The sequence below is a fragment of the Sarcophilus harrisii genome, chromosome 1 (assembly GCF_902635505.1).
Source record: "Sarcophilus harrisii chromosome 1, mSarHar1.11, whole genome shotgun sequence".
Taxonomy (NCBI): Eukaryota; Metazoa; Chordata; class Mammalia; order Dasyuromorphia; family Dasyuridae; genus Sarcophilus; species Sarcophilus harrisii.
Genome location: NC_045426.1, coordinates 132907207 through 133051385, shown reverse-complemented (window position 1 = coordinate 133051385; position 144179 = coordinate 132907207). Strand labels below are relative to the sequence as shown.

The 144179-nt window shown below is 34.7% G+C and overlaps 1 protein-coding gene across 1 annotated transcript; it reads left to right on the top strand.

Annotated features, from left to right (window-relative positions):
- The first annotated feature begins 58141 nt into the window (after positions 1-58141).
- On the top strand, positions 58142-120979 carry C6 (complement C6). Its single transcript, XM_003759914.4, has 18 exons — positions 58142-58326; positions 64718-64884; positions 68895-69051; positions 71102-71246; positions 76510-76651; positions 86409-86547; positions 89578-89778; positions 91763-92003; positions 93698-93820; positions 95900-96066; positions 99790-100015; positions 101598-101769; positions 101984-102095; positions 105043-105175; positions 106782-106970; positions 109991-110078; positions 112440-112681; positions 120562-120979. The coding sequence occupies exons 2-18, from the start codon at positions 64742-64744 to the stop codon at positions 120741-120743; spliced, it is 2802 nt and encodes a 933-aa protein (XP_003759962.1). The 5' UTR covers positions 58142-58326; positions 64718-64741; the 3' UTR covers positions 120744-120979.
- The last annotated feature ends 23200 nt before the right edge of the window (positions 120980-144179 follow it).

Sequence of the window (144179 nt, the reverse complement as noted above, 5' to 3'; positions counted from 1 at the left end):
TGGAGCTCTAGGTGACGTCTTATACATATTAGCTTGACACAATCTGTCAAATTCAATGGAGAAGTCCCCGAGACCTGGAAGGGTAAGTATAAAAACAAGCAAAGGGGAAGAATTTGTAAGGGCTAATCTAGTCACTTTCATTTTTTTCAGCCGAATGGGGAAAATATCAAGAAAAGAGCCTCCCTCCCCAGGGAAGTATGAAGCATGCTTAGTTAGGTTAACAGAGAAGCAAGGTTTGTTAGTAACTCAGAAGCAGATCACCGAGTTCTCAGACTCTGGAGAGCCTCTCTGTGGCTTTGTAAGATGGAGAGTTTGGAGCCAGAGATATGGAAGTTAGTAGGACAGCTAACTGAATACAATGGATTAAAATTGGTTTTAAGGAATCCCACAAGTTTTAAATACAAGGAAAGATTTTAACTTGGACAGCCAGATAAGAAAGTATAAGGAGAAAAACAAGCAGAAAGTTGGTGCCCTGTAGCCCCGGAGGGTACAGCACGTGGGATGGAGCTAAGGAAGTCATTTTTTAAAAAAGCATTTTACTGATTTATATAGCTTGTTATTGCTCTAGAAGATTTGCAGGGCATGGCCAGTTTGGTGAGAAAATAGTTAAGTATCTTAAGTACAATTGCCAGTTGGGCAGAAAAGGAATTAAGTACCTTAAGTACCTTGCTGATGGGCTTGCTTTTCACCTTCAAAGTTCATTTTCAATTCTTACTACACCTGAGCATGCATCCTAAGGGTATTCCCTATCTCCTGACCCTTCTTCCTCAACTCCTGAGTAAGAAAAGTGGGAAGGGTACTAACACCATCAGCACCCGTCCATGCAGCAGTTTTTCCCACCCCCTATGTGCTCATTACAAGAGGCAGGGCTCAGCTCCAGGGCCCCAGGCAAAAAACACTTGGGGGATGCTGGCAACTGCTATTACACCCCAAGAGGAGTCTTTAAGCAAGCCAGTGGGGGAAGGGAATTGCAATTAGGAGAATAGCGCTGTATGCTGCTGGGACTACTGAGATATCCCCTGGAGAGATGAAACCTGTCCCTGTCCAGCCTACAGATCCCTTGTTTCCATTCACACTCAGCTTGGCTATTTCACCTTCTGAGAGTGCTTACGAAACAGTGTCTATCAATAGATAGATCTAGGAAAGTGGGGAATGTGTAGCTAACATCCCATTCACTGGCCAAAGATTCCAGCAAACACCCATATTTCTGGCATAGAGGATCAATAGCAACTGAACTTAGTGCTACCCCTTTGAGATGGAAATTTGAAGGTAAAACAGGAATTTTTACTCCTTTTGTAGTAAAAAAAAAATCCCCATCAATCTATGGGGAAAAGACATCTTACAAAAGTTAGGATTACAATTAAGTATTTTGGCTTTTTAGGCACAGGCAGCTGTCAAAAGTCTGCCAGCACTCTCACCTGTTCTCATTCAATGGAAAACTGATATACCAGTGTGGGTGAAACAGTGGCCCTTACCAGTGAAAAAATTCAGGCCTTATTAGATATAGTACAGGAGCAACTTGACCAAGTACACTTACAATCTTCTCTAAGTTTTTGGAATTCCCCTGTATTTACTGTAAAAAAGAAATCTCAAATCCGTGTTGTAATAGACACCTTTTCAAGATTTACACTTACAATACCAGCAGCAAAAGAGACAGCATGAGTGGTCACTGAATTCCTTAAAAAGCTTTTTCAATTATGGCTGTGCCATAAGCAATACAAACAGATAACGGAACTGCATATACTTCTAAACATTTTGCACACTTTTGTGCACAGTATCAGATTTTACATACCTCTGGCATACCCTTTAATCCTCAAGTAGAGAGGAGAAACAGAGACATTAAGATGCTTCTCCAAGAACAAAAAAGAAAGAGAGCCACAGGTAACCCCAGAGAACTTCTAAATTTAGCTCTATATGTTATAAATTTTTTTTTATTTTTGATGGAGATGCACTGGCTCTGGCAGACAGTTTCATAACCTGCTGAAAACAATGTCCAGTGCAAGCAGCTCCACTATCTTTAGATAATTGCCAGGTGATGTGAAGAGATCCAGAAAGTGTGAATGGAAGGGACCAGATAGGTTAACTGCTTGGGAGAGAGGTCATGAAGATGTAATTAACTTCATTTTATGTGATATTATTTGGGGTTTGTCATGTCCAGAGTCTAACAATTATTTTTCTCAAATAATGTTTATGACAGGCATGAGACCTTTGTATATTCTTCAAGTTTGGGGCCTTTTCATTCCTTATTCTTGAACTATCATTTTCCAATTTATTTTTATGTGTGTGTGTGTATGAGACTCACCTTTGATTCAAATTAATGTTTCAAAGTAAATGTTGATTTGATTTGGAGAATCTTATCAAATTCTCCAGAAGTTCCTCTAATTTTTCATCCTTTTGCCAAAAAAAGTTTCATAAATACAATTATTTTCACAATTGTTTTCTGTTGTTATTCTTAACACTCAGTTTGAGCACTACAATATATAATAGCCAAGACTATATCTTGGCTGCTGAAGGAGGTATATGTGTGGTTGTGAATTGATAATTATTTTTACACCTTAATTCTGGGACTCATGGAAATCTTTTATAGTATTGTGTTTGTTCATATTGTTTGTTATGTTACTATTTGCTTGTATGATATTACAACTTGCCTGTGTGATTCCTCCCATGCTGATGGATTTAACCACTGGTATATACCTGCTTCAATTAAAACAAAAGAAAGGGTGAGATGTAGAGGGCCACAATAATGGGGGAACTTTGGGTGAGGTACAAGACCCATCTGCCCAGAGGGAACCTGCTAACAATGTCTGGTTTAGCTCCCCATCTCCTCTAAGGGCTCTTGACTTTCCTGAGAAGTCAGGGGACGGTAACAATCTGTGTTGTAATTGAAGCAGAGTGATACCAGGTGGCAAAGAGTGATACCAGGTAGCAATCTACATACAATAGCAAGTTGTTTATGTGGTACCACTGCACAGTATATACTTAGCACATGCCCAGTGTTGTTTTGGTATTAGGGTATATAAAGGGGGAGAAACTGGGAATAAATGGACTCCATATTTCTCCCATCTTCAGGAGTCTCACTTCATTATTTCTCCACTAAGACAGTATATTTTAATCACCCCAACTTAGGGGCTCTAGAAAGCAGGACACAATAATTATCTATAAAAGAAAGGGTTTAAGTTAGATGACATCAAAGGTCCCTTCCATCTCTAAATCTATAATCCTAGAATCTAGACCTTACATATAAGGAATGTAAAAATTTAAGTGACTTGACCACAGGTATATAGCTGTCACTTAATCCTGTATTCTTTCTAATATACCAAGCTATCTCCATTGTACTACTCTTCTCTCATCAAAAACAGAAACTAATATTTTTCATAGCTACACTGAGAGGTAGGTGCTTTATTAGTCTCATTTTACAAATAAACAAACTGAGGCTGAGAAGTTTTACTGATTTGACCAGAGTCTCGCTGTAATGAAAATCTTCCTGACTTGAGATTTAGGACTCTGTCCACTGTGCCAACTAAGTACCAACTTGGAAAATTGCAGTCAGATCTACTTAGTTCATTTTTTCTTAATGTTCCCCGGGAAAGACAGAGAGACATTGATTAAAAAGCTACTTTATTCCCAAATACTAACTTAATTTATTGCTACTACAAAAATGAGCACCAGGTACCAGTCACAATGACAAAAGCATCTATAAAATGAAAATCTGGTCTATATGTACTTGGTGGGATTGGCTTTATGATTAGACAGAATTGGAAGTGACAACCTGTGTGTTTGGGGACACCATGCCCAATGATATCTCTTCCCCTACCTCCTGATACTTTGGCCTGAAATTTGGCCTTTTGATTTACATAGAATTTCAAGTTTTCTAGGGTCTGATAAAAATGCAAGTATCAATGAGAAAGAATGAATCCTTTTAAGCTAGGATATCTTAAATTGCCTTCATGTACCCCAACCAAGAAGTATGTGGATAGATTTCAGGCAATCCGCAAAAGGGGGAGTGAGGAAATGACATCTTTATTTTCACTAACCTCAAACTGAAATTTAACATTTCCTTCAATTATTTGAAAAATATTTTTTTCTGAGAAGGGATCCAAAAACTTCATTAGACTTCCAAAATGGGTCCATACCACAAAAAATTAAAGAACAACTACCTTAAATTATTATCAGGTGACATCTTAAATTAATTAACAGTTAAGAGAAGCAAGATATTCTGAAAAAGTGAGCAGGTGCTAACACAGCAGAGGCTGAATTGGCCTAAAGGGGCCATTTCTTGAAAGGCACCTGGGAAATTTGGCACTGCCTTCATCCTGCAATGTAAACAGAGGTATACTACAACCAACTCCAACAAAGTTTCAGTTTGAGACTTTAGATTTCCTGGAGACTCCAGAAACAAGATAGTGCTTGGATATTTTGGGGATGAGAAACTGCTTGGCCATATGATGGCTCACCAGTCAAAGGACTTGTGATATGACAATATGATGCAGAACCCACTAACTAGTCTCTTTGTCTTCCCTTCCCTTATGATAGTGAGGCATGGTTGGCAGGAGGGGAAGTTTAAGGAAGAAAATACTGTATCAATTAAAAGTTCAGAAATATCTCAGAGACATTGTAGGTTTGGTGTTAGACCACTGTAATAAATAAATATTATAATAAAGCCAGTTACACAATTATTTGGTTTCTCTGTGCATATAAAATTTATGTATATACTACAGCATAGTCTGGTAAGTGTGCAATAGTATTATGTCTAAAAAACACTATCTATAACTTCATTAAAACACTTTATTGCTAAAAAATGCTAAATAGTACTTGAGCCTTCAATAGTCATAACCTTTTGGCTGGTAGAGGGGTCAATGTTGATGGCTGCTGATTGAGCAGGGAGGTGATTTCTTGAAAAACAAGACAACAATAAAGTTTGCCACATCAATTGACTATTTCTTAGTGTTAAATAAAGTGGGACTCCTATATCTCTGGGACATTTATCAGTAATGAATCAAAGAGTGGGAAGAAAGGTAACATACCATCTTTGCATTAAGGGTTAAATTTCTTAGAACTGAGAATAGTCAAATCACATCTATGAGTTCAGAACAGAAACCCTTTAAGGAAGAGTTGAGTACAGTGCCTTATCCTGTTTTCAGCAACGATTCCTCAATGTTACACTTAGAACAAAGAATGAATTTTACCTGCCGGTCAATTTTGCCTTGAGATGAACCCAGTGCTTAGCAATTACATATTTATCTTCCCACCGAGAAAAAATATTAATTTCAACTATTTTGTCCTTAAAAGGGACTTCCTAATGTCACTGTACACTTTCATGGGAAACCAAGGGAGGGTCTATATACACTTAAAGGGTCTTTTCACCTCTCTGATCTACTTAGAATACCTGGGAACCTCCCTATATGACACTACCAGTGCATCATCAACTATGCACCTATTTTTTTACCTGACTAGTTTACCTGACAAGTGACTTGACCTCCCTGAACCTCATTTTCTTCATCTGTAAAATGAAAAGATTTAATCTTTTTGTGTCTTGCGGTCCTTTCATATATGGTCTGATGAAAATTGTAAACTAGACCTCTTTTCAGGAAAAAAAATGTGTTTAGATTTGTAAAATAGAATCCATAGGATTATAAAGGAAATCAATTATACTGAAAGTACTTATCAAAATTACAATAAAAAGAAAATCAAGTTCATGAACTTTGGATTCAGAACTCTTGAACCATAACTTGTAAGAAAATATTTCTCCTGATCCTTTCTAGAATTGATCCAAATGTATTTGTATGGAACATAGAATGTTAGGGTTTTTTCAATTATTACATTTTTTTCTTTTAAAAAAAAAAACCTTTTTTGTTATAAAGGCTGACTTTCTGGTACTAGAAAGAGGAACAGATATAGAGAAATTTTAGGTGATATAAGAACAAAATATATTAATAAAAAAATCTGTTTAAAATCAACAGGAGTAAAGAACATATATCTCAAAGAAGTCTTGATCATTAACACTGTACTGGGAGACAGAGGTCTCAAGGATAGACATACTCCTTTTTTTGGTCTCCCAAACACTGTGATTCCTGCAAAATACCACATCCTATCATTTTGAAGTTTGACAAAATATTAACTTTTTTCATAAATCCCCAAATCCATCTGGCAGTTGTAAGCAATTCTAATGGTCAACAACTGACTCCCACTATATCCATGGTAGAGAAGACAGGAAGGAGAAGCCAAGCTTTCCCAAGCATTATGACATACTAGGAGAATGGAGGGACAGGGAGAAATAAACTTTCCTTACTGTGTTAAGAAGGAAGCTAGCCACTGATCTTCAAAGAAGAAAAGAATTTTGCCTGAAGCCTTCTTATAAATGTAGAGAAAGGGTAGTTCTCCAGGTTCATGGTATTTCTAGAAAGCTATCAAAAAAGAGTGAAGAATTAGCCAACATTCCTTTAAAGGGATGACCCAAGACAGACTTTTGAGTTAGCTGCAGAATGATAGCCTAAAGACCTAGACTCTCATCATTTGACATTTAGATGATAATTTAAAAATTAGTATAGTAGGGAATCAGCACTGCAATTCTATATGGTTCTCTAGCCTGTAACCCCAGGGTCCAGTAGACCCTATCAAAACAGTAGAATTGGCCCAATGACAAGAAAACAAAAACAAAAGCAAAAATTGGTGTTAAAATATTTGAGGATGAAAAGTAAAATTTATAAATATAAAAATGGGTAAAAATAAAGGATGATTTATCTCTAGCCCTCCTCTTAGATTTTTCTATTTCCTCATTCTTACTCCCTAGATATATCAGCCCTCAAGAAGTACCCAGGATTCATCCCTATCCTCTACCTGTACCTTCTAGCGATGAGTTTAACTAAAGGCTGGGCTTCCAAGATTTTTTCCAAGTAGACTCAACCTTATATCATGTTGATATGATATGATTTGAAGACCTTTCCTTTCCTAAAATGGTTTAGGATAGTAATTGCTCCTGAATCCATCATTTTGCAGGAAGATGTAAGCTTTCTAAAGACAGAAGTTTGTTTTTTATATCTTCAAGGATTAGCACAATGACTATCATAATAAATTCCTGAATTGAATTATAGGACGGAACCCAAAGAATCAAAGTGGGGTCACAGTACATTTCCAGTACAGAATAAGGTAAGTCTAAAGCCAGTTCAGGACAGGTGATTTCCTGTCACTGTAACTGCACCTTGTTCATTCACAGTGTCCTAAATATCATTAAAACTTTTCAGACCTTTGTATGGTTCATAATACAGTGAATCATTAGAACCTAACTTGAGCTTTCCCATGTAGGTCTGCCATAGCTGACAACTAACTGACATTCTACTCTTAAGTGAAAATTCTTGTTACTGACAGGTTGGGTGATTATCTTAGGGACATAGTCAGATGAGATTGCCTCCATTAGAACTAGAGCAGTATTTTCCAAACTAATTTAGTCCTGGAATTCTTTTGAGGATTAAAATATACTGAAAGAACCTACAAATGAATGGCTGAAGCCTGGGGATATTACATACCCTGGGGATTAGAAAAAAAGGACTACAGATATTTTGGAGCAAAGTAGAAAAATATTAAATCCTTTTCCATACCTAGGATGTACAAATAATAAGTAGTTCTATGTACACAGTTTGCTATTTTGTATTTAGAGGAATAGTAGTAACATTTTCTTGTGGCATGGAACACCAGTTTGGAAAAGTTCTAGAAGAATATACTTTTAGGATGGGCAAATGTCCTTCTAGAAGAAAAGTGCAGTTTTGTGCAATTATGCAGAAATTTTAGCCTGTGTATGCATTTTGGATAGTTTGGGTAGTTCCTATCCACTCTACAAACATCTCTTTCCAACCCCTGCTCCAACTATCAAATAAAATAAGAAAACCAGTGTGAAGAGGAAACTTTGTATCTGTTTTCTCATTATTGGACTTTGAGACTAAACTACTTGAATAGTCACCTTAATACTCTGCTCTTTTGATTAATTCATTCATCAAGTTTATTGAGTGACTATCATGTGCCCAGCACTGTGATAGATATTGCTAAATGAGGGATGTATAAGGCACAAGCTCTTTCTTTTTAGAGATTAGTGTCTATGGGAAGATAAGGCACCTATACATCAAATACTTTAGGAACATCTCAAGGAAGCATATGATTTAAGTATACTCTGGGAGTTCAGAGGAAAGAAATATCTGGATGACTGAGTAATCTGGGAGGATGTCATGGAAAAGGAGGAAGTTAAATTAAGTTTTAAAAATTATAAAGTAGAGGGGAAAGGGAAGATTAATCTGCTCAGGAGAAGAACCATGAATAAAGACCTAGAATGAGCCACCAGCTTGACGCAAGCATTAGAAGCAAACACAGAACTATCAGAACGTTGAGACTAAACTCAGGAATATTTAATATCAAAGGTGAAGGAGAAAGTGATCATGTGGAAGTGAGGAGAATCAAGCCAAGGCTAAGATTATTGTAAATAGACAGGATTACTGATGACTTACCAGAAAGTAAGTAGAATGGGAGAAGCAGGAAAAGAACAAAAAGGAGAGAAATCTGATTATAGAGAGTTAAGGAGAGAATGGATTGTCTCAAAATAAAGGAAGTAGACATAGATTATTTATTTGGAGATTTTGTCAGTAAAGGGAAAAAAAAGAGGCCCTGTAGAGTTAAGCATTTTGTTTTCCAAGATGGGGAGATTCTGTGCATCTTTGAAAGCAGAGGAAATAAAGACATATTGAAATAACTCAGCACTCTAATCACTGCAATGACCAATGCTGACTCCAAAGAACTAACAGTGAAATCTACCTCCTTTCTCTTGGCATAAAGGTGATAGATTATGGGTATGTACATACTGTTAGATGTAATCAATATTTTGGCTTGTTTTACTTATACTTCTTCACTACAGGTGAACATTATATCGTAAGAAATGTCTTTCAGAACAGACTGATATAAAAAATAAATTTTATCTAGGAAAAAAGAAAATAAGAGGAGAGGGAGAAGCTTAGAGAATGAGAAATTGAAAATTCTAGAGAAAAGAGAAATGTATGAGTATAAATGTAGTGTAAGTTTTCACTACAAGATTCCATTGCCTCTTAAAGGTACAGTATAGTATAATTATTAGTAGTCTCTGTGGTAAAAGCTATTGAAAATGATGTTCAGGAGAAAGCTTCCTCAAGAGTTAAGTAGTATTGGGACCAACGAAACAGCGGTAGTATAAAGTTACACCAAATAAATGTAAGTTGTTAATTGTCATTTCCTTTTGACACTCTCTTTGTATCAGATGCTCCCTCTCTAAAACAAGGGAATAACAGTTGCAGTAGAATACAGACAGACTGGGAATACTGATTTTGTAAATCCTCAGAGATTTGCTCTGGTTATTTAATATATTCTGGGGAGTTATGAGGGTGTCTTTCAATCCATTATGAAAATATATGCTAAAAGTAAATCTATCTCTCTTCCTGGAAGATAGCTGCCCTTCACATCTCATTTACCTATGGAGAATTGTGGGGACATAAGGAGGAGTTCACTTAGAGGATTTTGGTAAAGTTGCTGTCACAGAGAGAATCAAATTAAACTTCCTTTAAGTAATCTCTTAGTTAAACACAATGGTTATTTTAAGCAAAATTTTGGAAAATGTAGCTCAGTGGAATAACAAGGTTATTTGATTTTCTTAAGATAACAATTACAAGAGTGAGAGATAGAGACAGAGAGAACAAAACTCCCCTGGAAAATATTAGAATATTCAAGTATTAAAAAAAACCCTTATACTCAAATGTCTAATCTTAATCCCTCATTTGCTTTAAGTATTTAAATATTTTCTCTAATCTTTTTCATGTAAACAGAATTGCTTGAACTATCTATTTGTTAGAATAATATTTGATACACTTCAATTCAATTTGATTCAATGCAACCAGCAATTATTAAGCACTTACGTTATACAGAGGACTCCACTAGATATTGGAGATACAAAAGTGGAACATAGAACAGTTCCTACCCTGAAAGAACTCACTATGTAGTTGAGGGGATGAAATACATACAATAATTATAATAACCATTAGGACAGGGACAGGCACTAGAGCTGACTCCAAATTTCAGAGTTCCTCTACCTATCCTAACGTTCCCATGAAAACAAAAAGAGCAGGAAAACACTGGGAATAGGGAGCTCCCAGTGAGAATCTTTTTTTTTTTTTTTTTTTTTTGCATGTTGGCCTTCATAAAGGCAGCATATGTCAGAGGAGAACATTTAATCCATAGATTTTAGCATCATATGATTGCCATTCGTTAATATATTTTTCTATATTCTTGTGCATATATTTCAGAGTTCTAACAGTTTTCTTTTACCTTTTGGAATGTAACAAGATATTCCCTAATTTTTTAGAAGTTGTTAGGTCTTATGTGATCCTAACTGGTTCTTGAACTTCTGTGAATGCTTTTCTTTGACACAGGAGCTCTGAACTTTGGCTATGACATTACTGATATCTTTTTCTTTTGGGGTTACTTTCATAAAATGATTGATGAATTCTTTCTATCTTTACTTTGCCATGCTGCCCTGGAAGTTGACACTGTCAATTCTGAAAACAAATGACCAAAAAGTCACAGAGGTTATGTAGCCACTGTTAACTCTCAAAATATCAAAGAGCTCTCACCGCTTATCACAACTACAGTTAACTCTGAAAATTTAAAATAAAAATAAAGACCTAAAAGTGGTCATAAGTAAAAAGTCTTCTTTATTCTATTGGAGGAGGGAAACTACACAGTTGTAGTAGGACTTCCTCTGATACTAAGGAGACCTGTTGTAATGTGGGCAAATTACAATTCATATACCAATGGCTATGCAATGAGTTGTACCTTTGACAATGAAAGGTAATAGCCACAATGAGATAAGTTTGATACATAATAGAATATTATGACTGAAACATGGATACTGCAGGTGTTATCCAAGCTCAGACCACTTGGTGTTAGTGTGAAGTAATACTGTCTAGATAGTTGTTAAATCAAGCTCAGGATACAGCTTCCTTGCTGGGCCTTAACTCTGGAAAATAGAGTCTCCTAATAGAAGTAAAAAAGAGAGTCTTAGCATGGAAATATTAACAATATAAAGGGAAGAATTATTCTTTCTTATAGAATTTGAGTCACAATAGTCAAAATACCTGTTTCTTCTCTGGGGTGCTCATTGTATTGGGGTTGTACATCCTAAAAAAAGTGCAATGTGGGTCACATAGCCATTTAAATCTTACCATGATAACAAAATGGCTAATGAAAAGACACAGAGGATAGAATACTGGGCTTGAAAACATGTGTTCAAATCTGACCTCAGATAGTTACTAGCTATGTAATTCTGAGCAAGTCATCTAACCTGTTTGTTTGCCTTGGTTTCCTCATCTATCAAATAAGCTGGAAAAGGAAATGGAAAACTGAAGTGTGTTGCAGTTTGAAAGAATTTGAAGAGATTCTCTTATAGTAACAAAAAATTTTACACCATAGGTGATGGACTAATCTCTAAGGAGTGAGTCTAGGAATTAGAAAAAGTTTGGGGAGAATATTTATATTGAAAATTTGGGGCTTAGCTAGAAAGCTAACAACTACAAGGTTATAAATTATAAAAGAGAAATAAAGAAGGAGCCTGTTTTTAGTTTTTAGTTCTCTACCTTCCTTAGCTAGATAAGCAGTTTTAAGTAGATCCTGAACTCTGACCCATCAAGACTCTTCAGTATTTTTGCAACAACAACAAAAAACCCCAAATAGGGTCATAAAGTCAGAAACAACTGAAATTACTGAACAACAATAAATATATTTGGAATAGATTGTACAGATGAACAATAAGTTTACCCTGGACAAATAGGAGAAAAACAAGATTTTATTTTATTTGAGAAATTCCACAACTCCTTTATTCACCCCAAGCTTGTCATGAAAAGAAAGCCTTATTTTTTTTAAATTGCTAACTTGCTACTATTTTCAATATATCATTATATATATATATGTATATATATACATATATATATATATATATAAAAATGTCTCTGAAGAATAGAAATAATAATCAGAGAGTGAACAGAAGAGATATATGATAGATGTGAGTGGGCTGCAATAGTTAGCCAATAATGAATCAAAGACCAGGAGTGAGAAATGCCATCAAAAATTTAATAATAGGAAGAGAAGGTGATGGTTACTTGACATGAGTGAAGAATAACAGATAGATAATCAAAATATTCTACTGATCATCTCATAATATCAAGAAAAACAAGGAAGGCCTCTAGAACATTGAGTGAATGCTTTAGGGAAAACTTATGGTTGGACATGGACATGAGTTATACAATTTAGGTGGGTAAGGATAAATAGATTTTCATTGTTGGAGGGAAATCCCAAATTGATGATATCATGGAATTATTTGAGTATTTGACTATATACCTACCAAAATGCCATGTAATATAGAAGCTGAAAAAATAATTTATATCTAAAGAAACTGAAGAGGAAACTTAGATATGAAAATGGGAGAAAATTATTTGATTTCCCCAAAGATTTCCTTTTGCTATATACTCCTATAACAGAACTACACCTACCTTTTTCTTCCCTCTTTCTAAAGTTGGATTTAGTATCCTCATCAATTATCATATAACATAGTAATCATGATATAGCTTAGGGTTTGGGGGCAAGATTATTTTTTCTTCTCCCCCCCTTATTCTATCATTGTTCTTTTTGAAAAGCTGGGATAATTAAATTTTTTGTCCATATACTTTTTATTTAAGATTTCTTTAACTATAGCTCTGAAAAAAACAAGCTTTCATAAAGCCCAATGGGATTCAAATGCAGCCCAAATCACTCTACTTCTCACTGATTGGCTGATAATAGGTTCAAGTCTCATTTGCTCATTGTTGGAATTTTAATGTCCCAGAGTGAGTGTAAATGGCAGTTGTTTCTCTTCTGGCCAGAAGACCCTCAGGTCTTCCCCTCCCAGACTGATTCTTCTGGGAAGGCAAACTAAGCTATCTTTTCACTCTGTTCTTAAAACGAGCATTTAACTACTGACTGAGTGTTGCTTCAGACAAATTGACTTCTGTCAAAAAGTCAAATGCATCCTAGGCCACTGCCAGTATGTCTGACCATTGGACTGATGATTCTGGAGGAGAAAATGAGGCTGATGACTAGCTGATGACTACCTCACTCAAATCCAATTCATTTGCAAATCAAGACATCACCCTCCCAATGTCATTGATCTTCTTCAAAGAAGGAAGAATATTAAAAATAACAACAACAATTACAAAGCATATTAGATACATTAGCAAATCTGTTTCTCAGATTTTGAGATTTTTGAGATACTTATTTTAAAATAGGTAGTAATAAAGATTGTTATCTTGATTTTATAAATAAGGCAATTGATGTTCAGAGAAATCAATTGTCTTGTTTAAGATTACATTAAAAATAGTTCAGAGATTTCAATGGAGCCGCTGATGCTAGGGCCTTTTTTGTTATAACAAATATCAGTTCTAACCCCCAATCTATACTTCCTCTGTCCACCCTACCTGAGTCCCAAATCAAACAAATTTCAGCTTAATGATTGGTTTCATGGTTGTATTCAAAAACAGTATATAAAATGGTTTCTCACAGACTAAATTTTCAGCCATAAGTTAAAGTGACTATTATAATGCTGGATAAAGTGAAGCAAAATAGAGAGAGTAGAGAGTTATAATATTTTATTTATTGGAGAGCTTAATTAATTGATTAGATTGGACTCTCATCTCCAAGTATCCAGTATCTAATGTGACATTCCAGAGATGCTTTATAGGGTTTTAGTGATGAAGAAGAACAAAGACAGAAGGGAGGGAGGCAGAGTGAGCACTGGTCATTCTGATAAATTGGGAAAATCTGGAATCATGATGTCTAAGATAGAAGATCTACCCTATATCTGGGATTAAACATTTATAGTTTATAACCTTAGAGTAACCAGCCCCAAGTTATATCAGTCCTAATGGTCTGGGGTGAGGGTGGGGTTGCAACCAGGGGGACTGAGGTAGAACAATTAGGGAAAATGAGGTAGAACAATCAAAGGAAACTGTGGCATTCTATACTCTTTCTTCTGAATATTTAAATCATTGAATCACTTTCCCCTTGACACCCGGAAGGTCTTAGCATGATAATTTTGATCGCCTCCACCTGGGAGCTGATGAGAGGAACAAGGTTAGAAAAGATGCAAGGACATATGGCAAGGGCAAGGAGAAGGAGAAGCAAAGATCCCATAAGGGATGTAATAAAGGTGGTTAGCCATGGGGAGGAATTAAACAGAGACTGGACCAGTTCTTTCCCTGACTCTGCTCCAGTTGTCCAGATTCTTACAAACCAGGGCCAGACTTTCCCTAATTACCCGAGAGTTATTAGCATAAAAATAGCATTCCTTCACAGGACAGGCCAACGATTGTCAGCTACTAGTCCCGATAAACAGCAGTTAGGTCTCACAGACAACTCTGCTAATTGTCCTCTCTTTATTTATAAACCTTTAAAAACTTGAACATCCACAGACACAAATATCCAGTAACAGATAGATGACCAGGGTAAATACTTAGCCTAAGTATTGACTCTGGTCAGTCACAGGGGGAAAAATGCAGGAACATGACTATAACATAATATAAAAACTGATGCTTCAGCACATACAGGACACAGGATAAAGTAGCCTTAACTCAGTTTTAATACAGGTAATTGCCCCAATACTTTCAGAGGGTGGAGCTTTAAAATTCCCAAATTATATTAGCTACAAGCCCAAGAAATTTTTCCTCCAATAACAAATTCCATTAACCAAAGTTTCAGATAAATCCCTAACAGTTATTTACCACTTCTATTGATAACAATAAGAAATTTGTCCCAGTAAATTCACACAATTATTTTACATATCTAGGTAGATGTTTCATAACTGAACATTACATTAATCATTTTGCTTTTAAAATACCCAATACATAGAAAAATTCCAAATTGCATGTTGTCCATAACAGAAACATTTTCAAAAGGACAAAGAAAAAACTATTATTTTCAGAGACCCTTTAAATGATGCTACAACTTTAGCCAGCCAGCTTATTTACTTTCTCTCAATGGCAAGTTTCTTCCCAAGTCCCCCATGCTTTCTGCCCCAACTCTTCTCTTTCCCTCTGTTTCTGTTACTTTCCCTCTGTTTCAAAAGGTAACATTTTATCTAATTAGAAGCATGTGATCTCTTTCAGATAAGTTATCAGAACTTTGTTTTAACAAGCCATTGTTAAAATGAACCAAATCAAATACAGCTTTAAAAAGTTTTTCTCCTCAGTGGCAAGGGTTTCAATATTCAAACAAATTCTAAGATCTTATACTCAAGATAAACAAATCTAGCATGCACAGGCAATAGTAAAATTATTTCCCACAATTTCAGAATCATAATACCATTTTAAAATGCCCAAAAGAATACTTTTTTTCCCTGCCTCAGTTTTAAAGCAATTAGCATAACTTCTCTGTCTCTCTAGAGCTTTCATCTCTCCAGGATGAGCTTCAAACAGATAAGGTTTTATTGGCCTTTACTTCTCTCTCAGGCTTTTCAGGGGGAAAAATATTTTTCTGCCAGTTTAAAAAGTAGCCAAACCTTTCCTGTTCTCTTAACTTATAAATTAGTGTAACAGGTTAAGAAATTAGAAATCACAAGGAATTTTTTATATTAAACACATTTGCAACATTGAAATGACCAATTACCAATTTTCTTAAAACTTAACAGAACTCTTAAATCCACAAAACAAACAAGTCACATAGAACACAGAACACTAATCACCCATAGACTGCACAATTACAGCATTAAACAAGACATTAACACAACAGACTAGGGGCTTTTCAGAAATCTCAGGAATGATCCTCTGGGAAGTTTTTTCTCTTTTCTCAGTAATCCAAATGGAGCCTTTTAAAATAGGGTTTCAAGCTCCAGTTTGGTGCATTTTTCTGCCTTCAAAGAGAATGCCCAGAGATACCCAGAACCAGGATTGTTCCAACAGTGCGGCATCCAGAACCAGACCCTGAACACAGAATTTTGTTCCAGAACACCCAGAGTTGTTCTAGAACCCAGAACCAGATAGTGCCAGAACACCCAGCCAGATTTATTGTCTGAAAAATGTCTTAAAGACACTCAGAACAAATAACACCACATAGTGCCCTGCTGATATTTCCCAGAAAGTAACGCCTGTCAGTGTCTTATTTTCTGTGGGGCCCAATTGCTAGCAAACAGATAGACAGACAGACTAAATTGTGCCCTAAGACACCCAGACTTACTCTCCTGTGGCTGAAATGGAGGCGTCCACTGCGAGCTTTGTTGCGGCTGAAAAACTGCTCTCTTCCTAGAAACTCTCGAGCAATCCAGAGGTGCAAATGATGAGGTGTAAGAATTGGGGTGGGGAATCCCCTCTGGTCAACAGAGGTCCAATGCAAAAAAATTCGTAAATCCAAAATCTGTGTGGCAAAAAGGGATTTTTATTGTTCACTAAGAAGGAAACTTTCTTAGCAGGCAAAACTCCTGATTAGGAATTGGGCAGAGATGGAGTAACAAAATCTTGATTATATGGGATAAATTTTGGCCTGGGGCTGGGAGCTATCTGGGCTAATCAATAGAGGATCATCAGGCAGAGATCACCAGTTGAATAAAATCACTTAACTGGGAGCCTTTCCAAATAAAGAGCTCAGACCTCAGCTGCCCCAAGGCCCAAGGTGCAGACCCAAAAGTCTTTAATTTCTAATCCTGTTCTCATGTCTCGCTGGGGCCTCCAAAATGTAATGCCAGAGAAACTAAGGCAAGATAGAGATTAGAGAGTTATAATATTTTATTTATTGGACAGCTTAATTAATTGACTAGATTGGACTCTCATCTCCAAGTATTCAATATCGAATGTGAGATTTCAGAGATTCTTTATAGGATTTTAGTGATAAGGAAGAACAAAGACAGAAGGAAGGGAGGCAGAGTGAGCACTGGTCATTCTGATAAGTTGAGAAGGTCTGGAGTCCTGATGTCTAAGATAGAAGGTCTTCCCTTTATCTGGGATTAAACATTTACAGTTTATAACCTTAGAGTAGCCAGCCCTAAATTGTATCAGTCCTTATGAACAAGAGGTGTGTGTGGGGGGGGGAGGGTGTTGCAACCAGGGGGACTGAGGTAGGACAATTAGGGAAACTGAGGTAGAATAATCAAAGGAAACTGTGGCATAACACTATTCACATTGCCATTTAAATCTTCAACAGCATTTCACTGTCTTTTTTATTTTGCTGAGGCAATTATGGTTAAATGACTTGCCCAGGGTCACACAGCAAGGAAATGTTAAGTGTCTGAGACCAGATTTGAACTCAAGTCTTCTTGACTTCAGGGATGGTGCTCTATCCCCTGCACCACCTAGCTTCCCCATTTCACTGTATTTTTAAGATTTTTTTTTTGTTTTACACTTATTTATGTGTTCAAAGTGTTGGCTTCTCTTCATTAGTTTTATAATTATGGAATCTAAATTTCCAAATCCATTATAACTTTCAAGATAATAAAATTTGAAAAACTTGAATCTACCAATTATGTTCACCTTTATGCAAACAGGATTGTTTTCCCTCCTTCTGCCCAGCTGTTGTCAAGTAATTTACAGTTCAGGAAAGGCTAATGGACCTATAAACAATGCACAGATGTCTCCCTGATTTCTTTTATTGTCTTCCTCTATGAGGCATTATGGAAATCACTTCTTAGATTTGCCAGAGTTTGGTGAGGAGTAGATCATTATGTAAATGAACCAAAGTATGCTGAATAATGAGCAATATTGTTCTTCTAGCCAGTGAAGAAGGTAGATGTATCTACATACATTGATAGGAAGCTGGTTTTCCTGCAAGTTGTTTTTTCTTCTTCCTAGAATTTAATGGTTTCATTTGCAACAATTGGTAGGCACAGTATGGAAGGCAAGAGCTAGCAAAACGTTTTCACTTAACGATTCATTTATTAGTGTGACCTTGATGAGGTGCAAATGATGAGGTTAGTGGTAGTTGTGATGAGGTGTGAGAATTGGGGTGGGGAATCCCCTCTGGTCAGCAGAGTTCCAGTACAAACGAATTCACAAATCCAAAATCTGTGTGGCAAAAAGGAATTTTTATTGTTCACTAAGAAGGAAGCTTTCTTAGCAGGCAAAACTCCTGATTAGGAATTTGGCAGAGATGGAGTAACAAAATCTTGACTTTATGGGATAAATTTTGGCCTGGGGCTGGGAGCTGTCTGGACTAATCAATAGAGTATCATCAGACAGAGATCTCCAGTTGAATAAAATCACTTAACTGGGAGCTTGCAGGCTTTTCCCATGATCTGGGAAGAGGGTACAGTTTCTGGGCCTCCCAAAAGATCTCAGGGTGATTAACCAAGATCTCTGATTGAATGAAACCATTTAATTTGGGCACTCCACAAAGAGGGTATAATTTCTGGGCCCCCCAAAAGATCTCAGGGTGATTAATCAAGATCTCTGATTGAATGAAACCATTTAACTTGGGAAGGGTTTTTCTGGGAAAGGTATGCTTTCCCCAGAGTTTGGGAGCTCCTTGAAGAGGTTACATATCTGGTCCCCCCAAAAGATCTCAGTTTATGCCATTCCACCTTGGGCCTCTTCTGGAAAAGAGTTTGGACAGTTTCAGGGTTCATCCCCACCAACCTCTTATTCTATTCCCACCTTGTATTTGGATTGCTAACTATTCAAAATAATATCAAAGGATTACATTTAGAGAAGGCTTTGTATTAAGTATGAAGAGGCTGAAGCTTTGGATGACCATCAGATGATGAAATTTTTGCACCATGTCCTGATGTATATATGTGAGAAATAATTCATTTGAACCCCTACTCTGTTCCAGTCACTATCAATCAATATTAATATGATTCATAGAGGTAGTGATCATAAGTTCTGCATATTAGGTTACAGAGCTGTAAACTGCGGATTGTAAAGTCACTTGCTTAACTAAAGGAATATAACAAGAAGTTTTCCACCCTTGTTTTTTCTAGCTATGGTGACCCAGCATTGAGGAGATAACTAAATGACATGGAAAATCTCCCAACTTATTTTTGTACCTCAGGACAATTCTCTCTTGTCCAACATGAATATTTGAGAATTTTATGACCACTTAGTCAGTAGAGATGGCCCATGCTTTGCCCAACCTGATTCACCACTTCCCCCTCTGCTGACATACAATTTCTAACTGATGCATCATTTTTTGGGCCTGTGAAGGAAGATCTATCAACCAATGGGAGTCTGTACTTTGCATAAACTCTTTAGAATTCTCAGGCATCAAATCTGGTATCAAGCCTTATAAAAATAATGCCTCGGAAGAAGGAGGCATCTCAGATAATGAAGAAGATCTGAGGTCTCCTTCATTAAAGGGGACTATATTTATGTGTGTATGTATGTATATATATATATATATGTGTGTGTGTGTGTGTATATACATATATGATATTTGTATATGTATATATAAATATATAAATAAATTGCCATTGGCTCAGAGCTCTACCTTATTTTATCGTAGGCTGGATATTTTCAATTCCCATTCATGCACACATACATGCACACACCCATACACATACACACACAAAATAATTTTGACCTATTTTTAGAAATGAGCTATTTCAATGATAGAGTCATCCAGTGAAAAGCCAATGTGGATTAAGTGCTTCATGATCAATCAGTTTATATGATTCTACTCCCTTCATCTATATTTAGAGTTGGAAAGGATCTTTTAGAAAAAAAAGAGGTCATTCAGTTCAACTACCTTATTTTATGGATCATAGATCTAGAAATAGAAATGGTCTCAAAGGTCAATTAATCCAATCCCTTCTGTTTATAGTTGAGGAAACTGAAATCCAGAAAGTTTATATGAAATGAAAGTAAATGGGAGATCTGGAATATGAACTCAGTTTGTCTGACTTCCAAATGCAAGGCTCTTTGCATTACACCTTCCTGTTTCTCTGGACAGAATTTGCACAAATTGAGAAGCACAGATGGCACACATCCTTGACCACTAGAGGGAGTTCCATAAATCAAAGAAATGACACATCCACACAATGCCAAACAATTTGTATGAGGAAACAGATCCTTCCTACATGCCAGTCTATCAAAGATGGAACCTGGGGCATACAATTAAGCAGTTATATGGGCCAGGAATTCTGTCATAAAACAGCTGCATACTATTTTGAATTCTCTGAACTTTTTAGATCCCCTGGAGTGCATTTATATTCAAATTATTCCAAAGGGAGACATTTGAGCAAACACTATTCATCAGATGCCCTTGTCCAAGAAAACTACTCCATAAAAAATATCAGGGAATTTATCACCCTTACAAAGTAGCAGAAGAGAGAGAATTATAAAGGCTAAATCACATTGAATGTCTATAGCCTCTGACCCAGAGATTACAGTAACTAAGTCAAAGATAGAAAGGGAAGCCAAAGACAAAAACCCCCCATAACGCATTGAAATATTTATAATGATACTTTGTACTCAGTAAAGAAATGAAAACAAAGTAGATGCCAATCAACTTGGAAATGACTAACCTAATTTTGATACATGAATGTAATTGAATATTATAGTACAATTAAAAATGACAAATATGAAGAAGACAGAAACTTATGAAAAAGTGAAAAAAAACTCGTGAAATGTTGCAAAGTAGCATACACATTACCAGAAAATATATAAACAATGATTATAATAAGGTAAATGGAAAGGACAAAGGAAAAGAAATTAAATTATATATAATTTAGACTAATATTGACCCTAAAGAAGAGATGATAAAATATATATCCTGTGATTTTTTTTTACAGATATGGGGAACTATGCAAATGGAATATAGTATAGAATATCAGATTTAATCAATATATTGGTAACCTTTTTTCTGAATTTTTAGACTCTTTTAAAAATTATTAATTACAGGAGATACTTCTTTAGGTGGAGTGAGGAGGAATATGTTTGGAAATAAAGGTAACAAAACCAAAAGATATCAGTAAAACATTTCTTTAAAATTGCAAAGATATTTTTCTTCTTTTGAGAAACCTTATCATTATGATTTTCTCCTCTTTTGCTTTTATGCATTTCTTACCATACCATGGTATTATGTATGAAAATGGCCATAAAATTGCAGATTTTTTTTCCTGATCAGAATCATGGAAGAGAGTCAGACCCAGATATGATGAGATGTCATGTCAGAGTTGACTAAATGGCTTCTGTTGCCTTATGAACTCATTATGATAATAAGCATGGCTCACACTAAATTTCAGACTCCCAGAAAGACAGCTAAGGATAATATCACTCACAAATTCTACTATGCCTGAAGCTTTCTCCTTTTGACAGTTCACAGAATGTCTGTTTAACATTAAAATTTCATTTGTTTCCATTAAGTATATTTTGGCAAGGATTCTTCAATAAGCATTATTTCCACATATAGTCTATGTAGACAGGTAAACAGTTGGGTCTTGTTAGGGCTTACATATACAAGAGCTTCATTGTTAATATGTCATGAATAGTTTTGTTATGAGGTAACCTTGAATTTTATTTTGGCTTGTCATGGAAAAAAGAATCATGAGTTTTAGTTAACCAAACCATAGGGAAAGGAAAAAAAGAGGAAGGGGGGGGAAGAAAGAAAGGAAGGAAGGAAGGGAGGGAGGGAGGAAGGGAGGGAGGAAGGAAGGAAGGAAGAAAGAAAGAAAGGAAGGAAGGAAGGAAGGGAGGGAGGGAGGAAGAGAGGGAGGGAGGGGGAAGGAAAGGAGGAAAGGAGGGAGAGAAGGAGGGGGGAGGAAAGAAGGAAGGAAAAAAGGAAGGGAGGGAAGAAGGAAGGAAGGAAGGAAGGGAGGGAAGGAAGGAAAGAAAGGAGGAAGGGAGGAAGGGAGGGAGGGAGGGGGAAGGAAAGGAGGAAAGGAGGGAGAGAAGGAGGGGGGAGGAAGGAAAGGAGGAAAGGAGGGAGAGAAGGAGGGGGGAGGAAAGAAGGAAGGAAAAAAGGAAGGGAGGGAAGAAGGAAGGAAGGAAGGAAGGAAGGGAGGGAAGGAAGGAAAGAAAGGAGGAAGGGAAGCAGGGAGGGAAGGAGAGAGGGAGGGAGGGAGGAAGGGAGGGAAGGAGGGAAGAGGGGAAGGGAGGAAGGAAAATTAGCTCAAAATTCTGGAAATAATAATCACTATATATAGTATACTGAACTACATAACTCATAGCAAGTTTTTGAATCTCTACTGTATATTTAGCATCCTATTCAAATTGCTTTGAAGAGATTTTTAGGGAAACATGTACCATGTTTAAGAATGGCACAGTCAACCAACAAACATTTGATCCTTGTGCCAAGAAGAAAGACATGGCAACCGCAGCCAGTTTAGAATGTATACTCATTAGCAAAACTTTACAGATGACTAGAAGATCATGGTGGATGGTTGTAAGCAGAGTACAAACCAGAGTGAGTACTCTGGTATAAAACAGAGATGTGATGAAGGAAAAAAAAAAAAAAGATTTGCAGAAAATTTGGTAAAAGATCTAGTTAAACCAAACCCAAGAGTATCAAGAGATAAAACCATAAGAAAGAAAACACAAATTATTTTTAATGGAACAATAAGTCAACATTCCTATAATAAACTTTTTAAAAATTGATGACAGTGGTCCACTACAGTTAGATTCCTCAATTCCTGATTTTCAATACAAAGAAATGATAGTCAGTTTTTTAAAATGCTGAAAACTGAATCAGATCAAATACATACAAAGGGTTCTTTTGATGAAAGGCAGTAGAATTTGAGGACATTGAGAGATCAGTTCTGAAAGATAGAGAAAAGTAAATGATCAGTAAAAATAACAGATGATATATTACTACTGAAAAAAGACAGTGGAGAGATAGCATGAACTACCAACCAATATGCCCTTTCACTTATTTTTATTAAGTTTTTATGACATATGATATGATTTTATGATATACATATCAAGGCAATTTTTGGTGAAAATACTAGAAGAAAACAGATCAACTTTCAAAAAAATAAGTCATAGCATATAGTCACAGGCTTGTCAGTAAAGTGATGATGAGTTCAAAATCCATTGTGTTTATTATATATACATTCTATAAAGACATTTGAATTGGTTGATCAAAATTCATCTATGCATACATTAAGATCATAGTAGATTCAGTGATAGGGGCTGCCATGAAAATAACACTACAATGTTACAATAATGAATCATAATTTCATAATAATGAAATTTTAGGCACAAAAGAGAAATGGTATTTAAAGAATGTAAATGTTATAATATATCACCAATAAACTTGCACAGGAAAAGTGACTTGAAATATCATCAAGGAGATGATGTGGTCAAGTAGCAAGGTGATAGCTAATGGTTCTCTATTATACTTTGTTCAGTGGTTTCTTGAAAATTTCCCTTTTTTAATTAAACCTTAGCTTTTTATCACAAGTTCTCAGATTTATTCTACTATTTTAAGGCTAATTGTCTCTTTTATTCCATGCTACAACTCAACCTTTGCCCCTTTCTCTTTAATTAATCTGGTTTCTCAGAAAAAGGTGGTCTATTTCCTTTGAGAAGATCAACAGCTTTACTTATGCCCTTGAATTTACCCCGCTCTTTTATTCTGTCCATCTCCCATTATCAATTAACCCCTTACTTTTAGCTTTTGACACTGTCAACTCTCCTCTTGGATACTCTTTCTGCTCTTGTTTTCAGGGATGCTATTTTCTCCAGGCTCTCTTCTATTCTTCCTGATCAGTATACCTTTTTCTTTGATGCTCATCATTCATCTACTAAGATATCCCCAAGGAATCTATCTTGGGTCCTCTTCTTTTTTTTCTATACACTTTTTCCATTGGGAATCTAATCAGCTCCAAGGGGTTCAAATATCATCTCTAAACAAATGATTCCTAAATCTATAAACATAGCCCAAACTCTCCCACAAATTAGCATTCTATATCACTTATGCCTTCTAGACAACTACATCTGGATGTCCCATCTCAAGCTCAATATTTCTAGAAAAGAACTTATCTTTCACCTACCTTTTGAATTTTCTATTTTAGTGAAGATATTAAGTGATATTTAGTGAAGATATTAAAAAACCATCCTTCTATTCACCCAGGTTCCCAATCCCAGAACCATCCTTTTCTCTGCCTCATACTCTCCTTTCCTCCCCCCCTACCCATATCCAATCAGTTGGAAGGTCTTGTCAATTCCAATCTTTCAACAACTCTCCTATTCATCATCTTCCCTTGACTCATATGGTCACAATCCTAAATCAGGCCCTCATCACTGTTCTCCTCTACTAGAACAATAGCTGCCTGATTGGTTGTTTAGTTTCCAATCTCTGCCTTTTCAATTTAGGTCTAAACAATCTTCATAAGACATAAATTGTCTTGATTCTCTGTCCAATGAGGTATGTTAACTTTTTAAATGCCTGAAATAGGGACATCAATTGATTTCTTGGAAATAGATTAGATGCAATATGAATCAAAGAGAAAGGACTTCAGGTCAAGGAGAGTCTCTTTTGAAAGGATAGTAAGGATTATGGCCTAGGATAGAACTATCAAGATTCCATTTTTCTACTACTACACTGAGTAATAATGCTAGTTTCTTAAGTGCATCAAGTGTACTAGCTAGTAATACTCTGGATAACAGATAACCATTTAATTTGTCCCTGTTTACTTGTCTTAATGGTATAAAAAAAGAAAAAGATGATTTTAAAGAATGTCTTTCTCAAAAATTTTGTAGCTGATGTTAGAAGGGAACAATGAAAATTCCTTGAACCATTTTTCTTCTAAGAAATCTAATTCAATTTTGTGCCATTAAAAAGTTATTAAGATGATCTTTTCTGAGCAAATATTTGGGCTCCATTCAACAAACATCTATAAAGTGCCTGCACTATGCTAGATACTCAGGGATATAAAACCCCAAAGCCTTATTCTGTTGAAGAAAACATGTACACCTATGCCCAGAATCATCCCTATTATAGGCTGGAATGGGAACTATTATATAATGGCTTCTCCAAATACCAGTTTTAGGTTTTATTTGTGAGCTCCTGGCATTCCAGTTCTACTGTCTCGCTAATTTTCTCTTCCTTGACCTAGATTATAAGCAGTTCTAATTCAGTCTAGGGAAAAACTTCTGCATAACTGACTAAATATTTTTTTTTTAATTTTCATCTGGATATTTCTTATGATAGCCTTTTTCCTGAATTTCTTGTCATTGGGGACATAACAAAGGCTCAAGTTATGGATGTTTTCAAGAGGAGTTCCTTATATTACCTTTTCCCCCCATTTCTATGTTTAGCTGTAAGTTCCCAGGATACAGGGGGACATTGATTAATCTAACAAGACTAATTATATTTAAGTAGACCCCTCAAAAGTATTCTAATTCTTAGATGCCCATCAGTTGGGGAATGTATGAATAAATTATGGTATATGAAGGTAATGGAATATTATTGTTCTATAAAAAAAATTATGAAAAGACTGACTTTTACAAAGGCCTGGAAAAATTTACATGAACTGATGCTGAGTGAAACACACAGAAGCATAAAAACATTGTACACAGAAAAAGGAAGATTGTGTGATTATCAATTATGAGAGACTTGGGTCTTCTCAGTGATGAGTCAGTAAGGCAATCCCAATAAACTTTGGATGGAAAACACCATTCACATTCAGAGAGAGAACTAGAGACTGAATGTAAATCAACATGTGCTATGGTCATTTTTTTCTTCTGTTTTGTTTTTTGTGTGTGTGGTTTTTCTGATTTTTCTCATGCAACATGATTCATATAGAAATATGTAAAAAACTGAATGTACATGTATAACCAAAAAATGTTGTTTTACTCTAACTGGAGAAAAGAAAAAAAATTAAGAAAAAAATTCTCATTCTAATTCAGGCAAGTAGATAATATAGTAGATGGTGGCATAATATGTTAGAGTCAGATTAGATCTCACATTAAATCTTGTCTCAGAGACTTACTAGTTGTGTGACTCTGGTCATTTAAATTTTGTCAATCTCAATTTCTTTTCATTTGTAAAATGGGCTTAATAATAGCTCTCATCTCACATGTTTGTTATGAGTCATAAATAAAGTTTTATAGATAATTAGATGTAGATAAGTTTATATACATATTCACACAGGCATATCTATATCTATCTAGACACATGGATATCTACATATCTTTGTAAACTATAAAATTATAAAAATGTTAGCTTTATTATTCATAGACTAATAAACTGGCTATGGTTTTAATTGGTTGTTAAGCTGTACTGAGTTAAACTGATTCACAACCCTGACAGCCAGTGACAGGGAGCACAAGAATGCTAGAGAATTTAGGGCATATTTTTATCCTCTCTATCTCTCTTCTAGATTCATTTCCCAAAAGTGATCCAGAGCAGTAGGTTCAAAACTCGAACTACTGGTCCAGAAATACTAAGGAAATGATGGAAAAATCCAGTTACTCATACTATTATTTGATAAATAATTAAGAATAGAGGAGTGGGAGGAAGTAAAAGAGTAGGAACAAGTTTTCCCAGCAGTTGTTGCTGCTCACTTTGTAACTCCATTTGTGGTTTTCTTAGCAAAGAAACACAAGTACTTTGCCATTTCCTCCTTCAATTCATTTCACAAATGAGGAAACTGAGGCAAATAGAGCTAAATGCCCAGAGTCACACAGGAAGTATCTGAGGCTAGATTTGAACTCAGGAAGATTATTCTTGACTCCAAGCCTGGTAATCTATGTGCCAGCTAGCTGCCCTCCCCAGTCGTGCAATATTCTTAAGTGTTCCAGTGTAATTATGGCCCTGATCATATTAACTATCTAGCCCCTAACATAGTTGCTGCTAGCTTATTCGGCTTTTGTACTTCAGAGAGCAAATTGCTTCACAATGCGCACTTATGTAATTTTATGTTTTATAACTGTTTATGTCAATGTCTTATCATCTTTGTGGATTGTAATCTCCTTAAGGTGAAGAATTGGGTCTAAACTAAATTTATCATTTGGATGTTTGTACATCTACAACATTTCCCAGAAATTGCTTTAAAATGTTTGGTGAGTGAATTTATTTTATTTATCCAGGTTAAGACTAAAGCAACATAAATATTCAAATAGAGAATTTAGGGAACACAGGAAACATTAGTTGTCCCTGGTACAAAATGGGCTCCCAACAATTCTGTTCTATTTTATATTATAATTTTGAAATTAAATAAATATGTTGTTCTTTGTTAATGTTTTGCTTTGATTTAAATTCTATGCCTCCCTATCTCTCCCAGACTAGAAATGCAGCAACCATTCCCAGTATGATCCCCAAATTGATCCCAAGTGTACCACATTAGAAAAAGTGCAGGTCAAGGCTCTCATGTGGATCACTCCTTAAGCAGCCTGATGGCTATGTTCCTAAGGGCTCATTGTCTTAGTGCAGATTTTGTGGCATCTTAGTGCTGTGAGGAATGTAGCCAAGAAATCGTAGAATGAACTTATCTTTTTTGGGATTCAACCTCCCATCTTGTTTTCATTCTAACCCACTGAGCGAACTGTACCATATAACAGAAAGTACTTCATAAGTACAAATGTGAACTATTATTATTCCTCAATAAGTCAACACGCCTGTGCTCTTATGATGTGGATGCAAGATCAAATGGTAAAGAACAGAGTAATCACACCATCTCATCCTATGCAATTCCTATAAATCCTGTGGCCCAGCTGATAGTCCACTAGCTCTTAGGTCAGAGTTTCCTTAGATTACAGAATCTCATTTAAGATCAAGAAATTTGCTTTTTAAAAGAATATTTTGACATTTTTATTTCAATATAAGTACATTAAAAAATCTTCTTTTGAGATGGAACCAGAGAGTTTACCAGATAGGTAATGTAGACTCACAAGTACTCAGGCTTTCCATTTGTTATCTTTTCTCTTGTTGTACAACTGGTCTACCATCTTTTTTCCATAGCATGTTTTTTTCCTGATGGTTTTATTTTTACACCACTTCTTTGTACATCTCATAACTTCTGCCACATTGTACCAGTCATACATCTTTCCTTAGCTTTAATTCTTTGGAGATCCCAGTGTGTTATGCTTGGTAGGCAGAGAGAAATTACAGCCTACTACTATCTGCTATGCTTCTCTCCATTCCTTTTTAGAGGAAGATGAATGGACCTGTTTCTTCAGCTTTTTGGGGATTTTACTGTTCTATATTGTACAATCATAGACCATCACTGGAAGGATATTGATAACAAAAAGATGGACTTTTCTTTCAGGGAGAACATTAAACTCACGAATTGAAGTTTGAATCAGATAAGTTACTAACGAGACTGCAGTTTCTTCTCAACTGTGCTTTATTTTCTTGTCACTGTTTATTTTTCACCCTATGACTTGTACAAAGGTATGTTGTGACACCCCTATTACTCTACCATTCACTTCAAAAAAAACTCTTAGAATGTCTTGGAGTAATTATTGAATCCCACACACACTAATAATAAGGGGGAAGATGGAGTGCAGAGTTAACACTTTGCTTTAATAGGCACTAATTATAGATACAGATAATCAAAATAGAAATAAGCTACAATATAATAGCTCTTGGAATAAAGGGATTAAAGTCTCAGAAAGAGAATAGGAAAGAGGAGATAATCAAAATCCTTTGGTCAATGAATTATATAATATAACATGTATAAGCCAATTTTAATTGATTCAAAATGGAATTCTAACCATTCAGGTTCATTTCTGATAGGGTTGTGGGTGTCACATAAACCCATGACCATTAGGACCCATTGGAGGGAATGAATCAAAAGTATAGAATGCCCCCAAAATCTTTTCCACTAGAATCATTCTTTTTCAATGAAAATCACACTAATAAAGCCATTCCTTTGAGTTCAGTCATTACCTCCAGAACATGACTCTTAAACTATGTATACTACTTAGAAGAGATCTACCTAAAATCCTCTTTGTAGAGTGAAAGATATCCACAGAAGCTCAGAGTTGAAAGGAATCCCAGAGGACATATTATCTAACTCATGCCTGGTTGAGAATTCTTTTTACCCTACCCACCCACCAACACATACACACATGTGTTTGAATATATACATATATTCACATACACATACAATATTTGATGAAAAGAATTCTCAGCCAGACATGAGTAGGCATATATGTATATGAGTGTGTATTTCATAAAAAATAAATATATATTTTTGTATTTATTGTATATATATACTTATATACATACATAGAATATACATTAGCATATATACACATATAAATATGTATATGAATATATGTATATATAATCTATCCTTTAATATGTAATAAATGTGATAATAGCAAAAAAAGTATATTATACATTTATATGTGCACGTATCTATGTATTATCTGTATTTATCTATATATTATATGTAAAATACATGCATATAGAGAACCTAAATCCACCTATTTGAAACCTCCACCTATGCATGTATGATTCCCAGTTCTGTCATTCTATTCTAATTCCTTCCCCATGTTACAATTATTTAAACAGCTCTCTTAAACAGATCTCATGTCCTGCCCTAAGTCATCAGTGCTTTTCCTTTAGTAGATCATACTGAATTATATGAAGTCCATTCACCACTGTGGTTATATTTTTCTGGATATTGTATAGCTTATCCACATCCTTCCTAAATATAATGGCAAGAACTTAATGGGATAATCGGGATGTGGTCAGAGTAGAAGAGTACCATTTTATACAAGTACAGTGTTACTATGACCTCCATACATCAGAAAATTATGCCTCAAATAATGTAGCCAATGAATGTGGCCAATGTTTTTGTTTACCTTATCACACTATTGACTGATAACAAACTTACCATTCATTTAAAATCAAACCAAAACAAACATGAGATCTTTTTTTTCAGAGTATTCCATCTAACTGAACTTCATTTATCCTTTAAGTATATAGTTGATTTTTTAACACAAGTGAAAGATTTTATATATTTATTTTTATTGTTTTATGATTTAGCTCAATGTTTTCACTTGTATCCTCAATCTAGCATTCAGTAAATTAGATGTAGCAATTTTGAGTCATCTACAAATTTTATAAGCATACCATCTATGCCATTACCCATGTCACCAATAAGAATCTTAATCATAAATGACCAAGTATCTTAGTTTTTAACATAGAACCCTGAGTATTATGTTAGAATTGTTTCAAGTTGAATAATTTAAAAGGAGGGAGGGGAGACTTGAGTGCTTGCTTCAGAGTCTTACTTGCTCAGTTGATATAATCAGAGAATGTATTCACCCATGATGAGATATTAATGAACTTACAAGGTATTAACAATCAATATTTCCATTATGAAGCATGAACTGTTTTCTATGATTGGCTTAGAAAGAGAAATGTCACTGACAAGGCTGAAAATTTGGCAATACTTCTGAGGGCCCTTAAAAGGTTACATTGATTTATTTACCTTTTCATGTTTGTTTATTTATTCATTCTTTTATTTTTAACATCCATTTGTTTAAAAAAATGTTAAAAAAAATTTTAAATTTTGCATTCCAAATTCCCTCCATATCTTCCACCCTTACCCCACCTATTGAGAAGGTAAGCAAAATATCAATTATACAAGTGAAATCATGCAAAATATATTTCCCTATTAGTCATATTGCAAAAAAGTGAAAAGATAAAGCAAGAAAATTATATTTTAATTATAGTTCAAAACTCAGAGTTTATTAGTTCTTTCTCCAGAAGTGGAGAGCGTTTTTATATCATGTTGTTGATATTCAATTCTTTGTAACCCTATGGACTATGTTGTCTATGGATTTTTTTCAATAAAGATACCACAGTGATTGGTCATTTCCTTCTCTAGTAGATTAAGGCAAACAGGTAAAGTAAACTTGCCCAAAGTCACACAGATAGTGTCTGAGGTTGGATTTGTACCTGGGTCTTCCTGATTCAGGTTGATGCTCTATCCAGTGAGCCACCTAACTGCCCACTCTCATAAGTTCTTTGGTATTGTCTTAGATCACTATATTGATCAGAGTATATAAGTTTTTCAATTAATCATTGTTATAACATCGCTGTTACTGCACATGATAGTCTACTGGTTTGGGTTCATATAGATCTTGCCATTTTTTTCTGACACCCTCTATTTTTAATAACATTCTATCATAATCATATACCACAATCAGATGTTCAGTCATTCTCCAATTAATAAGCATCTAAATTTCAAATTCATTGCTATCACAAAAAAGAGTTGTTCTTAACATTTTTGTATATATGGGCTCTTTTTTTCCCCTTTTCTTTGATTTTTTTGCTGCATAGACCTAATAATGATATTGTTGGGTCAAAGGGTGTGCACAGTTTTAAAGCTCTTTTCAGAATAGTTTCAAATTGTTCACCAAAATGATTGGATCATTCAACTCCACCAACAGTTCACAAATAAGCCTATTTTCCCTATCTCCTCTAAAATTTGTCTATTCTGTTAGATGTGAAGTACCTCAGAGTTGTTTTTATTTTTCTTTCTCCAACAAGAATAATTTAAAGCATTTTTCATGTTACTATAGATAGTTTTATTTTTTTCATCTGAAAACTGTCCATATCTTTTGACCATTTATCATTTGGGTAATGGCTTTTTAAAAAAAAATTAATAAATTTTACTCAGTTCCCCACATATTTGAAAAATGATACCTTTATTGGAGCAGATGAGAAACACTACAAATAATTTTGATATTACTTCACTGGTTATAGTATTTTTTTTTCTGAGACAATTGGGGTTAAGTGACTTGCCTAGGGTTACACAGCTAGGAAGTATTAAATGTCTGAGGCCAGATTTGAACTCAGCTCCTCCTGACTTGAGGGCTGGTACTCTATCCACCGCATCATCTAACTGCCCCAAGGTTATGGTATTTTTTAAGCAAAATGTAGTTTCCTTCATTATTTCTTTTGTCCAAGATCATGATTATACCCCTGTTTTAGTTTTACTTTGACTAAAATGTAATAGATTTTGCTCTAGCTTTATTTTACCTCTGTGTGTGTCCTGTTTCATGTGTGTCTCTTGCACACAATGTATCATTGGATCCTGATTTTTAATCTATTTTTCTACCCACTTCCATTTTATGGGTTAGCTCATTCCATTCACATTCAGAATTATGATTATAACTGTAATCCTATTTCCCATCTGTCTTATGTTCTTCTGTTTATCCTTTTCTCTCTCTTTTTATCTTCCTCCTTAAAAGTTTGTTTTGCTTCTAATTACTGTGTCCCTGCACCACTGTATTCTACCTTCCCTTTTATCTATCTTCCCCTTTCCTAAACCCTTCTTCTCACTTTCCTATCCTATTTCCTTTTTGGATAAGATATATTTCTAAATCTAGATGAAGGCATGTATATGTATTTTCCTTCTTTGAATTAATTCCAATGAGAATGAGGTACAAGTATTGCCCAGCACCCAAACCTACCTATTTCTCTCTCCACTATAAAAGCCTTTTTTAAAATATGCTTCTCTTACTTGAGAAAAATTTTCCCATTCTACCTTTCCCTTCCCTCTTCTTTCAGGACATTCCTCTTTCTCACTTCTATATTTTCTGGAGTTCATGGCAACATAATAAACTCACACTCATGTAGTCTTATCTATGTAAACTTCTAACTACCCTAATAGTATTAAAGTTATTGGGAATTATTCATATTATTTAGAGGATTATAAACATTTTAACCTTATTAAATCTCTTATGGTTTCCCTTTCATATTTACTTTTTTTATCATATCCTGAGTATTATATTTGAAAGTCAAACTTTGTATTTATCTTTGCTCTTTTTATTAGTAATGCATGAAAATCTTCTATTTCACAAAATATTCATATTCAATATACATATAAATATTAGCTGGGTAGCTTATTCTTAGTTTTAATCCTAGCTTCTTTGCCTTTTGAAATATCATATTCTAAGCCCCCTGTTTCTTTAACATAAGTGCTAAATTTCATGTGATCCTGAGTGTGGTTCCATGATATTGGAATAATTTCTTTCTGGCTGCTTTTCCTATTTTCTTTTTTACCTGGGAGCTTTGGAATTTTACTGCTATATTTTTGAGAATTTTTATTTTGGCATCTCTTTCAAGAAATGATTTGTTGAGTCTTTCGATTTCTGTTTTGTCCTCCAGTTCTAAGATATCTTCTCAGTTTTGTTTTAAAATTTCTTGAAACATGTTTAGATCCTTGTTTTGATCATGATTTTTAAATAGTTTAATTCTTAAATTAACTCCCATTGATGTACTTTGCAGGTCAGTTTTTTTTTCTGATGAGATATTTCACATTTTTTTTTCTATTTTTTCATCCTTTTAATTTTGTTTTATTGTTTCTTGGTGTCTTATGGTATCATTATCTCTTATCATTTCTAATGCTTAAGTTGTTTTCTTCGGTCAGTTTTTGTATCTCTTTTTCTATTTGGTCAATTCTGTTTTTTTTTTTTAATTCTTTTCATCAGTGAGGTTTTGTACTTCATTTAGTCTATTCTGATGTATTATTTTTGTGCCTCTTTTTTGTTCATTTTTTTTCAGATGTATCCAACACTTTACAACATCCTTTTGGTTTTTTCCTGGGAAAGATACTATAATTGTTATTGTCTTCTTTAGCTATTTTTGTAGATGAAAAAGCTGAAGCAAACTGAGTTAAGTGATTTGCCCAGGTCATACAGCTAGTAAATGTCTGAGGCAAGATTTGAATTCAGGTAAATGACTCTTTTTTTTTTACTTGTAGCCTATTACTCTATCTACTGCACCATCTACATGCCCCTTGTGCCTCTTTTTTTGCTAATTTATTCATTGTCTTTTCACAATTTTCTTGCATTGATCTCATCTCCCTTTCCAATTTTCCTTTACCATTCTTATTTGATTTTTAAATCACTTTTTTCTTTAAGTCCTCCAAGTATTCTTTGGGGAATTTGTGTCTAATATGATTTTTTTCTGTGAGGTTTTCCTTATAACTGTTTTTTTTTCTTCTAAGTTTGTATCTTGATTTTTACTGACACCAAAGTAGCTTTTTATGCTAGGTCATTTTTTATTGTTGTTGTTTGCTTAATTTTTCCAACCTATTATTTGATTTTGAACTTTATATTAAAGTTGGGCTCTGCTTCTCTGAAGTGGGGAGCAGGATGGTGATGTCCCAAGCTACAGCTTTTTTCACACTCCTCATTCTAGGGATTTGAATTTTTTAGTGGCTTCCAAGATAGTATGATCCAGGGAGAGATGTAGTCACTGCTCCTTTGGTCTAAGATTTCATCTTTACCTACGATGGACCACTTTACCCTTGCAACTGAGTGTTAGTATTCCCTAAAACCTCTATCACCCTATAACCACAAGCACTACTATCTAGCCTAGACCTATGACTTTAGATAATGGATTTGTCAAACAGTTCCGAGCTTTGTGCCAAGTGTTAGTACAAGGACCCCCTGTTCTCTTTGATCAGTTGTCCAATACCATTACTCTCTTTGGATGGGAAAGTCCCAAAATTTGCTGCTTCTCCTGTCACTACTATCTACAAGGCCCATAACTAGTTTTGTCACCATGTGCATTATATTAATTCATATTCTAATGTCACAGACTTTCTTCTCACCTTCAACGTTGTTTTTGGATGGGAAAATATCTCATTTCAACCTTTTGTTGGCTCTTAACTGCATTATTTTTAAGTGATTTGGAGGAAATGTTGGGAGATCCTAGCTGTGAAGCTTTTTCTACTCCTCTATGTTGGCTCTGATACCCAAAAGTCTATGTTCTTAGCAATGTAATCAGTATACCTTTGGGAATCAGCATTATAGGACTTTAGAAGACAAACTTAGCCCCAAAGAGAGAATGATTCTTCAGGAAAAGAGGTGAGGTTCTTTTTCCACCCATCATCCATGAAGTCTAGCATTTGAGCTACTTTCCTAGAAAGATATATCTCACTCTATAAGTTAGGGGTATTCCTGAAAGTAGATAGTACAAATTAATGAGTATCATTTGAGGCTGGCTATACAACCAGATTTAAATATACAGACCTGAATTATTGTTGCTCTTTGATCACCTTAGTTTTTATAAGAATAGTTAAATGCTTTTGCTAATATATAAGTAAATTATATGTATCACATTTCCTTAATTTATTAGTTTAATAACCTGTCAAAAAAGATAATGAGATGATCTGGTTTTCATTGCTCTTGATGATACCATGTTGCTTCTTTGTGATCAACATTTTTTTTCTAGGTGTTTACTAACCATCCATTTAATAACAATCTAGAATTTTTGTGGTATATGAAAATTATGGAATATTACTGTTCTGTAAGAAATGACCAACAGGATGATTTCAGAAAGGCCTGGAGAGACTTACACGAACTGATGCTAAGTGAAATGAGCAGGACCAGGAGATCATTATATACTTCAACAACAATACTAGATGATGACCAGTCCTGATGGATCAGGCCATCCTCAGCAACGAGATCAACCAAATCATTTCTAATGGAGCAGTAATGAACTGAACTAGCTATACCCAGAAAAAGAACTCTGGGAGATGACTAAAAACCATTACATTGAATTCCCAGTCCCTATTTTGCACACCTGCATCTTTGATTTCCTTCACAAGCTAATTGTACAATAATTCAGAGTCTGATTCTTTTTGTACAGCAAAATAATGTTTTGGTCATGTATACTTATTGTGTATCTAAGTTATATTTTAATATATTTAACATCTACTGGTCATCCTGCCATTTAGGGAGGGGGGGGGGGTAAGAGGTGAAAAATTGGAACAAGAGGTTTGGCAATTGTTAATGCTGTAAAGTTACCCATGTATATATCCTGTAAATTAAAGGCTATTAAATAAAAAAATTAAAAAAAAAAAAAAATCTAGAATTTTGTTAGAACCTAAGTTGAGTATTCAGATCTATCCTTTATAGATTACACTGTTTCCCTTTTTTGAAAAGCAAAACATTCGTCTTCCATAATAGAATCATTTTCAATGATTTTTCAAAGACAAATCAGCAATCATAACTGCCAGTTTTCTTAATATTCTGGAATGTAATTCTTATGTATGGATGAGTTGAGATTAGCAAAGACAGTTAGGTGCTCTTTTACTATTATTTTTCTATTTATTCCAGATTATTGTATCAAGAATAATAGCTTTAGAACTGAAAGAAACTTTCTAGATCATCTAACCTAAAATCCTCTCTTGATAGAGAAGTTATGGCAGAACTGAGATTTGAATTCATGTTCTCTGATTCCAAATTTAGTTTAGTATGCTTTGCACTGTATCACACAGTTTCATCTAATTCCAAATTAGCTATTTTTGCTTTGTTCTATATAGTTCAAAGATCAGTCTTCTTAACAAAAAAAACAAAAAACAAAAAAAACAAAAAAAAAAAAAACAAAGCAAAACAATGTACTGTGTTCTCCTCAATTAAAAGAAGTATTATGGTACCTCCTTTGAATGTCCTCATTCCCCCAAGATAACTGTTGTCATCACCATTCTTCACTAGGATCTGTTCATTTTGCTTAGTGGTCTGGACATCATTTTATTATTATTGTGTCCAATAATGTCATATCTTTGTTTTTATTCATTCCACTTTCTACATGTCTTTTTCTTACTGATAAGAAATTTTATTGATGTCTTTTGCTCTTTCATCTCACCTAAGTTCTCTCCTCCCCGTGCCATGTTCTCCCAAAAACCTATCCCTTATTTTAAAAAAAAAAATTTTTAAAGTTTCATTTTTTTCAGCAAAACACTAGCATATTTTTAAAAAATTGATATCATATGTAATGTTTCATATCTTTGGAACTTATCTATCATTCCCCCCCCCCGAATTCTTTGAAATTAGCTCTATATTAGTTTATAATGGTATTTCTAGATTGTCTCTTCTTTGCTATCACAAGTTCTAAATAATGTGGTTAGTTGATCCTAAGTTTCCTATAATTTCCTCCTCAGCAAAAATTTCTTGCCTATCACCCCTGATATAACAACTCCTGGGACATCCAACACATCTTCATAACAAACATCGATACACTAACCCTTCTTGGATTAATCCTTGCTGCAACTGGGAAATCAGCCCAGTTCGGCCTACACCCATGGCTACCTTCAGCCATAGAAGGCCCTACTCCTGTATCAGCATTACTACATTCTAGCACCATAGTCATCGCAGGTATCTTCCTCCTAATCCAATTTAGCCCTATTACACAAAACAACTAAACAGCTTTGACTATCATACTATGCCTAGGAGGAATTACAACTCTATTTACTGCCATCTGTGCTATTACCCAAAATGACATCAAAAAAATCATAGCTTTTTCTACATCAAGTCAACTAGGCCTAATAATAGTAGCATTAGGCCTAAATCAGCCACACCTGGCATTCTTACACATTTGTACACATGCCTTCTTTAAAGCAATATTATTCCTATGCTCCGGCTCCATCATCCATAGCCTCAATGATGAACAAGATATTCGTAAAATAGGGGGACTACTCCTGCTTCTCCCAATTATATCCTCCGCAATCATACTAGGTAGTCTAGCCCTTATAGGAACCCCATTTTTAGTGGGGTTCTACTAAGATGCAATCATTGAAGTCATAAACACATCATATGTAAACACCTGAGCATAACACTCATTGCCACTACACTTACAGCCTTCTACAGCATACAAGTAGTTCCCTTTGCCCTCCTAAATGAACTATGATTCCTACCTCTTTCTCCAATAACCGAAAACAACCCAAATATAACTAACCCTATTATATGACTAGCCCTCGGGAGTATCTTCACAGGCTTCCTCCTCACAAGGAACATCCCTCCCACCACAATAATTCCCATAACAATACCCGCCTTATCAAAAATCTCAGCCCTAATAGTAACTATTGCGGGCATCCTAATCTCAATTGAACTAAATATGTTAACTAACAAAATGCCAATCACACCTCTAATCCATACACATAACTTCTCAAACATACTAGGGTATTTCACACACATTTTCCACCGACTAAACCCCCTGGCAAGTCTACAAATAGGTCAACACATCACTACCATACTAATTAATCTAGGGTGATAGGAAAAACTGAACTAAAAGGCCGTTAACTTACACAGTTCCATATCTTCCGCTATTACCTCTATTCAAAAAGGACTTATTAAATCTTACTTCCTTTCCTTCATAATCTCTACAACATTAATTCTCCTAATCTTATAACTAAAGACCACGAATAACTTCCAAAACTACTAAAATAGTAATAAATAAAATCCAACCTAATAACACCATAGCCCAGCCCCCACAACCGTGTAACAAAGACACCCCGTTCCAATCCTGACCTACACAATAATTACCCAACGAATCAAACGACTCAACAGCTGTAACCACCTCAACCTCCCCCATACCATAAATCAAATCATCTCTATTAATAAACTGAGTAACAGTATACTAAAAGCCACCATATTACCACTAACTTTCAGGATACTTCCTCCGTAGCCATAGCAGGTATAACTAAAGACCACCAATATTCCTCCTAAATAAATAAAATAAATTAACCCAAAAACGTACTATTTAAACTGACAACAATAGCACAACTAAACCCCCACTAACCACAAGACTTAAACCCATATAGGAAGGCTAGAAGGAATGCCACAAACCCAAAAATCAATAACAAGGACAATACAAAAATAAGCATCATTTCCATATTAATTTTAGTATGGACTTAAACCATAACCTATGACCTGAAAAACCATTGTTGTAATTCAACTACAAAAATAATGACCAATCTATGAAAGACACACCCTCTTTTAAAAATTATTAACCACTCTTTTATTGACCTGCCCGTTCCATCTAATATCTCTGCCTGATGGAACTTTGGATCCCTATTAGGAGTCTGCCTAATCATTCAAATCCTCACAGGCCTCTTCCTAGCAATACACTACACTTCAGACACACTTACCGCTTTCTCCTCCGTAGCCCACATTTGCCGTGATGTTAATCACGGGTGACTCCTTCGTAACCTGTAAGCTAATGGGGCTTCAATATTCTTCATATGCCTGTTTCTACATGTGGGCCAAGGAATCTACTACGGATCTTATCTCTACAAAGAAACATGAAACATTGGCGTGATTCTCCTTCTCACTGTTATAGCAACAGCATTTGTTGGGTATGTTCTTCCTTGAGGTCAGATATCATTCTGAGGTGCTACCGTAATTACCAACCTATTATCCGCTATCCCCTACATTGGCACCACTCTAGCAGAATTAATTTGAGGGGGTTTCGCAGTAGACAAAGCATTGCTCACACGATTCTTTGCCTTTCACTTCATCCTACCCTTCATCATCATAGCATTAGCTGTTGTTCACCTACTGTTCCTCCATGAAACAGGCTCTAACAACCCCTCAGGAAGCAACCCAGACTCAGACAAAATTCCATTTCACCCCTACTATACTATTAAAGACGCCCTTGGCCTCATATTCCTTCTCCTCATACTCCTCTTTCTAGCCCTTTTTTCACCAGACTTGTTAGACCAAGATAACTTTTCATCTGCCAACCCTATAAACACACCACCCCACATCAATCCAGAATGATACTTCCTATTTGCATATGCTATTCTATGCTCCATTCCCAACAAACTAGGAGGAGTTAGCATCCATCCTAATCCTCCTAATCAGCCCCCTACCCCATACTGCTAACCAACAAAGCATGATATTCCGCCCAATCTCCCAAACCCTATTCTGAATCCTCACCGCCAATCTAATCACACTCACCTGAATCGGTGGCCAACCTGTGGAGCAACCATTCATTATTATCAGCCAATTAGCCTCCATGCTCTACTTCTTACTGATTCTTGTCCTAATACCTCTTGCAGGACTATTCGAAAACTATATACTAAAACCTAAATTAAGAGTCCAAGTAATTTAACCAAAATACTGGCCTTGTAAGTCAGCTATGAAGGTAAACCCCTTCCTAGGACCCATCAGGAAGAAGGCATTACGCCCCGCCATCAACACCCAAAGCCAATATTCTACTTAAACTACTTCCTGCATTAAAAATTTTTATTTATTTTTATCACAAAAATTCAATTTTTGCAATTCCCCTTAGCAAGTCCATAAAGTAGTTGTTGTTGAGTTATTTCAGTAATGTCCAACTCTTCATGACCCCATTTGTAGTTTTTATTGACAAAGATCCTGGATTAGTTTGTCATTTCCTTCTCCAGATCATTTTACATATAAGGAAACTCAGGCAAATTGGGTTAATTAACTAACCCAGGGTTATGCAGCTAGTAAGTACCTGAGACCAGATATGAATATAGGAAGATAAGAATCCTAACTCCAAGTTTAGTACTCTATTCACTGTGCCATGTAGTTTTCCCTTATTAGTTTATTAACCTTTTGAAGGATGAAATTAACGTTAAGATAAGTCAAATAATTATTAGTTTCTCAGTTTTAGGCAGACAGAAAGCATAAGTAAATGCCTAAGCAGATGAACTCCCTTATCACTACTCTATCGTGGCTCTCTGCTAGGTTTGTGATATGTTTCCCAGACTCCTCATCTAATTCTTTTGTGTGTCCAAAGAATCCAGGTGTCTCCAATAACAATATCATTTCTCTTTCTGCTTGAGTTGATCTTCATCCAAATGTTCTACCACCTCTGGTTCCTAGATTTCATTTTATGACTATGGTTTCTTAATATACAGTACTAGGCTTATCTTCTTCGTATCCATCCTTTATAAACAAATTTTCCCCTTCCAAGTTTCAGTGATACTAAAAAGGTCAAACATCCCTTCTTTCATTAGTGTTTCTAGTTTATCCTGATTGTTTTACATATTTTGTACATTCATAATTCAATATTTTGAGTTCTAAGGTTTATTGCTGATTCTTTCTTGAATTTTATCTCCTATAAAGTGAAGGGTGTCTCAAAAATTATCCTCCTTTCTACATTGTAGCAGCCACCTGTAATATTCGATTTAATTCAACATACATTTTCTAAACATCTAATACATAGAAGATACTATTCTAGGAGATATGGTTATAATGACAGGATTGAAAAATTGTCCTTATTCTCAAAGAGCTTAAGTTCTACTAATCACCAAGAGAAAGCTCTATTAGGTTCCATCAAACCAGAAGAGAACTTTAAGTATGTACTCATTGATAGTGATTGAAGAAATTTTTCACTAAATTCAGAGTTTGAACAGGCATTTAAGCCTATTGCAGTAAAGTGACTGATTTACTGACAAAGAAAGTAAACACACAATAAACACACAAAGGAAGTCAAATTGCACAAGAGGAGTACATCGTGCATTTTACTAAGTACTATACAAATACTATTGCATTAACATTCATTAACTATGTTTTCTCAGGTTATCTACCTGGAAAACTGGGCATTAAAATAATAGTACCTAGAAAAGAATCAGAAAACTTTCAGTGGGAGTGGTAGAAGTTGGAAATATCTGAAACAGTACCCATTGTGCAAGGAGGCAGGTCTGGATAGGTCAATAGATAGGAGGCTCTAGAAGACTAGCAAGTACCATGATGGCAGCAGATAAAAGATGTCAAAGTTGGACTGCAAAGGAAAAGTTTTGTATACATATATATATATGTATATATAATTATATATAATATATATATACTTATAGTTATATGTAAAATTTTTCTAAATCACTATTTATTACAGTAATGAAATTAAAACAATTTTACCATATCACACCTATCTGATTACTAATATGACCGAAAAGGAAAATGACAAAGTTAGAGGGGATGTGTGAAAATTGAAAATCATGACTTGTAGGAAAAATTTCTATTAGCCCTCAACATTCCCTCTTCTGCTCTCTTCTGATAAAAATGGCTAGTATCCAGGATATTTAGAACATGAGACAGAAATAAATGAACAAATAGCAGAGTCTACTATGCAACTACATGGCACAGTGGATAGAGAACTGAGTCTGGTGGGAAAAAAAGACCTGAGCTCAAATCTGACTTCAGATGTAGTATTAGTTGTGAGATCCTGAGTAAGTTACATAATCTCTATCTTAAGTAGATTTTTTTCATCTATTAGAAATGGGGATGTCTCAGTTTCTTCATCTACAAAATGGTAATAACAGCACTACCCCTATCTCTATTCCCCAGAATTGCTAAGAAAATAAAGTGATATAATATTTATAAGGTGCTTTGAAAATTTTAAAGCTATGTAAATGCTATTTGTTGTTGTTGCTATTGTTAAATAGAGACTTACCTCCCCTTTCAGAATGTCTAAAACAATAATTTCACAGGAATAAGAATTTCCTGTGAGAAGTGCTTTCTTATCAATTAACAAGCACTTTAAAGTGCTTACTATGAATAGCACTGCAAAGGAATACAAATATTAATATGAGAAATTCACTATTCATGAGGAGTTTATGTTTTATTGGGGAAAATTACAAATATATATATGTGATTGTGTATATGTATTATATATATTAAAAATAATGTAGTCTCCAATATATCAAAATATTTATAGTGGTACTTTCTTTAGTAACAAAGAATAAGAAATAAACTACTCATCAAATAATAAATAGCTAAATAATGGTACATGAATATACTTTTCTATAAAAATTGAACATGATGAATATAGAGAAGCATGGACAGCTCTGCATGAATTGATGCAAAGTGAATTAAGCAGAGCCCTGCACCCCCCCCAAAAAAAAAACCATTTAAAATTATTACAACAAAACAAACAGAAAGAACAGTCATACACACAAACTCAAAAGTGTTTGTTACAAAATTAAAAAAAGCAATCATGGCTCAAAGAAGAGATTTGAAATCCCACCGTCCCTTTGCAGAAATTGGAAGTTCACAAGTATAGTATATTACACATATTTATGGGCTTTTGTTTGACATACTAATCAGTTAAGCTAATTTTTCCCTCATTTCTTTTCCTTCTGTCTTTAAAAATCATTTTTCATGTTTTCGTATGGGAGAGCTCTCTTGGATGTGGGAAGGGAAATTTAGGTGATATAAAAAAGACAACAAAAAACTTATTTAAAAAGAAATAAAAGTTAGTATGGGAGGGAGGATACTAGTAGCTGGAGGCATCAGGGAAAGATTCCATGGAATTCATGGAACTTAGATTTATGCATTCTGTAACTTATGGTCTTAGAAAGTTGCCAGGGCACTGAGATATTAAAGGACTTGATTAGGGTCACAAAGCAAATCTATGGCAGAGGTAACTTGAATTCATGATCATTTTGGATATTAGGCAAATAAACCAGGCTACCTCTCAAGAAACTTTCCTAAGAATCAAAATCAAAATATTTTATCTCAAAAACTCTTTAAGAACAGGCTTTAACACCTTTAGAAAACAACATCTGTACTCTTCACCATCATTTAATAAACTTACAACATCCCATCCAGAAATTCTAGGAGAGATCATTAATATTTGGCATGAATAATTCTTATTGCCCTGAAAGGGAACAAAGTTTAAAAATAAAGTAACAGTCTTTTTCTTTTCTACAGAATGGATGCCTTTGGAAAAATTGTAACAATGCTAATGGACCATGTTTACAAAGTAATTCATATCAAACTCTTAAAGAAGTTGAAAGGGATCCAAGAAGACTAAGGTTAAATTTCAATAGATAAAATAGCTCTCTGTCTCTCTGCTTCTGTCTCTGTCTTTCTGTCTGCCTTTGTCTGTCTCTGTCTCTGATCTCTTTGTTTGTATATGTGTGTGAATGTGTCTCTCTGTCTCTGTCTCTGTCTTTTTCTTTGTCTTTGTGCCTCCACTGTCTGTCTCTTTCTCTGTCTCTGACTGCCTTTGTTTCTATCTCTGACTCTTGTCTCTGAATCTGTCTCTGTGTGTGTGTGTCTCTGTCTCTGTCTCTCTGTCTGTGTCTGTCTGTCTGTCTGTCTATCTCTTTTTATCTCTCTCTCCCCCATAACATAACCAATAAATAGCTATCCTCTAGAAGACTTCTAATGAGGGATACCAGCCACTTAATGAGGTCACTCATTTTGCTTTTAGGAGAACTCCCTTGGGGACTATCAAACTCTGCATACCCTTTGACCCAGCAGTGCCATTACTGGGTCTGTATCCCAAGGAAATCATAAAGAAAGGAAAAGGACCCACATGTGCAAAATGATTCTAGCATCTCTTTTTGTGGTAGCAAAGTAATGGAAAATGAGTAGATGCCCATCATTTGGCGAATAGCTGAATAAACTATTAAATTATATCTTGATCACTTCTCTGATGGTGATGACTTGCCTGTGGTTAAAGGTTAAAGAAGGACAACTTGACTGCCTCCAAGATAGTCTGATCAAACAGTCAGTTATCCAGTGACCACAGGATTTCAAGCACCTAGCTATAGCCACTGAAATCTTGATGAACTAGCTTTAGGATTTTAACAATATAACTAGAATAGAACTCTTTCTTCTTTGGAGGGACTGTCTTCATACATGAGTGTCTTTTCTCAGCACTGACTAAGCCTCTCAACTGTGTAAGTATATAAAGTATACTATATTTAATGATATAAGTATATGAAGATAATGGAATATTATTGTTCTATAAAAACGAACAAAGCTGGTTTTAGAAAGGCCTGGAAAGATTTAAATGAACTGATACAAAGTGAAATAAGAAGAACTAGGAATATATTGTACACAACAACAGCAAGAATGTGTAATAATCAACTATGAAAGATTTGGTTCTTCTCAGTGGTTCAGTGATTCAAAGCAATCGTTCTGGCCCAAAATATCTCCTTCTAAGATCAAATCAATCATATTGAACCACGCTAAATTAGATAATTATTGTCTCTATCAACTCTAATGGCTTAACAGTTTGTAAAGATTCCAACAGACTTTGTATAGAAAATGCCATCTGCATCCAGAAAAAGAACTATGAAGTTTAAATGTAAATCAGCAATGGTATGTTCACTTCTTTTTTTCTGTATTTTTCCCTCTCCTATGGATTTCCCTTTTGCTCTGATTTTTCTCTCCCAACATAATTTATAAAGCAGTGTGTATTAAAAGTAAATAATTTTTTTAAAAAAATTCCCTCTCCAAGCTGAGGCTGACCTGGATCCTTTGTAAGTTCTCCAAGAAATTTTTGTTTTCATTTTGGAAGTGTGGCCCATCAGCACCACATACCATGCACATGTATGTGTATTATTAGTACTTCCCGGTTCCTTCTTTCCCAAACTAGATATTTCCTCCCTTTCATCTACTTGTATATATCTTGTATGTACCTAGTTATCTACATATTGCTTCCCCCCCCCATTAAAATATGAAATCCTCAGGGGCAAGGATTAGTTTTTAATTTTCTTTGTACCCCACTACTTAGCACTGAGTCAGGCACATATTAAGTACTTCATAAATGCTTGTTAAATAGTTGGCTGTGTGTCCAGTGGGGAGGGATGAGGGAAAAAGAATGAGAGGTAGATGGATATATCAGTTTTCTCTCATGGGACCCTCACAGTAATTATATTTCAGAAAAGCATCACCATTTTCTTTCTGAATAAAAAAACAAAACAAAACAAAAAAAAACAAAATTGTCCAGTCACAATTAGTAAAAGCTTTGGCTTTCAGTTAAAAAGTTCTTTGGACTACATTTCTTTCAGATTCCTTAAGAAGAGATACCATGAGTTAATTAAGTATGCTATTCAAAGAATGTAGTGAACCTTAGATAATCATATTTCCATTCATTTCTATTCAATGACTCAAACACTCTCAGGGAGGATCAGTATAGGCAACTTGATTTAATTCTGATCTCTGTCTCTCAGCAAAGATATCTTGTTCTCCCACATGTAAAACTTTAGCCTGCCAGTGAGTGAGAGCTTAAAGATGTCAGATGGTGAGACAAAGTAGATTGTTAATGCTATTTAACTGGGACATAAAACATAGATGTGACTAATCCCGATATGAATCTCTTTTTGTGCTTTACCAAAGGTTACAATTGAGAGATTTGGGGTGAAAAAATCCTCTCCTTAAGCTAACAAAATACCATTCTAAAAATGCAGTGATTTCCCATGCTTTGTTAATGGCTAGGAGAAAGCATTATCTTTCCTGAAGACATCCAGTACTATTAGTATCTGGCTGCAGCATCATGTTGTGTTGATGACTTTGAGAAATAGTCTATGATGACTACCAAATCACTGAAAACTTCTTACCTTGTAAGGCAGAGGTCCTTAGCCTATTTTGTGACACATAGGCCTTTGGCAGTCTGGTGAAATCTATGAACCTCCATGAACCTCTGACATAGAGATAGATTAAAAGAAGTCAGCTCTCTCAAAGGATTTAGGGAGATGTAAAAAGACACACTAGATGGGAAAAACTTTAATAACAATTTCACTTCTGCCACTAGCAAGCTTCGTGAATTTATGCAAGTCATTTTATTTCCTCAGTTTCAGTTTCCTGACTTTTTAAAGAAGGAAGCAGGGAAGAGAGAAAGATGACTGAGCTAAATGACCTCTATAGTTATTTCCAGTTCTAACACACTATGTATTATATGAAATTTCTCTATGGACTCCCTTCTTCCACATCAGTTTTCAGAAATGTTTAGTGAGGCCTATGCTCTTATTGACCCTTGGAAATGATAATATCAACTATCTTCTATCTAGAGAAGTGTCCATTGATCCGTTCACCTTTAATCCAAGAAAAAAAGAAAAGCATCTGCCTCTAGTTTTATGGGAGCTTTTTTTTTCTAAATAAAGAAGCCTTCAACATGAAAACCATGTCAAAGAATTTTTGTGAGTTCATTATTCCCTGCCTTAGTCACATTTTTTTGTTTAGCCTTAGTCTAATAGACTGGTCAGGCAAGATTTATCCTTATATGAAAGAAATCATATTATACTTCTATTAGTTTAACTGCTATCACAGACTCTTGCACCTGCTAGTAGAGAATGAAATAAAAAGCACTTCTCTGTCTCCCTGGTACTCCCCTGGATCTCTTCAAAGAAACACAATCATTTCTGTCAGTACACTCAATACATAGCACAGTGTCTGGCACATAGTAGGCCTTAAAAATGCTCATTGTTGGATTGACAAATTGATTTAGCTTTCCTACTCTTCCTTGCAGAATAACTAATAGGCAATTTATTCAATAAAACCACCATCTTCAATCTATTCAATAAAAACCACCATTTTTGTCCTTGAACTCCTTTCATATTAAGACTGAATTTGCTGCTGATTTATCTAGTATCTCCAACCTTCTGCATTAAAAGACTCTTTTGGGAGTGCTATTCTCTCATCATATCATCAATCCTCAGTAAGGAAGGACTGAGATAATGAATTAATTTTATTTTCTATATCTTTTTTTCCCTTTTCTTCTTGAGATTCTCTCCTCCTGTGATCTTCCAGATAGCCTACTGCTTCTTTACCTAGCTTCTTTTGATTTATTTAAGACTCTTGGCATAGGGTTCTAAATCTCTTAGAATAGGATTTGAGGTTTTGTCATACCTCCTTTCTAGTTGGGACTTGAACCACCCCATCTTTGAGATTTCCTCATCCTTCACCCTGATTGTTAGACAACCATTTACATTCTTTTAAATAATGTCTTTATTCTTTTTATAGTCTCTTTGACATTGCAAGTAATGACCTTGAAAATGTTGATTAATTGAATAGTATCCCTATGCTCTCTGAGGATACTGCTATTGAATTCCATACTTAGGTACTCTTAAATGACTCTGAGTTATGAAGCAGGAAACACAAATGGTTTTGTTCCTGAAAAAAAAAACATATAAAATAATAGGAAAATGTTTTTGAGAAGTACCATTGATTATACTGCAGCAATATATATATGTAGTCCCTTTGTTTTTTCCTCTCTCCCTATTCCCCTCCCACTCCATATATTCATGAATTCTTTGTATACTTAAAAATGAAAATTTGGAGGACAATGAATTAATGGTTCATATTTTTCTAGTAATCCATATAAATGTCATTCTTATTCTATCATTTTTAAAATGAGATTTTTTTAACTTTATTGTTTTTCAATATGGTTTCTTTTACCTGATAAAATTTATCAAAAATAACACACTTATATGGTGTTTTAAGATTTACAAAGTGCTTTAAAGCATATTATATTATTTGATTCTTGCCACAATCCTGTGAAGTAACTGCCATTATTGTCCTAAGTTTTTACAAGAAGAAACTGAGGCTGAGTGAATTGAAGGGACTTACTTAAGGTTGCCTAGCTAGTACTAGAGACAGAAGTCAGACTTGTCTGGATTCCAAGCTCTATGAATCACATAACTCAATGTCATATTCAGGGTCCATAGGGCCTTGTTAGATTTCAAAGTAGAATGTAGCTTGGACAGAATCTAGTACAAATTTCATCCAAGTTTGCCTTCCCTTCTCATGGATGAGGAAATAAAAGCCCAGAAAGATGAAGTAATTTACCCCCCAAAACCACAAATTGTAAGTTACAGAAACAAGACTTCAACAGAGGTCTTCTGATCCCAAATCTAATACTATTTCCCCACTATGACATGCCCCTATCCTCAAGGACATCACATTATCTTTAGGGTGGGGTCTAGAGATTATGCATACCAGTAAGTATAAAATTAAGCTGGAATTGGGTTTTGATATTTTGGTCCTGTACTTTCATCAGTGGAATTTCCAATAAGAAATTTCAGATTAGGACCTGTTTTGTACTTTACAATCTTACATTTTCACCAGGAATATTAGGATAATCTTTATAGAGAAGATGCAACATGAATTAGCACTTGAATCAAGGAAAAGATATCTACAGGTTGAGAAAGGAAAGAAGTAAAGAATGTTTGACCAAATACACAGGAAAGGGAGGAGGACAAACAAGATGAAGAGCAAACATTCCAGTCTGGTTAGAATGTAGGAATATTGTTTTTAAATATTGTGAGAAATAAGACGAAAAGATAGATTGGAGCCAAATTGAAAAGGACATAGGATGTCAGGCTAAGAGTTAAAAATTTAACATTATGCAGTAGATGAATGATTTAAAAGTTCTGATCAACACAATGACCATCACAAATTCAAAGGATTCATAATGAAATATAATCTACATTCAGAGTGCTTGTGGGCTTAAAATGCTAATGGAAACATATTCTCTTTTCTTTTTCTTTTTTTGATTATATTTAATCAGAGAATGTTTTGTGCTTGAGTATACATATTTGTTTGTAATGGGTTGTTTTAGGGAGAGAATTCAGAACTCAATACAATAAAATTGAATTTATAAAAAATTAAAATTTTAGGAATTCAGACACACACTGAACATGGGTAGTGAACATGGGTAGTAGTCATTCCCCAGCAACCTAACTTGCTGCTGATGAGTGCCTCACTAGTGTATAGGCTAGAGAAGAGATACTGCACATGGAGGAAACCTCACTAATTCAGGTTAATTGAGAGGGAAATTTTGATATGGTGGAATGAGTACTGGATTTAAATTTAAGAAATCTCAATCTGAATTTTAGCTTCATCAATTCAATTCACCACAAATATTGTGCATTATGGACCAGGCATTGAAATACAAAGTCAATATACAAAATCATTTACTGAGTCCTATATTCTAGGCACTGCACTAGCTGCTGGAAATGCAAAGAAAGAAAAAGACAGTCTTTGTTCTCAAGGAGTTCACAATTAAATATGAGAGACAGTATGTAAGCAACTAGGAAAAACAAAATATATACAAGATAAATTGGTGGCTTGGTGATCAGGGACCAAAGAAAGAGTGAAATCAAAGATGGCTCCAGGTTTTTAAGTTTTGAAACAAGTAAGGCCCCAATTAATGGTTAAAGTAACAAGCAATAATATGTGTGTGTATATAAACATGCATATGCATACATATACATAAATATATACATATATGGATTATAAATTGTATATGTCTAAATATATAAATATTTATCTATCTCTGAATTAATCTAATAGTAAATGAGAATTGGTCTACATATCTTTGCCTTTGTAGATATTTATTCTTCCCACATTTCCTAGTAGGTTGCTGTAATCCTTAAACTGTTGGGACTTGGCTCTTGAAGCAAAATGTGAGTAATGTATCATGTTCTTTCTAATTCTTCTCAGAATATCATTTCACTGTAGCAGTGCCAAACTGGAGATTTGCTATTACTGAATCTTCTTCCTTTCTGTTTCCATAAATTGTACAGAGAAGGTAATTGTTCTATTAGAAACTAATAATTGTTTAGAAAACTAGAGGCTAGAGGTTAATGAATGTCCATGCCTCTTCTGCTTCATTCCTTTACCTACCTGGTACAATTAAGCTTTATACTAAATCTCTCCCCTCCCTTTCCCACTTTATTGATAAAAGAACCAGTTTGAGTATTAATTTTTTAAAGTATAAACATTTAGACAAGTTTGTTACAAAATTCTTTGGTACCCATTTCCATTTCCTGAGTTATGCAACTTCATCAGAAATGGAGAAATTTAAAAGAACAAAAGTCCACTCAAGGGGAAAACACTCAGGATTTTCCCAGAACTCTTTTTATCGGAAGAATTTTCCTGGGAGTGTAAATAGAAATATTTATATTCTGCTCGGTAATGACCTGTAGCATTTGTACAATACTTTTTCATTTTCAAAGGAAATTCATGTCCATCATCTTACCTTATCTTCATTGCAAGCCTAATGGGGAGATAGAGAAGGTATTAATGTTTCTTTTTTACAGAGGAGAAACCCAAACAAGAATGCCCATTATCACTACTATTAAATATTGTACTAGAAATGTTGACTTTAGCAATAAAAAAGAAAAAGAAATTAAAGGAATTCGAGCAGTCATTGAGGAGATAAAACTATCATTCTTTATAGATATGATGGTATATTTAGAGAATCCTAGAATCATCCAAAAGTCTATTAGAAATAATTAACAACTTTAGCAAAGTTGCAGGATTAAAAAATAAACTCACACAAATCATTAATATTTCCATATATTACTAACAAAGCCCAGCAGCAAGAGATAGAAAAAGAAATTCTATTTAAAATAACTGTAGACAAAATAAAATATTTGGGTGTTGACTTGCTGAGACAAACCAAGGTACTATATGAACATAATCACAAAATATTTTTCACACAAATAAAGTCAGATCAGAGGAAAAAAAACCCAAGGCACAGCATTTTAGGGATTTGTCCAACACTCCCTAAACTGTTTCCTAAAACCAGTCACCTCAGCTTTATTTCAGTAGTCTTTAAATATTCCAAAATTCTATGAATCTAGCTAATTTGTCTTTTGTATTTCTGAGGCTAAAGGCAGCATTGTATGTCCAAGAAGCTTGATATAGTAGTAGGAGCATTGACTATAAAGTAAGAAAATCTAGGTTCATTCCCTACCTTTCCTCTTTAAGACCCATGTGATCTGGATTAAGACAATTTATCTCTTTGTCATCAATTTATTCATCTGTGAGTTGAAAGAAATAGATTAGAAGATCTCTAAGGCCATTTCTAGCTTTAAATTCTATGACTTAGAATTTAGCTCTGATTTCTTTCTCTACCACTCTTAGAGACTTGTCTCATGGACCCAATACCTTAAACATTGCCTAAATCCTACAATCTGTCTTGGTAAAAGATGTAAGTTGACCAAAAATCACAGTTCTGTCTCCTTCCAAACAAAAACATATATACATTATTCAATCCCTCATTTTATGCCCCTAAATTTCCATAGTCTCCTCTTGTTTTTCTGTCTCTTATGAGATCTTCAGTCCCCAATAGGGGAACATAAGCTACTCATTTTCAAAGGTTAGCTATCAGAGGATCAAATTATAAGTCACAGGAATTCAAACTTGATTTTTAAAAGCAGTCAGATTTAAGTTCTGCTCAATTTTAGCCTGAATGTAAAGTTTCCCCTTACCTTTTGAGACTAAATTATGGGCTTCTGAGAGTTGGGTTGAAATTAGGGGGTAGCACACCATCAGCAGAATTATGGTGCTGTTCTGGCATTAGAATTCAGCATGTTAAAGGAACTAGCTGGCTAAATGATAGAGATAAAGAGATGTTATTAGCTCAACTGAAAATGTAGAGGAAGCATAATATTAAGAAGATTGTCCTCAAAAGAAACTCCCAACAACATTTCTATCGCCACTTATTTGCTATAGTTCTTATTTGCTTTAGTCCTCAGTTATCATGTCTGCAAAATAGATTAATTTTATTTGCCTAAAGTCAGTGGTATGGATCGAATGATGAGTTGAGGTTTCTTCCAGAGCCAGGAACTGAGATGGATAGAAGACAGAGTACTTCTAAATAGAAAAAATAAATAAATAAATAAAAAGAGAGTTTCGATTAGTGTTCAGACCAGAAGGCTGAAAATTCAAGCAGATGTTAATTTGACAGGATGCAAAAGAGTGACTTTGCAGCATGTCATATGGAAAATAAACAAAGCTATAAGACCAACCTTGTTTTTACAAGTGTTCGAAAAACATGTCAGAGAACTGGTATTTCACTTGGTTCATGCCCTATGCAGTGGAATTTGGAAGAAAAAAAATCTAACTTTGTTACTTTGGAGTAATGTCTCTTTTAATTGTTTTTGTTTTATATTTTAATGTATTGGTAATCAGAGCTTAATAAGAAAAAATTACTTATTTAGTCATGTTTAAAATTTGATCATTTTAACTAGCTTCTACATCTCCCTTTCCTTATGCTTAATTATAAATCAGAAAGCACTGAGAGCAGATCTCTCACACTTTTGCTAGAAAGGATACAAAGAAGGATTCAAGTTAAATTCAATTGCAATTTCTTAAGAACAGAATGAGTGAGTTGTTAAATCTTTGATCAAATGAATCTTCTTTATTGAAGGTCTAAAACAAAGCAAAACAAATACATAAAAACCAGTTATTTATCCATATTGTCAATCTCCTACAAAAGGAAACTTTCCCCACCATTTCATTAGCCTTCAGTCTTCCTATTTAGCCTGCTCTCAAATACTGAAACTTTATTTTCATCTTATCTTTCAAATGAGCTCCTTCCTCCCTATCTTCCTTATAATTACAATTTTAGCCTAAATTCTGATCATCTCTGACCCCTTTTTGATCTTTAATCTTCACACCTTCCGTACTGCCCAATTTCAGTCAACTGACAAAGTTGTCATTTCCATTTTGAACAGAACTGTCACTTATCTATTTCCCTCCTCATTTCCTGATCACTTAGTCTTTGACAATGGTTTTCATGATACAGGATAGAAAGGAAAATAATTAGATCTGGAAGGGATCTCTAAAGGCATATAATTCAGCCCATATGTGACCAAAATCTATGCTACAATATCCTCCAAAGTAGACAATCAGCCTCCACTTGAAGATTTTATGATATTTCTTATTATAGTTCACTTGTTTTTGTCACATTTTACTCTTCATGAACCTATTTGGGATTTTCTTGGCAAAAATGCTAAAGCAGTTTGCTATTTCCTTCTCCAGCTCATTTTACAGATGAGGAACTGAGGCAGACAGTGACTTGCCCAGGGTCATTGGGCTAATAAGTCTCTGAGCTAGATTTAAACTTAGATCTTTCTTACTCAGGTCTGATACATTATCTATTTCACTACCTCGTTGCTCTATTAGAAGGGGAAGAAGGCATTTGTTTGAGAGAAGGAAAAAAGATGCTCTTTTAAAAAAAAAAAAAGTAATGGGGCAGCTAGGTGGTGCAGTGGATAGAACATCAGCCCTGAAGTCAGGAGGACCTGGAGTTCAAATCTGGTCTCAGACACTTAACACCTCCTAGCTGTGTGATCCTGGGGAAATCACTTTTACTTCAGCAAAAAAAAAAATAAAATTATTTTATATAGGCCACATGAGTTGAATTCTGCCTGGAAAAATGACATTCAATTGATCAATAGCAAAAAATGTATTAGGCACCTATTACATGCTTGATACTGTGCCAGTATTTGACAGTACAAATACAAGGTACCTGAAGAAAAATGTAAGGTTAAAAATGAAAAAAACATGTAGGTTACAATCAGACTATGAAAGTCCTTGAATGCCATAATAGTTTAGACTTTGCCCTGCAATCAATAGAAAGTCATGAAGGGTTTTCATCAGAGTGATATTTGGGTATTTTAAAATTATTGTGCTGCAATGTGTAGTATACCATAAAGGTATCAGAGATTGGAGGCAGAGAATATGGAACATTTCTTTTGGAATAATACAGGTTTGAGTCATTTATTATAGGTCAGTTATTTCCTCTGCCATATTCCAAAAGAAATGACTTTTGATGCAAGTACATTTCCCATTTGAATGAGTAATAGTCCTCTGGCTTATTCGAACTCAAAGTTAATTCCAATTATAGTTTAAATAGAACCAATTTTAACTTCAGGACCTGAATCACAGTTCCAGCTTCCTTCCAATCCCAAACAATCCATAAAGAGCCCATTTCTGCCTAATTTCAGGTGACTCATAAAACTCATACATTTGCCCTAAAAGTTTACAATACAAGAAAAAAGTATTAGGCATAGAAAGGACATTATGAACTAATTGAAAAATAACTCTGAATGTATTTAACTGCCATAGCACAAAGTTAACCAAATAACTGGAAAATTTTAAAAAGCATAGGCAGACAGGTAAATTTAAATATTTCCATAATCATGGATGGTTTGGCCTTATATTCTTAGGAAAAATTGCTCAACTCTCTACTTTACCTGAAAAGATACTACCTTAGTATACAAAATAAGTTTGATTTTGAACAAAGGATAGTATTTTTAATACTTGACCTGAAGAGGAAGGATGATTTTTTTCCGTAATAACAAATGGTATCTGAACATTCAGCACGTGAATGCATTGTGAGAAAGGCTGCAGTATTCACAATTCATTTTCATGATGTTGTAAGGATTTTTTTAACAGAGGATTAATAGCAGAGGAAATGTACTAAGCAGAGGAAATAACTAAGAAATGTAACAAAATACATATTCTTCTGGAAAATTATTATAGGCCCTTTATAACTATCTATAATTATCTCAGATTTCTTCTTACACCCTTCAGTTATATTTAGGACTAATAAAAATTTTATATTGCAGGTCAGTCAACAATCAAGTGCTTTGTTAACTTGAGAGGGAATGGGCAGAAGAGGTCCATTATTCTGTTGTCACCAAGCTATGCCAGGTTGGCTCCTTGAAAAGTTAACCAGCTCTGTGCCCCAAAGAGATCAAAAAAAAGAGGAAAATGATATACACATACTATCTACCTATCTAGCTATACATATATGTGCATGTATATATATATGTATTGTATTGTGTTTGCATATATATATATATATATATATATGTGAATTTAGATCTGTGTATGTGTGTGTGCTATACACAACCAATTTTCAACATTCTAGTATTTAACTTTCCTCTGATATTAGGAACTTCATTTTCATTTTCATGTTGGCAACCTGACACATCGGTGGCTATACACAATAGAGAAAAAAATGAGAGATTTAAGAAATACAAGTTTATTTCTATTTCTACAAAAGGGAAGAAAGTATTTATAAAAGTATTCATGAATCTACTCCAGAAAATTCTAAAGTAACCTCTAAGTGAGTGATGGGAAATTGAAGAAATCAAAAAACACTAAGTTTGTGGGTTTTTACCCACAAGAGAGGATGGTCACCCCCACTCTCTCCAGCATTCTGCTGCTCACACTTGCCTGCCTGTAGGTTGCAGAACAATATGACTATTGTGCTTAGAGCCCATGGAGTGCTGGCCCCAGACATGATTTCTGAGCTCCAACTGTGCCAGGCACTTACCTCAGGCATATGCTTTTCCAATTAGTAATGGCAAGTTGTCTTTTTCCCTTATTTTACTGCAAGGATTTTCTGATATCTATACCCCTGTCTATTTTCTATCCAGGCTGGTGGTACCTCTCTCCCTCCTGCATTTCATAGATTATTTTATAATTACTGTGTTAGGAAAAGTACATATTATCAGAATTAATGTTTTATTGTGAAGAATTTTATGTAGAAAAGTGTATTTTCAGCAAATTCTAGTAAAAGATTAAAGGTCTTGGACCCAAATCCCTTATTTCCCAATAGGTTTAATGTATTCATAATTGTTTTTTCAAGATTACAAGATGACCAACTGTGGTGGATTTGGATCTTTTCAACAATGACGTGATTCAAAGCAATTCCAATAAATTTGTGATGGAAAGATCCATCTGTATCCAGAGAGAGGACTATGAAGACTGAATGGGAATGAAAGCATAATATTTTCACTTTTTGTTGTTATTGTTTGTTTGCTTGTTTTTTTTCCTTGTATTTTCCCCCTTTTGATCTGATTTTTCTCTCACAGCATGACAAATCTAAATGATGTTTAGAAGAACTGCACATTACCTAAAATGGATTACGTGCTGTCTAGGATAAGAAAGAGGAAGAAGGGCAGAGGGAGAGAGAAAAATTTCGAACACAAGATTTTGCAAGGGTGAATGTTGAAAACTATCTTTACGTGTATTTTGAAAAACCAAAAAAACTATTATTTTTTAAAATTGTGTTTTTTACATACTGACAATATTCTAGGGACACACATATATGTGTATGTACATGTATGTACATATGTGTGTTTCTGTTTATTTATGTCTGTCTCTCATCTATCTAAGCTCTTTTGTAGTAACAAAAAACTACAAACTAAAAGATTGTCTATCAGTTGGGGAATGGCTGAACAAAGTATGTTATATGCATGTAATGGAACACTATTTTGCAATTAAAAGTGAAATGGAGAGTTTCATTGAAATTGGGAAGGAAGACTTAAAGGAATATAGAGTACAATGAGTAGAATCAGGAGAACCATTTCTATACTATAATCCTTTAAAAGCAAAAAAGTTTTTTTTCCTATCCTTCTAAACTTTCACCCTTAGTTGGGAAAAAAAACAATAAACAAAACTCTATATTATTTATACATGACCGATGAATTTCTTTTGGTTATTTAAAAGATCCCATCAGATGGAGTAAGCCAGGTAGAGAGTTTACAACAGACATCAGACCCTTCAAAGAGCCTAGAGCATAGTCACACATTGATGAAGCAAGCTCATCCATCTCATCCTAGGACATCACCAGGCATCTTGACTTTTGTGTTGCCATCACCTGTTTTGACATCACCTGTAATGTCTTTAGTCCTCCTTAAAAACAAAGGATGAACAGCCATCCATGAAATCATATAAAACTTTTTTCCTTCATTAGCCAAGTTTCTCACTCCAACCATTCCCCTCCCCCCCAAAAAAACCAAGGAAAATGAAAATTCAATCTGAATTCTGAGGATCATCAGGTCTCTATCTGGAGGTGGAACATTCCATACATTTCACTGGCTGCCCTTTTCCTTTTCATCTCTTCCTTTTCATCTCTGCCTGATGACTTCTCCAGCTTCCTTCAAATCCAAGCTAAAATTTCACCTCCTAGAAGAAACCTTTCCTGATCCCCCTCAATGCTATTGGGTATCCCCGATTTATTCTGGCTAGATCTTGTTTGTACATAATTGTTTTCATATTGTTTCTCCCATGAGTCTGAGAACTTAAGAACCAGGACTTAGTTCTTAGTACAGTTCCTGGTACATGGTGACTCTTAAATATTTATTGATTAACTGTGAGTCCCAGGGGCAACGAGACACAACTACTGCTCCATTTTTTCTTGAAAGGCTCAGAAGGGAAAGGTTACTATGGTCAGCAAATAGTTTACAATTGATTGTAACCACGAAGTCCATCAGATAAATACCCTGTGGAATTGTTTGAGTCTCTTAGCGAGAACACAATTGTGCCTTGCATAACCATCAAGAGATCATCCACTTGGACAGATAGACACAAGATCAGACAAGAACTTACAAAAGTCAGTAGGGACTGGGCTTGTTTTCCTTGATGCTTCTCTTGATCATTTGTCTTCCTTTTGACTCCATACCTTCTATATTTCTCCTTGTTCCCAAAGTAGCCTCTCTTTATTATTTCAAATTTCCCCACAAAATATACTTTTGCTGGACCATCCTCATAACACTGATAGAGATACAGAATTGTTATGAGGATCAGATGAGTTTTACAAAGCGCTCTATTAATGTCAGTTATCGTTATCTGTGACCTTTGCGATGATATTTCATTTCACTCAGATCAGGTTCCCAGAGAGATAGAATAATTCAAACAGCAATTGAATCATCCCTGACCATGCCATGACTAGAGTCACTCCTGCATTTGGAGTGGATAATTTTAAAGAGTTTTAGGGAATCAGTTGACTGTTTTGGCAGCCCTCCTGATAAGGATTTTAGCTCCAGTGATGACATTAGAGGATATTAGCTAGCAGTCAGCCACAGCTATTTTGATCATTGCTTAAGCCCTGAGCATTAGTTTTTTCTTTCCCAGGATTCTGCCCCGAAGTGAGTGGCCCTGGGGATTCTTTCACTTTCAATCTTGTGAAATGTTGTTAAGTCATAAGATTATCAGGAGACCTTTAACCTTTTTATGGACAAGGACATGGGCCTGAAGGTAGCTGCCACTTTGGACACCCCTAGAGAATAAGAAAGGACTTGCCTTAAATCGTAGGAAATATCAGGTAAGTTCCTCAGGCTTCTAAGGTGTAGGATGGTTAAAAAATATGTTACTTTTCAAGCATCACATTTAAACTGTGGTGCCTGATTTACCTGAGGTTCTAAATGAAAAATACACAAATCGCTTAATCCCAGGTTTCTCCCAAAACCTGGACCCGAAATCTCCATCCTTAGCAACATTTACCAGATCCTTATCATTGAGGGGGGGAAGAGAAAAAAAAAAGAAAACATCGCAATTCTACTCCCAAAAATGTTATGTAGAAAACAGTTTTTAGAGTCAGTCAGGCTTAAATTCAGGCTCTGTTACTTATTCACTCATTGTCTGAATTGGGCCAAGTAGCAAATTTCTCTGAACCTCAGTTTCTTCAGCTGTAAAATGAAGTGCTAGGACTAGTTCTTATAAATTCCTTTCTAGCTCTAAATTCTGAGGTGGAGAGAAGGACACCAGGGACTGGAGCCAGTTAAAACCCACTCTTAAGTCCAACTTAATAGGATTGCTTTGTGGCCATGTGAGTAAATATTCCAAATAAATATTATATAGGTTTCTGTTTCCCTATTATTTTTAAAGCTGAGGTAGCTTGGGAATTTGTCTTCAGAGCTTTGTAAGGAATTGAAGAGAATTTGGAATGGCAAACTGGAACAATTCTGTAAAAACCTGAATATTCTAACCAAGTTTTCTTCTTTGTTTTGTACTTATTTTAACTTCCTTCCCAACTCTTCAGAGAGATGTGCTCTGGGATCAGCCTGTTGCTGATCTATATGCAAAGTGCCATATGAAATTTAAGATAAATCAAATGTTTAGATCTGTTAGAGAAGAATATGTGAAGAACTAAGCCTATTTAATGGTTTGCTGAACTGCAACAATGAAAACTTGTAGCCAGGGGATGGGAAAGTGAAGGTAGGAAATCTTGGTTTTAATAAAATCTTTTTATTTTTACATAAAACATTTTCCCTTTCTCACAACAGCAAAATATTATATAAGGAGATACCTCCTAATTAACTATTTTATTAGCACCCCATCAAATTAGATGTTTGAAGTTAACATTAATTTGCAGCATCTCACAAATTGTCTAAGAAAAGTAATAACTAGACGAGAAAGAATTGTACAAAAGTTCCGTTTGAGATATTTTGTTTAAAAACAATTGGTATAAAATATGCCTATTTTTTCATGATTGCTCTTTAGCTTTGCAAAAGCTGATGGCAATTACAAGATGCTTTTTTTTTAAAAAAAAAAAATAGCTTTTTCTGTATGTATACCATAAGCTCCATGAAAACAGGAACCATTTCTCATTTTCCCTACAGGAGACATAGGGAAGGCAAACTAGCAGATATTTTCTTCTTGCCCAATGAATAAATTTGTCAGGCAAACAAAAAAAGGGATGTGTGTGTGTTTAATTTTTAGATTTATTTTTCCTGCTTGGTCAACCAAAATTGATCACAAATCTAAGATGACTTACTGGATAAGATAGTGGATGGCAGAAAGATACAAACTTAACAACTAGGTGGTGCAGTGGATAGAAAGATGACATTGGGATAGGAAGTCCTGAAGTCAAGTCCTACCTCTGACACTTATTAGCTATGGGATACTAGTCAAGTTATTTAACTTCTGCTTACCTCAGTTTCTTCATCTGTTAAATAAAGATAATAATAATACCTAGCTCCCAGGGTTATTGTGAGCATCAAATGAGATCATGACTATAAAGTGTTTAGCACAGTACCTGGCAACCTTGGTTATTATTTTTATTATTATCACTACCACTACTTGATAATATCTATCCATCTCTGTTTCTTTATTGATAAAATGATGATAACAGTACCTACCTTCCAAGCTATCATGAAGATTTGGTGATTTCAAAATTATGAGAGCTTAGCAAATCTTAATGCTCTATATAAAGGCTGTCTCTTTTGATCTGCAGCCAAAACAGGAGTTCAAATCCTGTCCTAGATATTTACAGATTATGTGGCTCTGAGCAAATCATTTATCCTTCATCTGCTTCCTCATCTGTAAATGGAGATAATAATAGCCCCTATTTCCCCAGGTTGTTGTAAGGATAAAATGAAGTATTTTTACTTATATGTATGAGCTATTTATTATATATAATCACATATAAGCTATATGTTATATATAAGCTATTATATTTAAAGCTATATATTTATTTACTTATATATAAGCTATATATTATATATAAGCTATTACATGTAAAGCTATATATATATATTTATTTATTTCTCTTTCTGTGTATGTGTATATTTATGTGTGTGTATGTATATGTATATATATATATATGTATATCTACACACATATATAGTACTTGTTCAGTTGTGTACAACTCTTAATTACCCAATTTGGGATTTTCTTAGCAAAGATACTGGAGTGCTTTACCATTTTCTTCTCCAGCTCATTTTACAGATGAGGAAACTGAGGCAGACAAGATTAAGTGACTTGTCCGCCATCAAATAGCTAGTAAGTATTTGAGATGAGATTTCAACTCAAGTCTTTCTACCTGGGGATGCGTAATTCATCAACTGTACCTGGTGTTACAAAGGAGAGAAATTTTATATTATTTTACATATATTATATATACATATATATTATTAAAATATTAATTTAAATATGTGTTTGATTAAATAAGTATCAAATGTTTATTAATGAAACAGCTAGGAGGCATAGTGGACAGAGGGCTAGATCTGGAGTAACGAACTATGGATTCAAATCCTGCCTCAGGTGTTTACTATCTGTGTGCCCCACCCAAGTTGCTTAACTTCCATCTGCTTCAGTTTTCTCAAAGGAGATTGTTATAGTACCTACCTCATAGTTTTGTACAATGATCAAATGACATAATGTAAGTAAAACACTTTGCAAGCCTTAAAGAAACACGTACATATACATGCATAGTAGCTAATAAATCTCTCCTTGCTTAAGATACTTCTGCTGTTAAGCATACAAAGTTCAAAAGATGGCAGTCCTTGCTCTAATTGAGCTTACAATTTAATGAAGGAGATAAATTACATACAAAAACCAAGTATGATATTAGGGAAAGTATAAAAAATGCAGAGGCCTAAATTATAAAAAAAAATCTGAGGTATAAATCACTTTCCTCTGGGAAGATCAGGGCTTTCAAGAAAAACTTCATAGAAAAGATAATCCTTAAATTAGATCTTATTAGCAGCCAGTGGATAAAGTGTTGGGTCTGGAGTCAGCGAGGGTCATCTTCACGAGTTCATATCTGACCTCAGACATGTATTACCTATATGATCCTGAACAAGTCACTTAAACTTGTTTGCCTCAGTTTCCTCATCTGTAAAATGAGCTAGAGAAGGAAATGGCAAAACATTCCAGTATCTTTGCAAGAGAACCCTAAGTAGGGTCATGAAGAGTCAGACATGACTGAACAACAAGTGAATTAGACTTTGATGAAAGAAAAAGATTCCAGCAGATGCAGTTGTGAAGGAATAGATTTTAGGTATGAGGGATAGGTCAGAAGTAAGAAATGACATTGATATCATTGAAGGGGAAGTGACTAATATAGTTTGGCCATCTTCCCCCACCCCCTGAGAATCATCTTTTTTGCCCTGGAGAAATTTCTACCTGTTGCCCTCTTGATTAGTGACTGTTCCTCCTGGACCACTATTTCAGGATGTTCCTGGCCACTATGCTTCACCTTACTCATTATTCTTCTTCTATCTCTTTGCTAGCTCCCTTGTCATGCCACATAGTTTTTTGTCTCCTCTTTCCCTATTAGTTTTAGACACATAAAACTATGATCAAATGGACTCTACATTGTTCCTGGATGGGTTGTGTCAGTCTACTCCTTTTCTGAACCTTATCAACCTCCTTATAAATTTCCAGACCAAATGCCACACCCTGATCATATCTCCTCTTTCAATATCAACAACCTTTTTAATATGTAAGCCCTTTGAGATCAAAAACTTTTTTTGCTTTTGCATTTTTTTTATCTAAAACATTTGGCCAAGGTTTGGCACTTATTAAGAAGTGAATAAATGCTTCCTCCTTCCTTCCAAGTCAGGAAGACTCATCCCCCTGAGTTTAAATCTGGTCTCAGACACTTCCTAGCTGTTTGACTCTGGGCAAGTCACATATTCCTGTTTGCCTCAGTTTCCATCTGTAAAATGAGCTAGGGAAGGAAATGGCAAACCACTGCAGTATCTTTGCTAAGAAAACACCAGATGAGGTTATAAGGAGTAGAACATGCCTGAAACAATTGAACAACAACAAAAATTCCTTTTTCATTCATATAAAGTTCAAGAAGGGAGATAGGATAAAAGTATGCTAGGCAGATAAGTTAGAGCCAGATTATGGAAGTAGTTCTTCTTAATGTCAACTGAATACTAACTTGAACCAGAAAAGATGAAACACAAATCTCATTAAACTTAAATATGAAGTCAATTAAGATAAGTAGCATGTCACAGTAAATAGACAGACAGCTTTAGAGTCAAAAAATCTGAGTTCAAATTTTATACATATTGGCTATATGAGCCTGGGAAATTCACTTACCCTATTCCATACAACAACAGAAGACTATAATTTGCAGAGAAAATGATGAGTTACATTCTTTATCTAAAAATTGTTTATATCAGTGAAATCATAGGTTTAATCTCTACATCTATGAAATAAATCAACAAGCATCTATTAAATACTTACTATGCACCAGATATAGAACCTAACACTGAAGATTCAAAGAGAAGAAATAAACAATCCACCATTTAAGAGATAACATCCTAACGGATGCTACTTTTTTCTTGCATCCAATAAGCTAACAACAGCAAACTGATCTTGTTACAGAAAATAGTATCTTAACACATATAATGTATTTTAAAATTTACAAAGGACTTTTCATACTTATCTCACTTGAATCTCACAATGGTCCTGGGAGATAGTTGCTATAGTATTCCTAATTCCTTTTTTATAAATGAAAAAGTTGAGATTCAGAAAAATAATAGTAGATAAAATAATATATCACAAGTGGAATTTGAAGTTTTCCTCCCATGCATTCAAACCACTGGGTCATGCTCCCTCTACAATTCATTCTCTATATCCAGCTTTTGCTGTAAAATCTATTTTTCAGAAGAGATGGAAACAACTGAGTTAAATAACACAACAATTCCGCATCAGATAAGGCAAAATTCAATTCTTAGAATTGATGATGATGAGCTTTAAGTTTTAGATTAATTGTAATATCTGTCTGTTAATGTTAGTATAATAGAAATGGCCTGACTTTGTTATGAAGGGATCTGAGTTTGAATTTCAACTCTGTTACTTACTAATTATATCATGAGTCATTTCTATGAGCTTCTGTTTCCTTATCTTTAAAATGAGGGGTTTGGATTAGATCTCTAAGAATAAGTCAGTTATCATTGGTTTTGGTCTTAGGCTGACTGGTAAAAAAAAAAAAAAAAAAACGTGTTCCAGAGGGTAATAACCTTTGCTCCTTCCTCTCCCTCCCTAATTTGCACAAAATGTGGGTTAAGCAAACTATACAGCTGTACTTGGGGTCATCCAACTTCAAGTGTTTCCAGAAGAACCAAAAAAAAAGGGGGGGATGGGGAAAACTAAAGTTTTGCAAGCTTTGTAGTTTATCCCATGAAGTTCAGAAGATCAGTGACTTTTGCCATCCTGGCAATGCCTGTTGATACTGGATAGTTCAGATCAAAAGTCCTAAAACCAGGTATATACTGTCCTGCAATGGGAATGTCCTCCCCTAAAAGCTTCAAAAATATAATGGGTTCTCAGCAGTGATTATGTGGGTTTTATCTTCCCTGGAGGAGATCAATTAGCAGTCTCTCTGGACCAGATTTAGCTCTGAAACTCTAAGAATAAATAAATGAAAATGGATTTTATTAAGTATTTAGTATGTGCAAAGCAGTGTACTAAGTAGGGATACAATTAGAAAAGTAAGATGGTTCCATTCTCAATTAGCTCACTTCTTAACGGGGCAGACACCAAATATTAAAAATCTCAACTGCAAGTAAAGTGAAAAGTGGAGCTAGAGGATGCAGCATATAAAGTGCTGGACAAGGAGATTGCAAGACTTCAGTTCAAATCTGGCCACAGACACTTGCTATCTGTATGATGCTGGAAAAGTCATATAACCTTGTTTATCTGACTTTACTTTTTTATAAAATGAAGACAATAGCGCCTACCTCCCAGGGTTATTATGAGGATCTAATAAGCTAATAATTGTAATGTGCTTAGCCCAGTATCTGGCACAAAGTGCTTTTGAAATGTTATCATTATTATAATTTAACCTCTATGTGCTTCAAATTCTTCACCTGTAAAGAGGGGATAATATTTCCAATGCTTTTTCTAGTCTTTGACACATACTAGTTATACAGTAAATGTTAATTGACTAGTCTTCACTGTATTATGTTATCCAGAATCATTAGGTAACACTCTGGAATATGAACCAGAACATATTATTATACACTATCCTATTGAGTGTCCTGATTGGTGGAAACCAGGCCTGTTACTGTGAAAAGTATCCATGGAGTCCCTGGTCCAGTTGTTCAAGTTCCTGCAATTATGGAATCCAGAGCAGAGAGAGGTGGGTGTGACTATTTGACTACTTTTTCATTCTTTGGGAATTCATGAAAACTGAAGCCAATAATCAGAAATTCCATAGAATTACAAGGAAATAGGGAGTATGAGGTACCTAAAAATGAATACTCATCATAAAACCTCACTCATTGATTCAATTCAATTGAACATTGACCAAATAGCTATTTTGTACAAGGCACAGGTTTAGGCCCTAGAGATAAAATTAATTTCACCATCTTACCATCCTTAAAAAGGATCTTCTTCTTCTTCTTCCTCTTCCTTCTCTTCCTCTTCCTTCCTTCTTCCTTCTTCCTCTTCCTCTTCTTCTTCCTCCTCCTCTTCCTACTTCCCCTTCTCCTTCTTCTCCTCCTCTTCTTCTAGTTGCTCCTTCTCCTCCTCCTCTTTCTTTCTCTTCTTTTTCTTCTTCTTTCTTTTTCTTCTTCCCCTTCTTCCCCTGCTCCCCTTTCTCCTTTTCCTCTTTCTCCCAGTTTCATTTTCTATATAATGAAGATAATAATAGCACTGACTTCCCAGAATTGTTAAGAGAATCAAATGAGATAATAACTGTAAGTGCTTATCCCAATGTCTGGCATATAGAAAGTGTTTTAGAAATGTTATGGGGGCAGCTAGGTGGTACAGTGGATTGTGTACCATCCCTGAAGTCAGTAGGACCTGAGTTCAAATCTGGTCTCAGACATTTTAACACTTCCTAGCTGTGTGACCCCTAAGCAAATGACTTAAACCCAATTGCCTCAGACCAAAAAAAACAAACAAAAAAGAAATGTTATGCTTATTATTATTATTTAGCATTTCTGTGCTTCAAGTTTTCATCTGTAAAATAGGGATAGTATCCTCCCTCTTCCCTTTCTTCTTTTTTTTTTTTCTTGTTAGTAATGTTACTATTATTATATGGGATTTTTGAGATTATCTAATCCAACCATTTCATTTTGCAAATGAAAAAAGTGAGGTTAATAGAGATTAAGTGATTTTTTTCCTAGGTCACATAGCAAACTAATGACAAACTAAGTCAAAACTTAGGCACAGCTCTCCTAATTATCCTAATTATTATGACTTTGAATTGCCCAGACCTTTATTAGTAGTTAACATCTCTTACACTCCTCAGCATTTTCATCTATTTCCTATTTAAGTCACTTATTAGTAATAATTTAAGAAATGTGTGACAATAATATCCTAAATTGTGTGCTAATGGTCTGAAGTAGTGAAAGCATCATTGTATGAGCTCTCAGTTACTTGAGGAGAGAAGAACATTTCCAGATCACTTTGTGAAACAGACAAAGAGACAATGGTTCACCAATTTACATGATCCAGCTTGAAAGTACTTCAAAGCAATATAGAAGAGTGGTCCCAAGCATCAGAAGAAAAGAAATGAGCTCTTAGTCATCAGCAAGGGATTTTATCTCTCTGAATGCCAATTCCCTCCTCCTACCTACATAATAGAAATACTAACCTGCCTACCTTATAAAATTGTGCTAAGAATCAAAGAATAATAACATCCTCCATATTTGTTTCTAAGCAGTGTCTATATGATAGCTATCCAGTAAATTCCTACCTAATCCTTAAACCCCTAAAGTTCAGGTTTGACCATATGATGTCTTTACTCAATAGATTTTTGCTTATTTGTCCAGCTGTTTCAGCCATGTTTAACGATTAATTGACACCATTTGGGGTTTTCTTGACAAAGATACAAAGTGATTTGCTTTTGCTTTTTCCAGCTCGTTTTACAGATGAGGAAACTGAGGCAAACAGGATTAATTGACTAGCCAGGGTCACACAGCTGGCTAGTGTCTGAGGCTGGATCTGAACTCAGGAAAAAGAACTTTCCTAATTGTTGTACTATCTAGATGCCCTCAATAGTTTTACATTTTCTTATTGCCTATAAGATTAAATATAAACTCCATTTGACACTCACACATCTTTACAATCTGACCTCTTTTTTACCTTTCCAGTTATCTTACCCATTACCTGCCCTCTCTGCTCTCTATCATTTAGCCACAATGGTCTATTTGCTGTTCTTCATGATTGATTCTCCATTTCTCATTTCCATGCCTTTAAGCTAGCTGTAGCCAGCCTATGCCTGGAATGCTCTGCCTCCTCAGCTCCCGTTCTCTTAGAACTCTTGCTTTCCTTCACAATTCAGATCAAGTGTAACTTTCTGCACAAACTCCTCTGTGAGGTTATTTTGTATCTGATATGTCAAGAGTCAGAAAGCATTGAATTCATATCTAGCCTTAGACACTTACTAGTTATATGACTTGGGTAAATGACATTTGTTTGCCTCAGTTTCTTCAATAGTACAATTGAGATAGAAATAGCACCCACCTCCCAGAGTTGTTATGAGAATCAAATGAAATAATATTTGTAAAGCACTTAATGATAATCAATACTATAGAAATGCTAGCTATTGTTTTTAGCTGTCCTACATATACTTATAGCTGTACATATTTTCTGCTTGATTAGAATATAAATTCATTGACAAATGACATTTTTTTAGTTTTGTTGTTGAATCTTTAGATTTTAACATAATTCCTGACCTTCAGTAAGCATTTAATAAATCCTTGCTGCTTACTCACCTAATACTCCACATTGTCTGTACTTCTCATATTTATATTAACTAATATTTGTGAATATTATATATGCTTATGTCTTATTCACTTTGATAGCAACGTCCATGAGGGCATAAACCATGAATTATTTGGATTTTATTTCTTTCCCAGGTTTTGGAATAGAGCTCTGCATACCAAATGTGCTTTAAAAAAATGTTAAGCCTGTGAGGTTGATAGTTCAGGCATTATAATCTGTGATTTACCAATGAGAAATTGAAAAATCAAAAAAAATTTAAATGGCTATTCCATTATTGCATAATTAGTAAGTGATAAAGTCAAGAATGCAAATTCAAGTCTTCTTATTCAAAAGAATATTATTTCTCTTACAACTGTAGGTAAGAGAATTTTAGAAAATAGAAAGGCCTGGACCAATGGAAGGCATAAATTAGATTTACGCAAATAGTGTTATCTCCATTTCCTATGTAGGAAGACTAACACCACTCGGGGAAGATTTCTATCCCTCTAACTTAAAGTCCCACTAATTTCTCAGGAAGCTGGAATTCATAAATTTCTGTCCACTAACACTAAGACATCATTCGACAAATGATACAGATAGGTCTGTTACAATCTAAGAAGAAACCACAATTTTCCATTCCATTATCATTTTCCTTTTAACTCCTCTATAGAAATGCCATTGGTTAATTCTATCTTATTCCCTTCTTGCCTCCCCATGTACTTTCCTTTTTTCCTAAAAATTATGTGACTTGATTGCCATCTCCTCCAAGAGACTATTGTCTGCTGTTGTTGTTTGTCCTTTATTCTCAGAGGACCAATGACATCAGGAAGGTGACATCTTAACTTGTAAGTGAATTGGATTTGAATGAGATAGAGTTGTGAAAAGTCATTAGCCTTTCCACAGTAATCAGAGTCTGGTGGCAAGACACAGGTCAGGATGACTGGTAATGGCCCCAGGTGCAGTGGCAAATCTTGGCCTTTTTAATCTAAGTCTGTCTGGGGCAACACCTGTAAATAAAATAAACAAAGACTAGGTGAGAACAAAGGCAAAGAATGACCTAATTTGCCTTCACAAAAGAATCTGTCTAAGAGAGGAAGACCTCAGAGTTTCCAGTCAGAACAGAAATAATTGCTATTGGCACTCACTCTGATCCATCAAAACTCAAACAATAAGCAAGTAAGGTTTGGTATTATTGGCCAACCAAAGAGAGCCAGAGTAGTTTGGGTTAAAAGGCATAATCAAGCATCTTCATTTGAATCCCAGTGAATTTTATTAAAGCCTGATGTTTCAGAGCTATTTTCAAAAAATCATTAATAAAAACAACATGAGAAAAGAGTTCTGTTATTTTTTTTTCACTTTTGATTTCCAAAAGATGGTATCCAATGAATAGACTCAGTCTAAGTGAAGTTATTATTGCTATTGTTTTCCTGGCTTCAGACAAATAATTCAAGATGAATATTATGAAAAAAACTACTGTGATAGGCTGTGTTCAAAGAGCGAATCCAGGGCCTGCAATCAGCAAGTGTGTCCTATCAACTGTCAACTGAGTGACTTTGGACCATGGTCTGAATGTGACCCTTGTCTCAAAAAACAGGTATGTGTAGATGATTTGCAGTGAACTGGAGTAAGGAAGAATTGATTTATTGAGACAACAAATGAGTTTAAAAGGACCACAGGATTATAGACTTCAAAATAGAAATTATTTTAGGGGCCTTTGAACCTAACCTCTTAATGGTGTAGATGAAAAACTGAGGCTCAAAAAACTGCTTACATTTGAAACATAAAAATTTAAATAGTTAAAATAGTTAAGTACTTAAAATAACTTATGTTTTTAACAATAAAAAAAATCAAGGATAGCAATCACGCTATCACAAAACATACAGATAGGAAAGATAAATAGAGAAATTATTATATACTTAAAGGTACCATAGATAATGATAAAAGCAGCTCTTCAAGAAAAATAATATCTCTAGATAACAACAAAAAGAAGAATGAATTGATCATTTAAGACTTGGCAAAAAAAATCATTTTGTCTAACAAAATAAATAGCCAATCTGATTTAAAGATAAAGGGAAACCAAATTTTATTTAAAATTACATGAGAATTCACAATTGAAAATGTAAAAAAAAGAAATTAGAAACTATTTTGGCCAATCACATGTTAATAAGACTGAAAAATGAGAGGAAATAGATGAATATTTAACAAAATATAAAAATTTAAGATTAGCAGAAAAAGAAATGTATTATTTAAAATTTTAATATAATGTAAAATAAAACAAATTAATCAACCTACAAATAAGTTCCCAAATGGGGAAAAAACCCAGAACCAGATCAATTTACAAGGAAATTCTATCAAACATTCAAAGAACAATGAACTATAACAATATATAATGTTCATAGAAATTTTTAAAAAGGGAATCATTCCCAACTCCCTCTATAATACAAATATGATATTGACGCTTAAACCATAGGAGACAAAGCAAAGAAAGGAAACCATAGACCAATGTCCCAAATGAGTACCAACATAAAAAATATTTAATATGAAATATGAATATGAAATATTAGTAAAGAGGCTATATATAACAATATATTAAAGATATTCTATACTATAACCAGATTGCATTATAAAAATAATACAGAATCAGTTCAATATAAGGAATGGCAAAAGGACTTTTTTCCTCTGCCTTTCTTCCAAAGAACTATAAAGTTTATTTTACTATTTATAAGCTCATGATATTCATAAGACAGGAGAAAATTAGCATTATCTTGCACAATGCTTTACATGGTTAGAAAACTCGATAACTATGTACAATTTGTTCTGCTGTATAATCAAAGGACTTTAGACTGAAAGGAATCTTATAGATGCAACTTTTTCATTCTGCAGATGAGTAAACTGAGGCATTAAAATGTTTCATCACTTGCCCACAAATAGTTAGGGGTAAGGGTAGCTATATGGCATGGTAGATAGAGTATTGGCCCTGAAGCCAGGAGGACCTGAATTGAAATCCAATCTTAGATACAATACTTTCTATTTGTGTGACCCTAGGTAAGTCACTTAATCCCAAATGTCTAAATAACAAAAAACAAACAACAAAAAGTTAGTGACAGAGCTTAGATTGGCACCATGATTTGCAAGACAGAAAGGGACTTCTAAGAGTTCAACCTCTTCATTTTATAGATGAGGAAACTGAATGACAGAAAGGGTAAGTGACTTACCTACAGTCATACAGTTAGTAGGTAGCAAAGCTGGGATAAGAATCCAGGTTTTTCTGACACCATTTTCATTGTTCTTCTCCCCTTCATTGCCTTTCTGTGAATACTATTTCCATGGAAGCCATGAAATCATGACAGACATGAAGTAAAGCCAATTTCAGTAGTTATCCAGGGAACTCAGGTCTCCTCATTTCATAACTCGCTTTTCTCACAAAGTTATCATTACCACTTTAATTTATGAAGAAACTGAGTCACAGTGAGAAAACAGTTTTCTTAATGTCTTAAGAAGTCACTGACCTGTTAAGGATTAAGAGCTCAAATATATGGACTAATAATTCTTTGGAATCATACTGCCCCAGTGAGCAAGTGATACAATACTTTGGGATTTAGGCGATAAACAGAGTCCCTCATAATCCTCTGCTTCCCTTTCAGTTTCGAGTGCGATCCCTCTTGCGTCCCTCACAATTTGGGGGACAGCCATGTATGGAGCAGCTGGTGGCATCCAGAAAATGTTATCCAACAAAATTGTGCTATATAGAAGACATTGATTGCAAGAACAAATTCAAGTGTGACAGTGGTAATGTACTTTTCTTCCTGATGTTATTGCTAGCTTAGAGAAATAGACCTAATAAAAATCATTCCAGTTTACTTTTTATAAATGTAATCTGTCAGAAGTCTTGATCACATTTGAAAAAAATTCTTAATGCAAACAAAAAAATATCCCCACTGCAATATCCTACTGATTACCAAGGTGTTCATGTGTTAAATGGAAGCTTTCAGGTTATAATCATCTTGTTCAGGCTTCCTGATTCTTTTACATAACATGTTTCAAGGCCAAATCACTTCTTGTGATATTGCCCAATGAGGCAGACCAAGGAAAGGAGGAGGAGGAAGACAAGATTGACATAAAAGATGTGCTCCTATTTATAGGTCACATCTGGGTAATCAGAAATTAGGAGATGGGTGGAAGAAAAGCCATCAGATTAATAAAGTGATTTGAAAACTTTGTTGTAAGTTTAAAAAAAACTGCAGGCACACAAGAATACTAAATATATGGTGTTTTAGAAAACAACATGACTGATTATCTTGTGTGGATTATAAACTAACCATGAAGGCAATTAAAAAATAAACAATCTAGAAATGACTTGTACAATGGAAATGTCACTGAAATAAATGCATGACTTCCCAAGGTGACTACTCTGATGAACATTTATTTGGTATATAAAATCTGTGTTTGTTTTTTGATGGGGAAAATGGGTCTGAAACTATGATTTTGTTGGTGTAGAGAATACTTCATGTAGAAAATCCTTCTACAGACAGAGATCTATGATTTCTCTCTGATTTATAATATTACAAAGACCCTGGGAGGTTAATTAACTTGTCCATGAAGTATGTGAACACTAGTATCAGTAAGTAGCACAGTAAATATGGTGCTGGTTGTGGAATTAATTAGGAAGATCTGAATTCAAATGTGATGCCAATAACTGTATGATGCTGGGCAAATCATTTACTGTCCCTTTCATAACTGAAAATTCTCCACACTGTAAATCTTCTCCAAGTTCTTCTATATTCATTTAAAAAGAATTTTGTTATTTGATTTATATATGTATATAATTATTTAATCACACATATCTCTTCCTCTAGGGGATAATTTTAAAATAGTAATCAATTTAATATACCCCTTCAATACTTTTAAGTTTGTGTTGGAATTCAATGGAAATCCATGAAAGGGAAGGAAGGATAACAAGAATATAGAGTAAGAAACAGATCACTTAACCTAGGAATGTTAGAAACATAAAGCAGTTTTTGAAGCTTAAAAAGATTTTTTTAAATAATTTTTTATCGACAGAACCCATGCCAAGGTAATTTTTTACAACATTATCCCTTGCACTCACTTTTGTTCCGATTCTTCCCCTCTCCCCCTTCACCCCCTCCCCCAGATGGCAAGCAGTCCTGTTAAATAGGTCGCAGTATATCCTAGATACAATATATGTGTGCAGAACCAAACAGTTCTCTTGTTGCACAGGGAGAATTGGATTCAGAAGGTAAAAATAACCCGGGAAGAAAAATAAAAATGCAAACAGTTTACATTCATTTCCCAGTGTTCTTTCTTTGGGTGTAGCTGCTTCTGTCCATCCTTGATCAATTGAAACTGAGTTAGATCTTCTCTTTGTCAAAGAAATCCACTTCCATCAGAATACATCCTCATACAGTATCGTTGTTGAGGTATATAATGACCTGGTTCTGCTCATTTCACTTAGCATCAGTTCATGTTAGTCTCTCCAAGCCTCTCTGCATTCATCCTGCTGGTCATTTCTTACAGAACAATAATATTCCATAACATTCATATACCATAATTTACCCAACCATTCTCCAATTGATGGGCATCCCCTCGTTTTCTAGTTTCTAGCCACTACAAACAGGGCTGCCACAAACATTTTGGCACATACAGGTCCCTTTCCCTTAAAAGATTATTTTTGACAAATAATGAGGAATTGAGACAACATGACATGGTAGATACAGAGCTGTTCAAGGCTCAGGAAGACCAGATTCAAGTCTCTCCATAGATGCAAACTGGCTCTCTGAACCTGAGAAAGTCATTTAACTCTTTTGTTTCTCCAGGCAACTCAATAATACTATAATTTATAGCACAAATGTCATTCAGCACACTTATTTTTAAAAAATCAAAGAAATACTTCTTGACATAGCAAATAATAAGCAAATTAAATGTATCATCATTAGAAGTAAGTGGGTGGTACAGTCAAGAGAGGGCTGGGCATCAGGAAGCCTTGAGGTTAAATCCCATCCCAGACACTTAAAAACTGTGTGAACCTCTGTCTGCCTCAATTCCCTCAATAGTAAAATGAGGCTAATAATAATAATAATAATACTTAATTCTAGAGCTTCTTGTGAAGATTAAATGTGATATTTGAAAAGTGCTTAACATAGTACCAAGGACATAATAGTAGGTGTTTAATAAATGCTTTCTCCTTCACCATTTTGAGAGATTATTTAAATCAATTATATAAGCAGGTTCACAAAAATTTTTAAATGCCTTCATCGACAAATCTATAATGAGTTAATATGAGAAAGTTAGGTGTTTTCAACTGTACCACCCAATTTATTGGTGTGAATTCTTTGTCCTGTACAATAATTTTAAACATATTTTCATATGTCATGTTGTAAAAGAAAAGGAAAAAACACCAAAAAGCAAACAAAAAAGGTGAAAATAATATACTTCAATCTGTATTTAGTCTCCATAATTCTTTGTATGGATGCAGATGGTATTTTCCATCCCAAGTTTATTGGAATCGTCTTAGATCAATATATTTCTGAGAAGAACTAAATCTATCATAGTTGAACTTGATGTGAATTCTTAGAGGGCATATGTTCCCTGTAATGTAGGGGTTCCAGCCCCATGGTTTGGCCTTCAATTGGTGATAATTATGCTTTTATTCTGCATCATTCTTCCTGACATTTTTTCCACAGGATAAATTCTCTCCAAATGCGCTCTTTTCATCCTTAATCTCTGCCTACTTGAAATAACCTTTTAAAAAAAAACTATAGAATTAGTCATTAGTTAGCACCTGGGCTATTCAATGGATGGAATTTCTTGTATTTTTATGAGGATTCTAAAATCTTAATCTTACTACCTACAAGACATCATTGGTGATGACTCTACACAAACCATTCAGTTCATATCTCTGCCAGATAATTGATACCTATATAACATCTCACAGTTCAAAATACATACCACAACATCCTTATGATTAATATTAAGAGCAGGATGGTTCAGTGGATGGAATGCTGATCTTGGAGTCAAGAGTACCTGAGGCCTGTCTCAAACATCTGGAAGCTGTGTGACTCTGGACAAGTCACTTAAAAAAAAAACAACCTTCATTTGCCTCAGTTTCCCCATCTGTAAAATGAACTTAACAATAGCACCAAATTGCCAAGGTTGTTGTGGGGACCAAATGGAACAATCATTGTAAAGTACTTAGCACAGTTACCGGCACAAAGTGTACATGATGTAAATGCTAGTTATTAGCTTATTATGATATATTATCTTCATTTTTTAATTGAATAAAATGAAGTCTAGAGAACAGAAGAAGCTTGCCTATAGTCACAGAGTTAGTAAGTGCTAGAGCAGGGATAATGGCTCAAGATGTCAAGGCTTATACAATTTCATTTGCATTTTGATATAATCACAATCATATTCTGTTTTTTCTTTCTAAAAGAGTTAACATCAGGGTTTTCTATCAACTTGACAGAAACCATAAATTAAAACTTTTTGTTAAAAAAGTCCCTCAATCTTTTAGTTATCTTTTTTGCCAAAAATATATTTCTTTTTTTTGTGTTTGTGTGTGTGTAGGAAAGTGCTCTTGACCTGAGATTTCCTAGCTATAGGGAACGACTTATGTTGAAATTCCTTTAACTTTTTCAGACCAATATTTCATTTATAATTCATAGATTTATCGATGAAGGCATTATGAGACCAGGACAGCTAAGACCTTGAATCAGACATCTGATATCTGAGGAGCAAGGGATAGAGAGCTGCCCTCTTTCCCCTAAAATTACAGTTTTAAGTAGAACATCTCTTTCTGAGCAGCCTTCCTTTTCACTTTCAATCCCAGCAGAATGACAGACCAAACTCTCTGGAAGAACACGTCCATCTACCCTCACATGAATTTGCCCCAGGTTCTCGGACCTCTATATACTCTGCGTACATAATTGCCTGGGATATTAAGAAACTGAGTGACTTGTCTATGGCCACATATGTATTTGTCAGAGACAAAAATTTAAACCCATATCTTCCAGAATCTGACTAGTTCCCTGTCCACTATGGCATGCTAACTTTTCATATTTCTCATTTCAAAATGAAATGAAGTTTGTTATTTTAAAATAAAGCAAACATTTTTTCAGTGTGTCTTGGGATCTATATAAATAAGCATAGTATTTTATAACCTCTGTATATATAACTTGTAAAATGAAAGTTAATTTTCAAATAATAGTATTTCTTACAAGAGTTTGACTTATCCAAGAAAGTCTTACTACATTCTCCTTACTGAGGTTGGAAGTATACTTTTAAAACAAGAACTGAAATGTTTCCTGGAAATTTCTAGTTAATAAAGACTATCTCATCAGAATTTTCTAATTATTGAAGTTAATGAAGATATTATGTATTCCTTATTAAAAAATCATTCTCATTACTTGAATGATTAGTCAGTTCTGCTGATGAAGCCAAATACTTTTATTTTTCTTCTATGACATATAACTTACCCAGGTTTTTATGGTCATTGGTCCCTGCTCATTGTTCCTGGTATTCAGTAGTTGCAACATCTTTTCAGTAATTTATATGCCAACCTACAATTGTCTCTACCAATAGTTCCTCAGTACTATTTGTCTGGTAGTTATAAATAAGGGTTTAATCTCCCATTGTCCTATGAAAAACAATAAGAATAATTTAGTGAACTTGATTCTGTCATCTAGGAATATAATAAAGCAGAAATATGTGTTTTTCCCCTCTAAGGAAGTAACATTTGTTCTATTGTTTAATACAATGAGAAGATTCTAAAATTCACTTCACTTTCTAACAAAGTAAAATAAATATTTGGATTGGTACTTCAGATGTCTATAGGCTCTTAAGAAAAATGAGAAAAAACAGGTTATCATTTATGGCTCTATTTCTAGAAAATTCTTATAACTATTTACCAAACTAGTAGAACAGTCCATATGTTTAGCCTTGGAAGCATTTGTAGCCCAAATTTAAATAGCAAATCTTTTTTAAAAAATATATTAAAGTATTTTGTTACATGATATTTCTCTTTTCCTCAAAACAGGTCGATGTATTGCCATGAACTTGTTATGCAATGGAGAAAATGACTGTGGAGATAATTCAGATGAAAACAATTGTGATAGAAAAAAAAGAGTATGCAATAGAGTGTATCAACCTATTCCAAGTGTGCAGCTAATGGGAAATGGGTATGTAACTTAATAATTTTTTACCATTTTTGTGTAGAGAAAATTACAGAAATTTGGAGCTAGAAGTAGAAATGGGGCAAATATTTGTTGAAACACCCCACACACATTTAATTCCCATTAACTCTCTTCACACTGTCATCTGGCATCCATGGCCACAACACCTTGGCTGCTCTAGAATGCTGGAGATGTTAGAAGCAGATAGATGGTCCCTCAGTTCAATCCCCTCATTTCTAGATGGGCTCTTAAATACCATGTGTAGTAATTAGGCCTTTGGTCCAGTCCCAGAGAGGAGTGTCTGGAGGCAAGAATAGCCTTCCTCCAGTCTTATATCTTAATGATTTCATTGAAGATTTGCTATTGTGAAGATTAGCAGCAGCCATGCAACAAATTCTAAGCCTATTCAGCTCTTCCAATATCAATAAGCAGGCAGTAGAAGAATCTTAGGATCTTAAGGTAGGAAGAAACTGTATAAATTATTTGTTTTGATTTATTCCAAAGATGTGATAACCAACTTTGAATACTTAAAAAAAGGGATTAGAAGACTTCCATTTGACCCCAAAGGGCAGAACTAGAGTAAGTAGATAGAAATTATAGAAGTAAACTTATTTAATTTTAATGTAATTTCACAGTTGTGCTGGAGCCAGCTCATAAAGGGCTTGCAAATTCATTGTTAAATATTCACTGTAAACATTTACACTTTGGAAATGTATTGGTTTGTTGATTATCTAGATTTTAGAAAGAGATGGAAAAAGTATAATGTAAATTAAAGTTAAAAACATTCTGAGGGTTTGGAAAACCAGCATATCTCTATATAAGAGAAAACTTTTTAATGATCCTAGTTTTCCAAAACTGGAATGGGCTGCCTTGATTAATAGAGGAGTCATCATTATTTAAGGTCTGGGGACAGATTGCACATTTGAATAGATTCTTGTGCACATTTAAATACTTTCTCCAACATAGCTCATACCAAAGGGTTGCCAAAGTACTTGCCAACTAAAAGTCTCTGAGATGATTTGTCCGGAGTCACACAGTGAGTTGATTTAGAAACTTGGACTTTTTTAATGCTAAATACAATTTTAAGTGGAATTAGCATATTAACATTTTCAACGTGACTTTGTCTCGAAAATCCATTAAGCAATTAAATCAAATTCTGATTTATAGTGTTTGCCAATTTGTGAGGTGTAAATGCTCACACTGAAAATTTTACAATGGAGTGAGTACAACTCTGCCCTAGGACCTCTGATTCAGGAGGGAGCTCCCTTTTTCCTCTTGCATAGAACTTAGAGCCAGAAATAATCTTGGAGATAACTTACATAGTATAGCAATTTCATTTTATTTTATTTTTTGCTTAGTGCATTTTAAAATTATAAGTATGCATTTGTAGGATGAAATGCCAGGGTTCCTCACTTGCAGTAATTGTGAGAAGTAATTAGGAAGCAAAAAAGTAAGGGTTATCTTGCATGATAAGTAAAAGAATAATGATGAAATGATCATGATACATTCTTGTTTGCTTTCAAGTGATTAACTAGCAATGATGCAGCAAAGTTATTTGTCCTGAAAATTCTTGTCACTCACAGGATTACAATTCCAAGGACAGAGCCATCCTTTTTTTTGTTGTTGTTGTTGTTGTTGTTGTTTTTTTTTGTATTATTTTGGTGAGGCAATTGGGATTCAGTGACTTGTCCAGGATTACACACCTAATAATTCTTAGCCATTTGAGATGGCATTTGAACTCAAATTCTCCTAATTTCAGGGCCAGTGCTCTATCCACTGCACCATCTAGTTGCCTCTAGCCCCATCCTTTCAATACTGATTTTGAGGGTTTAGTTTGGGAACAGCTGACAGGAATTTCTTTGCTCCAAAATTGCACTTACTGCCCATCCCATTCAATGTTGCATTTATATCATCATGTCTCTAGATCAGGAAGAGACTTCAATGGTAATTAAGTCCAAACTAGCAATTTTAAGGAAGAGGAAACTGAAGGCCAAGTAGCTTAAATGACTTGCACAAATTCACAAAAATAGAAAGCATCAAAAACAGATTCAGCCCCAGGTCTATCACACACACACTCACACACACACACACACACACACACACACACACACAAACACTATCTCACATGATCTTCACAGCAACTTTATAAGACTGAAGATATATAATATCATCCCCATTTCACAAGAGACTCAAATAAGTTTAATGATTGAGCCTCAGGAGCACAGCTTATAAATGGCAGAGCTTGAGGTAGAACTCAGTTGTTTAGAATCTTAGTCCAGGGTTCTTCTGATTATGCCATTTACTTGTTAGGTCACCCATCTCAACACTTACCAAAGGAATGAATGGAATAAACATTTATTAAGAATTTACTATGGGCTGAACTCTGTACTGAGTGCTTTACAATTATTATCTGATTTGATCCCCATAATATGCCAGATTAGTAGGTACTATCCTGGCCCCCATTTTAAATTTGAGGAAACTGAGGCAAACAGGTTTAAATGATTTGTACTACATAGCCAGTAGGTGATTAAGACTAGATTTGAACTCAAAGTCAAACTGCAAAGCTATATCAACAGCCACACCTCAAAATCTAAGAAAGGAACCAGAATATTGAAACACAAATACCAAAAGTTTAAGTAGCAAGCTTGAAGAACTAGAGGTACATATCTGTTATGAGACAAATTTGACCCCATAGACATTTTTAAAATTTTGTGAGATGTAAACCATGATTGAACCATGACTGTGAATGGGTATACCTTAGTGAAAAGAAAAAGAATAGGTGGAATTTGTGGGGCATGATATTAGACATTATATTATTATGATAATAGTTAACATTTCTATAGCACTTTAAATTTTGAAAATTGTTTTACATTTTCTCACTTGATTTTTTGTCAGGTAGGCACTATAATTCCTCCATTATACAGATAAAGACACTAGGACTGAGAGAAATTAAAAGATTTGTCCAAAATCATATATATAATATATGTCTGAAGCAAGATTTTAACTCAGCTAACCTTGATTGCAATTCCAGCTTCATATTCACTATTCTGCCTGGCAGATTCTAATGTATATTCATGTGAGAAAATCTAGGAACAAGTGGAGGAAAGCATAATGAAAAGTATTTATTAGGTTAAAATTAATAAATAAAAATAGCAGTTATTTTCTCATTGGAACATTTATCTCTACAGGAAGAATAAATATATGTAGAGTTTGGGGAATTGCACAAGTAAGGTACAGAGACATAAAATAATAGAGATGGGTGACTTCAGTTTACATAGAAATCTAGAGCTCTCTTTCTGCAAAAAGAAGAACTTCTAATAACTTCTTGATTTGCTTTAGTAATAATTTCATCCTTCAAAAGATGAAGGAACTAATAAAGGAACATTATGTTTTTGTTCTGATTCTTCTGTAAAGAAAGAAGAATTGGTATCTGAGGTGAACATGATGGAACTGTATAGGAGGGAACAAACAATTCCCTCCCAGAGTTTGTGATGGAGAAAAAAGGTGAAATTCAGGCATAAGTTGACAAATCCAAGAGATTTTTAGGAAATTCAATTTCAAAAAAGCTAGAGAAAAATAGGTTACATCCTACTGACTAAGTCAGTAGGGAAATCAGCCCAGACAGGATAGGAGATGACCAAGAATGAGAGTCTGAAATCAGAAAGGGAAACAATTCTAATGAAAAGGGAAAATGCAGTTTCCCTGAAGAGTTTAATGCAGTTCACACGGGGAACTCTAGCCAATTTAGTTTTTTTTTCTTTTTGGTTTGTTTGTTTTTTGTTTTTGAAGTTTACAATGGGAGAAAGTCCAAAATTCTATAAATAGAGTTTCATCAATAATAAAATGCATTCTGAACTGAAGAGGGGAAGGGATGATAAGGACAATGAAAACAGATTTGTTTTAAGTTCTTTTGGGGAAAAAGGGAAGCTTAAAAAAGGAATAGGAACTTTGCTTTAGGTTCTTGACCACAGGGAAATAGCATAAGTTTTTAGTTATGATTTTACTCCCTTTTTCTATTTAGGAGAATGACCTTTTTACTAGAAATAACAGAACAAAACTGACTGAAAGATCAATCATAACCAAGGTAAATAAAGATGTATTAAGAGAGTACCTCAATGATCTTAGTAAATTGAAACTACTTACTCCTGATTATCTGTGTTCTTGAAAACTGGCAGATATGATTGTTTTTGATATATAAAGGATTATGGAAAATGGGAGAAGTCTCAGAGTATTGAGGAAGGATAAATATTGTCCTGATTTTCCAAAAAGAACAGAAAAGAACAAAGTCTACATTCTATAGGGCAATAAGCTTGATCTTAATTAATCCCAGAATAAATCATTAAAGAAAAAGCTAATATCTAGAAAGGGAAGATTTACTTACAGAGTCAGCATAATTTCATAAAAAAGGTCCTTTTGTTACAGGGCTATTAATGGGTAAATGAGGAAAACTATAGCCATGGCTTTTATAAACAGTTTCATAAAATATCTCATGCTTTTCTTTTGGAAAAGATATATAATAGATGATGATGCAATTAGATGAATTTATATAGGGTGGATGGCTTAATTCCAGTGTCAAAATGGAAGGTCTCCAGCAAAGATCCCAGCCATCTATACTCAACCTTGTGTAGTTTCCCATTTTTTTTAATCAAAGCTTAGATAAAAGCATAGAAGACATTTTTGCAAAACTTTCATATGACATAATGTTTGGAGGGATGCCTAATATATTGGATTCAAAAGTATCTTATCAGGCCACAACATTTAGCTGATAAGTTGAAATTCAGTAGGGATAAATGTTGTCTATACTTGTGCACACAAAATCAGCTTCACAAAGATAAGATGCAGGAAACATGATTACACCACAATTTATCTGAAAAAAAAAAAAAAGATCTGGGTATAGCAGTGAAAAAAACAAATGGGATCTTAGCCAGCATCAAGAGACACATGGCTGACAGGTATAGGCAGGTAATTGTCCCATGGTACTATTTGCCTTTGTCACACTTCATTAGGCATATTGTCTTCAGTTCTGGGTGCCACAGTTTAAGAAAAATATTAATAAACTTGAAAATTCCAGAGCAAAACATTCAGGATATTGAAAGGCCTTGAGATCCACATCATATAAGGATTGACTGCAGCAAATGGAAATATTTTGCCTGAAGAAGAGAAGATTTAGTCTGGATGATATGAGTTTTACATCGTATTATTTGAATTTGTCAGGAGGATGAGGATTAAATTTGCTATGTGGGTCCCCAGAGAAACAAGGGTATAGGCTGAAAGAGAAAAGTATAGTTTTAGTGTAAAGAAAAACCACATCATTATTAGAAATTGCCTAAAGTGGGACTAAAGAACTGGAAATTATCCCCCTTCTTAAAAGTGTTGAAGCAGAATCTGAATTACCATTTATCAGGTATATTATATGGTGAATTCCCTTCATGGATGGGTTTGCCTAGAGAACTAGTAAAAGCCCTTCTAACTTTCAAATTCTATGATTCTGGGGAAATAACTGATAGGCATCACAAGAGGTATAGAAGAAGATGCACTGCCGTAATGTGGGGAAAGTCATTTCAGCAACATGGACCCCAGTTTCCTCACTTGTAAAAAAAAAAAGCGGGGGATCTGGGTGCATTAAATGACCTTTGACAGCCCCTGGGACTGTCATCATTATACTAAGAGGTTGTGTAGGATGTAAATAAAATGGTACTATAAATATGCCCCAAAACAATGGGGATAAAAAATGGCTGGACTACTGTCTGAGGGCTCTATCCTTCTCTGCAACGTCACATGCAATCCTTGAAGCCACAGTGGATGCAAAAATAGCCAACATTATTCTGTGAAAAACCCAAAATAGAATCAATAAGAAATAGATGAATATTAACATCTGTCAACTCTTCAACAAAATCAACAGCATGTGTCAAGGACACACTGACTGTTGGATTCTGGTCAAAATAGTTACCCACAGTTATGATTGATTTGTGGATGGTAGGTTGATAAGTATCTATTACATGGAAAAATGAAAGGCAGCATAGAATGTGGATAAAATTGGTTTCATTTTTCATCTTTGATGTTTACTAAATGCATCATCATAGATGAGCAACTAGAGATGACCATCATTAGACACAAATACACACATACACTCACACATATACATATATTATATAAATATATATGTATATGATATGTGAATATGTATAATGTTGAATAGAGTCAAGAAATCTTAAATTCAAATTCAGCCTCAAACATTTCTTAACTGATGACCCTGGGCACTAACTCAGCTTTCTCAGTTTTAAAATAGGGATAATAATAGTATCTACTTCATGAGTTTGTTGTTGTAAAGATCAAATAAGTTGTATATCAAATACTTTGCAAATCCTAAAGCATTATATAAATGCTATTGCTATTATTATCATTATTAAATGAAGATAATAGCACCCAGTATTGTAGTGATGATCAAAACAGATAATATCTGGAAAGTTCTTTGTGAACTTTAAATCTATATATAAATGCTATTATTATTATTAATTTTTCTGAGCCTGTTTTCTTTATATAAAATGGAATGTGTAACACCTCAGAGCTATGCAGCTCAGTTGAGATAAAACCTTAATACAAATATGTACATTAGCCAAAATGAGCAAAAAAATTAAAATAGAGTTATGGATTTAGGAGGAACTTCAAAGGTCCTTTAACTTAAGTTCCTCATTTTACAGATATGGAAATAGGGATATCAAGTGACTTAACCATGATGTTGTATACATCATGAGTGAGTTCCCTGCCTCCAGGCAGAGCTTTTTTCTCTATATCCAACTACTTTAAATGAGGAAGGATGAAAAATGACAAATGCTTTGTGAACATGAATTACTATGATAGCTTTTCTTTTTTCTCAGCTAAATATACACAGTTCCTTTAACTTTTTTCATTTTTCCTGTCACATCGTTTTCACACCACTTGTTGCTCTAGACACATTCAAATGTTCAGCATCCCTCTTGAACACCCTTAAACTTTATTTTCTTTTTAATTTATGAAATGAAACAAGTACTTTCAAAACACAGAATAATAAAAAGGTGATTGCACATGAAACTTCAAATCTACTATGTATAATTTTCTATTCCTTTCAAATATACAACAAAATTATTGCATTTTTTTTCTTTTTTCCCCCCTCAACTTATCACTTTCCCTAGGGATGACCATCATAAGACACAAATATGTTTGTGTACATACATATGTGAACACACACATATGCATGTATGTATGTTATTTGTGTATATATAACATATTGTGTGTGTAAAATTATTTCATATCAGTTCTTTCTCTGGATGCAGATAACATCTTCAATTTCTAGTTAATTTGAGTATCTATAATAAATAAAATAACTTAAAGTCATTCTTAAAATAATATTACTGTTACTATATGCAATGTTCTAATGGTTCTATCAATTTTGCTCTTCATTATTTTCTTTTAAGTCTTTCCATGTTTTTCTAAAACTAATGAGAACATAACTTCTTATAGCATAGTCCATCATAATCTTATACTACGACTTGTTCAGCCATTCCCCAATTGATGGGCAGTCTTAAACTTTAAGGATGTGGAGAAGTCAGTCAGTCAGTCACTGTTTCTCCACAGCATTTCCTTTGGTGTTTCTGAGAGGCACATAGAGACACATAATTCAGACCACAGCTCCAGAAATGTATTCAGTTCAGGGCAGCAGCACAAAAGGGACAGTAAATCCAGAGGAGAACTAGAAGAATGGGGAATAGATTGAAAAATCATGTTTCCTTAAAATGAATGGAGGAGTTGGGCTTGTTTACAACTGAGAGAAGATAAGATCTAGGAAGAATCTGAAGACAGAGCTGTGGTATCAGCACAGGAAGGTTGTTGTTTTTGGAGTTAAAAACCTGGGAGGAAATAAATCCATGTTTGTTATTTTGTTTGTCTAACAAGAGAAAAGCGATGTTTATTATCTCTGCAAAGTCTCGATCAGGTTAGTTAATTGGTATTTCACGTACTAGATAGAGTTTAATTGTGATTTTTAACCTATATTATTATTTGTTGTAGTGATGTGATAGGACTCCAACATGGAGTCTTTGGGGTAAATGGTCCTACTGTCCATAAACATAAATAATAAAAGCCTGAACTCATCTCAACTTATGTTGACCCTATATCAAGTATTAAAAAAATGATTGTGGTTCCTATGGACATGAATTATAGTGACTACAATGCCAACAAGTGCATCTCGATAGCATAGTGGACATGGCACTGTTTGGAGTCAGAAAGATTCATTTTCCTGAGTTCAAATCTGGCCTCTGATTCTTACTACTCATGTGAACCTGGGCAAGTCTTTTAATCATGTTTGTCTCTGTTTTCTCATCTGTCAAATGATCTAGAGAAGGAAATGACAGACACTTCCAGTATCTTTGCCCTGAGAACACTGGTGAGGTCATAAAGAGTCATACAGGACTAAACAACAATAATAAAAAAGATAATTTAAGAATAGAAAGTTTAATTGATTTCCTTGGAAGTCATATAGTTAACAGAACAAGCATTGAAACTTGAGTGTACAGATTCCACAGCCAGGATTCTTTGGGAGGAAGTAGATTAGGAAATGCATTGGGTAAAGTTGTGGGACCTGGATTAAACAAGATCTGAGTTTTAGTTTGATCTTAGACACCTGAGCAAGACATTTAACCTCTGTATGTCTCAGTTTCCTCATCTGAAAAATGAGAATAACTAAAATACCTACCTAAAGGTAGAGTGGCAAAGATAAAATAAAATATTTGTAAAGTATTTGAAAGGTCATACAAGTGCTGCATTTTATTATTTGTCACCATCATCATCATTATCATGATGCCTCTAGAGGTCATCATGAGGAGAACTAGGAGAAAATTATAGAGTTTGATTAAAGTTCTATATAAAGAAGAAATCCCTAATAATAAAAGATTTCTAAAAGTGAAATGATTATCTTGACAGGGAATAAGTTCCCTATCAGTAAAGAAGTTCAAATAAAGACTAGATAACCACTTGTTTGGAATATTGGAGAAGGCAATCATGCCCCAGGTAAAAGCTGTATTACATAACACAGCATGGCATGAGAGAAAAACAAAAAAACTTTTAATGTGAATTCTGAGGACCTGTACTAGAATCTCTGGGAGCTCTGCTATTTACCTATGTGACTTGGAATAAATCACTTTTCTATTAAAACTTCTGTTTCCTGATCTGTGAAATGAAAGAATTAGGGTACTGGGTTTGCCATAAGAGAACTGGGTTCAAATTCTATCACTTCCACTCACTTATGTGACCCTGGGTTAAATTTCTCTGTGCCTCAGTTTCCTCACATGTAAAACTGGATTGGTCTAGCTGGACTACATAGAGGTCCTTTCCAGCCCTAAGTATATTATCTAAGATCCTAAAACATGATACTCTTTATTATCTCTTCTTGTTCTCTGATGCTAGGCTGGAATATATGTGTTTTTCCTTATAAAATAGCATTGAAGGCTATATCTGTTTTATAAGTAATGAAATATTGATAAAACTTAAATTTATGTTTATCAAATCTGGAACAAGTAGGTAGGTAGACTGATAGGGGCCAAGGATGGCACAGAAAGTAGTAAGCTGTGGCTTTCAACCTCCTCTTAGACACAGCATCCTAGGTCAGAATAAAGAACACTTTTCTCAAGCATTCGTCATGTGTCAGAAAATATCCAGGGGAGAAGAGGAATAAGGTCTAGATATTGCTTCACAGCTGTTCAATTCCTGGAAATTGCTTTGTCCCTAGGTTTCACTTTCTGGCGGGAGAACCCAGAGGAGAAGTCCTTGATAATGCTTTCACAGGAGGAAAATGTACGACAGTCAAAAGCAGCAGAACTAGTAATCCTTACCGTGTACCAGCCAATATAGAAAGTGTCAACTTTGAGGTACAATTGCATGGAGATCACTCATGTCATAAGTACCCTTAGTGCTAAACTCTTAAGAGTCCAGTCCATTTTGCAATATAATCCAGGAAATGGTATTTGGTGTCAGTCAGGGCGTATTTTTGTTGAAAACATTGGGGACATTCTCTGGACCAAGCTGTGGGCACAACCTTACACAAGGAAATGGTTTGATCAACTCTGGCTTTCGAAGACATTTTAATTTCTGTTACAGGGCTGATTCTCTATGGATATTAATTCAGCATTGAAACAAGTCCATTACTCAGAGCTTAAGCCAAATAAAAAAGTTTAATGAAAAAACAAGTGGCAAACTTCTTTCTAATTTTTTTGTTTGCTTCTTTGTTTATAAGAATCTGGTTTTGTAGTAAAAATAAGGGATTTGCTGCTGACAATGTTGGTTTTTCCCAACTTGATGATCTAGCACAGTGGGCTTTTTGATTATGTACCCTATTAGTTAAAAAAATTTTTGTCAGGAATAGGTACATATTACTTATTTGTGTTATACGCATGTACAACTTTATTACTAATGATATACATCATAATACGTATAGAAATAGATATTTCAAAAGAATGAGATTAAAAACAAAATAATTTTTGATCCTGGAGGTAATAGAGAGTTCTACTGAATGGGGAGGTTAATTTAGGCAGATCTGAACATTGGTAAAAAATAATGTTGGTATACCTCATTTTCTTCATCTGGAAAATGATGAGGTTGGATTCAGTGGTCTCTGAGGTTACTTCCTAAAGTGACGAGACTAAGAGAGAAAGAAAAGTCTATGTACAAACCAGTGTTAACTCATTTTGCTATTAATTCAGTTAGACAACTACCCCAGATCATACAGATTCAGTAGTTGTAAAGGAACCAAAGCTTACTTGGGTGCAACTAGTTCCTCCCAACCATGAGAGAACATACAAATTCAAAGACAACTTGATTACCTCTTTTTTAATACTATTACTACTGTGATTTGTCAAGAAAATTTTAATCAATTCCATAAATATTAAATACCTACTATGTGTACAACATGGGATTAAGTACCAGACTAAGTAAAGTTTAGATAAAAGGCATGGACTCCATATCCTATAGAGTTTTGAGTATGTTAGAGTTTTTTTGGGTCAGTGCCTAAATTAATGTAAAATAATAAAAGATGATTGCTTCTGTCCAAATACTATTTTTCTCTAAAAAAAAGAGAAGCAAATAGGAATTGAGTTTTTCTGCCTTCTCATTGTCATATACTGGCTTGGCTTTATCTTCTCTGAGCAGAGGTTTCATCTCTTCTTTGATCTTTTTCTCAAAATAATTTTTAAAGTCTTTAGTTGTCCTTCCTTGTAATATATAACACTATTTTAACACTTTCTGGACTTTAGAAATCCTCACTCTTTTCCCAAGACCATGCTTTTCTTTCCTTATCTGATTTTACCCTCCATATTTTATACTTCTCTTCCTCCAATATGCACTGGTTGATGAGTTCCTGATGTAGCTACATCAATTTCTTCAGATAACTCTTTCTTTATTGTCAAAATTGCTTGTCTTCATGTCTTCAGATTTTTTTTTTGAGATATCCCTTCTTAGGCTAATTTTACCTGCTTATTCTTTCCACAAATGCATTTAAATTTGTTTTTTTTCCAAATCTAGAATCAATGTTATTTTTTCCTTCTCTAACACAAATTCCAAAACAGAATCATCATTTATCCTTGAGTTTCCATCATTTTTGCCTCAACAACCCATTCTTCCTCATTTGTCAGAATCAGAATCATTTATTAGAATCTATTCTAGATTTTACTCATGATCATTCTCCCAATTTTTGACATGACAAATTATCATTATGGCAAGTCAAGAATTTATTAAGTGCTCTAATTTTGGCAGAGAGACAAGTCCAAAAACCATAGAAAATGGACATATCTTAGTCTCCTCACCTAATTCTTTTATCTATCTAAGTGACATGAGATTCCCATCAAATGTTTTTACTGCATTTCTTGCTCTGCTTCCTATATTTCTTCATGAGTGTATCTTAAAATATAAGGTGATTACATACCCTCTGTTATTTCTTCTGTTTCTCTCAAATAAAGAACAATTTTTCAACCATATTCCAATCACGTATCATTATACAATCCAAATTAGTATTTACAAGACAAAATTTATTTTTTTATGTTAGGATCCACATACAATTCACTCTGTTCCATTACCCATACATTTTACATCTGTTATTAGACATCTGAGGTCAAAGGTTTTATTCAAGATCTCTTTTTGAATAAGATCTTTTGAGAATTAATTGACTTTGTTTATTCTTCTTTATGTGTTATATTGCTATATCTGCCTTGAAAGATCTATGCAGTTTTCTCCCTTCTTTTCCAATTTAAAATTATCTCAAATTAGCAAGATTGCAAGAAAATATATTTATATCTAAATCTGTCTGTATCTATAACTACATCTTTATCTGTCTATATAAGTATATACTCTATATCTATATTGATAGCTAGATCATCTGTATCTCTGTCTCTATCTCCTATATCTATAGTCTATTATCATTCTTTGAGTATTAACAGAAAACCTGCTTGCATCTCCAGCAACAGCAAAAGAAAAAAAAAGAAGTAGGGAGTTTGATAAATCATTTAACTTGTGGCTTCAGTTTCCTCATCTATAAAAAGGGAGGAGATCAGACTATGTAATCTCTGAGATCCATTTCAGGTTTATAAGTATAAAATAATTCAATTAATATTTATTAAGGACTTATTCGTGTTATACTCAGCCCTAGGGATATAGTTAAGAAAAAAAATATAGTTCTTGCCTTGAAGAAGTTACCTGGGAAGTTCTGGAAGCTCAGAGTCCTCCAAACAGGCTGTTGCTGGAGATGCAAGCAAGTTTTCTATTAATATTTAAAGTATGATTATAGGCTACATTCTACAAGTCAGGTTTAGGTGGGGGAGGAAAGTAGAAAATATCAAAGTGCAGTACGCATTCAAACCAAGATGATATATTATTTTTATGGATAATATGTGAGATTTTTTCTTCTTCAGGTAAACAATGAAGAAGATGATTTGCAAACTAATTTCTACAATAATTTGATTTCTCTGGGAAATGATAATGCTCTGGCTGGTTCATCTCATTTACAAGGAAAGAGTCATTCAGGGATTCCATTGTTATGGTCAACATCAAGAAAGGAAAAAGTCACTCAACAATCCTCCTTCAAAAAAGCTATTCAAGCTTCCCACAAAAAGGTAGAAGAAAATGGCCTATGGCACTTTTTATTTTTCATTTGTCAAAAAATCTTTATTTTAGAATGACAATCAAGACTTTATAATCCAATCAAACTAAATTACTTCCATTATCCATTTTTGTTGTATCTTCTTCCCTCTGCTCTCTCCCTGCCTTTGCTTTTAATTTCCTCACATGCCTGGAAGAGTTTTACTCAAACTTCACTATTTTTGTCTTTTGAAATCTCTTTTTTTTCAGGGTACAACTTAGATGCCATATCCTAGAAGTCTTACCTGACACTCCCCTTCCTTAAACTTCTCTTAGTTTGTTATTTGTTTCTTTCCTCTGTATTCCCCTTTGTTGCAAAATTTCATTTAGGATCTGTAGAGAAGATGTGATAGTATGTTTTTTTGTTGTCCATAATCACTCAGAAACTCAGAAGTACATTCTTTTGTCTGAGCCAGCAGGAAGAAGACTTGAGGAGGCCAGGACTGCCCCTTTAATGTATCTGTGTAATTCTGTAATTTTTTAAATGGACAACAGCAAGCAGTCAAAAGATCTCTGTGTGTGCTCTGACATGAATGTCGTACCACCATAGGCTTTATGCCCCTATTAGATCATTGTTCTTTGAGAGCAAGGCTATGTCATATATATCTTTGTATTTAAATTTTATACATTTCAAGTACTAGATCAATTGTTCCTGAATTGAATATAATTGAGTATGGTGAAATTTTGAGCAAAGTTATTAAATAACCTTTGAGGTCCCTTCCAAACTTAGATCTTTGGTCTACTTATTTTTTGATGAAAACTGTTTTATAACCAAATAAATGGAAAAGAACAGGAGCAATTTTAGAAGGTTATCTAGACTGATTAGCTAGTAAAGCAAAAATACAACTTCCTAGTGCCAACTTAGCACAGTACAAAGAGAGATCAGATGAAAAATGAAAAGAGCTGGTTTAATTAATAATTAAACTTATTAAAACTAGTTAGCTTACTTGGCTGCAAATGGAAGTGTATACACAATATAGATAGATAGATAGATAGATAGATAGATGATAGATAAATATGTATTTGTACAAGTAAATCCAGGTTAAGTGACTTGCCCAAAATCACACAACTAGTGTCAAGTATCTGAGGCCATATTTGAACTGAGGTATTCCTGACCTCAGGGCCACTGCTCTTTCCACTGAACCATTTAGCTGCCTCAAAAAATATGTCTTTAAAGTCATTCCTAAATCATTAAGAAGTGGGAGGAAACTGAAGGGTCTTCTTTCAAAGGCAACTTTCAAACATTCTGCCTACTCTGCCTGTGATGCAATTTTGGGGGGGACAGTGATACATTAGGAAGTCATTACAAATGTAAAAACCCTTGGAAAACATGAACTCTGATTTTAGAATTAGAGGATCTTGGTCTAAATCTGGATTCTATCTGTGTTGTCTCAGACAAGTCATGGAGAAGACCTTCCAAAGCTTAAAGCTCAAGCAAGTATCAGCGTAAAGGTGACTGAGACACACATGTGAGATTTACCTCCTTGGCCTCCAGTGTTCTCATCAGTAAAATGAGAAGGTTAGATAGTCTCTGACAACTCTTTCAGCTCTATGTCTTTATGTGTGGAAGATAAAAAGGAAAAGAAAAATTTCGTCCCCAGTCTTCTATGATTTGCTGAAGCACCTTGGCTGTTCCATGCTTTTGACTTCTGGTTTCTCCTTGCATAAATCTGAAAGAAGAGGTATATTTGCCATGGATGCTTACGAAGTCCCATAGCTGACATCACTGACATAGTCTCATCTGTGAGATATCCTGAGCACCATGGAAGAAAGGTGTTTCTATGGGAAATCATTTTGAATTTTATATACAGGATAAATGCTATATAAAACAAAGTTTACTCTGAGACCTTTAGCTTAGAAAGTCCACATGAATGGAGGAATAAAAAAGGTCCATGGAAGCTTTGTAAGTGACTGTCTGCAGTCTCCATTAATGCCAATATTTTTCTGCTTTTTCTTTAGGATTCCAGTTTTATTAGGGTCCATAAAGTAATTTCTGTACTCAACTTTACAATGAAACCCACAGAACTCCGACTCTCAGATGTCTTTTTGAAGGCACTTAACCACCTACCTCTTCAATATAATTATGCCTTATACAGTCGTTTATTTGATGACTTTGGGACTCATTTTTTCACTTCTGGTTCCATGGGAGGTACCTATGACCTCCTCTATCAATATAGCCGGGAAGAACTGAAGAACTCAGGTAAGTTCCCTTTTACCCTGCCATTGTTGTAAAGTATCCAAAGGTAAAGACATCTAGAATAATAGAACTTAAGTCTGGGAAGGATCTAAGGCATTATATAACCCACCTTCCTAATTTTATGAATGAGAAAACCGAGGTCTAGAAAAGGAATCAACTTATGGTTATCTATAGCTTATCTCATATTCATAATTAGGCTCAAGTGATAGAAAATAGCAATTTTAAATGCTTAGATTTCAACAAATATTATACTTTACTTCAAATAGAAAGAGTAACCAAATCTCTTGGTCTCACCTAGGTAAATATGGTAAAGACCTGTAATGTAGGGAATTTTTTGTTTGGATCTTCCTTCATGTAGGTCACAATCCTCCATATCTTAGTAGAAAGTGGCTGAGACACATTTGAGATTATGTGATTTACTCAAGGTTAAAAGTCTACTAAATGTCAGAAGCTATATTTAAGCCTAGGAATTCCTGACTCCAAGACCAGCACCATATTTCACTGTACTAGCACCACCTCCCTAGCATAATAACTTTTAATCAACCAAATTAAATTTCATAATATTTTAAATATATAATGATGGATATGACCTTAGGCTCATGGATTCATGTGTCAACAGAAAATCTCTTTATTGGGTTTTTGTAGCAGCCCTGAGTGGATCTTCTAATCATAGAATCATAGATGTTGGATATTAGAACTGGAATGGACTCTAGGAACCATTTAGTATAACCCTTAATTTTATAGAAGAGAAAACTTTTGGCTTGAAAAGTCATATGACTTGCCAGTGTCACATGGTGAATTGGCAATAGAGTCATGAGTTTAAGCAATGTTTCCTGACGCTGGGATCTATGCTATTTCTCCCTGTTTTGATCAAAACTTTTCATCTTTTTTATATCACAGACATTTTTGGCAATTTGGGGGAATCTATGAGAATGCATTCTAAGAATAATGTTTTTAAATATATAAAATGAACATAATTACAAAGGAAATCAATTATATTGAAATATAGTTACCAAAATATTTTTACTATTTTTAATTTTTAATTTAAAAAAATCATGGAGCCTTTGCTTTAGATGCAAGCCATTATCCTGGAAAGCATACTTGCTTTGTAGTCAAAGGACCTCAGTTCAAATCCAATTTTGCTATTTCCTAGATATATGATCTTAAGAAAAAAACCACTTAACATCTCTGAGTCTCAGTTTCTCCATTTATTAAATAGGAGGGAGGATGTTGACCAGATGGTAGCTAAATTCTTTGTAGCTCTAAATCTGTAATCCCATAATGCTATAATTTCACCTAAATGATACTCAATTAGCCAAACCTCTAATTTTGAATTTTGATGTACTCATGCTTACAAGAAAGAAAGAAATAATAAATCAAATAACCAGCATCTTCTTTTCTATATCTCCCTATTGTTATAACTATAGACACAAAAGTCAGTGTCCAGAAGTAACAATGGGATAAACATGGTGCAAAGGTCTTAGCCTTTAACATACTTCCATGAGAATAATATATTTCCATAGTATATTTGGATCAAAGTCAGCTTGGCAGAAGTTTCCATCACCTTTAAAGTACCAAGTGGGTATGAAAGCAGTCATCTGAGTTCTTGTATCTCCACTGGTGGGAAGTAGAAAAGGAATTGAGTTACCTGAAAGGACAAGTCTCAGGGTTTGCTCTGCTTGTGTCCTACTTCCCAGGTTTAACAGAAGAAGAATTCCAACACTGTGTACGCATTGAGACAGTTAAACGTAGACTGTTCTTCAAGAAAAAGAAAGTAGAGACCAGATGTACAACAAACAAGATGTTAGAACGCTATGAAGGTAATGGCAGACTCTTAGAAAGACCCATTTGTATACAGAGTCACTTCTATTAGCTTTCTTCCTTCTAGGCTGAAAATTCCCAATTCCTTCAATCTACCTTCAAATCACATAATTTTGATGACCTAAGCATTCTATTTGTCTTCTTCTGAACACAAACTATTAATATGGTTCTCTGAAATGTGGTATTCAGAACTCACCACCATCTTTACTCTACAAATGGTCTGATCCATTCATACTGGTACAAGAGGAATAAAATATTCCTGCTTTTTTCTGGATATTATGAGTCTTGTTAATCTTAGTCTTCAGTTCTAGCCTGTTGGCCTTTTAAACATAGAAGGGCTTACTTATGCCATTCCAATCCTTCATCTCAAGGCTTGATTCAATTGCTATATGTTGTTTAATGTCTGGAGAATAAAAATCATAGCTGAGACTTACTCAGGAGTCTTAAGGACCAAATTAAAATTCCCAGTCATGAACCACATTAGCTACCCCTTCCTTACCAAGTCACTATTAGTTGTTCAAAAATTTAATTCTCAAAAATTAAATGTTATTAAGATAACATTAAGCAAGAGAAGGTCTTGTGCTTTAAGTTTTGCCTTAAACTTAAACAGATCATTGTTGGTCAAAACATAAAGACTAAAAAGGAGTCTATTTCCACCACAATACACTCGAATGTAGACAGACAGGTAGGTAGTTGACATTAAGTAAGTATTGCACTAGGTAATGGGTGGATATATAAGTAGAGTGGCAAGGTATAACAGAAGAGATTTGTGTCAAGAGGGCAGAGTCAAGGCAGGGCAGCAATTGCCAAGTAGAATGATCTGAGAGTCAAGGTTCTTCCCTCTATATAGGAAGTCATTGGGGGAAGTTTTGTCCTTCAGTCTCCAGCCTTCCAAACCAATGGTAAAACAAAGATGAAAAGATGGAGTCAATCAAATGGTTTGTCTAGTGGTTTGCACAGTGGTGAGTCTAGAAAGGATGAGCTTCTCCTGGGAGGAACATCTTATTCTATGGAATTGAAACTAGGTAGGGCAGTAGATGCAGTGTGGAGTAGGAAAATGAACCATCACTTCTTCTCAAGGATGTTATTATCTGAGAGTCAAAAAGTATATATACAAGTATTTCAGAATAAATATAAGGAAGATAAGTAAATGCAAAGTAGTTAAGTATATACCATGGAACAAAAGAAAACAACAGATCCACTAAGATAAGATCTGAATTACTGGAAAATGGAGTTTTGGATGAGTTACAGTCACAGAAAATAAAGCAAGAGATGAAATATTGAAATCCTGCCACAGGCTTTGCTAGACTGATTTGATTGTAAACCATCATAATCTATGGCTCTATTAAGCTTAATTTCCCCTGCCTAGGGGATAAATTGGATCTTGAGATCAAAATTAAACAAGGCTATCATTAGAGAAAAAGTCACATAAACATAAGATCCTAGATTTAGAACCGGAGGATTTTATACAAAATCCTCCCCTCTCTGCCCCTACATATGAGGTGACCAAGGTCTCACAGGTGACAATATCAGCGTCAGGATATATATATATATATATATATATATATATATATATATATTGTTTTTTGACCCTTTCTTTTAAATTTGAGAAAATTTTCTTTCCCATCTTACCTCAAACTTTGATGTTCCAACATTGTTATTGCTTATAATCATATGAGTAGTTTTACTGTCTGGGATAGAGGTGTAAGAGGCTATAAATTAAAAGGTAGAGGTTGGGATCACAGAGTAAACTCTTAGAAAACAAAGTATACTTTTGGGGCAGCTAGATGGTACAGTAGATAGAGTACCAGCCCTGAAGTCAAGAGGACCTGAGTTCAATATTACCTCACACACTTTCTAGGCAAGTCACTTAACCCCAATTGCCTCCAAAAAAGAAAAAGTACATTTCACTTTTCATCCGTGGTACAATGACAATAAACTCAGCATATTCAAGTGATGACCCATAGCCATGAATGATCTCTATCAATTTTCCCAGGATTCAAATAGGCAGATTTCATTTTTAAAGTGCAAAGTTGAAATAAATCTGAAGTTACAATCTCATTCAAACCCCTTCACAGGCTCAATTCTGCAGGGAGCTGAAAAATCCCTTTCTCTTGTGCAAGGAGGAAGGAGTGAATATGCTGCAGCTCTGGCATGGGAGAAAAAAGGGGCCTCTCCAGAAGAGACTGTATTCACTGAATGGCTGCAGTCCGTGAAGGAAAATCCTGCTGTCGTTAACTTTGAGGTAAAATTTAAAGAATGATTAATGGTCAACAGTATAGTCATTCTCAAGCAAATAAAAGCAAACTTCCTGTCCTTCATTTACCATTCTTTTTGCCTTCCCCCAGTCAATAAAAGAAATGCATTCTTCTTTTTTGTGTAGCTGTACAATATGCCTTTTCCCCTCAGACATGAAATTGAAATTATATCACTTTTGTTACTTAAACAAGTATTTTGAATAACACTATTTAGAATTCAGGACATGTCTCAAATATATTTGAATATCCACCAAAGGAAATTTATTGCATTAAAAAGTTCAAACTTGTACAAATACTACTTGTTATCATCTTGAGCATTTGGTAATATCTAATTTTTACATTTTTCTTACAAGTCTTTTTTTTTAATTTGATGACCTTTGTATTCATGGATGATTGAATGAGGAAAAAATGTCTCCAGAGCCACTGGTTTCCAGCTTTTACTGTTCTTGATTTCATTGATAAGAAGTGATCATTAGATCATCCAGTGGACCTGGAAAAGACCTGAGTCTGTTTGTTCCAAATTACTCACTTTGCTGATATGACCCAGGTAAAATGAATGATTTTCCATTTCCTTCCCCAGTGGATTAAGGCAAACAAATATTAAGTAATTTGTCCAGGATCACATAATTAGTGGGTCTCAGGATGGATCTGAACTCAGGTCTTTCTGACTACTGAATCACTTAGGATAAACAGATTAAGTTACTTGCACAGGATCATGCACCTTGTAAGTGTCTGAGGTCAAGTCTTCCTAACACTAGGCCCAGTGCTCTATCCACTGATATTTTATAGTAGATACTGTAAGGTTCATTGGTGAGTTTTGAACATGGGTCTTCAAACCTATACCATTTTGCCTCCACTACCCCAATTTACTTGGACATTTTTGTACTTAGTGCGTAGTACCTGACACATAATAAATAATAAATGCTTACTAACTATTGGCCAATTGATTACTAAAATTCATGAAAGAAGGTCATCTCTACTAGGGTTGATAGAAGACCTCATGCCCACTGAAATGCCCATAAATCATATATGAAATTAAGGACCCGATGGTGTCTATTTAAACTAGCTAACTAACAAGTCGTTAAATTTTCAGCAAAAACTATGAATGAGTGTTTGATTTATTATTTTGTTGATTCTCTAGACTTAAGAAAGTAATGGAGAAAATTATAATAATGCAGCTTAAACTTAAAAGTGTGTCCTGCATGTATTTTTGTTGTTGTTATTAAACATTACCAATTGTTAACCATTTATGAGCATACCTCTGGCTAGAAGGGACCTTAGAAGCCATTCTGATTCAACCCCTTCATTTTACAGATGAGGAACTGAGAGACAGGTTAAGTAACTTGCCTAAGGTCACACATTAAGTGTCTGAGTACAGATTTGAACATAGATTTTATCGGTTTTGCTTATCCATCTCTTTATAAATCATTTAAATTACTTTTCAATCTGGTTACCTTATAAACAGAGCCACTTCTATAAATAGGATCCCCCAAAAGATGTTTTCTTTGAGTAGGGAATAGATAATTCGGTCCCCATGGAAGTTAGATTACATGGAGTATTAAGGAAGGCTACTTATGTTATGTGGGAGATAGAGACCAGAGAACATTGATAGGTGGTGCTTTACATACTACAGAAAATAACTGATTCAAGAATCAAATCTGTCACGCCAAAAGTGAAGTTGCTCCATAGTAGTTTTTTTCCCCCTTATCATTAACTCTGCTGTTCATCCCACTACTTTGTTTATTTTTTTCATCTTTTGCTATTTCATTTCTCCTTATGGATATACCAGAAGCCAAAGCATCAAGGTCAGAAAAATTTCTCTCAGACTTACTCCCATGCCCTGCCACAGTCTATGCTCAGATTTTTAAAGAGATTTAAAACTCTTTTTGTAAGACTTTAGCAGAGGTCCAGCTTCATTAGTTGCTTTATTCAAAGTCAATCATCTTGCATTTGTTAGATGTCTATTTGATAGGTACTATCAACCATACTGTTCTTTGTATAGGTCCCTCTAAGAAATGCCTAATACAAAGAATTAGCTTAGAGCCTATCACTTCCAATGGAATGATTCCTAAGAGGATGGAAGGGACATATCATATAGTGGAGAAGGCAAAAAAAGCAAGACACACAGAGAGACACAGACAGAGATAGAGGCAGGGAGAAAAGAAATGGAGAGAAACAGAAAGACAGACAGACAGAGATAGCAAGAAACAGGAAGACAAAAAGAAATTATGTTTTCTCACAAAACAGGCAAATAAATCCTCCATTTTCATCCAACTTTCCTTCAGAATTACAAGGCCTGAATGCCATCTTAAGTCATTCCTTTTAAGTGAGAAATTTTTCAGCTTTTCTCCTTTATTCCAACAGACTTCTATGGTGATAGAACATCTAGCCAAGTATTTTGGTTATTCCTGCAAAGTGATTCTCCTAAAGAATCATCAGTCAATTGGTCAAAAAAACATTTAAATGGGGTAGCTAGGTGGTGTAGTGGATAGAGCACCAGCCCTGAAGTCAGGAGGACCTGAGTTCAAATCTGGTCTCAGACATTTAACACTTCCTAGCTGTGTGAACGTGGGCAAGTCACTTAACCCAATTGCCTCAGTAATAAATAAATAAATAAATAACTACTATATGACATGTGCTAAACTGTATCCTGAGGATACAAAGACATGCAAGATAGTCTCTGACCTCAAGAAGATTACTGAAACCCTGAGAGTCTTCCCCTCCCATATTTATTTGTTTATTTAGATTTTTTTTTCCTGTTTTGGACTAGCTGAAAAAGGAAATTCTTTGCCTCATTTGCTACCTTGACTTAATTGCTGAACAGGCACAGTCCCAGTCAAACTGAGACCTTTACTTTAAAAGGCCAAGGTCTCCCATGGCATCCGGGGTCATCTCTAGTCATCCTGATCCAGATCTGGCCACTGGACTTGAATCGTTCTGGGGGGACAGTGAACCAACTAGGCAACTCAAATTCAATTCTCTTGCTTATCATGACATCCTGGTCCTCTTCGATAAGGAAGGACAAACAGCAATAACAACAACAATCCATTGAGGGAATACAACACATAAAAAGAAGCTAAAAGAGGAAGGTCTAAAGGAGTGCAATGGGGTAGAAAATGAAAAGTAGGTCTGACTATCACTCCATTACTCATTGAACTTCTGGCTCCCTACTACATTTAGAATAAAATAAAAAGTCAATTGTTTGGCATTTAAAGCCCTTCATAGCTTGACTTCTTCCTTCCTTTCTAATCTTCTTATGTTCAGCTCCTCTCCATGCACTCTGCAATCCAATCATACTGACTTATTTGCTGTCTTTTTCAATAGAACATTTAAATCCCCAGGCTCTGTGCTTTTTCACTGGTTTCCTTCCTTCCTTTCACTTCTTAGAGTTCCTAACTTCCCTGAAGAATCAACTCAATTAATACTCAAAGAAGCCTTTTCACTTTCTCCTAGATATCAGAGCTGTTCCCTCAAGGAATACTTTCCATTTATTCTGTATTTTGTATGTACCTATTTATGTAACTATGTTGTTGGTTTTTTTTTTCATTAGAATGTCACCTTTTTCAGAAAAGGGACTTTTTTAAATATAACTTTTCTGTGTAAACCAAGTGCTTAGCTTAGAGTATCAGTACAGTACTTAAACAAGTACTTAATATATATTTATTCTTTGATTAAATGACTATTTATTCTTCTTTGTGGTATTCTCTTAGCTGGCATCTATCTTGGATTTGGTGAAAAACATTCCCTGTGCGGTAACAAAACGGAAAAATCTCAAGATAGCTCTACGTGAATATGCTGAAAAATTTGACCCTTGCAAATGTGCTCCATGCCCTAATAATGGTCGACCCACGCTCTCAGGAACTGAGTGCCTCTGTGTGTGTCAAAGTGGTACTTATGGGGAGAACTGTGAGATAAGAGCCCCAGATTACACATCTGGTAGGTTTCAATGCATTGTTATGAAGTCACCATATTCTCTCTAACATATGTATTAAGACAGTCTATGAAAACAACCCCATCCTGTGTAAAATCCTTTTAGGGACCATCTTTGAAAATATAAATACTAGAAGGACTTTAGCTCCTATTATGTGCAAGTCTCTGTATGTTAGCACTGGAGGATATGACATTTAGATACAATATTTTATTTTAGCCTGACCTTTTTTAGTTTGTTTGCAGTCCTTTTTTTTCTTTGTCATAAGGTTGAATCCATTTACTGCTTTTTTGTATTTTGAAGCAGTCAATGAAAAACCCATTTTTTGAGGTTCTCCCCTTGCTTAACAGAAGAAGCATTCTATTAAGAAATAGATAATCATAATTCTTTTTTCCTTAAATGTCTAGAATTGAATTTTCTTTGAAGTATAACTTTGTAACTTCATATTACAACTAATAATTTAACAGTTTTACCCCCCCCCCCATTTTGCAACTTTTGCAAGAAGCCTTACTGTATTTATCAACTTTCTGCCCTTCTTGAGTAATTCTCAAAATAATTATTAGCACCTGGACAGGGCAGTCTTCCCAACCTGAGATAATAGCTGCCTTCCAAGATCATTAAATTTGTGCCATTTTAAGGCTAATTTTGAGAAATTCTGTGACTTCCTATTTTAGTAACAAACACCTGCATCTACGGCTGCAGAAGGTGTTACATGTATACCAAGTGAGAACTATCAAAAAGATGAATTATCAATTCAGAAAGTCATTCCACAATTTCATCACATGCATCTTGGTGAAATAACTATACAAAAAAATATTTATGATTAGTTGCAAAATGAGATTTTTACACTCAGGATTCTTTTTTTTTTTCATATAAGCAAGTACTCAGTGACATATCTCACGTGCTGAACATTTGCTTCCAGTCTTTGTAATTGTGCCTACTATGGTACGAGGGTTCTGTAATATTGATTGACATTCTCAAGGAATAAGAGTAAAGACCATACCTATCAATATCAATAGTAATTATTCTCCTGTGACTACTTAGAAAGTTAAAGGTCAGTTTCTGTAATCAAGATCTAATTGATACTCTCTTCCTATAGGTTCTAGAAAAGTATTCTTTATTCCCATTTATGGACAGCTTATCTGTGATTTCTAATTATAGAAATTATATTTACTTACCATTTTTCATGGCATGGTTAGTCTAGTATCTTTTCCAGGAGGAGATTGATCTCATCAGTATGTTCAGTTATATTACATTAGGCAGTGAACTCTTCAAGGGAAGGCCTTGTCTTTTACTTTTTTGTATCCCTCAGTGTCTGGCATATATTTAGTGCTTCATAAATGCAATTAAATTACTATTGACTGAGTGACTGACTGAGTGATGACATGGGGATCACCTGATGTGATCTATAAAGCACTAGACATCCATGTTGTCTCCCCATCCTACTTCCTAGCAAAATTTCTTGTTCAATACTTAATTTTGCTGTTATTGTTGTCTCTTACTTACAAATGAGCCACAATCAGGTATTCTTTATCTTGGATTTTTGGGAAGAGTTAATCAAATCCCTGGTGATGTTTATTCTTATCCCAGATGAAGTTGATGGTGGCTGGAGTTGCTGGTCCTCTTGGAGTCCATGTGATGCTTCTTATAAAAGACGAAGAACCCGTGAATGTAACAATCCTGCACCCCAGAATGGGGGAAAACCTTGTGTAGGAGAACAAAAACAAGAAGAGGACTGTTCTTTTTCAATATTTGAAAATAGGTAAAGAATAGGAAAGAACTAAGGATTATTCCTTCCCTGACATGAATAATGAAAGTACTCTTAAGGCATTTTGATAAGAGATGATCAGTAATTGACATAGTTTAAGAGTCCTGGTGAGACTTTGAAAAACAGTACTGATGAAGCATTAGATTTTTCTCTAATTTTCTTTAAAACACACACACACACACTCACACATGATTTTTTGTTTCCCCAGGGGGGATCTTTGCATAAATGATGAGGAGGCCCTAAAAGAGGTGGATATTGATGAAGTTGATCCTGAGTCTGGATGTGTTAAACCTATTCCTCCTGAAAATGGATTCCTCAGGGTGAGCTGCCCCAGCCATGTAGTATGTCAATGATAGAGTCTTAGGCATAGAGGAAAACTGACATATTTGCAATTTGGTACCACTTCTGAGAACATGTATATTTCTATTTCAGTAAGTTCCTGCAGATTTTTTAAAAAGAACACAAAAATTGTAAAGTCCTATGCTCCCATCCCATGCCCAAATTTTCAAGTGATGTCCATCCCTACCTTTCCGTTTCCACCTGGGTAACAGACTGCATCCATCTTCATCCCTAAACACTCGTCCTTCCTCACCCAAACTTCATTGGAAGATTAATCAACCTTTTTCCCTTTAGTCATGAAATGTGGTAGTAGTATGTGAGGTAGTAGTAGTGTGAAGGAAGGCTAAACTCTAATCCATGTGAACTTGGATAATTTGGCAGTGCTATAGTTTCTTTGCTCACTTCTAGGTCTATAAATGTTATCTATGGCCAAAAGTATTCCCTGTAGAATGACTAGTCAAAGAAAAGATTGAGTCTCTAATTGTTAGCAGCCATCTCACATCAAGGGGGAAAAAAGTTGATACTCTTCTTAAAATATGATTTTAATTAAGTATATAATTTTCAATTGGTTTCCTCAACATACCTATGTGGTATAAACTCAGTAGAACGGAATACTCAAGAGAAGACTCTACCTAACAATAATGGTGAAACTGTTAAAATGAAACCGGACCACCAGACCTGGTAGACATATTTCTCTAAATGGGGTAGAGTCAGGGATAAGCTGGACCCAGCTCAAACTAACTCACAAAACTCAATTTTAAAATTTTAAGTTTTCATTGTGAGCATTTATATTTCAGAAATCAACAAACTAGGGTTTGAATTATTGTCTTGTTGATTATCTAAACTTAAGAAAGTGATGAATAATACATTAATAGTGGTGATTAAATTTAAAAGTTTGTCATGCTTACATTTTCTTTTCTCTTCCCTCAATCCATTGTTAAAATTTACCAGCACACCATTGAATAGAATAATGAATTGCAAATGATTATAGAAGATTGTGTTATCTAGATAATTTGGCCTTTCTTGAGTTCAGACAATCCATTAATAAGTACAGATACAGTCTAGTCTAACAAAGCATTATCTAGAGGGGAATGGATAAGAAAAATTTGAATTCCTTACTTTCAAATCTTGTTAATATTTAAAAACAGGGAGAGAGATGAGGAGGAATTAGGACTTTCTCCTCTCTGACCTGGGAAAGAAGATACATTTTTGTATCTTGTTTATGATGACTATTTGACTTTCTGAGACAAGGCCTATACTTGTTCTTTTCTAAACAGTTTTTCTATCACATATTATTTCCAGAACCATTGCAGAAGTTTCTAGGTGGGTTAGGGACAGGAAAAAGTGAGCACTGATCTTTGTCATTAATATCCATTCTAGAAGAATATATTTTAAAAAGTAAGTTACTTCACAGTCTGATATGGACCCACAAAGATTTTTCTTTGCCCTAGATTTTCCCAGAATTAGACAAAATTATTTTAAACCCTACAATTAAGAAGAAATGGAAATGTACAAAATATATTTATCTGATGGCTATTTTATAAAGTTCCCAAATGTTACCTATTTTTATACTCAGAAGCAGATTCAACCTTTGTTCTTTTGGATCTCTATAATTTATTTTAAAGACCATGGTATGTCTACTGGATTCTCTTTATAGAGCATATGTCCTCTGCAATGAATGGTGTTTTACAAAAGTAATAAATACTGACCTATTCTTGTGAGCTCTTCCTGGTACTTTTTAGATGATATACCTTGTAGGTGGAGATAATGCTGAATTCCAGTCATGTTTTATCATGGTAGAACCTTTGTCCAGAAACCAATATATGTCAAGTCCTCTATGAAAAGACAAGGACAGAAATGTCATATTTGGTTTCCTTATGCAACTGATCTGACAAAGTAGTTTAAATATTAAGTATTGAATTTAATAGATTTTAAGATCCCTCAGGACAGAAAATTTGTCTTGTTCCATTTTTGTATACTGAATAACCACTATAGCTCACTAAATTCTATTAGGCATTTAATAAATAAATACTTTTTGAGTTCAATTGAAACCCAGATCCAAAGGATCTATTCCCATTAGTGAAGTGATAAACAGTATTTGGTGAAATAGATAATGCAATTGTTAACTATTTGGGTTCCATAAATAGTTGGGATGCTGGAGTCATCATTCTACTGTCAGTTATTCAGCATTCCTGTCCCAGCTGCCACACTCCCAAGTTCTTATTCAAGAGTATATATCATTCAATCATTGATTCAGTCCCTAATTACTTGAGGGAGGACTTATTATAGTCCTCAAGGGCCTCACTTTCTACTAGAGGGATATAACAACACATGGACTGAGAGAGTTTTGATCTAAGCAATTAAAGAGATTTTAAGTGGAAAGAGAGTGGTAGATTATCAGATCCTTTATTATTTTTTCCTGAGCAAGAGGTAAAAAAAAAATTGGAGGGATAGCATAGTTACAAGAAGGGTTACAGAGGCAGAGAGCAAGAAGACTTTTGGGATCAGGTGCTTGTATGCTTGTGAATGGCTGGATAGGATGAAGAACAATTTAGGATATTTCTAGGTATAAGGGACAGAGGTGAAGACTGACTTACTCATTCTCCAATCTGGGAAGCTTTAGCCCTCACCTGACTGAAAGATGAGTAGAATAATACCTTCTGAAGTGAGATAGTAAGATTTCTAGAGATCTAGATTAGAAGATACAGAGAAACAGATAATGACAGAGCAGGTGGTAAGATATTCTCTCTAGTGAAACCCTGATTTTTCTGAAAGAATATCACCTCTAGTTCCATGAATAAGTCAACTCCCAATCAATCTAGAAGCTCTCAAAGATATGGAAATGCTTGAGACATATTATTGGCAGCAGTGTTATGACAGTATCATAAAATCTCTGAATTGTATTCCCGTGGTTTATTTGGTTTGTAGAATGAGAAGAAATTGTATTCTGTTGGAGAAGAAGTTGAAGTTGCTTGTGTGATGGGTTTCAATCTTGTTGGGTACCCATACTTCAGGTGCTTACCTGACCAGTCATGGAAGCAAGAAGATGTGGAATGCCAAAGTAAGGATATGTGGATAAGTGTTAGAATAGCCCATAATCTCCAGGTTTGAAGGGAACCAAGAAAACCTCTAGTTAAGCCACAAAATTTTAGAGATACCCAGAAAGATGAATTGATGCCAGATTAGAGTAACAAAAAAAAAATTAAAATCAACAAAAAGAAACTGATTCAATAGAAGATAAATTAATGAATCCTATTGTTTTGGACAGCTAAAACAAGTTAATGAACTTGTCATTAGCTAGTCATTTTTAAAAATAAAATTTTGTAACTTTGGTTTTTTTATCACCTAATTTTCCCAATGTATGCAAATCTACACCCCTCCCAAAGAACCATTTCTCATAACAAAGAATAAAAGAGGTTTTAAAAAATGAGCAAAACACCAACATGTAAGATAGACATTTTTTAAATCACCCTAATTAATCCTAATAAATTTTGATACATAAAATTTTTGTCCCTAGAAGTAAATTTTTTTCAAAGAATTTATTATAAAATTAATCTCTTTTCTAAAGGATTTAAGGGTAATTACTCTTTGGTTCACATATCAGTGTTAAAAAAAAACCCGATGACAAAAATACTCTAAATTTTTTTGTCTTCTTCCATTGATACATCATCTAAATATTGCTACCAACTCTCCACAACTCAAAGGCTGCTTCTGACATGTCTCCTCAGAAGCTGTTTTCCTTCTTAGTCTTAATGCTTATTTGTCATTTGGATGCTTGGTAGCCATCCTAGCAATTAGTCCCCTTAAGCAAAGAGAGGAAACAAAACTGAATGAGGCAATGTGTAGCTCATTAGAAACACTTTTAAAATATCTATTGGAAAGAAGATGGAAATTAGTGGATTTAATTACACTTGAAAATTATTGCTATATGACACCTATGGTGTTCTCTATTACCCACTTGCTTAGATAATTGAAAAGTGTGCTCTTAGGGATGTAGTAAATCTAAGTCACATCCCTATCCATGAATGGCATTATCCTCATTGTACTACAGTATTGTAGCAAACCTGGCTAACCCCTTTGGCATAAAGGAATGAGTTCCTACTTTGGAGTTAGAAGATCTGTATTTTAATTTTATCTGATATTCAATCCCTATATGTCTTAAGACAAGTTTGCTTATCTTTCTCCCACAGATTTCAGTTTCCTCATCTGTAAAAAATGGCAATAATAATGTTTTCCTCAAGAGGTTGTTATAAGAAATGAATGAGATTATGTCAACAGCAGAAAGTCCTAAGTAGCTTAGAGGATGATACCTGCAAAGGATTGTGACTATAACCTGATCTCCCATATAATTTTACAGAATGGGAAACTGAAGCCCAGAGGGACTGAACAATTTGCCCAAGTTCACACAAGTAGTAAGCCATATAGCCAGAATTTGAACACATATCCTCTGATTCCAAAGTCTGCGCCCTAAGTTTACTTCTTTTGCTTTGTAAATTATGCAGTACCATACAAATGAAAACCAATAACTTCTAAGTCATCCATTAAGATGCAATGTAACGGAGCTGATAAAATGCACCCTAATTCCCATAAATCTCCCAAAATCTGTTCCTAATTATTAATATATGATTTTTCATGTAACATGTTAATTTAGCTATTTTTCTCTATAGGGGTAGGATGCTTAAAGCCTTTAGTACAGGAAGGATTTTCAATCACACCATATCAAAGGATATATGACATTGGAGACACTATCAAGCTTACTTGCCCCCATGGCTTTGTCATTAGTGGGCCACCAAATTACAGATGTGGGAGAAAGTCCTGGGAGCCAGCTATTCCAAGTTCACTCACTTGTAAACAAGGTTAGTGTCCTAGTAGTGAGCCAAATCAATGACATAGCATTGACGGGGTATATTTTCCTTTAATGTGCAACATGCATGATTGGGGCATATTGCAGAATGACAATGTATATTTTAGCCTGTTATTAACAATAATGTAAACTAGGTGTGTGCTTATGTATACTTTATGTATATATACATAAAGTGTGTGTGTATAAGTATGTATGTGTATAAAAATGAGTACATATTTAAAGTGTGTGTATTTTATATATATATGTCTATATATGCATATAGACATGTATTTAAATTATATTTGGAGAAGCTAGATGGCTTAGTGAATAGAGTACTAGGCCTGGAATCAAGAAAATCTGTGTTCAAATCTGGACTCAGATAATTACTATCTGTGTGACATTGGCAAATCATTTAATCTCTGTTTGCCATGGGAGAAGGAAATGGAATATCATGTCAAGAAAACCTCATGTTCAGCATGGTTCATTGGGGTCACTGAGCCAAGACATAAATGAACAACCAAAGAATAACAAAATCTGGGAAAGAAGTCATTGGTTGAGTGGTTAGTTTAAAATCTTGGTCATGGAGGGTAGCTCTTTGATTTTTTCCTTAAATCATAGGATCTAACTAAAAGGTATCACAGAAGTCTTGGGATCATAAATTTAAAACTGAAATAGGCTACCTATCCAAACTCTTATTTTCTAGGTAGCAAAACCCTTCTGGGTTTAATCAATTTGCCCAAGTTCCTATAGGAATTAAAGATTCAAATCTAAGCCTTTTAACTTCAAAGTCAGTACTTCTGCTACACTTAACTCAAATAAATTGCCATTGTATATTGGAATATGACTTTAATCACTAGGACCAGACTTAGATATGAAAGAACCTTCAGAAATAAGATATTATTTTAGTTTATTGTCAGTGCCATAAATGGGTATAAAATTTACCTTAAAATTTCATCATTATTGCCATCATGTCCAGAACTCAAAGGGTAACTTCCAAGTACAAGTTGTATAGAGTCCTTTTACCATGTTCTCAGTGACTCCATCCAATCTCACCAGTAGACATCATTCTTAGAAGAGATAAAAAACAAGAAAGCAAAAAGGAAAAGAATCAATTGTACAAGCAATATTTATGGCGGCTCTTTTCCAGGGGCAAAGAATTGGAAATTGAGGGGAAGTCTATTATTGGCTTAATGGATGAAAAGATTATGGTATTTAATTGTGATGGAATACTTTTGTGCTGTAAGAAATAGATTTTTTTGAGCTGATTCAGAGGGAAATGTACTGTGTATAAAGTAATATTCTAAGATGATCAGCTGTTGATGTAACTGCTCTCTGGAATACAATAATCCAAGATAATGCTGAAGGATTTAAGATGAAAAATTTTTATCCATACCCAGAGAAAGAACTAATGGTGTCTGAATGTAAGTTGAAGCATAGATTTTTTTAACTTTTTTATTTTTCTTGAGGGTTTTTTTTGGTCTTTGTTTTCTTTCACAACATGATTATGTTTTGCCTACCTACACATGTATGACCTTGCTTGCATTATAATTGGGGAAGAAGGGAAAAAGGGAAAGAATCTGGAATTCAAAATTTTAAAAACACTTGTTAAAAATTCTTTTCCTATATAATTGGGGAAAAATAAAATAAATTTAAAAAAAAGAAAAAATAAAATTAAAAATAAAATAAAAGAGAAGTGGATAGTAAAATAGATTAGAAATCAGTATCTAATGATATATTGTATACAGGAGATACACTTGAAACAGAAAAATACACACACAGGTTGGAAAAAATGGGCTGGAGCAGATTCTTTCATACTTCAGTTGAAGTAAAAATTTAAAAAGGCAGGGGTAGCAATCATGATCTCAGACAAAACAAAAACAAAAATAAACTTAATTAGAAGAGAGAATTGGGGAAATGATGTTTTGCTAAAAGATGCCATAAAAATGAAATAACATAAAAAATTTATAACAAGTTTCTCTACTAAAGGCTTCATTACTTAAATATATAGGGAACTGAGTCAAGTTTATTATTTTTTTTAAAAAGTCATCCCCCAATTGGTGAAAGATCAAAGGATATGAGCAGGCAATTTTCAGAAAAAGAAATCGAAGCTATCTAATATGAAAAAAATGTTTTAAATCTCTATTGATTAGAGAAATGAAAATTTTAAAAATCATCTCATACTCATTAGAAATGACATATACTTCAAGGGATGAGAAAAAATACATCTATGAACAGTTGATGGAGTTATGAAATGATTCAATCATTCTGTAGAACATCTTGATACTCTACCCAAAGGGCTATAAAACTATGCATATTTTAAACTAAGCTACCACTTAAATCTGTACCACAAAAAGACAAAAAAAAGGGAAAAGGATCATATGTACAAAAATATTTAGGGTAGCACTTTTTATAATGGCAAATAATTGGAAATTGAGGGGATACTCATCAATTGGGGAGTAGCTAAAATGTGATATATGATTATGATATAATACTCTTATGTCATAAGAAATTATTGGGGAGGGAGTAATTTCAAGAAAAAAGTAAATGGTTGGACTTAAATGAACTGATACAAAGTGAAGTGAGAAGAATAAAATCATTGAATATAGTAACCATAATGTTGTGATATTTATCAGCTATGAAAGATTTGGCTACTCTGATCAATACAGTTAGTTATCCAAGAAAATTCCAAAGGACTCATGATGAAAAAATTCTATTCACCTCCAGAGTTAACTGAGTGCAAAATGAAATATAATTTTCCTACCTTCATCATTTTTGGCATTTTTTGTAATATGGCTAATATGGAAATATTTTGCATGATATATAATGTCATTACCATTTATAATGATATCATTTTGCTTGTCTTCTTAGTGGGCAGGGGAGAAATAGGAATGTGGGAAAGAATTTGGAACTCAAATTTTAAAAATAAAAGAATGTTAAGAATAAATAATAAACTTAAAAGGGGAGGGAACAAACAGTATTTTGAAATTTATTGATTACTGCATAGATCAAAGTCTTGAAGTCTTTCTATTCCAGATGTTCTAACCCACATGAGCAATTGTGGACCAGGACGTAAATTGGTGGAATCCCAATGTGTTTGTATGTCTTCAGAAGAAGATTGTAGGTAAGGTGTCACATGGACCATTTTGAAATTTGACAAGACCATTTAATATAGTAATAGTCATCAGTAAATTTGAAATCACAAGTATAAAGGATATTATCTAAGACTTCTTTCCAAAGTGGAATGATTGTAATAATATATTCATTTTTAGAGTTTATAAACTCCCATTTCCTTTCCTCTATGAGTTATTTTAATTATACTTCCTTATGTTGCATAAAGCCTTTTATTGTTAGCCATAGTCTTAATCAGCACATTCAGCACCAACAACTTGAATACTACAGCAGAGTTAGCATGGTGTAATAGAAAATGGACTCAGACTCAGGAGAGAATTTAATGCAAATCCCACCTCTTATATTTTCCAGCTGAATGATTATGGGCAAGTCATTTGGACCATAAGCCAGAAGCTGCTCTCTGCTAATCTTTATTGTTACTCTTTATATTCACTCACTACACTTCATCCTCCCTAGAAGAAGGTCCTATAAATTTTTGTATATCACAGTCCCAGGCAATGTTTAACACTTTTGAGCTTTCAGACTCTAACGAGCTGGTTTCATTTAGCTAGCTAGCGAAATGCTTAAACATTTAGATCTATCTTTTGGTATCCTTTTCTCCTGCTATTTTTGGAAATTTTCTCATTCTAAATTCTTAGCAAAGAATTGAAAGGAAATTCCTTTTAACTCTTTTTATATATCTTAGTCACAAATCTAAATCTTCTTCAAATTCTTTCAGGGACTCCACTTAGCAAAACTGCAAAAATCAATGGAGATAGCATAAGAGAATTTCTTTCAAAATCATCAAGCCTATAATTGCTATGAAAATCAAACCAGGACCAAGAATTAAAAGAGTTATATTTGAGCTTAGTGAAGCTAGTGACCTTCATACTATTTCTCATCAATAACCAAATTTATTGTACTCTACATGGACACTGATGATAATAGCATTTGTCTTACAAGGTTGTTGTAAGGATTAAATGAAATAAATTATGTGTATGCTTGTTCATATACATTAATCATTTATATATTGGGGAATGGCTCTGATTCTTATCCATTTGTATCAGGTCTTTGCATATCAGAATTTTATCAGAAATTTTCATTGCTAAATTTGTTTTTTGTCTAATCAACAATTTCACTTCTTATTCTAGCTAAACTGATTTTGTTCATGTAAGCTTACTTTTTCTGTAACTTATATTCTCTATTTATCACTTTCCTCCTCTCCTTTTTACTTTCTCCTAGAACAACTGTAAAAGGTACTTTCTTCTATTTGTTTCTATTTTTTAAACTTGTCTTTCCCCATGTAGATTGTGTGTCATTTGAAGCTTGTTGTGATGTGTGTGATCTAAGCTTATTTTCTGCAAAACTGTCTTGTGCTTTTCTCAGTTCTGTCCAAGAGGAAAATCTTACCTCAGTAAATTGTGGTTTTGATTTTTATCAAATACTAGGCTTCTTAATTGCTTTGGGGTCTTGCTTACCTAGTCTGTTCCACTGGTCATATTTTCTAACCAATACCAAAGATGTCTGATGTTTATTGTTTTATAATATACTTTGAGACTTGGTTATAATGAGCTTCATTTCCCATTATTTTTTCATATTACTTTCTTTAAAATTCCTGATCTTTCATCTCCTCAATTGAATTTTGATATTTCTTTGCCTAATTCTATATATTAAAACTTTATTGGCTTCATTGGTAGTGTGTCAAGTATAAATTTAGATACAATCATTGTTTTTATTTTATTATATTGATGTAATTAATGAGCAATGACTAATCACTTAAGAAATAAAGTCTCTAATATCCACTTAGGAAGTTCATATATAGACATGGGAAAAATAAAATAACCAAACAGTTTACAATCTATAATCAAATATCAAATTTATAGTATGGCCAAAAGTTCTTATGAGGAGGTAATCATTTTAGACTAGACTGAGTAGTGAAAGCTTCATGAAGAAGGTTGATTTGATCTGACTTTAACATTAGCATCATTTCTGTAAGATACATGTATTATAGTCCAGAATGGATAGGATATATATAAATGCAGAGAGAAAAAGATCACAGTCAATAAATCTGTAAATTGACATCATTATAGAAATTATAGATGGTGTGGTCTGACTGCTGGGCTAAGGAATTCAGACTTTATTGTTTAGACTGTAGGAAGCCATTGATAGCTTGAAAGCATAGGACCATCTTGATGAAAATACTCTTTTAGAAAGATTAATTTGGCAAGAGTTTGTAGAATAGATTGGAGTAGGGAAGATACTAGCAGCAGAAGGACCAATTAGAAGTTGATATCATCATTCAGCTGAAAGCCTTCTTTGTCTATCTTTTTCTCCTTTTCTTCAGATAAACATGTTATTTTTTTTCCCTTTGCAGTCATAACTCAGAAGATCTCTGTGTATTCAATTCAGAGTCCAGCCATTACTTTACCAAACCCAGCTGTAATTTTTTGGCAGAGAAATGTGCAAATACTCAGAAACTACATTTCTTATCTGTTGGCTCCTGCCAAGATGGACCTCAATTGAAACAAGCCATTGAAAGGATAAAGCTTTCATTCAATAGCACAAAGAAGGAACCCTGCGGCTATGACACATGCTATGATTGGGAAAGTTGTTCAGGTGAGATTGCATTGATTAAATGCTTTTGTTACCTGTATATTAGTACTCTTGTTACTAATATTTACTTACTCATTCTCTATATTATTATTTGTACTCACCCATTTAATCTACTTAAAGAAAAGCCTACTAGTGAAGTATCTCTGTCTTTAAGTGAATTCATAGAAAATATCCACATTGTTGCATAAAATACAGAGAGATGGGTTACAGAGTGTCAGCAAATATATATATACATATATTTTTCCCAACTACATGTAAAAGAATTTAACATTTTTTAAAATATCAATTTACATGTGAAGTGATGCAAAATACCTTCATATGTAATATTTTCAAATGAATCACCAAAACTTATATTCAAAAATGTTTTTAAAAATTTTCAATGGTGACCAAAGTTAGGGTCCATGTCTTGAGTTACCTCTCATTTCTTCCTTTTGCATTTTGTGGCCTATTTTTTTTCTCCAAGCAAATATTTTTCATCCCAGCTTGAAGATACAGAAGGGAATAGGCAGGTTCCAAAGTTTGGATAATGCCTGACAAAGCTAAAGCAGACCATCTAGCTCCAACTTTCTTATCCCTGGAATGGAACTGAAGGCCAAAGGATAGACACAGATAGATACCATCAGTGGGCCAAATCTTTGTAGCAACAAATCAGGAAATCAATAGCTGGTGCTCATTACCCATAAACCATATTCAACCCATGGCTAAACAGTGTTTAGGACAGTGGGACAAATTTCATCATCACCCTCCTCAGAATAAAGTCATCTATTGATTGAAAATGAAATCTCAATATAATGTATCAACTCCTATTGAGCCAATGTTATTTGTAATAGAATCCATTCTAGGAACAATTTGTGGGGTCAAGAAATTACTAGGACATACCTAAAATCTTTCTAACAAATGGGGCCATCCAGAAATGAAATCAGCTGCTCCAAGAGATAGAGAGGTCCATGTTGCAAATGCATGGCTACCTATCAAGGATATCATAAAAGGGATTTCTGCATTCAACAAGAAATTACCTCACAATTTTAAAAAATATTATTCAATATTATTTTGCACTTTAAATATAGTTGTTTTTCTTCAAAGATGCTGAAAGATCTTGAAATGGTATCTAGAAAAGTACACAGAGAGAAAGGATTATTGGCTAGCATAAGATATCATAAATGTTCTCTGGTGCTATGAGGTTCTAGGCAGGTCAGTTATTTGAGGCATTTGAGTTCAATGAGTTATCTTCTATTCTGGCTCATCCCATTTCTCATTGAGCAAAAGCCTTAGTGGAGTTCTCTGATTGCAAGAATTTTCTTTTGCTTTCTTTCCCATGCATTATTCTTTTCTGTTGTCTAAATGAAAAATCTTCCCCACCATAAATTTTATCAAAACATTTGTGCTTGTTATTACTTCTTCTGTGATACCTGTATTGAAATCTCCACAGATTTCAAGAATTGACATATTTTCAAAGAAGGACTCCAAAGTTCATACATTCATACCATGTTTACCCAAATTAACAGAATGTCCTAGGGCTATTAAAGTGGGCCATAGGGATTTCCCAAGAACTTTAGTCTGAACATTTTGCAGTGCTCTGATCCTTGATACAAATATAAAGCAGAATATATTTCCGCACTGAAAATCCTGTCTGCTAGTGCCAATTTTGTTTAATAGGTTTGTGTCACAGACCATTCTTCTTGGTAGTCCCTGGAAAAGAATAGCATCAATATGCATGTTTTTCCATGAATGTAGTCCATGGCTTAAAAAAAAAGACAAAGAGAAAAAAAACAAAACAGACCCCTCCTTTTCTCAGTGGCTTTTATTGTGGCCACAATTGGTTGAATTATCTTAATGAGTTGAATTAAATCTTTTCTTGATTAACTTAAGATCTTGATTATATTATGCACACTTTTACTGCAATCACAAAAATGAAATTAGGAAAATAACAAAATTTACTTTTGAGAAATAATCATAATGTTTCCCTCCCATCCCTCTTCCGATCATGGACTCATTTTTATAAAGATAAAGCATTGTACCTACATTCTAGTTAGAAAGGCATGATCACAAATAATATAATAAAACATAAAGTGCCAAAAAGGGAAGCACAAACTTGGGACAATCATTTCTGGCTAGGGGGATGTGAGAAGGAGTGTTCTAGTTACCCAGTCTAAACGAATCCCAGCCACACATGTTATCATCACAGCACTTGCAACAGGAACATAACCCCAAGGTGAAAGAGAGCCCTTTGAAGGAACAGCGTTCTCCATTTCCCCAGGCTCCATCTGCTGTCCTCATGGATGAGCCCTATCCTACTGAGGGCCCTTCTGGCCAGGTGGAAAAATGACAGAAGAAGAACAATGTGGACTAATTGAAAGAGAAAAGTGTATTCAATTGTCAGGGAGAACTAACATGATTATTAACAACTACTATATCCTCTACTGATATCCTAGGAAAGTTATGGGCCACTTTGTGCACTGGTACCTGTGACAATAATTCATAGAATTAAAGGCCTAGATCTTTGGATCCTGCAGGTCTTGTACTACTGCCACCATAACAAGGGTGACAGAGCAAAGAGTGAACATGAAAGACTTCCAGTGGTGCATAAGCTCTGGCCCCTATCTAAAGACAGAATCACAGAATCAAGAGTATTTGAGAATTAGAAGGAGCCACAATGGTTGACTATTATACCCTTGCTCAATCCTGTCACTTTTAGTCACCTAGCTAGCCTTTCTGTCTCCAGTCTCTCTTTCCAGGACTCTCCTCCCACTCTAATTTGTTTCATTTCATCTCCAGACAAACCTTCCAAATAGAGATTATTATGTCATTCTTTACCCCCAATCCTTCAAAAGCTTTCCATTGCCTATAGGAGGAAGACAAAAATGAATGGATTACTAGAGCTGGCAGTGACCTTACAGATGATTTAGCACTATCACCTCATTTTATAGATGAGGTGCCAGATGTCTCCAAGGTCATGTATATGTATCTCCTCACCTCTCTTTCAAATCTATTCAACTTAAAGAGGAATATAATGTGGTAGTTTCTGGTCTTATTAGTTTGTTTGTTTGTTTGTTTGTTTATCAGCATGGAGTTATTAAACCACAGATTATCCAATATATGTTTTTTCTGTGTAGTAAACTAGATTTCCTAAGTTCTGAATATAAATCTTTTAATCAACAAATATTTATGAGTGTTGACTTTGTACAAGGGACTTTGTTTAATTCTTGGGCACAGGGAGGGTGAAAGTATAGCAGGGGGTTCAAATAAATTCTCTTCCTTCAAGTGTCTAACAGTGTAGTTGGGGGAAATCTAAACTATACATATTTAAAAGTTAACTGACAACATGAAATAATAAAGTGCCAAATAGTTGACACAGACAATAAATTAGAGACGTTCAGGGAAAGGAGGAATCTCCCTGTGCTTTGCAGTAGTTGAAGAAAACTATCTGAACAGGAGGTATTGAGCTAAGTCATGAAGGATGGATGGGATTTATAGAGGCAGGAAAAGGGGAAGAGGTCCACTGAAGGTAGGAGACAGAGTGAGAATCACTTAAAAATGTGGGAAGTCAGGACTATTCATAACATTCTATTTGGAAGACCAAAGAGAGCCTTATCAACAATGAACATTTATATAGCAGAACAGAGGGAAATTGAATTGAAAGAGTAGTGTAAAGCCAACTATTACATGGTTCTGAATATTTAGCCAAAGACAGGGGGAGAGACAGACAGACAGGGAGACAGAGAGAGACAGACACACAGACACAGAGAAACAGATTCAGAGAGATAGAGTGAGACAGACCGAGAGAGAGATAGAGGGAAACAGAGACAAAGATTATAGAAATTGATGGAAAGATGATAAAGAGATAGTGATAGCTAAATGGATAGATGGACAGAGGTAGATAGATAGATAGATATTCTATTTTTAAGCATTTACTATGTGCTGTGAACTGTGCTAACTTAGCAATGAAGATATAAATATAAGGAAGGAAAAAAAAGATAGTCCCAAATCTCAGAATTTATATTTTAGTGGAAGAAAACAAATAAAATGGAACTAAAAGGGTAGAAAGCAGGAAGTAGAAAAATGTCACTGGTGAGGACTTAGAAAAATCCAGAGTGAGAAACAGAGAGCTAGGAGTGAAGAATGCACAACCTGTGAACCTCATGAAGTGATAATCCAGGTCAATCCAGGACTCACTAATCAGAAGAGAAGGCTACATATTAAAATAAATGAAACTGAACTTCCAACAATCACTCATCACGTGGACAGAGTAAGATGTGTACTTTAGGCCAAACCTTTGATTTCACTAGAGTTGGGAACTTCAAGATAAGGAAATTCCTTCTACTAATATCCATGGCTTCTTTTTGCCATTTATAATCTTAGGATATTTTATTCATAAAGTTTTTATCCAAAGAATAAAATTACTTCAAACTATTTCATAAGTAAAATACTTACATGAATTATGAACCTTAGATCATATTAAGCTTCCTGAAGGCAGTAGCAATGCCTTCTGCCTTGTTTGTTCTCTCTAACTTTTCTGGGGACATTTCTGGAGCTTTAAAAAAATCATCTATTTCCTTGACTTGACTAATTTATATCAGATGACTATTTGGCTAATTATACTTTATGGAAAATTACTTGACAGTCCTACTGCCTCTTTTTCAGAAGGCCTTCTATCTAGTCTAGTACCACCTACCTTATGTACTTTATGTAACTAAATACTATTCATTAAGCTATTAGATAAGAAGCCAAATCATCTTCTTCTCTTAAATTGTCCATGTACTTTTTCTGATCATTCTTTGTGACTGTTCTGAAATAACTCTAGAAGAAAGACAAAGTTTATTTTTAAGGTCTGAACTTATATTGTAATGATGATAATTAACAGTAACAATTACTAAACATTTTATAGTTCTGTAGTTCTTTGTTACCACCTAACAAAGTGGGATTCTATATTAAATAAGAGGAAATAAAAAGATCTCCTTCAGGAAGGAGTACATTAACTGTCGGTTTCAAGCTGACATCCCTTCACTGCACCTGCCATTTACATTTCATAATTTCCAAAGAAATTAATGTTATGTCCACATTTAAATGTTTGTCCCACAGCTTTTTGTGTTCCAATGAAATCCATCAGAGAACAGAGTGTCAACATCACTGTATGACTTTTTTATCTATTCCCTAATTCAGGGCAAAAGTGTTTTTTGGCTGCCACAGTAATGTTGAGCCAGTCTGCCAGGAAAGATGTAGCCAGACACCATGATCCCCACTGAGAGGGAAGGATACAAAAATCCAGATGTGTTAAACTAGGTGATAGCGCTTGTCTCTGTTGTTATTCTTCAAAGTAATGGAATAATTTTCTTTTTAATTAAACAGCTGAGGTTAAAATTGTTCTATTTGAGAAAACTAACTAGAGCAGTAGATTTAGTGCTGTTCTTGGACAAGTCACTTAACCTCTGTTTGCCTCAGTTTCCTCATCTGTAAAATGGGGATAATAATAGTATTTACCTCTCAGGGTTGTTGGGAGGATTAAATGAGATAATACTAAAACACTTAGCACAGTGTCTAGCACATAGTGTTATATAAATATTATTATTCTCATTAGCTATTAATTCCTACAATTCAAAAGCTGGAGTTAAGACTTCATCTACTTCCACCCCTCTATTTTAAAGATGAGGAAAATGAGGAGTGTAAAAGTAAATGACTTATTCAAGATCACACAGCTAATAAATAGTAGAATTGAGAAGTCCTGATTAAATCAAGTGTTCTTGCCATCTACTTTATATAACTAAATACTGTTCATCAAGCTATTAGATAGGAAACCAAATCCTCTTCTTCTAAATTGTCCATATGCTTTTTTTTTAATATACTTCTTCTGATCATTCTTTGTGACTATTGTGAAATAACTCTAGAAGAAAGATAAAGTTTATTTTTAAGGTCTGAGCTTATATTGTAATGATGATAGCCAACAACAGTAACAATTACTAAACATTTTATACTTCTATAAGATTTGCAAAGTGCTTTACAAATACATATTTAAGTTATTAAAGCTGAAATATTTTAATTATTAAAACTTAAAGCAGTACTAAGATTTAGGGGCTACCTTGTAGTGGATCCCTTTGAGCCTCACGATGATCTTATAAAGTATTATTAATATGCCCATTTTGCAGATGAGAAAACTTGAGCCTGAGAGAGGAGGAAGTTAACAAAGTGCAATGAGGGAGGAGAAGGAAGGGTTTTCTATCTTCCCTTTCTTGAAAAGAGTAATGTCATTTTAGAGGCAGCTAGTCAGCATAAAAATGTTAGACTGGTTCCAAAATCAAACAGAGCTGAGTTCAGAAAATGCCTTCAACACTTCCTAGCCATGTCACTTTTAGCAAATCACTGAAGCTCTCTCAGTCTCAGGTTTAATGTCACTTATACACACAGAGAATTGTAGAGTTGATGAGATATCATATTAAAAGTATTTTGTGAAATTCAAAGTAAAATATAAAAACTAGTTTATTATTATTCTTGAACAAGCCTCTTACTGCTGAAGTAATAAGGCATGTCTAATCCCTTTTTTTCCTTCCTTTATCCCAATTCTTGTGCAGTCAGTTAAAAGACATAGTTCACTCTTTGGTGGTCACTCTCAGTCCAATAACAAACTAGTAGATTAATAAAGCTCTGCTACTTTCCCGAAATGCAGCCAAAAGCTCCTGAGGACAGTGACTGACAAGGCAGCATAACTCTTGAGTTTTCTGCCTCTAAAATTACATTATTTATGCCAAAGAAGAGAAGACACAAATGCTCCTCCCCAAACTACCATCATTCTGCCACCTCCCATATTTTGTTAATTTGTGACATTGTTACTTTTTCAACCCAATTTTTTCATCTGTAAAATAGGAATAATGATAGTACCTATATCAGAAAGTAGCTGTGGAGATCAAATAAGGTAATATATGAAAATCACTTTGTAAAACATAAAATATTACATAAATGTTAATTATTTTTGTTGTCGTCGTCATTACAACATAAATTAAAGTGTCAAAAATAGGTAGGGGGAAATCTTTCACCTCACTTCTAGGATGAACTGACAACAATCATATGGAATGCTAAGGAAAAATTGTGCTGATTATTTCACGGAGATTTATTTATTCTAAGAACTGTGGGAAATGACCCATATTCCAACTCCCACTTGCCTCATAGAGATTCCTTTCTCTATGTTCTAAATAGCATTGCTCCATACCTTGTCTTGGAACTCTGGATAGAATAAAGTCCTTTTTACTAATACTTGAGTATTAAGGAGCACTAAAAGAGGGTTAGCACCTCTGGTGGGAGGGCTTCCTGAGTCCTTTTCAAGTCCACCTTTGGTACCCACCTGATGCACCCAATTTCCACCTAGATATAGATGGATAATTACATTTCAATATAAATTATTTCTTTTGTAATCTTATATATTTTGTTTTATGCATTTGACATCCATAGGGTTTAGTACACTGCCAGAGGGGTCCATGACACAATAAAGGTTAAGAATCTCTTTTTTGAGAGATTATTATTACATATTGTCATAATTACTGTGAATCTGTATGTTACCTGTATGTGAAAGGTTAAGGAACTAAGTAGCATTTGAGATAAACAATAGCTGGAGGCCAGCTAACTGAGAACTTCTCTTCTAAATTAATAATGGATAGTACAGCCAACTAAACTACTCCTAGTTGACTGTAACTTCCATAAAGGCAGGAATTGTGTCTTATTTAAACTTTGTATTTCTCTAGCTATTCTAGTTTAGAGTAATAACTGAAAACAGCCATTGTTTTATAGTAATTGTTTAATTGAATTGAATAATATATTGCAGAGCTAGGTAATCTGGAAAAGAATTAGATGAAAAGTTTCTTAAGGTCTGTGGCAAATAATACCCTGTCTTTTTTCAGCCTCCACATATACATGTACCTGTCTGATGCCCTACCAATGTCCCAAGAATGGAAAACAAGACTATTGCATCAGAATAAGCTCTTCAAAGACTAAGAAAACGATGAATAGCTGTGTGCTGGGATCACTGAATTGTGCCCAAAAGAAAGTGGAAATCGTGCATCAAGGAAAATGTATTGAGTGATGACCTGAGGCAAAAACAACAACAACAACAACAACCCAGCACACTACAGAGGAAAATATTTAGAAAACCTGTTTGTTTGGAAGGCACTGGATTAATGGATCTGAAATTCACTCCCCCAAAATGTTTTTTTGGTACTTTTTACACAATTGAAAGCAGATCTAAATGGATGGAAAAATACTAATTACTGATGAATATACTAAACCAAGATAATAAAAATGACAATGCTCCTAAATTAATTTACTTACTCAGTGCCATATCAATCAAACTACTAAAAAAAGAAAATTCTAGAGCTAGAAAAAATTTTTTAATTCATTTGGAGGAACAAAAGGTCAAGAATATCAAGGGAATCAATGGAAAATTGAGAAGGAAATGGTCCTAGCAGTATCAGATTTTAAATTACACTACAAAATGGAATAGTTAAAACATTTTGGTTATGACTAAGAAAGAAAAAAATTCAGCAGTGAAATAGATTAGGATCATAATCATAGCAGCAAATGAGCACAGGAACCTAGTGTTTGATAAATCCAAGATACCAAGTATTAGGAAAAAAACTCACCAGTTGATAAAATTTGTTAGGAAAATTAGAAAATAGTCTGGCAAAAACATCTCACACCATATACCAGAATTAGCCCAACTGAATACAAGATTTAGACATAAAGGGTGATATTGCAAGTAAATTAGAGGAGCATGGAAGAAATTACCTAAGATTTATCAATAGACAAAGAGTTTATGAATAAGAAAGAGGTAAAAAGGTTCATAAGAGTAGAACATGTACAGTTCTGATTACATTTTTTTAAATTTTGTACAAACAAAAACAATGCTGGTAAAATTAGAAGAGAAGCAAGAAATTGTGTGTGTGTGTGTGTGTGTGTGTGTGTGTGTCTGTGTGTGTGTGTGTATGTGAGGGAGAATGTTTGTAGCAAATTTCTCAGATAAAGTTTTAATTTTTAAGACATATAATTTGATTCAAATTTATAAAAATAAAAGATCAAAGGATATAAACAAACAGTTTTTAGAGGAAGAAATCAACGCTACCAATAGCTATATAGAAAAGAATGTTCTACACCACTAATAATTAGAGAAATGTAAATTAAAATAACTCTGACATAAAATTTGACACCCATTAGATTGACCAAATCTATAAGAAAGGGAAGAAAGGAGGGAGGGAAGAAGGGAGGGAGGGAGGAAGGAAGGAAAGAAGAAAAAAGGAAGGGAAAGAAGGAGAGAGGGGAAGGAGGAAGGAAGGAAAAGAGGGAGGGAGGAAGAGAGGAAGGAATGGATGGAGGGAGGCAAGAAAGGAGGGAGGGAGGGAGGTAGGCAAGAAAGGAGGGACGGAGGGAGGGAGAGAGAGAGGAAAGAAGAAAGAGAAAGAAAGAAAATCTTCTTGAAGATGTGTCTAATGACTAGTCTAGAAATTAAATTAATTTTATTTTTTTATGGTTTTATTTATTTTTTTTATTAAATAACTTTTATTGACAGAACCCATGCCAGGGTAATTTTTTACAACATTATCCCTTGTACTCACTTCTGTTCCGATTTTTCCCCTCCCTCCCTCCACCCTCTCCCCCAGATGGCAAGCAGTCCTATACATGTTAAATAGATAACAGAAGATCTTGGATACAATATATGTGTGCAGAACCGAACAGTTTTTTTGTTGCTCAGGGAGGATTGGATTTAGAAGGTATAAATAACCTGAGAAGAAGAACAAAAATGCAAGCAGTTTACATTCATTTCCTAGTGTTCTTTCTTTGGGTGTAGCTGCTTCTGTCCATCCTTGATCAATTGAAACTGAGCTAGATCTTCTCTTTGTCGAAGAAATCCACTTCCATCAGAATACATCTTCATACAGTATCATTGTTGAGGTATATAATGATCTCCTGGTTCTGCTCATTTCACTCAGCATCAGTTCATGTAAGTCTCACCAATCCTCTATGTATTTGTCCTGCTGGTCATTTCTTACAGAACAATAATATTCCATAACATTCATATACCACAATTTACTCAACCATTCTCCAATTATGGGCATCCATTCATTTCCAGCTTCAGCTACTACAAACAGGGCTGCCTAAACATTTTGGCACATACGGTCCCTTTCCTTTTTGGTATCTCTTTGGTATAAGCCCAGTAGGAACACTTCTGGATCAAGGGTATGCACAGTTTGATAACTTTTTGGGGCATAGTTCCAAATTGCTCTCCAGAATGGCTGGATGTGTTCACAATTCCACCAACAATGTATCAGTGTCCCTGTTTTCCCGCATCCCCTCCAACATTCTGCATTATCTTTCCCTGTCTTTCTGGCCAACTGCAGGTGTATAGTGGTATCTCAGAGTTGTCTTAATTTGCATTTCTCTGATCAGTATGATTTGGAACACTCTTTCATATGAGTAGTAATAGTTTTAATTTCATCATCTGAAAATTGTCTGTTCATTTTTGACCATTTATCAATTGGAGAATGGCTTGATTTCTTATAAATTAGAATCAATATTCTATATATTTTGGAAATGAGTCCTTTATCAGACCCTTTGACTGTAAAAATGTTTTCCCAGTTTATTGTTTCTCTTCTAATCTTGCCTGCATTAGTTTTGTTTGTACAAAAACTTTTCAATTTGATATAATCAAAATTTTCAATTTTGTAGACAATAGTGATCTCTAGTTCTTCTTTGGTCATAAATTCCTTCCTCTTCCACAGGTCTGAGAGGTAAACTATCCTATGCTCTTCCGATTTATTTATGATCTCATTCTTTATGCCTAGATCATGGACCCATTTTTACCTTATCTTGGTGTACGGTGTTATAAATTAATTTTAGATTAGATAAAGAAAATAGCTTAGTTGCAACACCTTCAGAGGGATACTGGAAACTTGGTAATTGAGCAGTTTCATCTACAACTTAAGTTCCTACCAGCATCTAACCTGGGTAAAACTTTTTCTAACAACAATGTATTCCAGGGAAACTCCTTCCTTATATGGTTCTTGTAGAGGGTTGAAACTCTGAAGGTATGTTTGAATCAGACAAGAGAGCACTTATGGCTAATTACCTATTTAATGTGAGATAATGGCTCTATATACATATTTAAATGAGATGGTGATGTGATGGCTCTCCTCACCATTGGTGCTTGCTGAATGTTTTGGTAGTGAGATAATCAGAGGCAAGGATTGGAGGGCTTGGGGAGAGAAGTCAGAGTCACTTGGCCACAGGACAAGGAGGAGAGAGGCTGGAGACTCCGGTTCCAGAATCCAGGATACATCTTTGGCAACCTTCTTGGCAACTTGGCTGCCTCCTTCACTTCTCCCCCTAAAGACCAACGATTTTGATTTATCCTTACTCTGGCTGATCCTGAAGTCCTCCAGAGAGCTAGTCTGGACATTATAGTTCTAAGAATAACTTTTTGGTTGTTTTGTCAGGGATGACCTGGAAAGCAGAGAGAAAGACCAGATCCTTTAATTCAGCTCTTCAACTCCACATCACTGTCACATTGAGATTTTAATTTAACAAGAGCTTGTCTGAGCTAGACCTAAATGAAATCTGTTTTTGTTTTATCTCTTTTATAAAAGTCTCCATCTCTAACATAAACCTATTTCATTAAATCATAAGATCATAAATTTTGGATTGGGAGGAACCTTAGAGGCCAATTCAATTTAATAAGCCTATATTGAGGGCTAGGTACCAAATTCTATGTGCCAGGCACTGTGCTAAGTGCTAAGGATACAAAAAGAGTCAAAAGATAGTTCCCTTTTTCAAGGAGTTTATAATCTAACCCTCCTATTTTTTCAGATGAAGAAACTGAGGAACAAAGTAGTTAAGGGACTTGCTCAAAGTCATACAGGAGGTAAGTGGCAGAGAAGGGAATTGAACTCAGATCATCTGGCTCTCCTACACCAACCAAACTGCCTCTATTTCCTTAGTATTCTACACCCAACACATTAGTTCTGTTCTGATTGTTATGAAAAGGCAATGTGGTATAGTAAAAAGCATATGGACATAGAAGCAAGAAAATCTTAGTTCAAATCCCAGTTCTGATACATTTTATCTATGTTACATTGGGCAGGACACTCTATGAGTCTTAGTTTCTTCATCTACAAAATAGTGGTTTCAATTTATTGATTTGTTTGTATATTATGTATTTTCTACACCTGTTATCTATCAGGCTTAGTGCTAAGTCTTGAAGATATAAAGATATAAGCAATCCCTGCCCTCAATGAAATTGCATTCTATGCATGACAATTTTACTAAAATGCATTATCCACAGCAATGTCAATCAGTCAATAAATATTATTTATTAACTTTCTACATACAGTGCCAGGCACTGAACTAAGTGATGGAGATACAAAAAATAGCAACAGTTAGTCTCTCCTCTCAGGAAGCTCACAGTCTAACATGGAATGAAAATATATGAGAAGAAGCAAAAAAGGAGGATAGGGTACTCAGTTCCAAGGATTTGATGAAGTGCAACTAGGTGAGAAATAAAGGGCTCATTACCTTAGGTTCCTTCCTTAAATAGAGAATCTGAGAGGAACCTCTAATATATACCTTCCTAATCAGAAGGAGGAAGGATCTCCAGGGTCTCTGGTTTGGTGTGATCTCATGGAAAGCTGTCATTCCAGAGAATAAGATAAAGTTTAGAATAGTGCAGTCAGATGGGAAATAATGTGTGATGAGCCTTAAGTGATATACTGTATATAAAGTGCTCAATCTCTCTCTCTCTGCTTCTCTCACATATTCATACATGTGTATACATATATGTATATTCAGTTATCATTATTATTATTATTTGAGAGTTTGGGGTACCTCATTGACTAACAAACCCTTACTAGCCATTGGCTTCATTAATTATCCTATAACTATAGTATTACAAGTTGTACTGAGACACAAACATATTCCAAATATTGATTCATTGGTTCCAAAATGTCAGCTCAGCTGCAGGTGACCTTAATTGGCTTGGGAGTAGAATGTGTATTAGAGCAATGAAAAATTACCCTTTGGAACCAATGAAATGTTTATACCACTTGCCATGTGAATATGAATCTATTGTATTGACTTACTATTAAGTCCCTCTTTGTCTGCTTGAAAAGTTCCAGTTGTTACAGTCTGAGTACCATAACTCACATGACAATTATAGAAGAAGGGAGTAGCCAACACAAAAAATCTAAGGGACAGTATACTGGCCCTCACTTATTTTATTCTGTTCACCTAACTGATAGAAAGTGGTTCAAAAACTCAAGTTTTCCTGATACATTGATAACAAAATGATCCAGAACAGGGACAGTCGAACATCCTGGTTTACCTTAATTCATTCAGGTAGAAGAAATACTCAACTTCTACCTCAAGACACAGATTTCAACCAACATGAATTTTTCAGTTATGGCAAATGGACCTATGATCCTCTCTGGCTTCATATGAATAGTTACTAGGAACAATATTACCATAGAGTGATATTTAAGTTGTATCCTGAATGTCCCACAACAATTCATGTTTTGTTCAGTTGTTTCAATCGAGTCCAACTCTTTGTGACTCTTTTTGGGGAATTTTCTTGGCAAAGATACTCAAGTACTTTGCCATTTTCTTTACTAATGAGGGAATTGAGATTAATAAGTGTTTAAGACCAGATCTGAACTCATGAAGAAGAGTCTTCCTGATTCCAAGCCCAGTGCTCTATCTACTGGACCACCTAGCTGCCCTAATCTAAGGATCATAGATTTAAATCCAGAGAGAACCTCAGAGGCCATTTTGTCTCACTCTTTCATGTTAGAGCTGAGGAAAATGATCCCAAGTAGCAAATGGTCCCAGAGGGAGAAATCATCAGATCTAAGATTTTAATCCAGAACCCTGAACTTTAAATCTAGTGATTTTCTCTCTGTACCAGGTTGCAGATATTAAGAATTATGGCTCCAACTATTGAGAAGTGTATAATCTATGGTGATGGATGATGCTGAGGATAAAGATTAGAAACAGAAAATACAGAGTTTAGACAAGCTAGATGGGAGCTACAGTGTAAGTCTATATTGCAAACTCAGACAAAACTAAGTAGTAGCACCTTAAGTGGTAGGGACATGACTGCATGACTGTGGCAAATATCACCTAGCAGCCCATGACTTGAGAAGAGATAGTTCTAGCTACACAGGGCTTGAAATAAGAGTCAACATAAGGTAAAATTGTTGAGGTTCAGAAGGAACCCCAAAAGGTTAGAGGTCACAAACCAATATCTCAAAAGAATTTGTAGACTTGAATGCAACTCCAAATCAATGGACAAAGTTTATTATAATTGTAACACCAATTGAAGCAGGATAAATTCCAAAAGGATTTAGCAAAAAAACAAGAGAAAGGAGATAGATTTGTATGACAAAATTAGCTTCCTTACTTACATACTAATTTTATGGCTTACAGGTAGGTTTGAATGGTGGAACTTGGTTATCACTGACCAACAGATTATATATCAGACAGTCAGTAATGTTTGTAGGATTATTTTAATGCCAGAAGATTTCAGAATCATTGACAGATTGTTATAACAATAGTACTTTAAGGTCAGAGGGCCTCAGGATCACTAATATATCTTCCCTAAAGTCTAAGGAAAGAAATATTATTATATTCCTAGGCTACAGGACTTTTACAATAATTGACAGACAGATTGTTAGAACAGAAGCACTCTAAGGTCATCTCCTTACTGATATGTTTTCCCTAGAATCTGCACCCCATCAACATTACAACTGTTAAGTCCTGAATACAAGCTACTGAGGCCCAAAATAATTCCATTGGTTATGATGGCATGCATCTTCCAATATTAGCCACTCTATTTGAATAATACAATCTAATAAAAAATAAGAATAATGAAATAATCACTGCCACAGGTACTTCTTTAGACCATCAAAAATAATGGTGACCCTTGTATGTCTCTAGCCAAAATTATAAAACATTGTTATGTGAAATAAGTTGATCTTTTTTAAATAAAATTTCCGTACATCTCTGAGCTAGATTAGCACTGAGTTTTGGATTGGGAGATACTTTCTTGTAATTAAAGTTACAAAGAGTATGTCAAAGTGTATTGGATGTACATATTTTTGAAGATCTGTAACCCACTGGGAGCCCCACCAAGAATCAGGATCAACTTCCTTCTAGAGTATGTTTTTCTGCCCAGATAGTATATTAGGTTTGACTGATGACAAGATTTGTTTTTCCCCTCCTTGGATTCTTCTGTAAATTTGTCAAATACTATTTCCAAGCAAGTGTAAATGATACTCCATTGGCAGTGCCAAGAACTAGAAACTGGAAATTCCCACATCTTTAGAAATGTTTTTATATGTCTCACAACGAAGCAAAGTAAAATAAATCCACTTGTTTCTATAAAAAACATATATAGATTATGTAAATGAGTAGATTATTTAAGACTGGAAGAAGAGAGTGATTACATTTAGGATTTAAACTCATTCTAAATTGCATGCTTTTAAATTCAGTGAAAGTAGTTAGGAGAAAAAATTTAAATAGTTTTTTTTTTTAAATAAAAGCCTTACATTTGGAGCTTACTTGCTAAAGCAAACAATGAGTTATGCAAATAAAAGCATTTGCAAAAAAAAATACATTCCTTTGAGTGGCTTCTTCATCACTTAAGTAATTTAGTATAATAAATAGGGAAAATTCATTATTAATAAAAGAACATTCAAAGTTAAGTGGATCTTTTTACTATTTCTTGATTACCAAATCAGTTGTGAAGAATTTTTAAGCAACTGTCTGTCAAAACTGAGTCCTAAAATGTTCTAGATATTTGGTAGTGATGGGGAAATACACAAATGTATGGTGAGGCCCTCAGAAACTTGAAATATGATCAAAACATAAATAATATAAATTATTAGAGAGTGAACCTTTATGAAACTGTTGGACTAGTCTTAGGACTACTGAAGCAACATAGACATTCCAAAATACAGCTGCAAAAAAAGAAAAAGAAAGACTATTCCCAATAGCAAATTTTGACACTGTATTTTCAGATCCTGGAATATATTCGATGCTTCTGCAAAACTGGTGATTCAGACACACCCCAACCACCTAATTTTACAAATGAGGGAACTTACTCAGAGATGTTAAACTGATTTTTCCAAGATCAAATAGATAGCAAGTGACAGAAATATTTAAACTGAGGTCTTTTGACTCAGAAGCCAGCTTTCCATGTTGCCATGTAACCCTTCCCTGTATCCCACTGACCTTCCTTCATCTCCCTCATCAATCAAGTACTTATTGAAAACCTATAGAGACCCAATACCCTTCTAGGTACCATGAGGGACAGACTGAATGAGTGAATGAATGAATAAATAAAAAGATACTTAAGCAATGTTCATTTGCAGACGACTGTGATAGGACATATAGGAGAAATGATTATTAATAACCAATATCTTAAGGAGATTCAGAGCTCTCCCTTCTTCCAAAATCCTGATTTTTGGAGTTCTATCTCTTGAAGGATATTGATGATAATGTTATTGGGCTAACTTTCTTGCTCAAAACCTCACCCTGGTGGAAGCTATTGTGTTTTCTCAGGCTTGGTGGGTATGTATTCTTTGAATAGATAGGTAAGAGCTTTGGGTAGCCTGACATAGAGATAGTTTCTCTATGCAAGAGTGAAATGATATCACTCTTAGCCTTTCATTTTAATATAGCCCACCTTCTACTGTGTTGTCCAATTGGAGTATATAGCTACTCCTGAAAAATATTTACTATTTAAAGAGTATATCAAGAGAGAGGGTCAAATGATCATCCTTTTATTAATAATTTGCTGGTCTTGTTAATAAAATGATTAAATCACTTAGAAACTGTTTCTCAAACTTGTTTAATCATCACACATAGAATTGTTACACCAAAGAATAGTTATTAATATGAGACTAATAACTACATCTTACATTTCAGTATCACTTTATACTTTCAAATTCCATACACATTTTCTTATTTGATCCTCATAGCAGGTAGAAGATAAAGTGATAAATAAATAAATTAAGGACCAAAAGATTGATTGACCTGAACAAAGTCAGGCCATAGTAAATGGCAGAAGTGGGACTCAGATGTACGTCTTTTAAATTCAGTTCCATCAGGGTTTTCCTCTCCTGGAAAGGGTTCATTTGTGCCATCCATTCATCAATCCCATAGCTTAATACAAAACTCTAAAAGAAAAGTTTCACTAAGAGAGAAGCCATACCCATTCTTTGCTTTTTAGACTTGGTATTTTATTGGTAAAATGAAGAATGATGCTAAAAATCAACCCAAAGGAATGTACCACTTAGCCTGAAATACTTAAATTATGTTTTTAAACACAGGCATTTCTTCTTTTGTCTGGCCAAAAACCAAGGGACATGGTAGTCCCCAGGGAAGGCCAAGAGCAGATGTAGTGATTTGAAAGGTGCTAGACACAAAGGAAGCAGGATAAAGATTCTAGTCACAATTAAGCTCCCAAAGTGAGAAGCAGAAATTGGAGAAGATGTGACCATCTGGAGTAGTCAACTGTTAGGTACAAATATATTGGAATGAATAAACTACTTTAATTCCTTTGGAAGTGTAGAAGCCAGTAAACTATGGAGTACTTTTAGATACTCTATCTTGGTACATTGGATAACTGAGATCAGACTTGTTTTGGGGTACTTACTTTCCAATTATTCAAAAATTTAAGATTATGTATTTTAATCATCATCATCATCATCATCAAAATTTTTCATCACCATCATCATTGTCATCACCTCTACAAACATGAACTACTCTATTGGCATTTAACTTTATCTACAATATGGCTTCTTCCTATCTTTTTAAATTTGCATTGCATTGTCCTCTTTCATGTACTCTGTGTCCAATCTAAGAGACCTCCTTGCTCTTCCTCTCTCACATGAACTATTTCACTGCCCCTTTCTGCAGTCTTTGAAAAGCTGTCCAACAGACCTGGAATTCATTGCCTCCTTCCCTTTATCTCTTAGAATCCCCCTTTTTTTCTCAAATTCCCACCTTCTATGTGAAGCCTTTTCTGATTTCTTCTCCCAATTCTTGGTGCCTTCCCCCCTCACAATCACCTATGTCATTCATCAGTATATATCTATGTGTGTATCTATATATCAAGATGACAGAGAGAGAGAGAAAGAGAGAGAGAGAGAGAGAGAGAGAGAGAGAGAGAGAGAGAGAGGATGTAAATTCTCTTTCTATTGTCATTACTAGAAAATTGGTCACCAGATGATGAAATTTTTGATTACAGTAAATTATGAAAACTTCTACTGAGAAGGCATGGAGGGGTTAAGATCTGCCTCAGAGAAAATAGTGTCCACATTAATGACATCAGAGAGAAAAGTAGAAGAGATCTTGCAGTATCCAAACCCAAGAAGCACTCTTGATAAGTTTCTCATTATCATCCACCATTTACCATTGTCTGAAAACTGCCTTAACCTTGAACCCCCCACATCAATAAGGCTGATATTCCTTTTTTTAATAACTTTTTATTGACAGAACCCATGCCAGGGTAATTTTTTTACAACATTATCCCTTGCACTCACTTTGTTCCTATTTTTCCCCTCCCTCCCTTCACCCCCTCCCCCAGATGGCAAGCAGTCCTATACATGTTAAATAGGTTACAGAAGATCTTGGATACAATATATGTGTGCAGAACCGAACAGTTCTCTTGTTGCTCAGGGAGAATTGGATTTAGAAGGTATAAATAACCCGGGAAGAGGAACAAAAATGCAAACAGTTTACATTCATTTCTTACTGTTCTTTCTTTGGGTGTAGCTGCTTCTGTCCATCCTTGACCAATTGAAACTGAGTTAGATCTTCTCTTTGTCGAAGAAATCCCATCATGTATTCCATCAGAATACATCCTCATACAGTATCATTGTTGAGGTATATAATGATCTCCTGGTTCTGCTCATTTCACTCAGCATCAGTTCATGTAAGTCTCACCAATCCTCTATGTATTTGTCCTGCTGGTCATTTCTTACAGAACAATAATATTCCATAACATTCATATACCACAATTTACTCAACCATTCTCCAATTGATGGGCATCCATTCATTTTCCAGCTTCTAACCACTACAAACAGGGCTGCCACAAACATTTTGGCACATACAGGTCCCTTTCCCTTTTTTGGTATCTCTTTGGGGTATAAGCCCAGTAGAAACACTTCTGGATCAAAGGGTATGCACAGTTTGATAACTTTTGGGGCATAGTTCCAAATTGCTCTCCAGAATGGCTGGATGTGTTCACAATTCCACCAACAATGTATCAGTGTCCCTGTTTTCCCGCATCCCCTCCAACATTCCGTGTTATCGTTCCCTATCATTCTAGCCAATCTGACAGGTGTGTAGTGATATCTCAGAGTTGTCTTAATTTGCATTTCTCTGATAAATAGTGATTTGGAACACTCTTTCATATGAGTGGTAATAGTTTCAATTTCATCATCTGAAAATTGTCTGTTCATATCCTTTGACTATTTATCAATTGGAGAATGGCTTGATTTCTTATAAATTAGAGTCAATTCTCTATATATTTTGGAAATGAAGCCTTTATCAGACCCTTTGACTGTAAAAATGTTTTCCCAGTTTATTGTTTCTCTTCTAATCTTGCCTGCATTAGTTTTGTTTGTACAAAAACTTTTCAATTTGATATAATCAAAATTTTCTATTTTGTGGTCAATAGTGATCTCTAGTTCTTCTTTGGTCATAAATTTAAGGCTGATATTCTTGAAAAGGATATGACAATGAACTCTCCCATCTCACAATCACTTGTGACTTTTCAGACCAAAACTCTTCTCCCTGACCACTAATGTCCCATATGCTTTGTCTTTCTCTGTTATATAGAAGCTCTTTGGGGATATAGTAAGTCTAAGTTTTGTCTTTGTATCACCAGCACCTAGAACAGTGCTTGGCATCTAATAAGTACTTAATAAATACTTTGTTTTTTATTAGTTCATTTCCATTTTTAATAGTGCCAATTCTTTTCAGCAGTTCTTGGATCAGCCTCTTCCTTTCCACTTCCATAGCAGTTTGCATTGCTGTTGCCTTTTCATATCTAGTCTCTGTGGCTCCAGCCCATCTTTCTTTCTCCAAACTCCAGTCCAGACCCTTACCTGAAAAATATTGTTCAGATCCCATTTTTATTTCATGTCTTCCTGTATGGCATAAACTGAGTGAAGACCTCTTATGGGAATATGATCTTGAGACTTTACAATAACAAATTGAACTATAGCTAAAAAGCTGCAGGTGTTTGTCTTGGATGAACATTTCTCTCCTGTTTCCCACAAACTCTTAATTAGCATTTAAGTACTTCCTTTAAAGCCAATGATGGCTTTGGGAATTCAGGTAACAGAATTCTCTCATCTGATTGTACAGCAGCTCTCATGAGGTATTTGAATTAAGAATTGTTTTTTTTTTAACTAATATGTTTCTGGAGGAAGGCTGTATTCTCCCAGACAATGGGAAAAAAGACAGAAAGGGAGGGAGGAGAGAAGGGGAGAGGGTTGGGATCTTCTGCATTCAGAATCTATTTAATCTTGTGTTTTGCAGTTTGTGCTTTGCACTCCACAACTGACATCTTGTCTGAAGGGTTTCCCTTTCTCAAGAAATAGTAATAAATGTCTTTCTGCCATTTTCTTATCTCGAGAGTCTCTGATAGTTTTTGTGGTTACTACTATCCCACACGTCCCTAAGATTTATCAAAGGCAAAAACAGTTTGCAGCTCAAGGCTTTTTAATCTATTAGCCGATCTCATTTTTATTAATTTCCCCAAAGTATTGTTCCAGACCTCCTTCCAAACCTAATATAAAACTCACATTTCTTATGAGATTTTTGTGACTGTTTCTACTTGATTCTGTTCACACCTCTTCTCATCACTCACTCAGCTTTTAAGCTTAGATATGTTTACTCTAATTGATAAATTACTTGTATAATGTTTTAATTATATCATAGGATTGTAATCTCTAATCTGATTGTAGATATCCTGTGAAATGAAGAAACTATCATTGTATAACCAAATCAAAATCCCAAAGCATTTCTTTCTCCTCATAATTACCAACCTAATCCTGAAACCCAAGATAGCTGTATATGATTTTTCAATTGCCATGAAAGAAGTACTAGCCAATCCCCCTTTCTCTTATTCAACTGAGATAATTCCAGGGTTTAAAAATAAAAACAAAAACCTTTACCATTGGTATTAAAGAAAAAGTAAAAAATGAGATATGAAGCATAAAATAACAAAGCTACAAAGGAATGTCTCTGCCTGATCCTTTTTATGAGGAGTGAACAAAGTCCTTCCTCTCTATCATTTTCCTGCCCCTTTGTCCTTCAAAACTGGCAGAATACTGTGGCAATTGGTAAAAAGGCAAAACCACTCTATTCAAGAAAACGATAATAAAGCTCAAAAAAGAACAGCCTTTGGAACTGGGTATATTTAGGCAGCAATCACTTTGGTTATCATTTATGGATAGTATGCAGAAGGAGAAATGAAACAAGAAAATGAGAAACAGTAGGTGAGAAAAGTTCATTCCCCACAGGCAGAGACAGCATTTTGTATTTCTTTAGTATATTCCACAGCACAAAAGCTAGAGTGCTGGACCTGGAGTCAGAAAAGCCTAAGTACCAATCTGGCCCTAGACTCTGTGATCCTAGGCAAGTCATTTAATCCTGTTCATCTCAGTTTCCTCATCTGATAAATAAGATTGGAGAAAGAAAGGCAAACAATCCTAGTATTTTTGCCAAGAAAACCCCAAACAGGGTCATGAAGAATTGGACAGGACAGGAATGACTGAACAACAAAGTATCCACCAATGAATCCATGTCACAGTTCTCTGAATACCCATTGTCACAGAATGTAAGATTGAGAAAGCAATCCTCAGTTCAACCCCCTTATCTTACAGTGGAGGAACCAAAAATACTCAATACCCGCTTGTTACCAGACTATTTAAACCAGCTGCCAAGGAGAGTCCCAAGTCATAAAAAGGACTACCAAGGAAACAGAAGAAAAAGTGTCCCTTTTCTTTTGAAAATCCCACAGTGTCACAATAGTCACAATGAGGTACTTTTTTAAATATTTGAACTCAAGGGAACAGAGATATTGGTATATTCCTAGCAAAGTTAGGTGACAATTAAAGGTGAATGCACTTTGACAAATTGCCCACAAATGAATTCCAGCTAAAATATATTTTAAAAAATAAGAAAGAAAAGAGCTTTCCTAAGTTTCTTTAACCCTTACTACTTTGATAATTCTATGCTCAACTAGACGCTCATTATCAATCATGATAGTTGCTTTTCTTCCATCTGGATGTTCAGGTAAACTAAAGTTAAATGAGTAAGGCTAGTTGTTGTTTTGGCTTTGTTGTTGTTATTCAGTCATTTTTCAGTTGTGCCTAACTCTTTGTGATCCCATTTGGGATTTTCTTAGCAAAGATACTATGATTTGCCATTTCCTTCTCTAGCTAATTTTAGAGATAAGTAAATCGAGGTAAACAGGTTTGAGTAACTTGCTCAGGGTCACATAGCTAGTTAATGTTTGAGGTCACATTTCAACTCAGGTCTTCCTGACTCCAGGCTCAGCACTCTATCCATGAAATCACCAAATTGCCATTAGGTTCTGTGTAACCATGAAATAGAGCAGAGAAAATCAGTCATTGCTTGGGGTGCCGGGCAGGGGAGGGGAATCATGTAGTCATCTGAGGGCACAGTTGAAGTCAGAGTTCAGAATATAAGGCTAAACTAGAGGAGACAATGCTTAGGATCTGAGCAGAGGAGTCAAGGTAGATATTCTCATATTTGAGGTATCCAATAAGCCAAAAGAAAAAGAACTACTGTATAATCAGAGTATATGACTGATGGCCAATGGTTCAGATATCCAATATGAGTAGGAGGCAATAAGCAGAAGCATCATCTAAAGGAACAGATAAAAGTTAAAATGCAGTTACGAAAAAATAGTCTGAACTACTATATTATCTCAGGAGCTAGGGCAGGAAGAAAGCCCTAGGCTATAGTATAGTATAGCTGAAGGAGCACTGGCCTTAAAGTCAAGACAATTTTGACTCTAAGACTGTTGACCTTGAATAAGTCATTTAACACCTCAGTTTCTTCATCTGTAAAATAGATATGATAATACTGACAGGGTTGTTCAAGGAAAAGTATATTATAAACCTTAAATTATAGACATGACTTTTATTATAATGGCACAATCTGGGTATGACTGGTGATCCCAGGACAAGGACTATCTGCCTTCTGCTGTAGTTTAGAGCATCGTTATTGATGTGGTCAAGTGCTTTCTTCCTACTCTGAGCTCTTATGGCAGGGTACTGTAAATATATACATTTACCATATTCTAATTCATATTATTGCTATTATACAAGTTTTAATTCCCCTATAAAATTATAAAACTTTAATTTTAGATACTTTAATTTTGTAATTTCTTCAGCAATTAAAATACTACCTAAATATATATAAAAGGCCTAAATATATATAAAATGGATGAATTAAAGAATGAACGATTTTGTTCTTCCCCAGAACAAGGCAGGGTTCTAAAATTATTGACAACTGCATCAGAGGAGTTTGTTATTGTTATTGATCCTTCTTTCATCCCATCTCTCTTTTTTCATCTTTTTGTTCTCTTTTTTCTGGTTATATATGTACATGAATTTTTAATACACATTTCTTTCCTTAATTAAAGCTTTTTATTTTCAAAACATATGCATGGATAATTTTTCAACATAAATCCTTACAAAACCTTGTGTTCCAATTTTCTCCCTTCCCCCATTTCCTCCCCTAGATGGCAAGTAATCTATTATATGTTAAATCCAACATACACACATATTTATACAATTATCTTGCTATACAAGAAAAATCCAATCAAACATGAAAAAAATGAGAAATAAAAAATGCAAGCAAACAACAACAAAAAGAGTGAAAAATGCTTTGTTGTGAACCATACTCAGTTCCCACAGTCCTCTCTCTAGGTGTAGATGACTTTCTTCATTACAAAATCATTGGAACTGGTCTGAATCATCTCATTGTTGAAGAAAGCCACATCCATCAAAATTGATCACTGTATAATCTTGATGTTTCCATTAAATACACATTTTTAAAAAATGAATCATGTTGGGGGAGAAAAATCAGAACAAAAGGGGAAAAAACTACAACAGAAAAAAAAGAAAAAAGTGAACATAGCATGTGTTACTCCTTCCTTCTGGAAGAAGATCAATGACATCAGAAGGGTGATGTCTTGACTTACAAGTGAATTGGATTTAAGTGAAGCAGGGTTGTGCAAAATCTTTCCTCAGATCATCAGATTCCAATGACAAGACACAGATTAGGAGGACTGGTGATGGCCCAGATACAGTGGGAGACCCTGGCCTTTTTTAAGCTAGATCTTTCCAAATTCTCTCCAAAGTTTGTTGGAGGTCACACCCAGTTAGTAATTTAGGGTTAGGAAAGAATAGAGGCAAAAGATGGCCTTGTTTGCCTTATGTTATCAAGGATAACAAGAATTAGACTTAGATCAAGACTTAACATTGGAAGGTATATCAAAGGCCATTATCTTACTGATAAGGAAACTGAAGCCCAGGAAAGTGATTTGTCCACAATCACACAGGTAATAAGTAAGAATCAGTGTCAAGATTTGTTCTTTGCCCGATATGAGACCCATCTTCAGCCTTTCTCTTCCACATTGCAGTCATCTGCCTTGCTGATTTTTCTAGCTATTGCCATGCATGATAATAACATTGAACAAGTAGAAAAAATCCAGATCCACTGGACCAAAGACGATAAAAGACACTTTATGGTGTGAAGATTGTGATCTCTGGAGGTCTGTTGCTAATCAGTAACTGTGGTTATAGAGCTGCTGATAATTGGAAAAGTAAGCTAAAATTGATCTTGTGTTAATGAATCAATCAATGATTATAGCAGCAATTTTATATTAACAGATTGATTAACAATCATAATAGCAAGTGAAATTTTTGATTTTATGTTACTGAATCAAGCAGGGATAAGATTGGAATGCAGAATTATGGGTGAATAGTTGAAAGATCTTCAGTGTCAAAAAGTCTGAATAAAAAGAGATGATAGACTGAAGCAAACATAAGTGGAGAAAAGAAGATTATTATCAGAGCTATCTACTAAGGCCAGATATATCCAAGCACTTATAGCTGAATGAATACTGGGCTGATAGCATACAGGGAACCAAAATAAAAGAACCTCCAGAGACATGGTAAATCTCGGAGCTAATAAGAGAAAACATTGGTGTAGCAGAGGAACAAACTGCAAATTCAGGTGCCTATGCAAACCCTGTTGGACATGCTATTAAAAAACAAAGCAATCACAAGGTAAATGAAGACAACACAAGGACTGGATCTGAGGGTCAGGAAACATCTCTTCAGATCCTGGCTCTGTTGCTAACTAGGCAACCCTTAGATCTTGCTTTACTTTTCTCTAAGATGAAAGTATTGGATGAAGTGATGTATAAGTGCTTTTTATCTAAAGAGTCTAGGAATCTTTAATTAGTAGGTCTTTGAAAGTGCAATCCTTTTGCTTCTGTGTCATCACCTGGCTTGTTTCTAATGAAACATGCTCATCCTGGCATACAGTAGGCATTTAATAAAGGTTTCTTAAATGGATCAATCAGTATTTCATAAACAAATACTGTATGCAAATATGGGTAGATGTGCATTTGTATGAATCAGAGTATGTGTGTGTGTATCTCTTTTTTCTCTCTATTTCTGTCTCTCTATGTTTCTCTCTTATTTCTCTGTCTCTCTGTTTCTCTGTCCCTGTCTCTCTGTTTCTGTCTCTCTATTCCTGTCTCTCTGTCTCTCTCTATCTCTCTAGCTCTCTCTGTCTCTGCCTCTCTCACTTTCTCTGTCTCTATCTCTTTCTGTGTCTCAGTCTCTAGTCTCTCTGTCTCTGTCTCTCTCTTCTTGTCTCTGTCTCTTGTCTCTCTGTCTGTCTGTCTCTCTGTCTCTCTGCTTGAGTCTATCTCTTGTCTCTATGTCTCTCTGTCTGTCTGTGTCTGTGTCTGTCTCTCTGTCTCTCTGTCTCTCTCTCTTTCTCTGTCTCTCTCCCATGCAGGCTACATCCCTTTCAGGGTCCAGGATGTCCTGAAAGTAGTTTTTTCTTTATTGACATTGGCTCAAACTGATATAAGCAGTGTGCTCCCAGTTTGATAAAGGGTTAGTGAGTAGTATTCAAATTTAGGTGAATATGAAGCTTTGGGATTAATGTTTTATAACAAATTGCATAAATTTAAAAGATTATGGAGAGAAATATAGATATCATAGGACTAGAAAATAACAGATGTCAATATTAAAAACGAGAAGAAAGTTGAATTTGAATATATGAGATAGTGAACTTTTGATTCCTAGCAAATCTCTAGCACACATCATTCAAAATTTTTGTGCACATTTTAATAGAGAAGTAGTGATCACTAAAAGGCAGCATGATATCTTGAAGAACATTTTCCAAACTAATTTCAATTCTTTTTTATTGTTCTGTTATTAGACATACATCAGTGGAATTCTATATTGCATACCTAGATTTCAGCAAAACACTTCCGTATCACATGCTCTTTATGTGGACAAGATGCAGATAGATGGGCTAGATCATAACTCACTGATGTGGGTTCAATATCAGAGAGGAGGGAATTTTCTAATGAATTGATCTGGATATCTACCCTTTACCCTCTGGTGGACTTGATGAAGGCTTAGCTAGAACCTTATCAAATTTACAAATGAATTGTTATAATAAGTATGTTCTATGCTCAAAAAGTTATCAAAATGTGCATACCCTTTGATCCAGCAGTGTTACTACTGGGATTATATCCCAAAGAGATTATAAAGAAGGGAAAGGGACCTGTATGTGCACGAATGTTTGTGGCAGCCCTTTTTGTAGTGGCTAGAAACTGGAAACTGAATGGATGTCCATCAGTTGGAGAATGGCTGAATAAATTGTGGTATATGAAAATTATGGAATATTACTGTTCTGTAAGAAATGACCAACAGGATGATTTCAGAAAGGCCTGGAGAGACTTACACGAACTGATGCTGAGTGAAATGAGCAGGACCAGGAGATCATTATATACTTCAACAACAATACTAGATGATGACCAGTTCTGATGGATCAGGCCATCCTCAGCAACGAGATCAACCAAATCATTTCTAATGGAGCAGTAATGAACTGAACTAGCTATACCCAGAAAAAGAACTCTGGGAGATGACTAAAAACCATTACATTGAATTCCCAATCCCTATATTTATACACACCTGCATCTTTGATTTCCTTCACAAGCTAATTGTACAATAATTCAGAGTCTGATTCTTTTTGTACAGCAAAATAATGTTGTGGTCATGTATACTTATTGTGTATCTAAGTTATATTTTAATATATTTAACATCTACTGGTCATCCTGCCATTTAGGGGAGGGGGGGGGGTAAGAGGTGAAAAATTGGAACAAGAGGTTTGGCAATTGTTAATGCTGTAAAGTTACCCATGTATATATATCCTGTAAATTAAAGGCTATTAAATAAAAAAAAATATATATATAATAAGTATGTTCTGTCTCCTCTTTCTCTGTCGCTGTCTCTCTCTTTCTATCTTTCTATTTCTCTGTGTTTCTATCAATCTATCTGTCTCTCTCTCTCTCTCTCTCTCTCTCTCTCTCTCTCACTCATGCAGACTGCATCCCTTTCAGAATCCAGGTTACTCTGAAAGCAAATTTTTCTCTATTGCCATAGGTTCAAACTGATACAAGGATTATGCTCCCAGTTTGTTAGGGGGATAGTGTCTAGCACTACTGGTTGCATTCAGCCACTTAATATCAGAATAGCTTTTACAAAGGAATATTTGATTCACAGATATAGTGAGAACAAACAAATATTTTTCTTCCCTCCAAACCTCAGTGTGTAGTCTCTCCACTAGTTCATTTTCTAGGAGAGTAGGATCAAAATTTAGTTCAGTTCCCACATGACAATATTTCCATAAAGTTGATATCCAAATATAGCATGTCTCAACCACCACTGAGCTGCAGATCTGAAGGCCTGAATTCCAAATATTGCTCCTTACTCCTCAAAGCATCCATCCAGTAAACACTGACTGTAGAAGAATGGGATGCAGAGGAGCCCTCCAAACCTCTCAAACTCACAAGGTCATAGACATTAGTTTCTTTACTGATTACCAATTTGACCCAAGAGCAATGAGGCTGAGAGAGTAACTAAAGCTAAGGAACTTTTTTGAATGTCTTCATAGCCAATCAAGTGCTCCTGTTCAACACTGATTAATCAATCACTTTCAAAATGTCTGGACAGGCTCCACAATCTTTCCAAAGTCCTTCTTTCATAAATCATCACTATATTACAGGAATCAGCTCCCTATTATCTTTCACATAGAGGAACTCTTTGTATGAGTCAACCCCATATCACAACATAAATAATCCATTGATTGACAACTTACAGATCCAAAACAATCTTAATGAAAGGGATAAATAAGGGGATGAATCTAATAGATAGATAGATAGATAATGTTGGAAAGTCTTGCACTTGGCTTATAAAATTAACTTTACAAGAAAAGAGAAGAGAAGCAATCCCTTTGTTTATCTAAACAGGGTGATGAGGTTTCAGTAGACTGTAAAGTTCCATATGCATAAGCAGTACAAAATAGTAACATTTTTGCTTCCTTAAAGAGTCATAGAAACCAGAATACGGGAGATAAAAATAATGTTATGCTCTTCCCCAACCAGACTACATTGAGAAGGTTGCAGGTCAGAGAAGATCTGGACTGGGAATTTACATAACATGTCTAAGTCTTAATTAAGATACATATAGTGATCAATTCTGACACTACATTTTAGGAGGGATATTGATAAATTGGAGCATGTTCAGAGTAGAGCAAGTAGGATAATGAGGACTCACAATTATGCCATTCAAAGGCTGGGCAAAGAAACTGAGTCTGTTTAACCTGAAGAAAAGATCTGAGAGAGAGGGATGGGCAACAATAGATGTTTTTAAGAATCTGAAGGGCTATCATTTGGATGAGGGGCTAAGTTTTTTTTCCTGCTTTATTGTGGTGGACAGAAATTGGAACAGTGGATGTGAGATGGAGAGAGATGGAATTGTAAATAATAATAAATAGAATTTATATAAAAATAATGTTATTGCATTTTTCTAAATAAAAATTTTCTAGCAACTAGACTTTGTTCAAAGTAGAAAGGGATTTCTCAGAAATCCATTCATAAAAATCTTTACCTTATCACAATCATCCCACTAGACAATTTCAAATGAAGGTTAGGTCACCATTTATCAAGGACACGGTAAAATAAATTGCTGTTCAGGTATAGGTTAGATTATATTAGCTCAGAAGTCCCTGCTGGTGCTGATATTGTGGCTGGTAAGAGTTTGGATGAAGAGAGATTGTGGCTTTCTGACTTTCAGCTTTGAGAAAGAAGAGGGTCAGTTTGGAACTTTCTGTAGGTTCCTGAAGGAGAGAAAGACCCTGGAAAGAAAATGGCATGTAAAGGATCCAGCATCTTAGTTGTATCTCTATTCCTGCTTACTATCTCTGAGGAAATTTCTCCGCAGGAGAGATCTGGCACTATTTCACAACTGAACTGAGATATCTTGCTTCCATGAGAGAGTTTTCACCCTGTGTATTATTTGGTATATTATCATCTGTATGCCTCTTGTAATTTCTGTTTGATATCAGCTTAGATAAATGAGCTTATTTGCCATTTCAGCGTATAATCTCTGATTCTCATTGATTGGCCCCAGTAGGTCCCAGGCCAAGCCCTATTTCATCACTTTTTGGGTCCTGATTGACTTAGACTAAATGTAAATAGCAACTATTTCTGCTTTGGCCAGAAATCCTGAGGATTTTCCATATATATATATATATAATTAGGTAAAAATTGCTACCTAGCCTTAATCACTGAATAGGTGAGACCTCAGTCAGACTGATACCTGTTGAAGACCTTAATTTAAAAAGGCCGAGGTCTCCCATTTCATCCAGGGCCATTTCTGGTCATCCTCATCTATATCTGGTCACTGGACCCAGATGACTTTGCAGGGGAAAATAAGGCAAGTGACCTTGCCCAGCCCTTTCTCACTTAAATCCAATTCACTTGCATGTCATGGCATTCCCTCCCTGATGTCATGGTCCTCTTCAAGAAGGAAGGACAAACAACAACCACCTCTGTAGTCACTGTATAAGAGGTTAACATATTTACACACGCACACATTATATTGAATTTATAAATAATTTCCTTTAGTTAAACAATATTTAGGGGATTAAATATAATTCTAGAGTTAAATCTCTTTATTTCTCTGAGGAGACATCTTCTGCTTCTCCTGGCAGAAATCAAAGTCTCCCTTTGTGAGTGGAAAAAGTTGTGAGTGAGTGGGAAAAGTTCTAAAAATCACACTTCTCTGTGAGCTATATATCTAGATAGATCTGTATGATCATATGGAATCTACATGGACACAGAACATACCTCCTTACCCATGATTACTCCAAATATTGTCTGGACCTTGTGCAGCTTGATATTATTCCTCTGTAAATAGACCTTGAATCAGTGGGGAAGATGAGTCTTTTAACAATGGGGATGGATGGATGGATAAAGATAACAGAACTGTATCCATTACCAAAGGGACACTCCTAAATCTCTTTTAGTACTGATGATTTGTTCTCCCAAGGAACACCAAGTGAGATATAGGACAGCAATGGATAGTACTGTACAAATATAGTACTAATAAATATTAGTACTGACCAGTTGACCCAAAGTAGGAAATCCTGTGACATTTTCCTGGGGCCACACAGGATAAGACTAATAAATATTAGTACTGACGAGCATATCCTCTAGAAGCCTCCAATTTGCATTAGCAAGGAGTTGGGGAGGGGTGGAGAATGGGGTGTCATACGCAATTCTTCCTTCCCTGCTAGTATTTGGAAGACTTTCATATGGGTCATGATTAATTGCCAAGATAATATATATATATATATATATATCCATCTGTCCACATTGAAAGCCAAAATTCTAGGCCTAGAGATGCTGTCTTTTCCCTTCACCACAGGATAAATTTTCAACGAGCATATCCTCTAGAAGCCTCCAATTTGCATTAGCAAGGAGTTGGGGAGGGGTGGAGAATGGGGTGGAATGTAAGCATCTTTGGTTGTTCTCACCTTATTAATTAAAATCAAGAATGCACCCTGTCATATTCCAGGAAGCTTCTGATAATCATTCTTAGTAAATAGCTGACTTCTGTATAATAACTTAATGTTCACAGTGTATTTTACATATATTATCTTGGCAATTAATCATGACCCATATGAAAGTCTTCCAAATACTAGCAGGGAAGGAAGAATTGCGTATGAAAATCAACCTATCCCCAGGAGAAAGAATGGACCTCAATTTCCTCAATTTTGGAATTTTGGAGATGTTTAGACTGATCACCAAAGTTTGTTCCAGCTATAAAGCTCT

What these genes read in the sequence shown, in the direction of transcription:
- C6 (XM_003759914.4), top strand. Translation starts at nt 64,742, where the DNA reads ATGAACCAGAACATATTATTATACACTATCCTATTGAGTGTCCTGATT. An exon ending in GTGCAGCTAATGGGAAATGG is followed by an intron (nt 76,652 to 86,408) that starts GTATGTAACTTA and finishes CTTTGTCCCTAG; the next exon opens with GTTTCACTTTCTGGCGGGAG. An exon ending in TTCACTCACTTGTAAACAAG is followed by an intron (nt 106,971 to 109,990) that starts GTTAGTGTCCTA and finishes TTTCTATTCCAG; the next exon opens with ATGTTCTAACCCACATGAGC.